Source organism: Bactrocera oleae, chromosome 4 (assembly GCF_042242935.1).
Source record: "Bactrocera oleae isolate idBacOlea1 chromosome 4, idBacOlea1, whole genome shotgun sequence".
Taxonomy (NCBI): Eukaryota; Metazoa; Arthropoda; class Insecta; order Diptera; family Tephritidae; genus Bactrocera; species Bactrocera oleae.
Genome location: NC_091538.1, coordinates 11,921,606 through 12,065,784, shown reverse-complemented (window position 1 = coordinate 12,065,784; position 144,179 = coordinate 11,921,606). Strand labels below are relative to the sequence as shown.

At 34.6% G+C, this 144,179-nt stretch overlaps 11 protein-coding genes across 23 annotated transcripts in view; 6 read left to right on the top strand and 5 right to left on the bottom strand.

The window, feature by feature from the left end:
• The window catches only part of prom (prominin), an 18,276-nt gene extending 14,681 nt beyond the window's left edge, over window positions 1-3,595 (top strand). The window contains exons 10-18 of one of the 3 annotated variants that reach the window (XM_070109243.1): window positions 134-387; window positions 445-801; window positions 879-1,034; window positions 1,102-1,251; window positions 1,389-1,559; window positions 1,785-1,976; window positions 2,235-2,318; window positions 3,065-3,127; window positions 3,360-3,595. In XM_070109243.1, the coding sequence (XP_069965344.1) occupies window positions 134-387; window positions 445-801; window positions 879-1,034; window positions 1,102-1,251; window positions 1,389-1,559; window positions 1,785-1,976; window positions 2,235-2,318; window positions 3,065-3,127; window positions 3,360-3,465 (1,533 nt within the window). In that variant the 3' untranslated portion in view covers window positions 3,466-3,595. The remainder of the gene's footprint in view (window positions 1-133; window positions 388-444; window positions 802-878; window positions 1,035-1,101; window positions 1,252-1,388; window positions 1,560-1,784; window positions 1,977-2,234; window positions 2,319-3,064; window positions 3,128-3,359) is intronic. The other 2 variants (XM_070109244.1, XM_070109245.1) reach the window with 2 other exon arrangements.
• Window positions 3,596-6,308: 2,713 nt separating this feature from the next.
• On the bottom strand, window positions 6,309-21,652 carry Dark (Death-associated APAF1-related killer). 7 transcript variants are annotated; one of them, XM_036375165.2, is made up of 14 exons: window positions 21,382-21,650; window positions 17,360-17,537; window positions 17,015-17,296; window positions 15,171-15,865; window positions 14,927-15,050; window positions 14,655-14,857; window positions 14,356-14,576; window positions 14,103-14,289; window positions 13,740-14,043; window positions 11,947-12,861; window positions 11,512-11,877; window positions 11,321-11,440; window positions 7,223-7,396; window positions 6,309-7,145 (listed from the first exon to the last, which is right to left on the bottom strand). In XM_036375165.2, the coding sequence occupies exons 2-14, from the start codon at window positions 17,516-17,518 to the stop codon at window positions 6,519-6,521; spliced, it is 4,377 nt and encodes a 1,458-aa protein (XP_036231058.2). In that variant the 5' UTR covers window positions 17,519-17,537; window positions 21,382-21,650; the 3' UTR covers window positions 6,309-6,518. The 7 variants fall into 7 exon arrangements, 5 of the variants coding, with proteins under 5 accessions (XP_036231058.2, XP_036231056.2, XP_036231057.2 ...); XM_036375163.2 differs by having other exon boundaries at window positions 17,360-17,526; XM_036375164.2 differs by lacking the exon at window positions 21,382-21,650 and adding an exon at window positions 21,134-21,367 and having other exon boundaries at window positions 17,360-17,526.
• Window positions 21,653-22,521: 869 nt separating this feature from the next.
• On the top strand, window positions 22,522-23,729 carry AIMP1 (aaRS-interacting multifunctional protein 1). The gene is made up of 2 exons (XM_014230273.3): window positions 22,522-22,674; window positions 22,737-23,729. The coding sequence occupies exons 1-2, from the start codon at window positions 22,522-22,524 to the stop codon at window positions 23,550-23,552; spliced, it is 969 nt and encodes a 322-aa protein (XP_014085748.1). The 3' UTR covers window positions 23,553-23,729.
• LOC106614489 (protein FAM8A1) lies at window positions 23,582-25,127 on the bottom strand. Its single transcript, XM_014230272.3, has 2 exons — window positions 24,761-25,127; window positions 23,582-24,697 (listed from the first exon to the last, which is right to left on the bottom strand). Exons 1-2 carry the CDS (start codon window positions 24,956-24,958, stop codon window positions 23,771-23,773), a joined length of 1,125 nt encoding a protein of 374 aa, XP_014085747.3. The 5' UTR covers window positions 24,959-25,127; the 3' UTR covers window positions 23,582-23,770.
• A 513-nt stretch (window positions 25,128-25,640) lies between these two features.
• LOC106614486 (stromal membrane-associated protein 1) lies at window positions 25,641-29,592 on the bottom strand. Of its 2 annotated transcripts, none has more exons than XM_014230269.3 (2): window positions 29,214-29,592; window positions 25,641-28,150 (listed from the first exon to the last, which is right to left on the bottom strand). In XM_014230269.3, exons 1-2 carry the CDS (start codon window positions 29,338-29,340, stop codon window positions 26,673-26,675), a joined length of 1,605 nt encoding a protein of 534 aa, XP_014085744.1. In that variant the 5' UTR covers window positions 29,341-29,592; the 3' UTR covers window positions 25,641-26,672. The 2 variants fall into 2 exon arrangements, with proteins under 2 accessions (XP_014085744.1, XP_069964113.1); XM_070108012.1 differs by lacking the exon at window positions 29,214-29,592 and adding an exon at window positions 28,598-28,723.
• A 255-nt stretch (window positions 29,593-29,847) lies between these two features.
• On the top strand, window positions 29,848-32,860 carry Spt (Spitting Image). Of its 2 annotated transcripts, none has more exons than XR_004979083.2 (8): window positions 29,848-30,097; window positions 30,151-30,342; window positions 30,398-30,619; window positions 30,739-30,858; window positions 30,916-31,246; window positions 31,304-32,132; window positions 32,196-32,297; window positions 32,354-32,860. XR_004979083.2 is itself a non-coding variant. In XM_014230188.3 (8 exons), exons 1-8 carry the CDS (start codon window positions 29,993-29,995, stop codon window positions 32,437-32,439), a joined length of 1,983 nt encoding a protein of 660 aa, XP_014085663.3. In that variant the 5' UTR covers window positions 29,858-29,992; the 3' UTR covers window positions 32,440-32,860. The 2 variants fall into 2 exon arrangements, 1 of the variants encoding a protein (XP_014085663.3); XM_014230188.3 differs by having other exon boundaries at window positions 29,858-30,097; window positions 31,304-32,128.
• A 99-nt stretch (window positions 32,861-32,959) lies between these two features.
• Window positions 32,960-35,333, bottom strand: PIG-Z (phosphatidylinositol glycan anchor biosynthesis class Z). The gene is made up of 2 exons (XM_014230230.3): window positions 35,070-35,333; window positions 32,960-35,017 (listed from the first exon to the last, which is right to left on the bottom strand). The coding sequence occupies exons 1-2, from the start codon at window positions 35,236-35,238 to the stop codon at window positions 33,144-33,146; spliced, it is 2,043 nt and encodes a 680-aa protein (XP_014085705.1). The 5' UTR covers window positions 35,239-35,333; the 3' UTR covers window positions 32,960-33,143.
• Window positions 35,334-35,595: 262 nt separating this feature from the next.
• LOC106614470 (guanine nucleotide-binding protein subunit gamma-1) lies at window positions 35,596-41,136 on the top strand. Of its 3 annotated transcripts, none has more exons than XM_014230236.3 (2): window positions 35,596-35,741; window positions 37,210-41,136. In XM_014230236.3, the coding sequence occupies exon 2, from the start codon at window positions 37,230-37,232 to the stop codon at window positions 37,440-37,442; it is 213 nt and encodes a 70-aa protein (XP_014085711.1). In that variant the 5' UTR covers window positions 35,596-35,741; window positions 37,210-37,229; the 3' UTR covers window positions 37,443-41,136. The 3 variants fall into 3 exon arrangements, with proteins under 3 accessions (XP_014085711.1, XP_014085708.1, XP_014085707.1); XM_014230233.3 differs by having other exon boundaries at window positions 35,665-35,819; XM_014230232.3 differs by having other exon boundaries at window positions 35,668-35,819; window positions 36,977-41,136.
• A 419-nt stretch (window positions 41,137-41,555) lies between these two features.
• On the bottom strand, window positions 41,556-43,907 carry CCT8 (chaperonin containing TCP1 subunit 8). The gene is made up of 3 exons (XM_014230186.3): window positions 43,723-43,907; window positions 42,482-43,512; window positions 41,556-42,414 (listed from the first exon to the last, which is right to left on the bottom strand). Exons 1-3 carry the CDS (start codon window positions 43,780-43,782, stop codon window positions 41,865-41,867), a joined length of 1,641 nt encoding a protein of 546 aa, XP_014085661.2. The 5' UTR covers window positions 43,783-43,907; the 3' UTR covers window positions 41,556-41,864.
• Window positions 43,908-44,225: 318 nt separating this feature from the next.
• On the top strand, window positions 44,226-45,542 carry LOC106614454 (guanine nucleotide-binding protein subunit gamma-1). The gene is made up of 2 exons (XM_014230206.3): window positions 44,226-44,335; window positions 44,389-45,542. Exon 2 carries the CDS (start codon window positions 44,694-44,696, stop codon window positions 44,895-44,897), a length of 204 nt encoding a protein of 67 aa, XP_014085681.1. The 5' UTR covers window positions 44,226-44,335; window positions 44,389-44,693; the 3' UTR covers window positions 44,898-45,542.
• A 14,456-nt stretch (window positions 45,543-59,998) lies between these two features.
• On the top strand, window positions 59,999-127,793 carry LOC106614477 (DNA fragmentation factor subunit alpha). Its single transcript, XM_014230245.3, has 4 exons — window positions 59,999-61,008; window positions 104,102-104,320; window positions 118,580-118,863; window positions 127,044-127,793. Exons 1-4 carry the CDS (start codon window positions 60,979-60,981, stop codon window positions 127,570-127,572), a joined length of 1,062 nt encoding a protein of 353 aa, XP_014085720.2. The 5' UTR covers window positions 59,999-60,978; the 3' UTR covers window positions 127,573-127,793.
• Window positions 127,794-144,179: the final 16,386 nt, after the last annotated feature.

Here is a 144,179-nt window from a genome sequence, read left to right as displayed (position 1 = left end):
GTGCATTAGTTTGGTTAAAACTTTTATCAAAATACTCTTTTGATATTCCGACAAAGTAGTAAAATCTCAGTTAAGCCGAGCATATTTGACAATATTGATTTCTGCTTCTAAAATTAACACGCTATTTTCTCAGATTCAAGACGTGGCCACCTCTTCACGTATGACTACACTCGGCAGTCGTTCGAAGCGTTTACAGGCATCCATTCTACAGCCACTTGAACAGTTACAGAATGAAATACTTTATCATTTGACGGCTTTAGAATTGCAACGTGATCCTTGGGCCAAACAAGTTAACCAAACACTAAATCATCTACGCAACGTACAGGGTTACTTGGAAAAGACCGCGGCGGAGATTTGCAACAATCAAACACGCATTTATACGGAAAGGTTTACAAGAAACTGTTATCTTAAACACCTAACCACACATATTTCTCACATTTTCAGATTGAAAGCTTATCTGACAAATAGCAAAGCGACAATGTCATCACAATTGGGTGATACCACTGCCAAATGTCGTCCCTTCTTCGATATCTTCGATGCGAATCGCATTTTCCTATGTCGCAATATTGTGGACTACATCAATGCTTTGTGGTTTTTCGTATTTGTAACACTCTTACTATGGTCGGTCGGTACACCTGTTGGACTTAATTTAATCACCATACAACGACGTTTAAATGGTTTGCGTCGGGCGCAATCACGTTCTGCTGAAAGATCGGACAGTCGCAGTCGACGTAGAGAACGAACCACTAGTTCGGCTGCACGCGAACCACGTAGTGCGAGCAGCGCTATGCGGCCGCCACTGTATGTATATATATATACTATTTTAAAATGTTAGCTTCACTTTCGAAATGCTGAAAATCTATAATGTTTCTTCGTAGGCGCCGCACGGCCACCGAAGAGACGCTGGATATAGCCACTGAAGAATCACCGCCACCAAGACGAGAGCAAAGAGATGTGCGTAGTCGTGATCGAGAACACAGTCGAGCGCGTGAGAGTGTAGCGGCCAGCACACCGGCACGCAGCCGAACACAACAGTTAGTAGCGAATCAATATGTATACTTGGAACATACATAACTTGGTATATGTTTAATGTTAATTTAGGCGTCGTACCGGCACAGATGTCGAAGATAATTGGTGTTCGTCAAGTGGCAGTCGCGCTACATCGATGGAGCGAGAGCCCAGTCAGCCCAGAATGTACACGAGCAGCAGTAGTGCACAACAGCAACGCGGCGCTCAAGCGAGACCACAAATGTAAGCTTTAATTTCGATAAATTTATGTATCGATAAGTTTTATCTGCACATCAAACCAAATTTTAACATCATACTGATCCAATATTATGTTAAACGACATCTCTTAAAATTTGTAACTCCATTTCCTTGTCATTCAGGCGAAAACAAGCCACCGAAGAGTTCGATTTGGAAGCCGAAGACAATTGGCAGCCAGCGCCCACAGCCAGCAGTATTGCCGCCACACGTTCTGAGTCACGCGCTGGTGTAAGACGCGAGCAGCGAGAGCAACCGGCGTACTCACACAGTAACGAACGCAATAAACCGAAACTGTAAGTCGGCGCGCTTAAATTGAGTATTGATTCAAAATTTCAAACATTTTTCATGCCAACAAAGAAAACAAAAGCAACTTTTTATTAGTTGAAATAAAGTTGACTTACTTTAATGATAACTCTTTCGGCAAAGTCAACTTTACTTTCGCTAATAATTGTATGCATTCGATTATAATTACCAACCACTAACTACTTACATCCTCTCTCGCTCTCCGAACGTGTCAGACGTCGCAACGAACGTGAGAAATACGAACGACCCTCTCGTCGCTCCATGACACCGGTTTTGCAAGCTAGTCCCGATGCACAGCCAGCCAGACCAATGCCGCGTACACCGACGCGTCTGCGCCATCGCGTGACATTGACTACACGCGCCGTCACCAATCTAATGCGTGCCGGTAATCCGCGCCATAAGAGGCTGTGAGTAGCTGTTGTTGGTAATTTTAAAACCGCACGAAACCGCTTACAACCTAAAAATTAAATAGCTGAACGCACTTTTGAACCCACCCAACCTGTTTAAGTAATACAAAGTTTCTTTCACACACATGCATTGTGTCCAGTTATTCACCTAGTTCTCTCTAGTTAAACCCAACAAGCCCCAGTGATCTCCAAAACCAATATTTTCTACGTGCTATGTATTTTATTGATAATATGTATTGTTTTCTTTCTGTTCGGCAGCCAACGTAGCGGTACGGAAGACTTCGAGATCGAAGAAAGTGAGACATATGGTGCGCCGGCGCAAGATTCTGCCGCAGTGGCTGCGTAAGTCTAATATTTTATAGAACAATTGCTTTCGAATCAATGATCGGCTCTCTAAACGATATTATAATTCGTAATACCACTGTGTCAATGTTTTGTGTATGAAGCGTGTCAATGGTAGACTCGTACCAAAAGAGCTGAATCTTTTTCAAAAACCATGTCGAGTAGAGGTCATAAAAGAGATGCTTGACAATGTAGATGAGGACCGTACATTAATCAAGCGAATGAAGCCTCGAAAATGTGCAAAAACCGAAAAAACTAAAATTCGCTAAAGGCAATGAAGGCAATGAAGGCCACGGGGCTTATAACAGATGTATAGAAATTTGTATTGGCTCAGGAGCCTATTTTGAAGGCGGTAATAAAGATTTACAATAAAATACATGAAAATGTATTTTTTGTCAATCCGTGTCAAATTTGAAACGGTATTGCGGTTAGGTCGTTTAAGATATATCTTTTTATGCCCCAACTCAGAATCGGAATAATCGAAGTTGGTGTTACTGATTGTAGAAGAAGAAGGGGAGTCCTGCTTTTACATTTTATGACATATCTCTAATAGGCGCAAATTTTCAAAGCGAAGAAATAACTCGTTTCTAGTATTTACGCTGTATTAAGTATATTTCTAGATAAATTATTTTTAAGTCAATTTTTCATTGTTTCGGGGTTTGGGGGGTTTTCGACCACCAATTTTCAAAAGCACCATATTTTCTGTTTATGTGTATCCTTTAATTCTGATTTCTCTTTACTTTCAGCGCGCGTCGAACACCGCCACGCACGGCTCCGCCACCACCACCACCGCCCGGCATGATGAACAGGTTCAGGCCACGTTATTAAAACAAATAGAACAAAAATTAAAACTAAATTAAACTTTTCTAAACACTCATACACACATTTCTTTACAACATTCACTGCTCTACGCATGCCGTCACAATGCTGCCTTATGCCAACAACAACAAACCAAAATCCAAATAAACTTAATTTTATTTCTCTCTCTCTCTCTCTTCAACAATGCACACTTTTAACGCTCTTTTCGCTCGTCTCCTTCAGGTACGGCAGCGTGCGCAGTGTTCGTTGGAATGCCGAAGAAGATATGGTCTTCGAGGATGTGGATTCACCAAATCCAATATATATGAATCATCATCACATGCGTTAACGGTGCGAACGCCAGTATGATTTTGTTCCAAAAATAGCTGCTTTGGTTACGATTCATTGATCGCCACTGTATTTTCCATGATGATTTTTTTCTATACACAAACAACAATAAATTCTATTATATTTTCGAAGCACTTTTTTAATTATAAGAACAATTATTGCATAATTAATAATAGATGAAATTAATGAGACATTTATTATAAAATTGCGTGCCGTATTCGCAATAAAAATAATCATAGTCATCTCGGCATTTTAATTTGAAAAACTGGTTTTCTTTCAATAAACTTAATAAATCGAACGAAAACGAAGTGTAGCTATGTGCACCCGTCAATCTAAAGACAAGATCGATTCGAAAAAGAGGTCTAAGTTAGTTACGTTAGGTTAGGTTAGGTTCAATAGCTGATCCTCAAGTTGGTGATCCCTTTGGTGAGTCCTTTGTGAAGCCAGAAAATATAACTCCAATAATCAGAACGAAAAAGTAGATAAAGCGTTATGAAGCCATTAGAAATCTGCTTAGGCGTGTTTTTCTATTCCTACGAGCTCACCACGATTTTTCTTCTTTTTTTTTTTTTTGAAAGTGTGTTTGAAAGTGTTGAGATGTTTCTACTATTCAGCATCCAAACAGATCTGCAATTAAGAAAAAGCTACCCTCATTGAGGGCGAAGGGCTTACCAGACTTCTTGCGACCCACTTTGGACCAAAATGTCTTACAACAAGGCCAGAAATAGTGGTAGTCCAGCGGTGGCCAAGCTCCCTCGAAATTTTGCTATCAGTAGTAGAACGTGCGAAAAGAGCGGAGCTCCCACCCGTTCCCATTGAAATTATAGCGGGTCGAGCATACTTGAGCTGTTGAAACACCGATTCTTCGTGATGACAAGAACTCGAAGATATTATTCAAAATACCTTCAGTTGAGACGGTTCATTTCAATCCTTACCAATTCGCCCAAATGACTGAAATGATGACATCCAAGATACAAGCTCAGTCAAGAAAAAGTTAGACAGCCGAGGAGAAAGTTTGAAGATATTCTACTTCATCTCCTACCCATTAAAACCTTTACTCTTACTTCATAGGTGAAATATCGGACTCGTTCCCATGACAGTTCATTCTCCGTTCACGAAATTATTCAGTACTTTAAGCAACCGCCAGAAAGCTTGTATTTTAATATTTAATATAATTTCTAGTTAGGTATATCCACTCGGTATTGGCAGCATATTTCTATATACTGACGACATATCTCTATATTCTGACGCCCTTCGACCCATATAATTAGTCAGTTCAAACAAATTTTTTTTCAAACATAATTTTATTTTGATTTTTTTTTTTTGTTACAAAAGTATTGGAGAGTTTTTATAATATATAAAAAATGTGGCTGATAGTTTATGTCTGCATAATATAATTTAGGATTTTTTTCTAATACGTACAGTTTGCTGATACTCTAAACTTTAACACATATTTTGGTATTTATTTAAATAAAATTATTTAGCGTTATTTACAAAAATTAAACAAATATATCTGTGTATAAAAATATTTATGACACTTTAAAATGGTAATAGATATGTATATGAAGACAAGCATAACTTGAAATTTTTAATTTTTTAAAATATGAACTAATATTAATGATTTTTTGTTGCAAATAAACGATAGTCATAAATTGCACTAAAAATTCTACACAATTACGAACTCGCACGCATTCAAGAGCATGATTCATGATCTACGTGATTACATATGTCGTAATATATTGAAATAGCTTAAGTCGACTTAAGTGAAGGGGCATAAATTGTATTATTTATTAAAAATAATCTTTATTATACATTCCTCTATCGCATCTGCTTTGGATTTTGAAAAATTTTATTTTTAAATATTTTTAAAAAATTCGAAAAGGTCAAAAAAGGAAGTGAAATTTTTTTTGGTTTAAGTTGACGCCATTTTGTGAATTTTTGAAAAGGTCAATCCGATGGCGACATCTTTACTAATCAAGAGTTTTTTCAATTTGTTTTAGATCACTACAAGGGTTGAAATCATATCAAAAAGAACCAACTGCCTTTTTTTGTAGACCCCACTCTACCGTCTTGTAATTCGACGATTTCTAATATTTTTATTTTTAATTTTTTTATATTCTTTAATATTCATTAAATGTCAATAACAAATTAAGTAAAAATGTTTTTCATTTTTTTAGCTTAGTTCGAATAATGCCTAAAATTTCGGCGTCTAGACCAGAATACCACTTTAAGCTTTTGCACAAAATTTTATAAAAAATCAATATACCTATTTTCGCTAAAATCTACTTAGTTGTTTTAAAATTTTTTAACGAATTTTACTCATTTAAATCTCCATTTCACATACATATAATGATTGCTTAGGTCTTTGGTATTACTACCAAAAACGAACATACCATAAATGCTTTATTGTGGCAGTTATTGCTACAAAATAAATGCGCTACTCTTAGCTATTAGAAAATTATATACCTACACAAAATATATATACAAATTATGTCAATAATATATATATTGAGTCTTATGGTAAGAATAATTGGTTTGACATTTTTGGAATACGTTATTTTTTAACATATAAAAATTAAATCTAAACTCAACTGTTAAGTGAGTGAACTTTCAGAGTGTCTTTCATTGTTGATACACTTAAATTAGCAGGCACACTGTATAAAAAAAAAAACTATTTGGCACCAATTTGTTGCACGTCGAAGTTGCCATTTGTTTGTAGTATATAAACTAACAATATAGTTACTTCATAATTGTCACGTGAAGTTGGTTAGTTGTACATATAAAACTTTAATACTTATACAATAACTATTGGCATTCAATATAAGCATGAAAAAATTTCTAACATTTCTTTGTTTTTTTTTTTTGGGTTTGTGCCTTTGACTTGCCTTACCGTTAAAAATCACATGCAAAGAGATCGCAGTGAAATATACAAAAATAAATTAAAAAGTATATAAATTGGTAGCGAAACGCTGCAGTCTCAATCACAGGCGTACACTTCGAAACAGTACACTTTTTCGTACGCCCGCTAGGCGTACAAATGCGACTGTCAGGCGGTCAGGTGACTACATCAACAGCTGCATCAATATATGAAGTTTCTTCGTCAGTTCTCGTTTCCATTGGCGCGTTGAAATCATGCAATGTTAACACATAGTAACTGCCACCATTGTCGATTGTCTGGAATTTCGTGAACGCTTCATTGGCGAAAAACTGTTGCGCCTCACTGCCATTAAATTTGATACAAGCCAACAATTCACAATTGCTTGTTGGTCCACACTTGGTCTTCCAAACAGCATCAACAGCGCCGGCCGCCATTGTGAAATCAACAACATCATCGACAGGTGTGACATCTGTTGGCGGCCGTGTATCATTACGCGCTAGCAATGAAACATCTTCCAAAATTCTTGCAAGTTTACCGGCGGTTAAGTGCTCTTCCAGCGCTTCCTCGTCTTCACTGTCGGAGGGAAAACGTGTACGACCGCTACGTCGATTTGTTGTTGTGTCTGCCATAGCATTGTTCAGCTTACAAGCCGCCATGTGCATGCTCCACCAGCATAACTGCTCAGCACAACTGACTAGCACACAGGCGTTGGGTGAGAAACGCATACTATTGATGCGCAGATTGTGACCTTTAAGGGTGTAGAGTAAATCGATGCGTTTGGCGTGTAGTTGGCAATCGTAAATCTACAGATGGTTAAGTGTTAGGTTAGATTAGATTAGGTTGAAAAATTTTCAAATAATATAGTCTTGTGGCTACATACATGTATGCTTATGTCATTCTCTCCATTGTAGTCCATTTTATAGCATGCAACAGCGATTAAATTGGCTTTTCGCGACACCGCTACACAACTGACTCGTGCGCCGCCGAACATATCACCGACGTTGTAGCTCATGTTCGGCTGTTTGGGACCAAGCGACTCGGCAAGATCGAAAACCTTTAAATAAACAAAAAAAAAGTAATAATTGAGTAATTGATGTTGGAAACACTGTAGAATTTTGATGACAGAAAGTTTTTACATATAAGAACCGTTATGTAGAGTGTGTGTGTTTTTTGTAAAACCGTTTCAACATAAAATTCGCAAAGTGGCCAGCACATACAAATTATTTACGCTGTTAGTAACAATTACTATACTAAGCTTATTATACTTAAACTATTATATTGGTCTATATAGGGAACGTAATATCGCAGAAATGGCCACTGAAGTGCCCTAAGGAAGTGAACTACTTAGAAGAACTTAAATTAAGCTGATGAAATTTGACCCGGTCTGGTCCATTTTAACAACGCGCACACATTTATTATTCAAGTATTAGTAACTTAGCCAAACTCATTGATATCAAAAGTATTAACGATCTTGTAAGTATAACATATATATATATATACAGCTGTGTTCATGAAAATAGCAGTCCAACTTTAAACTTAATTTTATATATCAAAAAGTAAATGAATGTTCACAAATTTAATTTTGTTTTAACTTTGTGATTATTTTAAACAAAAACAAATCAATTTATTATTCAAAATGTTGTTAATTTTTTTTACATTATTAATTTAAACAAAAAAGTGCTGTTTACAGCTGTTCATAAAAATAGCAGTGAGTAATGAAAACAGTGGAATTAGTTGAAAAAAACATTTTTGAACTCCAAAAAACTATTTTAATTTGTTTGCTTGGGTTAGTACTTAGTCGTGAACCCATTATTTTTTATTATGGCCTGACAACTGCGAGGCATAGAATCCACCAAGTCCTGGCAGCGCTTGACAGGGATCCGCTCCCATGATTTTTGAACAACCTCCCAATGCTGTGATCGAGATGTTGGATTTGCATTTGCAACATATCGTTTAACATCACCCCATAGGTTTTCAATTGGATTTAAATCCGGAGACTGCGCAGGCCATGACATAAGATCGATCCGCTTTGATGCCATCCAGCTTTTGACCAGTTTGCTTGTATGTTGGGTCGTTATCTTGTTAAAACGCCCATTTTAGTGGCATTTCCCAATTGGCATAAGGAAACATAACAATTTATAATATGTTAACATATACAGATCGATCCATGATCCCATCAATCATGAATATAGGGCCCACTCCACCGTAAGAAAAACATGCCCATACCATAATACTCAATCCGCCGTGTTTAACTGCCTTCAGGAGGATCGTACTCTGTGTTAGGTGGAAGTCTGACATATTGTCTGGAGCCCTTTTAACCAAATAACACAATTTTACTTTCGTCACTCCATAAAATATTTCGCCACTTTGTAATGGGCCAATTAAGGTGACTTTTGGCGAACTCCAAACGTGCTTTGACATGTCTGGTGACTAACAGTGGAACTTTTCGTGGATGGCGCGCTTTAAGATTTTGTTCTTTAAGACGTCGCCGAATAGTAATGTCACTAACATTCAAGCTTAAGTCATTTTTTATCTTGCTGGACGATGCAAAAGGCTGCGCCCTGCTATATCGCATAGCACAACGCCTCATGAGGTGTTGTTTTACGTTGGATACCACGATTTTCGGGCATTTCTTTAAAGTTTAAAGCATTATGAACCATTTTAGCAGAACATCCACATATTTCTTGGATGTCTTTATATGTTTTTCCCAGGTTTCTTAGTTGCACTATAATATTTCTTTTTTCAGGAGTACAATGTTTGCCCCTGCCCACTAAGTTAAAAAATATAAATTTATTTTAGTGTTTTCTAATCTTAATAATAGTCACTAACACAAAACCACTTACTTTTTATCAATTAAACGTCTTAAAAAAATTTTTTTGGCTTATCTAGATACGCACTGCTATTTTAATGAACAGCCAAAGACTGGTGCTTCTAGCAAAAAGAGTTGTTCATTTGCTTAAATCTCGCAAATCTAACGGGGTTTTTTAGTTTCTTCCTTATACACATTCCATTCTACAACAACAATGCGTAGACGTTGGAATAATCGTAACGGAACTTCAAAAAAAATAACATTACTTGATTGCATTTCTCGCACTGCTATTTTTGTAAACACAGCTGTATATTTATTAGTTGGAGTTTACTTACTTTTTGACAAGAGAGCAACGCGCATGGATAGCGAGCAGAGAAATTGCGAATCGAAAACAGCTAGTACTATTTAACAATTTATACTAAGGACGTGATAGCGATATAAATTCGCAAACATTCCAATCCGTAGATCCAACCAACAATGAAATCCATAAAGTTCCTACTTTTAGACGTTTACGTATCTCGATAAGAAACAGATATATCGACTCATTTAAAACTTGACAAGCCTATTCTCAAATAATCTATATTAGTATTTGACATAACTTGCTTAACACCATTTTGTTAGTAACTTGGGTGCATATAAACTTATAACAGTTGAGTTAGCAACTTAGGCAGGAGCGTGCATAGTTATTAAATATGGTTACACTGATTAGAAATGTTTTGACATAACCGTTATGACACATTGAGTTAAAAATCATACTATGCCGCTAAGGCTGCACCTGTCAAAGTCTGTAAATTTAGTTAAAGGGTACCAAAAGTGTGGATAGAGCTTGCACCAAAGAATCCAAACGCTGACATACGTCATAGAATAGGTTTAGAACAGATAGTTTCATCGGTCATGCATCATAATAAAAGGAAATAATAGCTGAAATGCAGATAGATGTTTATAACAAGGCATATATACACATGGAAAATAGTAGATAGTGTAAGAAAATATATAATATTATAAAGATTAGCCATGACTGATGGCTTAAACCGCATACTTAATACAAATATATGGTACATATATGTATATATGTATGTATATGTACTAAGGGTCGAATTTTCGAAAAATAATGACGTTTTAAATTTCGAAAAATATAGATTAAAATTTAATATTTCGAAATATATATATTAAAGTTTGAAATTTTGAAAAATATGTATTGAAATTTAAAATTTTTAAAAATAAATATCAAAGTTTGAAGTTTGGAAAGTTATACATACATATGTACATACTTGTATATTGAAATTTGAAAATTCGGAAAATTTAAGTATTTAAAAATATATATATTTTCATAAAATATACACATATTAAAATTTGAAAATTCGAAAAATATATAATAAAGTTTAAGATTTCGAAAAATATAGATTAAAATTAAATATTTCGAATAATACTTATTAAAAGGTAAAAACTTCGAAAAATATATAATAAAGTTTAAAATTTCGAATAATAAGTAGTTAAGTTAAAAATTTTGAAAACATATATTGAAGTTTAAAATTTCGAAACATATACATATATTAAAGTTTAAATTTTCTAAAATTATATAAAAAAGTATGAAATTTCGAAAAATGCATATTAAAGTTTACAATTTCAAAAAATAAGTACATATTGAAATTTAAAATTTCAAAAAATATATAATAAATTTTAAGATTCCGAAAAATACATATTAAAGTTTAAAATTTCGAAAAAAAGTATTGAATGTAAAAATTTCGAAAAATATACAATAAAGTTTGAAATTTCGAAAAATACATATTATAGTTAAAAATTTCGAAAAATAAGTATAGAAGTTTAAAATTGCGACAAATAAGTATTAAGGTTCACAATTTCGAAGAATATATATGATAAAGTTTAAAGCTTCGAAAAATAAGCATAGAAGTTTAAAATTTCGATATATAAGTATTAAATAAATTAAATTAAAGTTAGAAATTTCGAAATATTAAATTAGTTTGAAATTTCGAAAAATATGTATTGAAGTTAGAAATTTCGAAAAATAAGTATTAAAGTTGAAATTTTCGAAAAATATATATTGAAGTTTAAAATTTTTAATAACATATGTATTTTAAAGTTTAAGGTTTTGAAAATTAAGTGTATAAATTTATTAAACTCGTACTGTTATCTACTTCGTTTACTCACTTCGATTTTATAGTTTTCAGTTACAGTAAAAAGTTGGTTATTCTGGAAATCGCAACCACCAATACTACCAGGTGTTTTCGGAATGTAATTGTATATTAAATTGGCACACTCGTCCAAAATCTGTAAAAAAAAAAAAAAAAAAATTCAATGAAAACAACTTTATGTATAATACATATATTATTTTCACATACCCAAAATGCACGACTTGTAAAAACTATAAGTATTTGTCCAGTTGTTCTACGAAAACAACGCACCACTTTATTGGAGAGCATTGGAAAACGCTTACATACACCATAATTCAAATTTGTAAAAACTACAAGCTCATTGTCACTCTTGGCAATCAGTGTATGTTCATTGAGCAACTGTAAAAACTCAATCGGCTGCTCATTAAACAACGTTTGCATAGCTGCTGGCGCAGTTGCATACAAATTCAAATCGACAAGCGCACCATTCGCGCAACCAACAAACGACTTTTTGCCATACTGTGTAATAGCAGTGATAATGTCTGGCGCTGTTGCGTATACACGCGTACTACCGCTAGCATCAATTTTATGTAACTGAAAAATATATGAAAATAAGATAAAATTACAAAATTAATAAAGACAATTTTTGATATTTCAAATAACCTGATTCAGAGAATCGACCGCCAGCAGCGTCGCTGCATCACACTCATATTGCACCGTATATAATTTGCCGCCCTTCAGCGACACATATGGTGGCATCTGCAAGTCCAAGTTAGCGTGCTTCGACCCTAATGTTTTTGCACCACCTGACCAGCTGAGCAGAGGTCTGCCGTCGGCATCGGTGCGCAACGCAAACAAATTCAAGAACTTATGCGCGTTGGAGCCACACGCCACTATGTATTTGTTCTTAACCACATCCAATAGCTGTATATCAACACAAGTGATATTCTCGTTAACATTTGTCGTCAACACTTTTGTACGCGTTTCGATGTCAAACATTATGAGACCCTTCTTGGTACCCAAAAGTATATGCTTATGTCCATTGATGTGCAATAGTTTGGCGCAATTGATGGCATTATCCGCATCATTGGCTGCTAGATCACGCTCTTGCAGCAGGTAGTTTGTCGCGCCGGTTTCATTTATAGATCTGCTGTTAAACTGTACAATACAACGGCGACAAATTAGCAGCAACTTATTGCGGCTTAATTCGATTGTTTCGATTAAATGTTTAAACGATTCGATGCCACGCGGATGGGAGTAGTCCAACACATCGAAAATGCATATGTCACCCACTTTGTTGCACACTATATAATTACGATTGAAGGCGATACGTAGCATACATATATCGATCATGCCGGTTTTCAAAGACTCATATGGTGCTGGCTGGAAGGTTTTATTTTCGCTATTCCACTCGATAAATCTAATTTCACCGGTTTCATAAGCCAAATATAAATTGGACGGATTAGTGTTAACACCGTAGGAAAAATCGAAAGCGGATATCGGTTTAAGCAAGTAATCAATTGGTATAAAATTCCGACATTCAATTTCTTTTTCAGCTGGACGCGCAAATGAATGAGACTATTAGGAATAATAAGAATATAATAATGGATTATGTTATATTGTACTTTGTTCGGGTACGTTATTTTAAATTAAGTTACGTAATTTACGTTATGTTATATTATGCTACGTTAAGTTAGTTATGTTAAGTTACGTTTGTTACGTTAATTTATGTTAAATTATGTTATGCAAAGTTGTTACGTTAAGTTATGTTAAGTTATATTAAGTTATGCTATGTAAAGATATTTTAAGTTATGCTATGTAAAGTTGTATTAAATTACATTACATTATGTTAAGTTACGCTACCTAAAGTTATGTTAAGTTGCATTATATTATGTTATGATACGTTAAGCTATGTTCAGTTATGTAAAGTTAAGTTATGTTATATTAAATATATGTTATGTAGAGTAATGTTAAGTTACGTTATGTTATGTTAAGTTATGCTACGTAAAGTTATATTAAGTTGCGTTATATTATATAATATTACGTTAAGCTATGTTAAGTTAAGTTATGTTAAGTTAAGTTATGTTATATTAAGTTCTGCTAGGTAAATTTATGTTAAATTACGTCATATTATGTTAAGTCATGCTATGTAAAGTTATGTTAAGTTGCGTTATATTATGTTATGTTACGTCAAGTTATGTTAAGTTAAGTTATGTTAAGTTACGTTATCTTAGGTTAAGTTATGTTAAGTTAAGTTATGCTATATCAAGTTATGTTAAATTGCGTTATGTTATGTTAAGTTATGCTACGTAAAGTTAAATTAAGTTTATCTATGTTAAATTACGTTATGTTATATCATGTAAAAATACACGTGAACAACTTGCATATGTTAAACATAAAAAGAAATTATGTAAAAAACATACAAAAAAAAAATAAAAATTACACTATATACTCACCCTGCGTCGATACATACTGCAATCACCCGGTAGACACCAAACATTCATATTGCCATTATCATACAATGCTAATAAAATACATGAATTCTTGTCGCGGAAAAAACGTATATCAACCACGTTGGATTTTCCTCGCATCGGATCCTTAAGTTTCACTGAATATGTATTCCAATCAAAATTTATGTTGATTAGCAAGATTGCTGAACTTTCATATAAAGCAATTAAAGCACGTTCTTGATCGAGTAGTAAGACTTTTTTCGGTGTACTTGGTAGTGGTACAATATTCTGACGTTGATGAATACAGCCGCTGTGTATAAAGAGTATATAAATATTGTTATGGAAACCGCTGTAAAGCAAACTTCTTACTGATGTTCAAACCAAGCAAAATTTGGAAAAGCGGCCGCTTGTACGCGCGCCTCAATGCCCACCAAACCATCCTCCATGAATGCGCATTGCAAAAGTGTAGTGTTGCTTGATTCCTGCAATGTCTTTTCGATATTGGGTAAAAATTTGAGTAACGCACGAAATATTTTGCGTGCCTCCAAATCAGGAGCTGCGTATAAATAATGAATCTAGTAATTAGTTTAATATGTTTCATAAATATTAGCATTGAACTAACCAATATACTGCTCATAAGTTTCTAGATCGGCAATGGTGCTCAACAAGTCGACTTTGCGTATTTTTTGCTCGAGAAAACCAAAATCCAAATAGAGCTGACGAAAATAGCCAGTGAGTCCAGACTTATTAAGATGATAACCGATACAAGAGAAAAAGTAGAAGTCGTGTATATCACGCTCAAATGGCAATACTTCGCTGCGCGTCGCTAAATCTTCAACTAGACTAAAGTTAAAAAAAAATAATAATAATTTTTATGAACAAATTATTTTTAAAACAAAATAAAAATTAAGCACAACGTACTGATAATAATTAAGTAGCTTTTTATGCATATCCATTATATCAGCCGCCGTCACTTCATTGTTGCGCTTTGTTTTGCCATAGACAAAGAGTTGCTTATAGCAGATCTCATCATGTGGTGAAATAAACTTTTCCAGAAAACCATGTCGATATAACTTCTCCAAGTCTTTCTCACACTTATCCGCAGGCCAGAGCGCAGCGATCAACTGGAATGTGGTAAAGTAAAAAATAACAAATATAATGTTTTGGGTATATGTATTTTTATATTATCTTACCTTTTGTGGCACATAGATGGCATGCGGAAAGCAACTGAATGTTATAGTGAATGTTCTTCTCAACTCCGGTTCTAAGCTGTCCAAGCTCTTTTCAATTGCTGCATTGAATTTATCATCAACAAATCTGGTGTTCAAATAAAAAATTTAAAGTCTTTAAACAAAATTTAGACCTTACAGTCTAATATATATTTATATTTACACTTTTCCTATTATATTAAAACCAAAAGAAATTTTTTACACTCACGTTGATTCCCGCAATTTATCGATCCAATCCTGCCAATTAGCTAAATTTTGTCGTAAGCTCTGCCCGATCAAGCTGAGCAAGTAAGGATGTTCATTACTATGCGCATAAATCGAATACATAAATTCTTCCAACAAATTCTTTTGACCTAAATACTTCTCAAAGAGCATATAAAACTCTGCGCGTGTCAGACCGTATGTCAAACGTATTGTTGTGCTACGTTTTTTCGCAAACGCATCGCTAACCTTCTTACTGCGTGTAAGCACAAGTAATTTGCATGGCAAGTCGAAGACCTCCAACGCATGCGTATTTCGTACATTCACCAATACGACAAGGCACTTTTTATTCGCATTCTTTTTAAGCTCTTGACTTACTAGATGTTTATTTTCTTCTATTGAATTTTTAAATGTATTTGTATTTTGATCCGGACGTTCTAATGAACCATAACCGGCCGGTGAAGGGGAACGTGTTGATTGAGTTAGCAAAAGTTTTAGGTAACGTAACATACGTAAATCATCCAATGCGCTAGTGCACTCGCCCATATCGATCCAGTGAATTTGAAAATTCATTGCTTTGGCAACGTCAAAATCAGTAAAAACGTCGACTGCGAGCCATTTTTTACCATAACCGAAGTCACTAACTAATATCACACGACCTTGCATTGGCATGGTAAGTAAAGCATTGCGTAGTTTTCGAAACTAAAATGATATAATAATAGACAAGAACAAAGATAAAGGCAGTGGTGAATATCAGTATACATTCAAACATATAGATTTAGTGATAAAAGAAGATTAGCACTTTAAAAGTATTTTTAAAATCTCACTAACCATTACTAATTCATCACATTACTTATCACACTTATCTAAACTCAACATATTTAATTTAACATATAAATAAATCTTAACTCATAATATCTAATTATACATGAACACACCACATCCAAATTCATCATATCTAACTTATCATACATATTGCAGACAACATAACGGTAGGAATTTTTGTACTTTGTGATTTCGAAATTAAAGAAAATCGCGTTTTTTTATCATATTTAACTCCCCACACTAGAAGTGAACAATTCACCACACCTAAACTCACCAGTTTTAATGAAACAAACAACTGTAAACATCTTGACTCTATACACACATGAACTCACCACACCTAAATTCACCATATTAAACTTATCACACACATTGCAGATAGTAAAACGAGAGAACGTATAATAACGAGAAGGTGCAGGTTCCTTAGCGATCAAAAAATCTCTGCTTGTATGTTCTCTGGCTTAGGTGTCTCTTGCGAATCGACGTGATGTGATTTAAGTCATGACTTGACCTCACGAGAAGCTAGCTGTCAGCTGGCTCTATAAAAGAAAAGCAGGCAGCGTGTCTGACCAATGCTTAGATGACTCTTACGCCGGGATGTGATGAGATTGGCTGTCATATGAATATTTTCGATCTATGCCCGACTGAATATGTGCACGTGCAAGTGAATGCATCAAAATTTATATTATTTCAGGTTGAGTGGGAAATATATTATAGTTGGACAAGAAGTAAGAATTACCCTTTTAGTCAACTGCTAATTGCAGACTGACTTTGTCGTCGTTTTTTCCCATCGTAAGTGTTCGTTTTACGCTTGTCGTTTGTGCTACTTACAGATCCAAATAGGGTTAGGTTACTATTACCACAACAACCTTATATACGTTACCAAAATTGACCCGGATTTTAACCGTTCAATGGCTGTTATTTCGGCGATCTAACCCTTTTGGATCGTTAAATAGTACCCCAGGCCCTATATCCGTCTAGTTGCCTGAAAAAATTATATTAATTAATTAAGCGAAAAAAATGTCTTACCGGCATTGAACGATGTACATTATAATCGTCATACTTAAGGCTAACTTTTGAATGCAGAGAGTGTACTAAATCCACATAATCAGTATAATCCACTTTATTCACATTGTCGAAATGACTCACGAGCCATAAATAATCACTACTCAAAGCTTCCATAAATTTGTGTATTTGTTCATAACCCTTATTGCGCAACACAGCAAATAGGCGTGAAGCTTTCTCCACACCGAGCACATCTTGACTATCGGTGATGACATTTTGCGTACACTCGTTATCGTATTGAAGGTGCTACAATGAAAAATTAATTTATTAATAAAAATTATTTAAAGCACTTTCGAATGGAACACTCACCGCGTTTATATATTGTTGTTCGGGTTTGCTAAAGATGTCTTGCAAACTTGCCAAGACGTCTCTCACATCAAAGTCTCGCAGAAAATGTCCCTTAATAATGTCCAACGCATAATGGTCGCCAAGTGTAACTTCATCATTGAAAGAACTGCATGTGGTCATGATGTTTGCTGAAAATATGCTAAAAGGTTAGTTGCAATTTTTACTATTCTGTATTAAAGTAAGAAAAAATAAATATTTAGCCATGATGAATTGAATTTTTTTGTTTTGGAATTTTTAAACTAAATCTGTATTGAAATTGAATTTATATAATGAAATGAAAGAAACATAATAATTAGTATTAATAGAAATGCCTACAGGTTTGTCTGTCCAGCTTCCTTTTTGATCCTATATGTTGCGTTCACATGGTGCAACTCGCTACGATAAGTTTTCCACGATTAAATTTCATGTTAATTTCTCAAACTCTTGTTCAATATAAAATATTTTAGCTATTTTTACAACTTACTACCTATGTTGTCCCTTATCCAATATATGAATACATTTATACCGATATGACTCGCCTGTTTCGCAACTATTTTACTAATGAATGCTTCAACTACTTGCTCTAGTGCCAAACTTTGAGTTGAACCGATATTGTAGAAGCACGTCAGTTGCATAGAGGACTGTTTTTTTTTTTGAATGCAGGTGTACGTGCAGTTTTATGAAAAACGACTGATCGTTTTCCCGCTCAGCTGTTATCTCGCTCACTACGTAAAACTTTGAAACCTGTGCAACTCAGAACATGTGAGAGTCTATGTATTTTATAAGTTCTCCAACGTTTCGTTTTGGGTTTTAACACCATCGTGGCAAACTTAATTTTGTGCCTACCCCTGTTATGATATATATGTATGTATGTACTTGATATTATGAAAAGATTAAGTGCCGTTTGCTCAATGCCTGATTAAGCGCCTAACCAAAACCATTATTGAGGAAACAGCCCTAATTCTTATCAACGAATTGTTTGTAAATTAGGTTTTTGTCACTTAATTCTACATAGACTAACTTTCTATTTCAAATAACGCCTATATTTAAAACTAATTGACAATCTAATTTAAGTAATTAAAGCGTAAAACACTTCAGGTAGCTCAACTACGTTGTGATTAATGTTGTTGTTGTAACGGTATCTAGTCCCCGCTTGGATGGTAAGTGATAGTTTGGTTGTCGTCGAGGTCATCTAACGGGAGGCCCAAAAAACGGGCACTTTCGACGGGGTCGGACCATAGGAAAAAGGGTGTTAGATGAGAGGGATTTATTGGGCATGCAAAGATGTGGTTAGTATCATGCGGAGCCTCATTGCACGCAGGACATATGTTTGGAATGTCGGGGTGTATTCTGGATAAGTAGGAGTTAAACCTGCTACAATAACCAGAACGAAGTTGCGCGAGGGTCACTCTGGTTTCGCAAAGCAACTCGAGCTTTACGTCTGCTATGGGTGGTGGTTTGACTCCTAGTACGCCATTCACTGAGAGGGAGTCGATGAAGGTGTTAATGGTTCCACTGTGAATGGCGATCAGTGCTTGTCTGTAGTTCGTTGCGTCCGAAGTCCGGTCGGTGTACTGTCTGATGTCGTCGACGTTTTCTACGAAAACACCCCAGCAGAAACTGCTTGGAGAGGAGCTCGTTATGTTCCTTAACCGGAAGCATAAGGGCCTCACTGTGCAGGTGTTCTATTGGGGACATCAAGAGGCATCCCGTGATAGTCCGGAGTGCAGTGTTCTGACAAGTCTGAAGCTTCTTCGTCTGCGTTGCACTACATCCAGGCGACCATATTGGTGATGCATAGTGATGCCCGCCGATTGCCTTGTATGTTGCCAACAACATTTCTGTTTTTTCCCCAAGACCTTCCGGCAAGCGATTTGAGGATTTTGTTGCGGCTCTGTACTTTGGCAGTTATCGCGGTCGTGTGAGGAGTGAAGGAGCACAGACTGTCCAATGATACGCCTAAAATTTTAGGGTTATTAACTGTCGAAATTTTTGTGCCATCGACTGAAAAGTTCAGGTCCTTCCTGTCTGTATTCCTTTGTCCAATTTTTGAAGATGGTCGCTGTGGATTTGGTGGGGGAGAGTGTCAGACTCCTTGCAAAGAAGAAGCGAGAAAGGTCGGAAAGGTAGCCGTTTACGTTTGAGCACATGCCATCGATTCCATTGCGCGACGTCGATACCGTGCAGTCATCAGCATACGAGGTCTTGGAAATTCCCGCTGGTGGGAGGAGTTTCGAAATGTAGAAATTAAACAGTAGTGGGGAGAGAACACCGCCCTGTGGAACCCCCTGTTTAATTCTTCTAAGTTTGGAGTTTTTACCTCGAAACAGTACGGCTGAATGCCGACCGCTCAGGTAGTTCATGGTCCACCGCTTCAGCCCTGGAGGAAGCGTTGATTGCTCTAGGTCCTTAAGTAGCGTTGTGTGATTGTCAAAAGAGATTGCAGGACTTCAGGTGCTCTATCCTTTTTGTCCGCTTATGTTGATTTACCATTTGCCGAATCTCTAAATTGAGATCCCTTATTCGGGGATCGGCATGGCGCAAGGTGTCGCGCTCGTTTGCTAATACAGCTGCTTCGGCTGGGAAATTAGGACGGAGTTCCGCGATTCTTCCAGCCGGTACGAACCCACCAGTAGCAGCAGCGATCACCTTGCGGAATTGACGCTCGCCAACGATTACGTCCGTAGGAATGGGTAGTGCGTTGAAGGTGCTCTCAGTAAATTCTGTGAAGCCAACCCAGTTAGCTTTATTAAAGTTAATGAAGGTGCGATTGTCCACAGAAATAAAGTCGGGAGCTTTCTCGAGGTTGGTCAGACTGGGAGTCATTCTGCCTAGAGCTCCTTTGGGCCGTAGAGGTCCTTTCTTAGCCACTCGACTGGAGTGGCGGCGCAGTGCGCGAACATGGCGCAGATTGCACAGCCGTTAAGGCTGCTATCGCAGTATTACGTTGGCAGCATGGGGCCACGTAACTTGTGGTCCACTCCCTATGGGTCTTAAGGCCTGAGCAGGTCTTAAGATGGCTTCATCCATTGCATGTATTGCACCTAACCGAGGTGGAGTTTGGATGACGACAAACTTAAACTAACACTTACCGATCCAAACAGGGTTAGATCGCCGAAATAACAGCCCTTGGCCGAATAAAATCAGGGTCAATTCCGGTAACGAAGAACTGGTTGTTGTGGGAATTTATGCAATATACTGCTTTTTAATTGAATCACTATTATTCCAAGTAATTTTTTTTTAATTGTTAACAATGACCTTGTTATGAAAAAAAGATAACTGGTGACTTCAAAACCTCCAAGTTAGTTTAAAAATTGTCATTAACTGCTGCGCGAGTTTGAGATCTTTTTCAAATACAAATGATATGTTTCTACATATATTTTACGTCAAAATTCTTGGAGTTACAAGGCAGTGTGAATAGAATGATTCCAAGTTTCACATATTATATTTTAATTAAAATTTAAAAAATATGTACTTGTTCGCTCACTAGCACATTTACGCTATGTTTTTTTTTTATAAAAGTTATATTCTTATACTGAGGCTACCTTAATAGGCAAAGAATTTAAACCGGTTATTTAATGAATTTTGCTAATGAACGCAACCTCATAACAACAAACACGCAAATTGCTTATTAAATAAAGAGAGTAGTAATATATTGTAAAATATTAGGTTGAATGACCTTATTTCAAATGCCTCTGGTGTGGGTAGGAAACAAAAAAAATTGTGACGAAGTGGCAGTGTTTAATTCATATTTACATATTTTTGTAGACGCGTTGATGTATTAGCGTTTCGTTGTTTTGCACTGTAAACAAAGTGAATGCACTATTCTGTATGCGTTCGTATGTATGTATATATAGAACACTAAAAGGAATAGACATTACAAAAAAACAAAAACACAGGTGACTCTTGAAACACTTGCAGCTACGATGCAGTTGGCGAAGTTTTTTTATACACTTTTCACTCCAATAAAAGGTGATTAATCATCGAAGTTGAATTGACCTTACTTTTTGTTTTCTTTATCCTTTGTTACTTAAATGGTTGAACACTCATCGGATACTCAATACAATTTTTATCACTGAAGTTTTAGTTATTTTGCACTACTTTATTTTATTACTTGGCTGTAACTCTTGAATAATACACGAAAAAACTGAACTCTAACAAGAGATAAAACTCAAACAAACTAATTAAGAGTTACTCTGGAAGAATTTCACAATGTTCTTTAAACTTTATCCCTGCTTTAAAAGTTGACGGTCCAACAACAATGATAACAATTGCATGATACAAAATTCTCTCATTACGCTCTCACACTCATTCCCGTATCTCGTAGGATACAATCATGGTTGCCGTTGAACTTTTTTTCTGGCTCATAAAGTGGACCAAATTGAGTAAAAATGGTCCAAAACTAAGCATATTAAAAGTATGATATAGAATGAATATAATGTACCTATATATAGCAAATCAAGTATAGGACCAAGTATTCTATATTAAGAAATCTGAAAAGTATTTAAAAGAATGTTTTGTTGAGCAAATATAAGGAGGGTGTCCAAAAATCTAACAAATTTAAGAAGAGAAATCTTCAAATATTACCGATTATCAAGATATAAATAGTTTTTGCATGCAATTTTGATTTTGGTTAAATATCTTCACATTAAAACTTTGATTATAAATTTTTTTATAAAAAAATCTTAATTTTAAAGATAAATTTTCACCACTGGCAACACTGAACTTGACCCAAATTTCAGAGCTGTTTCGTGTTGCCAGATTCGATAACTTAGAGAACAGTCGAGAAACTATTTAGCACACATGTTGAGATCAGGGATAATTTAACATTTTTACCAGAATTCCCATAAATAATGTTTTATCATTAAAAAGCATGTTAAAAGTGAAGCTTTCTCCCAAAATAAAAATATTTCATAAGAGATATACATGGGCTGCCAAGTCTGAACAATTTCTAATGAACTCTCCTATATTTTCTTAAGGAAAGTAAAAAGACATTTAATCCCAATAAACTTTTCAAATAACATTGAAAAAAGTAAATAGTAAAAATAAAGAGTATATATACATACATAAATATATATTTATAAATTTTCACCGCTTCCGATCATATGGTCGTAAACTCTCATTCACAATAGCTTAACTTAGCCATGTCATTATACCGCATTTTTGGACTTGGAGCTGGTAGAATCACAACCACGTCTTTGCATCTTAAAACTCAGCTATTAAAAATGCCTGCAATGGAGGAGATTATTGCCAACAACAAACGCAATGCGCAAATCATTTCGTCCATCTCAGCAGAGGTACGAATCCGTGAAGAAATATGGTATATAACTTAGGTTTTATATGCTTATATATGTTTTAGTTGGGCGTCATGCGAGGAGAGCTTCTTGCGCATAAAAAACAACAATTGAGCAAAGAAAACGCTTTGTTAAAGCAACAAGTTGAGATTGCGCAGCAGCAACTCATAGCACTAGAACTCAGTCATGGAAAGAAGCAAATTGCATTACCTAATACGCGTAGTTTTTCCACTGAAGTGCCAAGCACCACTATTGAAGTAAATCTTAAAAGTGATCTAGCTAAAGCTCCAGAAGTTGAGTCATCCGATAAAAAGCAAGCGAAGGAAAAGAAACCGAAAAAGGAAAAGACTAATGCAAACACAAATACAAATGCCCCCGCGGAACTTTCAGTAGATGTCGGTCGCCTCGATATGCGTGTAGGCAAAATAATTGAAGTTGGTCGTCATCCCGATGCAGACAGTTTATATTTGGAAAAGATCGACTGTGGAGAATCCCAACCACGAACCGTAGTATCTGGTTTGGTTAAATTTGTACCCTTAGAAGAGATGCAAAACCGTCTAGTGGTTGTGCTATGTAATTTGAAACCAGCCAAAATGCGCGGTGTAACTTCCGAAGCGATGGTCATGTGTGCTTCAACACCAGATAAAGTGGAAGTCCTCAGCCCCCCTTCAGGTGCAGTACCTGGTGACTTGGTGCATTGTGAGGGTTACACTCGCCAACCAGATGCTCAACTTAATCCTAAGAAAAAAATATTTGAAACTTGTGCACCTGATTTAAGAACGAATGACGACTTGGTGGCCTGTTATAAAGGTTCGTCGCTCCATGTGCCTGGCAAAGGAAATGTTGTTGCACAAACGCTGAAGAACGTGAATGTGAAGTAAACCATGATACAAACGTTAAAAAATTAAAGTTTCCTTTTAACGACAACATGCTAAGCAGGTTGTTAATACGTTTTATGCGTTGAAATATTTATTTTCATAAATTGTTAATAAATTTCAGATATGGAAATTCATAAAAAAGTTTAAAGAACAATAAATAAAAAATAACAAAAAACGAAAGTAACCAAACATTTTCCCATATTTAGATTTTATATAGTATCCTATTGTGGTGGTGGATGTCGAAGCGTAGGGTTTGGATTCGCCTCAACAACAATCGTTTTAGTTGCTATATCATAAGCTGTACGATTATTTTTAAAGAAAATCATTATAAAACACATTGGAAAAAATAGGGTCATTATTAAATTCTTTGATACGGCACGCATGAAAGCTCGTTGGAATGTTGGCACCTCATTTGGAAATATAAGTGCACTGATTGGTATACGTTGGGCTTGAAAACCCTGAAGCTGTCTTGCAAATGGTGGTGGCTGTGGTTGCATATCAGCTGGTAGTGGTAAAGGATAAATTGCCTCTACATATTGTATGCGTATTTTCATGGCCGCTTTGCCTGGCGTAGCACCGTTATACGCTGCTGTCCATATGGCCTCGTAGAAACAAACTATTATTTTGGTTAATAGCTCAAGCATTAGAAGATCTGAAGAAAAAGCTAGAAAGTCCATAGAAACAGCCAAAAAATTAACGTAATCATCATCTTCAATGGCTTTTCGCAATACTTCCTTGTCGAGATCAAAACCCAAATCCAAATCAAATAAATTCATAATTGTAAAGGTGACTACAATCTTCAGCAACAGTAATATAACCATATCGATGATTTCAGCAACCACACGCTTCCAGAAGGGTGCAATAACATACTCGTAACCACCTGTACGATGAATAAGTTCACTTTGTAGTTGATCACTTAATATGCGATACTGAAATAAAACGCGTCCACGTTCACCAATAGCGTTGGCATCGGCCGCGTTTAAATTCGGAGTATTAGCTGGCACCGCTTGTGTATTAATGGGTGGTATTGTACCGCCCAAACCAGACAAAGGATTATTGATCAGGTTTTGAAACACTTGTGGATAGCTATGTATTAAATACAAAGGGAAAAGAGCCATGGCATTTTGCGAGATATTAGCATGTTTCACCTGAAACAAAATTGTATCAAAACAATACACAACCATGTCATACTTTAAAAGCGCAATACAAACCCATTCGTTTAGACTAGCAAAATATGCTTCCTTGGTAGTAATTTCATGTCCAATATCACTTTCTGCTGTTGGTGCAGATGTGACTAGTTTCTCCTTTTCAGCATCTAACTGTTGGGCTTCTGCGCCAACTGGAGGTGTGGTGCTGTCCTCGCACTTCTTTTCATTTTTTATGTCGTTTTCCTTATCTACGGATGCCATTTTCAATTATTGTTTAAATTTGAAAACAAATTCATTAATAAAGGTTTCTATTTGTTATATTTGTTATGTATATTTTGTTCGCTTTGTTTTTCTTCACCAATTTGGACACGACATTCGTTTTAATTATTTAACCGACATTGCGCAGTACTACCTTTGTATACATATATATATTTTGATCAGCTGTTTGTATCGACCTATTCACAATGATGTGAAAATTCACATTTATTTACATTGAAGGAAAGAAAACAAACAAATTGTAATAAATATTAAAAGTTCATACTGTTAGGAGTAGATATCGTAAGCTTTTTTTAATAAATCCTCTTGTCTTCCAAATATGGCATATAAAATTTAGCTATTGTCTCTTTTCGCATCAAATTCCAATAAAAAGGTAACAATTGGCAATTTGCAGGGCATTTTTTGTTCGAATGATACTTTCTATACTCAGCGTAGCGTTGAAAATTTTCGATTGTAAAGGTTTGAAATAAAACTGTTAAGAAGAACGGATCCAGATTGTGTTCTGAAAAGGCTTCTTCACTTTCAAGTGTTTCAAGCACGGCTTTAACCTTGCGGGCTTCTCCAGTTTCTTCTATTGACGTCAAGATAGATAACAAACAGCATACTCATTTAAACCAAGCTTAATTATTACTTTAAATATTTCAATATTACGAACTGTAAAGACTGGTTTTTTTCTATTTTTTGTTTTTATTGATATTCATAGTTTCAATTAAACATCGTAATAAACTTACAATTATGGTGGTGTATTTAAAGAAATGTGGAAATTGAATTTGTATTAAAAGTATCATATAAGTTGCGGTCTACAATCAAATTTCGATTTAGCTTTGGAAGGAAACATCCTCCACATCATACATACATACTGATCTTAGCTTTAATATATATACATATTCAAGCATATTTTTCACATCATCTTAGTTTTCAATATTTCGATTTAAGTAATACAGCTGATCGAGGATTGTTAAGCCATAGAACTGACAGCCGAATGTTAATAAAATATAGTAAATCATTATACGGTATGTAAAAATAAAGTATTTATATATTGCATTTAAAAAGTTTAATAATAGTTACCCTCATACTCTTGCACGCGTACTTTAGCGGTATATTAAAATTTGTAATATTTACGACAGACGGCTGACGTTTATTTTATACATTCATGGTTCAAAGATTTATACTGTGTGGTACGTTAAGTACTGCATCCATTAGACATTGACGTTTGATACATGCTTAGGAACCAAATAATAATTAATTTCGAGTACTATGATGAACTGGACATAAATTGAAAAAAAAAATAATAATATTGTTGAAAATTAATAATATACGTGGTTTTCTATTCTAGACAAAAAATTTTTAATTCCGTCGTATTTTCTTGTTACATGCAAGTTAGGAAATTTAATGCGTTATTTTAAAAAACGACTTTGGAAATTAATAAGCATGTTAAATTGTGGCAAATTTTAGAAAACACATTTTCCATATCTATACTGATTTGTTTATCGAATCATTAAAGGAATATTAAATATATATTTTAAGTATTTTGAAAAATATAATTACTAAGCATATTTCCCTCTTTTTGATGTACACTTAAGACGACAACACACCGTTGACGGCGTTTACGATTGCGAAATATTGAACAAGGCAAGTTGAGTTTTGACGACATACCACGCAGGCGTTATAGATTACCAACCCGCAAATCACCGTCCGCTCACTGCCACACATTACCGATATTTAAGTTGCTGAATTGCTGGTTTAGACCGTGTGTATTGGTGGACGTAGCACCGGGCCCAGCAGTTGGTGCGGCTTGAAACGCACTTGACATCTGCATATTTCCCAAGGGCATACTCATACTCATTGGTGGCTGTTGCATCATTCCCGTCGTAGTTGCGCCCATGCCCATCATAGACATTCCGCTCAGTAGATTTTGATTTGCGTGCATTAGATTTAAATTGCTAACTGGTTGTCCATTGTTAGTCATCATATTTCCTAGGCTGGACATATGTTGCTGTGTGTACACGCCAGTACTAGTCGTTCCCGGAAACTGTGCACCAAAACCACCAGTTGCACCAGCGCCACCCAAATGCATTCCGGGTGTGGTGAATGCCGTAGGAGCCGTCATAACGGGAGCATTATACATGCTGGTGGAATTTGGCGGTGTCATGAATTGATGTTGCTGAGGATGTGGTGCACCTCCACCGCTCATATAACCAGGAGCCATGCCACCCGAATAGGCCCCAGTTGCAGCAAACATCGGTTGCGGTTGGTTAAAAGGCAATTGGCCGCTGTGCGGATTGTGGGAGGCTACATTGCTGGTTGTTGCTGTACCGTACAATGCTAATATACTATCTTTAGTAAGCTTCCCTGATTTATCTTTTTCGCCACCACTCAGAGATCCCTGATTGAAGAAGTCTTCCTCATCTTTTGCAAGCGAATTTTGTGTGGCATTTTGTCCATTCAATTCCGCTGCTTTATTTTGATCTGTTTGTGACGCTGCGGATGGTACTGCACTAAGAAAACCGGTGAAGCTGTCGTTTTGCAAATCTTGTCCTGTACTATTACCCATACTATTCTGGACGGGTTTTGTGGGTGAGGACAGACCCAGCAAATCGCTACTCTGATTGCCTTCGCCAACGTTGGAATTTGCTGTAATACGCTGAGTTTTAGGGCTACAGCCACTTCCAGCTTGTCCGGCCTTCGGTTTTGGCAACGGTGCTGGTAGTGGCGTTGATTTAGATACTGATGCTAAAGATGTACTACTTTTCTTATCACCTCCGCCACCAATGGCACTCATCACGCTCAATCCCATTGAAGTGCAAGCTTGAGCTGCTTTTTTCTTACGTTTCTGTCGCTCTAATTCTTCATCGATTTCCTTCGCCCAGTCTACTTTAGGCGGCGATGGTGGCACCCATTCACGTGCTAAATATTTTTTATGTTCATATTTAGCGCGTATAAAAGACTCCAACGCTGTATCGGTCTGAGGCCGTCGAAAACCATCTGGCAGCTGTGCTTCATACACGGCACGCGCACGCGAATTGCCCATCTGTTGCAATGAAATCACTTGCTCTGGTGTCCAAGTGTCTAGGTTAACCGATTTAACACGTGATATGTGTACGCCAAGATTACGATGTATACCTGCGCAGCGTATGCACAAGAATACCCCAAGATTCCATGATGCCCAGCGTGGACCTAAAAATGTCGAAATTAGTTTTGAGTAAATAATTGTTAGCAATAATGCAAATGTATGGCTTTATATGTATATCACAAAACGTAAACAGTAGAAATTGCTTATCAGTTTAACACTGCTTGGCAACAACAAAATGTCTGCGTGGTTAGTGCATCGATTTTTTAATGAAAGTTGTAAGAGATGCTTTATCAAAATGCTACTCTATTCTCTCGCGCTCATATTCCCATGTGATCTTTACATTTGTTGAACAAATAGATATTTAAACTGTGACTCATAACCAAATTATATATGAATAGTAAAGTAATTTTAATTAAATGTTGGTTGCAAGTAAGGCAAAAAGGATCTGTACTTCAAAGCAAATACTTCAAAAGATAAATACCTTAAGAGATAACTTATCAGTGCAAAAAACTAGTGAACATATTACGTTAAAATTAAAAAAACAAAATTACCTTTCTGGTTTATATTGATTTTTAGCAATTTTCAACTGATAATGAAAAATGATTTTTAAAAATTTTGATGGCAGAAATTGATTTTAGGGTGTTTTAATATCAATTTTGCTCTTTTCCAAAGTATGATAAGGAATTTATAGACGAGAAAAATTAACACATCAAATTTCATGTTACACTCATAGACACGTAACCTGTCAACTTTAATCCGACAACGATATTGATATCATTGCCAGCGGTATTAGGAAACGTAAGTGGTTCGCACATTGCAACTATGGAATATAACTTTTTGTACTTCAAGCGTTGGATTGTTCAATCTTAATTTGAAATAGCTCTAAATTTGGTCGTCACGTATCTTATGAATAATTTTATATTCATTAAAAATGGTCTCTCATTGCATTGCTGCCAAATAAGTTTGTATTAAAATAAAACATTGTCAATATTACTGACACTAATGTTATCGACTGCACACACCTTACACTGGGAGCAAAATTTAAGGATTGGCATATTTTAATGATTACTGTAGATTTAATGATTTGTGTGTTGGTATCCCAGTATGAAATGACAATTTCTCCACCCCCCAGTGCCACATCTATATTTTTTCATTAATATCTCTTACCTTTTGCATCGCAATCGACGCAATATTTATTGTCCTCATCGCGAAGCATCTGAGTCAACAGAGTTTGGCATTTTTCTTGTATTAATTTGGTCCTTTCATTTTCCTTGCGGCTAGCAGTTGAACTCATTTTTCCACTTCACTATGTTGAACACACACTTGTAAAAGGTCTTGTTTCTTAAACGATCAATATGACCACTTGTACTACACTTTTCACTTTAATTTGCACTATTATGATTGCTGCCTTTGTTTATATATTAGCAAATAATTCAATTAAATAACAATTTTGAGTAGATTTCGAAAATGCTGCTATTGAAATAACTCCTGTGCCAATCAAAAAATAAAAATATTCTTTATGACATTACCGAAAGAAAAACGTCGAATGACGGCGAAAATGAGCGAAAAGTTGATTGTCAATGCCAAAAGACAAAATCAGAAACGTCAATAGGGCGAAAACATTCTATGTATTATTCACAATGCATCAAACAATTAGCTAATCATAGAAAAATAAGATAAGATAGGCCAATGTAAATTTTCGAACATTTTTAATTCAAACTATTGGAAATATTTGCTGCATCTCACATATAAAAGAAATGAAGATTTTCAAAATACTCGTTTATGTATATGGCAATGGGAATTTGTGAACTGTAGAAAACTTTATGCAATTGTGACTGGTTTATTATGGGAAGAAGATAAGAAACAAATTCAATTTTGAATAGTCAACGGAACATTGAAAAATTTTAATTGTATCAGCAAAATATTTTACAATTAAAATTTTAATTATGACATCGGTAAAACTACATGTGCTGAGAACTCAATTAACGAAATGTCGAGAAAAAATATATTTAGGTTCCAGCGATATGAAAACCCGCATAGAGTGGTTAAATGTAAGATACTAATGCAAATGTTTGATTAGGTATAATAGTAATTACATTTGCAGAATTTCTGTGGTGATTTTTATTTATTTGCCAACCACCTGCACAAATTTATCGCCAGTGAAATGAAGGAAGAAGATCATGAGGGAAATGAAATGATGGATAACATTTTTCTTTGCTTGGCTCAAGTATGCTTGTGTACAAAATATCTGGAACGAATTATACGAGCGGAGGATACTGCTCGTAATGCAATACCAGTATGTGTAAAGTATGCAGAAAAACGTTTAATTGCAATTATCTAATCCCAAACAGAGTTCTCGGAAACATTTTATTGATCGCATAATGTTGTGCTTCGACAAATTAGAAAAAAGTTTTAGTAATTTATGCAATCCTGAGAATAAATCAGCTAAACAGTTAATGTCTGGTTATGGATTTATTACCTTGTTAGATATTGCAATGGATCACTTAAAAGAGTACAATACTTACCAGGAAGATGAGAATATTGATACCGATGAACTAAACCAACTTGAAGATGTAAGTTTTTATTTACTATCAATAATGAGAAGATTTTGATTTTGTACAATAAATGGTAAGTATATTTTGAAAATCAAATAAATCGATTAATTTTTCATATAAATTTCACATAAAATTAGGCACTAGACTCCAGTAAAGAAGTTTACCAGGCCGTGCGTTTAATGATCAGTCATGCACTTGCGCTAGCAAATGTCGCATTGATTGAGGATAAAACAGCAATCAGCGCATTATGTCAAAAGGTAAAACATTGTTATTATAATGAAAAGAACAATTAACTTACTGATTTATGCCTTTAGGTGTTGCGAGAATGCACTGGATTTCAACAGGAATGTCAAAGCAATTTGAAACTCATACGAACTAATAATTGGCATCGCAGAATAAAAGCAATCGCACTGGGAGCCTCATTAACGCAATTGCATCAGTACATTGATGGCACCGTTTTGCGTTTAATATTCCTTTGTTTCGCAGATTTAGAAAAGTTTTCATTGGATAAACTGCGCGCTAAGATGCGCCAAAACAGAGCAGACGACACCGAGTTAGATGAATTCATAGCAGATTTTGATGTAAATCTAGATAGATTATCACAAATTGGACTCTTTGCTGCTAGCGACGCCTTGAAGCCCAAATGTAAACTTTTTTCTTTAGGTCAGGTAATTTATATACAATACTCATTTTAAATTACAGTAAAGACATTGGTGCGCAGTTGTATGGCATCGCTGGAAGCACTAGATTCATGTATTATACCCTCATTGCAAGCATATAACGGCACCGATATGCATACTGAAATACTGGAGCAGCATTTTTATGAAGAAATTAATAAGTTCAAAACAGTTTTATATGAAATTGTCGATGCACAGCCGATCACTAGATGTTTTTACGAATTGTTTCACTCATGCCTTGCTGACACGGAAAAGCAATTTAACAAATCGAATTTGGAAGATTTGGCACAAATGGGCGAATTTCTCTTGCAATATTTTCAATATCCTGCCAACAAAAAAGAACTGCTACACTCTCCAAAACTTAAAAATAATGCACTAGAACTTTTTCAAAAATACAAATTGATGTTAAATGAATGTCGGGCCATTTTAGTATGTGCCGATCAGGTGGATCACGTGCGTATAATGAAACGTTTTAAAATACTGCGTGCTATTTTGCGCCGTTTCGTTGATGCGCTTGAGCCAACCGAAAATGTGTCAGACAAAAAAGTTGAAGAGAATCTTACTGTTATACAAAGCACTGCTACTGATATACAAACAACAATTGACTTGAATGCATCGCAGTATATACTAGATAGTATAGAACCGAGCATTTGCAGCATATTGTATCGCAATGAAACCGATGTATTTACGCCACGTAGGCGTGCGGTAAGCGATTCCATGCGTGGTAACTATTCTAAATGTTCAATATTTCAAAACGATAAAGTGCTATCAAATACAAAATTAAACGATGGCGCGCAAAATCAGTTCAGGCAGTGTCGCAGTAGTAGCGCTGGCAGCAGTATGCGTCGGAGTGGGTACTTTTATCATAAATGCTTTTTTCCACATAAATAATTATTTATCTGTTTACTGTTTGACAGAAGAAAGTTTACGTACAGTGATGTTTAAGCGTCAAAAATCTGCAGAGACACAGAAAATTTGTAATTTTTATTTGCAAAATTCGGCCAGTTTGCAAATTTCGGGTAAGAAAAGTACGCAATTAACACAAATTATTGCATTTCAATTTTTTGTTCTATAGAAATACTAGATCAATTGACGGAGATATCTGGTAACAGCCCGAACGCAACACAAGAACATTTACTGAACACCTCGATAATGGAATAGATAATTCTACTTGCAACTTTAAATATTAAAAAAAAAATTCTCTAATTGTAAGTGTTTGCGGCCTATGCAATCTGAAAACTATCTATCTATAGCTTGTTTATAGTGTAAGTATAACTTTGATATGCTAATTTTCGTTCGTAATTTTTAAATTATTGATGTGATTATTTGAACACCTTATTATTTTATTATTTAAATACCAATAATTGTTCAGAGTCGTCGTCGTTAATATTTTCAACAACAATAAGTATTGTATTGTGATCTTTTATAACTGCTTCTTTCTTAAGATTTATACAACTCTTCCTTATACTAATAAGCTCTACAAATTGTGTACGCGTATGCGTTAATTCTTGGTACATTGGCAGCCATATTTTGTACTTTCGTTATATATTTGGAATAAAAAATACGTTTATAAAACAGAAAACAAGTTTTCAAATAACAGTAAATATACCCAACACTGGAATGTGATTAGCGGAATTTCCATTAAAAATGGAAGTGAAGTCCATACTTGGCTGTCAAACTGTTTTTTGTTTTAATATATAAATTTTTATTTAGTTAAAAAAATACTTTACAAATAATACAGTGGAATGTTAAATTTAAGCAATACATTCATACGCCTGCACATATGACTAGAATGAGTGACTTTCAGTAAGCATATATTTATTTAGTTAAATTAATGATTTCAACGCAGTTTTTGTACAAAGCACTTATATTTTCCGTTTGGACATCTTAACGGTATGCAACTTCTCCGGCTGACTTTTGCGTACAGGTTTTAGCTCGTAGAGCGCTAATCCGAATTCACTTACGAAGGATAACAACTGTTCACTCACATAAGTATAACTTAACTTGGAGTGTGCAGCGGCATGTTGTTTTATATGAAAGCGTGGCAGCGCCTCTGTCGACAAATGTGGATAGAAAATGCGTATTAGTTGTGTGCGAATATTTGCGCTAGCGTCAATCGCTTGAAATTCTGCGAGCATGCTGTCACTTAAGGCGGCGGGCAAAGCTAAATAGAGGCTGTACTGCTGTTGTTTTGTTACGTATTTATTTTCACAATATGACAGTATAAGCTTAATTTTGCCCAACAGCTGTGGCATGTCAAGACTACCATATTCATAAATGTAAAAATCCTTATGCCTTCGATAATGTCGTCCAGTTTCGCGATTTAAATGCAACACTTGTGCGCTAGGTATATTCATAAAAGTCAATGGTACGCTGTAGATGTGCGACGTAATGAGATGTATATGCTGTGCGGGAGATTTAGTTTGCATCACCGCCTCAAAATGTTGAGTGAGTGGAAATATGCCGGCTTGATGGATGAAACCAAAGAAGATGGCAAGCGCAATGTTGCACATGTACCAGGTTTTCATTAATGGCCGCGCAGATGCTTGTGTGCAAAGCAGCATATTGTAAATTTTGCGCAATAACGGATGTTCCTCTTTGAAAGGGTAGGTTGGACATAGACCATGATAAAGTTTGGGTGCGTGTAAGAGGACTATAGGAAATAGTAGTGGCAAAAGAAATCGTGGCTCCTGATGATTGATGAGTGATAAAAAGAAGAGTGGCACAAATATTGCGCTAGTCATCAAGCTAATAATGCTTTGCGCACGCGGCAAACCTTGGTATTCAGCGCGCAGAAAACGAATCAAAAGATACGCAAACGATACAATAGTCACTATACCGAGCACATTGTACAGCAATGGTATATTAACTATAAAGTGTACATATTTCGGATGTATGCCATGCTCGGCGGTCTTTTTCGCATCTAAATTGTATTTAATAAAGTTCCAAGGTGTACTGACGAAGTTGTTAATGCTCAATTGCAACATTTGCAGCTCACCAACCGTTAAGTATTTGTAATAAAATGAATCACAAATTATAAATAATACAAGCGCCGGCAGAGCACTTAAGCAAAACAGAAGCATGCGAAAATTAAAATCGCGAAAAGTTATCGTTTTTGTACCCATGCCACGAAGCATCCAATAAAATACCATTGGTGCACCATAAACTATAAATGTAGGTCTATTGAAGACACCAGCAACACAAATGTTGGCCACAAGTAGCGTGTGGGAGTAGTTATGTGCTGGTAGTGATTTACACAGTCGCCACATTCTTACGCGTTCGCTTATAGATTTCGCCTTGTCATAACGTTCTTCAAGCATTTCTTTCTTGTAAATAATAGTATTTGTTTTTATCATGCATTCGGCCACAAGTGCGAGCAGTAGTGAACATAAAGCCAATTCTATAGTGTTGGAAAACGTACGTGTGCCAAAAATTAACATAACCCAGGAACTGCCAAGCGTCAGCAGACGTATTTCATAGTTTAAGCTGAATAAACGACATATGCGGAACATACTCCAATCGTTGATAAAAGATAACGCACACATTATTAATCGGGGAAAGACTAAGTAAGTGTAACTTTGTAATAACTCTATATCCCAATAGCGACGCATGTACAAGGCGACGAATTCAAGAAAACTCCATGGAATACGTAAAAGCGCAAATTGCAATGTTATACTACGTACCGGCATAGTATTGTTAAATTCCCAAGTGCGTGCGTGTTCTAATTGGAAATGATCACCTGATAAAGAAATTATGTTTGATTTTTTCTTGAAAATATTCTGTTAGCTTACCAGTCATCACTTCCACGGATTGGAAAAACTCATCAGGATGAACATAGCCCTTTTGGGGAATAAATACGAGAACAACTCGAAGCACCGCAAAAAATAAATACGTATACCAATTTTCATCTGTGTTGCGATGTCGCAACCACAAATGATTAATGTAACGTTTTAATTTCATGTCCTTTCATGAGTTAATTAAATTTTGCTACACTTTTTTGCATGTTAAGACTAGCATTTGTTTTGGAAAACGATAGTAACAAAAGTGTCATAAAACAGCTGAGCGCAATCAACCACCCCTAAATGTAATTGCTTATGAACAATTCACAATAGTGTAAACCAAATTTAAATGTTAAATCAAATATGATAATTTTTTTTTTAATTTATTGAAAATAGGCTCAAAACTCCATATAATTTTTTCTTTTTTATAGAATACAAGGAAATATAGATTAATAACAATAACTTTACAATCTTTACGACCAGCATTATTGCAACGAGAGGGGCTGGCTACCCTGGATAGAATTTGACATATCTAAAGCACTGTTTAGCTATCTCATTTTGACACATTGCTTGCAGCTACAACTTTTGTTTAGTTGAAATTTGCATATTTCTTTCCTTTTCTGCGAGCAAAACAAAATGTCAAATACATAAAAAGACGGAAATTAGCGAGATTTGCTTTCTAGGGTGTGTATCATCTTATTTTGGATTGCTTTTACATTTGTACAGCAAAAATATAGTCAAATAAAGTTTACTAAGGCGCTGGTAAATTACTAAATAATTTAGTTACTTTCCATACTTTTACTAATATAAAATTTGTGTTGTGAAATAAGTAAAATGTGTGCATATGATCAGTATTTGCGTAGTGAAAAAATGGATGTACATACTTAAGTATGTCGGGGGAATCTATGGAACTGTTTAATCATGCCTTAATCATTAAACAACTAATATTTGGAAGTTCTCTTAATGCAGAAAATAAAATATTTTTTGATTAAAGTAACTATGAGTTAAGCAATTGATTTTGAACAGAAAAAATAGCAGTATTGAAATGCCACCCCCAACCAAGGGCTTGGTTAACTGCTCCCTGTTTTGGGGGATATTGCAGAAAAGTGAATGATTAATCGATTAAATTAGAGAAATAATTAAAATTTACAGCTATTTTAAGTTTCGTTTTTAATTTTTATTACTTTATTGGATTTTCGGTTACTATGGAAAATTAAATGCATTTAAATCTCAACTTTATCAGATAGGCATATTTCACTTAATAAATAAAAATATGATAATATTGTAATAAGCGTAATTGAGTAAAAGTGCGCACTGAATCCATACCCAAGATCCTTGAAAAAAATCCATTTTTAGCAGATATTTGAGATAACTCATGCACCCATTTTGTATTAGTGTATATATACATGTGTATGTACAAACAAAAATGTTTAACTTTATATACACCATATATACTATATGTACATATTAGTTTTTTGAAAATAATCTTATTAATATTGTTTGTTAACATTAACATATTTACATATGTGTGAGAGAAAAATTCCGGCTAATACATTTAATTTATCGTATATTTGTTGCCGATGTGATGACGATCTTAAAGTAACATTATCATAATAAAATTTAAATGTAACTAACACAAAATCTGAGAAGAAGCATGTTGTTTACGGACTGCCTGGTAATAAAACTACTTCGAAATTTTTTGTTGCGCTAAATTTCTAATTCTTCTATACATCTATATATCCTCTGGTAGAAACAACTCACTCCTAACAAGATTAATTATTGAACATGCTGCCTGAATAATATTAATTAAATGTGTCTACTAAAAAATATCCTTAATCCAATTGCAAAATATAGATTTAATTCATTATGCATCTACATTTTTGTTTTGCATTTTTTCTTTCTTTTGGACATATTTGCAGCAGTTTTTCAAGAAAACCCTACCAATCTTCACATCAAAAATTACAAAAAAAAAGAAAAAATTGTTAGAATTCACTTTATTACCAGCACCTTTACAATACCAAAACACATACTACATCCAAAAAGCACTTTTTATATAAGCAAAACGTAAAAACCAACAACACTTCTAACTAAAATCTCACAAACAACTTTGCAAATTCTTTACGACAAATATTGTGCGAATTTTCAACCATAGGCCTATCCGAGACAGCCGTTATGGACGTAATGTCATCCTCACTGCAACAGCAACGTATAATCGTCGATCAATTGCGACGCGAAGCGTCCATCGCGCGTCAACCGGTCACTGAGTCCTGCGCTCAGATGATCAAATATATCACCGAGCACGAACAGGAGGATTATCTTTTGACTGGTTTCTCCAGTCAGAAAGTAAATCCCTTCCGTGAGAAGTCATCATGCACCGTGCTATAAACTATTTTCAATATACATCATGCTAAGCTAGAAAACGCGTTGTCATTGCCGATACTGACGTTGTGGAGTATGTAAGCAGAGGAGGAGAAGTTTGGTGGAAGGCTTTATCGGAATGTACAACTTTTTTCTACGAATTTGAAATTGGATTTTTGCAGTAAATTAATTACTGTAAAGTGGGTGGGCGTGTGTGCGTGTGTATTGTAGATGTAAAAACATGTTGAATGAGGAAGCGTACAAGAAGGGCGAGTGGAAAGTGCAAATTTGGCGATGAGCGAGACAGTGAACGCATACAATTTGAATACGAACAATATCTCAAGTACTATTGGACAATTAAGTACACATATTAAACCAAAAAATGAAGGAAATTCAAATAACTAAATCAAGTAAACACATATACAGATGTCTACGCATACATACGCATTTGTTGATGAATTATATACTAAACTATTCATCTTATTGAACACATTCAAACATATTATATACACAAATATATATTTATCTACAATTTGTAAACCAAAAAAATGTACTATGATTATAGGCCGAGTGAAAAATGTGTGGTGAAACGAAATCTTTGACTAGCAATTTAAAGACCACTAATAAATAGAACCACCACAAAGTTCTTAACAAAAAAGTATGTAATAGTTCACATTAGATTCCCGAAAGCCATGTTATCTTGTATAAAACACACTTACACACTCGCATTTACACGATACAGACTGTGCACTTGCACACATTACAAAAAAAAATTAATAATTCTTTATATTTCTGTGTAAACCCATTTATAAATACATATACCTATATACTCTATGCTAAACGAAAATATTACAAATAAAGTAAACCTACATATTGGCAAAATATCCAACAAACATTTTTTTTTGTTTTCAAACACACCAAAATTCAATTTGTATCATTATCGATGCAGCAACTATTTAGTAAGCACTTAAAACCGATTTAAATACTATTAGGATGGACTCACACATATCTTATGTACTAAATGTGAGCGGTTGTAGGTAGAAGTTGGGCATAGAACGAGTGAGATGATCGTTACTCATTATGAAGTTGGATAGTAAAGCAAATATTTTATTACAAATTGAAACAAAAATAAATAGAAGTTATACCACGGAGGCACTTAGCAACAAGTAGTATATACATATAAACGAAGTGGAAACAAATATATATTAAAACTTAAGTTATTGTTAAAGCGCGCTTTGTAGTTGCGCCCTAAAAAGCAAAGCAATTTACTAACGATATTTAAACGGTTAAAAAGAATAAAACGTATACTCAACCAAAAACGCGGATATCCAAGCAGTTGAACAGTTTACGAAAGGCAAATTAACTAATTACAGCCTATATATTCGTACTATGCACGCGATTTATAAAAAAAAGCATAATCATGCTATATATATATAACATTTATGATGATTACACGAAATTAGTAATATTAGCGGACATTTGATTGTATTATTATCAAAATATTTATCAAGCTTAAACGTTAGTTAATATTTTATTCAAACTCAACTAAAGTTCAGTAAATTATTATAAACAAATTCTATATTAAAAATTTTATTAAATAAATTAATCAAATATAAAGTAAACATCACACGAAAACAAAATATATGTAGCACGAACGACAACAAGTATGGCACATTTAAAGCGGATTTCCTATGCATATTTATAAACGATATAGACTTTTAGTATTAACTAGAGTTGTAAAGAGATGTGTGCACAACGGGACTCTCAAGAGCAAAACAATATGAATAGTATGGAATTTACGCGGACAAATTTTAAAAATAATATGCATATATAACATTTTGAATGCTTTTCACAAGTCAACAAAAACAATAACATTTGAATATCACTGAAGCATGTTACAATCGACGTGATATAAGATGGGCATGGCCGGAGGAATACAAAAAAAAAACGAAATCGTTCTGGTATGCAACCAATCAATGGCAAAGTATAGTTTATTTAATTTCGAATATATTACTTTCGGATGCTTTTTCCACTTGTTTAAGGCAAAAATAAAATGCATTAAATAAATATATTTTATGAAATTAACAATTAATTAAGTAGGGGATAAAATGATAACTTGTGATATAATTTGTAAAGCAATGCAACATTAAGTTAACAAAATAATAATGGTATATATGTACATATAGATTTTTATAAAATTATGTGTTGTAAAATTGTTAGTTTGTGTATGTGTTAAGTGTTTCCTTTAAATTGTTGCCAAAATCGCAAACTCTACTTCCGCAAATATAGCGTATAATCAAAAAGTAAAGAAAAAAAAATTGTGAAATTTAAATCGTTTATTTCGATTAACTGAACGATCTTATCCCCTTACTTCCATTATTTAAAAGTATTTGTGTTTGGCAGTAGAAATCATATGACGCATATACATACATATGTCGATTAATAGCAAGGAATAGTTGTTTGTATCTAATTAGATGATATTTCTTCGAAAGCAACGAATAGGCTATTGTTAACTGGACTTTAGTTAGGCAACCCGTTAAAGAGGTGTCAAAAGTGCAAATGCTAATAAGAAAGTGGCGCGATAAATGTTCAAAAGTTTATATTCAGAATATATTTTTTTAATGCCGTTTATTCCTATCTAAATGCAGATTCTTTTATTCACAACAATAAAGTTCTAAAATGGGCTTATTATCTAAAAAAAACAAATGTTAATGTTCTGAAGTGGGGGGCAATTAAAATAACTCAAACTTAATAATATGCAAATGGAGTGAATTTTAGAAAGCAACTGTCGTTAGCGTTGGTATGGCGACATTTGTCAAACTGCAGTGGCATTTGTTGCTAAGTTATGTAAATGTAGGGAAATCGCTTTAAAGGTCATTAACGTCGTTCGTTTAAGTTGAAAATACAAAATATATATAAACATTGAATTTAAAATTTATCAAAGTAGTTACAACATCCTGATGCGTAAAATACTAAGTAACGAATACAGTTATATTTCAATTAATAAATATTAATTCGTAAGGAGACAAAGAATTTAATTAATAACACTATATAGGACAACATATAAATGTGTGACCTTCAATTCAATAAATATATATATATTATAACAAGGTGATACATATATCTAATACAACTTGTTGAAAAACGTATAAAAATACAAATATATCAATTTAATTATGACAAAAAATAGACAAAAATTAATAATAATAAAGAACCTGATGCGCAAAATTTATAATAGAGAAAGTACCACCAAAAAAAAATTAATAAAAATTTATTTAAATTTAAACAATTTAGTGCTCATATCGTAGCACTACATAATAAAATAATTATTGCAAATGGCATAAATCTGCACATATATACATATATATAAAGAAGCTTATGCATGTATACTTCGAATTGAATTTTTATTCTTCAAAGAAATTTGTATAACTTTAAGAGCTTGCATAAATTATTTCTTCAAGTTGTTTTTTTCAGGAAAGACAAAAAAATCAAATATACAAATTATTAACGCAATATTTATTCGAACAACAAATTAAATAAGAAAACACTTTCTTGTATTTACTTAATATTGAATCGTTGAAAATGATGGAATTCGTAACATATTTGAATGAATTTCCAATAGCAACAGAAACACCACATTCACAACAAAATATCAATGAATATTCGTTTGCTTGGATTCAAATAAAATTTAGATGTGTTACCTAGAGGAACCCATAAATAAGTGTATTTATTTCTTTATTCTTTATGGAAGGGTGGATTCATTTTCATAATTTCACATTAAATTTTCAAACTTTATATACATACAGACATATAGAATGTATTCTATCATTCTTGATATATATGTATATCGCAACCAAGTCCTACAACCATAAACACACAACCTGGACAATGTAAACAATACTTGTGCAAATTGCGATAACTAAACGGTTTTGAGTCGCCGTCTAAAATGGCAAATCAGTGTTTGAAAAACCTTATATGTAGCTGGAAAAATGTTCTTAAATATCGATGCGCCAAGAATCTCTTTCAGAGCTGTTTTCGTAGCGAGAGCTACATAGCTACAAAGCTGTTTCTTCACAGATTTGTTGAACTTAACTTTTTATACATATTGATTGTCTAATTTAATAATGTAAACAATTTAGATTTTTAGCATGAGCTTGTTCCGACCGTTGCCCAAACTTTTGCAAACTTTATTGCTGTTACTGCGAAGCTCTGTGCACACAGCGTTGTTATTTATAATACATTGAAAAAAGAACATTGTTAAATAATTTTTTTTTTTATTTTGGTTGACCAATTTGCGAAATATCGTATTATTTTGTTTATAAAATTTCATACGTTATGTCAAATATTTGTAAGTAGCAGATAACTTAGTAAATTACTTTTTAATGAGAAATGGTAATACATAGGAAGTTAATGCAAATATAAACCAACGCCACTTCAAACGATAACACTCTAGCTTTCATCATCACTGCCGGCATTCTGTCGTGGCTTTGGTCCTCCTGCACGTTTTGCCATTATTATTTGGTCAACCTTCAGAATTGTGGTAGCTGCACCCACGGCGTACTTAAGACCCCAATATTTCGCTTGAAACAGGTCGAAGATTGGTTTTGTGGTCACGTCGATTGTGTCTGCTTTCTCGGTTTCAATGTTGAAACCAATAACTTGACCGGTTGATTTTTTGTGAGCCAGATACAATGCATTTACAACATCAGTGCCGTTCACACCGCTGTTTTCAGCCAAGGCTTTGGGGAATACCTCCAAAGCAGTGGCGAATTTACGTACAGCATATTGCTCGAGACCGGGTAATGTGTCGGCATAGACTGCCAATTGTGAAGCCAATTCAATCTCAGTGGCACCGGCACCAGGCAGATAACGTCCATCACGTGTCAGACACTTGAAATTATTGACACCATCATCTACCGCGCGTTCAATATCATCCATGAAATTATCGGTAGCGCCACGGATGACGACAGTAGATATGCGTGCATCTTTTCCTGTGTTTCTGAAAATTTTAAATAGGATATGTTAATATGTTTTCTCCCATAATTTAATTTGTTTGTTTAGTTTACCTGAAAACTACCACGGTTGTGCCACCTAGCTCCTCAACGCACACTTTGTCGCAGTAACCTAACTCTTCGTTAGTTGGCGTGGTGATGCGTGGCAAAACTGTTGCATTTACTGTACGACTAAGACGACGCAGATCAAATTTGGAATTCAAACGCACGGCCATAAGTTTGTATTTATTCAGGAAATGCAGTGCCATATCACCCACTTTGCCGCCACACACAACAACTTTAATGCCAGCATCGGCTAAAGCTTTAATTTGTGCCTCCAAAAGATTTTCTTCACCAGCTGAAAAGTTCATTAATTCATCCGCAGACTTGATCAAAACAGTTCCCTTTGTTTCAGTCTGTATGATATCAATAGGGCACGAAAAGACAGCTACTTTAGCATTCTCTGCTGATGTTACATCACCTTCAACAAAACGTTTGAAGACCATACCGTGCACAACTTCGGATTTGCCCAAACCACTGCCCAAAATTTTACAAACACGTATACTATCCACGTTAAATGTGCCTTGGTTGGGCAATATGGCAACACATGCTTTTGCTACCAATTCGGTAAGAAAATCTTCTTGCCCGTATTGTTTTGACATGATGGCGGCTTTAAGGCACTCAGTAACTTTGTTTACATCACGATAGTCCTCGATTTCATGACAAACAAGTTTAGGTAGAATTTCCAATGACTTCTCTAAAGCTTTTTCATAACCATCAGCAATTTCAGAAGTGGTGATACCTAAACGTAACAGTTCCTCAGCCGCCTCGAGCAAAGCTCCCGCAAAGATAACAACGAAATTGGTACCATCACCAACTTCTGCATCCTGCATTTGACTGCCCATAACCATAAGTTTTGCAGCTGGATGTTCCACATCCAATTCCTGCATAATGGTACCAGCATCACTTGTTACAAATTGTTTGTCAATGTGATTTATGACCATTTTATTCATGCCATTGGGACCATAAGCGGAACGCATTGTCTGCGCGAATTCCTTGCAGGCGGTGATATTACGGTAGACGGCCTCCTCCAGACCACTATACATCTATAAAAGAAATTACAAATCATAATTAACATAAACTATAAAAATATTCTTATTTTATATTAATATACAGATCACACGCTTTGGTGACTAATGAATAGGCGCAGCCAGCTGTGTTGAAAACGCCGCACGCTGTTCCATTTTTTGCGTTTATTTAGTTTGTATGGCAAAATTTAGAATATAGTGTTTTCTTGGTTGGCATATTTTACTCACCCGTGCGCCATCCTTTAGCATTTGCGCTACGCCTGGAGCTTTTGGTACAGATAAAGCCATTTTTCTTCACAGATTCTTTGGAAACACAATGCTTAGATATAAACGGAATTAAAGAAATTGCCGACTTTAACCTCACACACGACTCAACTCGGAGAATGACGGATGACCACAAAATGTTGCTTCAAAATAGACTTACTTGCTATTGTGAATAAAAGTAAGAATATTCTCGATGGATTTCAACTTGCCGTTTAATTTAATAATGGTATAATTTCAAATGCAATAAAAGTTTAAAAAAAGAAAATTATATAAAAAAATTATTAAAGATTTTTTATACATTATTATTATTTTATATATATCATTTTAAATGCCATTTCTTGAATTTTCTATATTGATTGTTATAAGAAACTTAATTCCGAGTATTCCATAAAATCGCCTATATATTGCCTTATTTCGGCTCTAACGGAATAATTAACAATGATATTAGCACCATCTACCAGATATTAGCGAAGTGTCTAAAGTATTGATTTTTAGAATTTTCTTATCAGTTCTCGCAATATGGGAGCATAACAAAATCAGCGCTCGTGTACTTCACATTCCTACAAAATTTTTGCTTGTAAGTTAACCAGAAAATGATCTAATTGCATAGAATATACATTAATTTTATAGATGAAATGCGAAACTAGTGCCAGATAAACATATCAAGTTGCAGAGAGTAGCATAACCCACGGCTGAAAACCTCCCAACCCTCAATCCTACATTTTTGTTGCTTCCTGGTGAAAAAATTTCAGCTGTAATTTGCATATACCTACATATTTACGCATCCTCTTTGATCGGATTTTTGACGCACGTGTGTCTGCCACAAGATCCAATCACAAGATCAAGATCACCAAGATCCAACCAAATACCTTCTATCTACGTCCTTCAACAGCGTCAGCAACATAGGGCTCGCCGAGACTGCCGTACTGGACATTATGGCTGCTAATCTACAACAGCAGCGCATCATTAACGAACAGCTGCGACGCGAGGCGAATGTACCGCGCATACAGGTGTCACAAGCATGTCAGCTGATGATGAAATACATGCTGGAGCATGAGAGTGAGGATTGTCTGCTGAATGGGTTCTCTAGTCAAAAAGTAAATCCATTTCGCGAAAAGAATTCATGTAGTATTTTGTAAGTATTTTTCTTGCCTTGAGTAAGCAAATTATGGTTGGAATATTGTTTTCTTTTCTGTAAGATGTTTCAAATATTTTCCAAAAACAAAAACCTACAGTGCTAACTATTTATTATTTAACACATAAACATACTTACAACTTGTATTTATAATTAAATTGTTTAAATTGAAACCATTGCCAAACTCTAGATGAAAAGAAAAGTCTCATAAGAAACCTCAATTAACTAGGCGCTGTCTAAGTACTAGAATGTGTAGAAGCGATAAATCGCAGATATATGTAAATGTTTATCTTGTATACACGTACACTAAAACAACAAATAAAATAAAGAAATAAATAAACATGAAAATAATTAAAGAGAAAAAAATGGAGCATACTCTATAAATAACAAAAAACCAAAAATGTTATACATACATATTAGAAAAAAATGAAAAAGACGGCATTTTAACGTGTATGTGCACAAAAATAGCATAATATTAAAAAATAATATGTAGAAAAATATATATCTAATGAAACTTTAAAGTAAAAAATTAAAAAATAAAAACAAGAACAACAAAAAAATAATAGTATGACAAAACTAAAAATATAACAGTACAATTGAAAGAATATATATATAAACTTATGAATAAAAATAAATAATCATTATTTAATGTAATTTTTTTACAAAACTCTTTGGGGGAATATAATTAACTTTCTTTGACTCTAAACAAGATTTTACTAGGAGGCACAACTTGACAGCCTAAAAAAGGTGACTTTTAAGAATTTACAAAAAAAAAGATCTATTGTATTAATTGTTTTAAAGTTCTAAAGCTATATTTAAACATATTTTAAGCAAACACAGTAAACTTTTTTAAGAAAAAAATTAAATATTTTAGGAGTTACACGCGATCTACGACGGCGCTAAAAACAGGTCCTACACTGCGGCAGTTATTCCGCTTACTAATCGAATGAAATCCAAAAAATTCTGTATTAAAATAAATTGTTCATATAATGACGTACGATTGAAAAAACCAGTCAAAAGTTTATAAAACGGCGACGTTTCCAAAAGAATGTTAAATTTAAACAAAATTTTTGTCGTTTTGGCCTGCCAAAATTCTATTTTCGATGAGATGAAAACCTGGTCAGTCATTGTATGGAGAACTATATATACATAGAATATGCAGAAAAATTTTGAACATGTTCAGGTCATTTGTCTCTGAGTTAACACCCAAGCAAGATAAATTCGCGGAGCTGATTGAACTAAGCGGCTACACTTTAGAAAACTGTAACTTAAAAACTATTTGAAATATCGATTTTTAGTATGTTATTTAAAAAAAATCGATTTTGATATCATGCTAGGTTGCCGCTCAGAGGGCAGTGACAAACAAGGGTGGCTCTAAAAATTACGGTTCCAGCTCAAGCTTGTTGCGGTAATCAGCACTAATCCCTGGAGATTCATCTCAAATCAATTGAAATAATTTTTTTATTAATAGAAAATAAAGAAAAAAATTTTCCAGATTTTCGGAAAAAAACCATTGTTTACAAAAAATCGAAACTAAAAAATTGAAAATAAAGAATTCTTCGATCAGGCAAACAAGTGCCATAATCTACTGTGCGGTTTTCGAGCTACAGCGGTCACCAAGTCAAAAATCGTTTCGAGAAAAAACACATTTGAAACACTGCACGAGAACACTTTGGAAATTATCGAATAACTCGTAAAGTATTTGTCGTATATATTTAAAATATTCACAGAATATTTCTAAGATAATATCTTTGACTAATAAAATCGGTTTTTTGAAAATTCCGACTACCTTAAACGCCGTATGACTTCCTGTAAATTTGTAAGCAATTTAACTACAATGTTTATGTAGAGACTAGACTTCATCTCTTATGAGAGTCTAGTGAAAAATTAAAATTGGGTGAACACATGGTTCGTCGTTATGTTGCATCAATCATCTTTAGTGACAACGTAGTAACGGTAACGCTATAAAAACACTCAAGCTAATTCAGGCTTTTGTTCATAAGCTTGTGCTGCTTGCGGCAGACACTTTAAAAATTGGAAATCTATTCTTCTAAATGGAGCATATTCTACTTGTGCCATGCTTGAGAAAACTCTTTATATTGAAGATATTTTTTCACAAAAATTCTTTGATTCTGTGTCATAATTCAAGGCATTTAAAAATCTCATCGAAAACACAAAGCCAACGTAAAGCAATGAACTATTTAACCCTTATGTGCACACAATACAACCACACGCCTGCACCCCAACATATAATACAAAAAAAAAACGTGACTCTGTCAGAGGTGACAACAAAAAGTCGGTGTGACACCATTCTGCAAATCCACATAAATACCTTAACATGCATACATATACATATTAACTTATACATAAATATAAAACATGTGAGTATACGTGCGAGTTCATGTACAAACGTGAGTGTTGAGGGTGTTGAAAGCATTGAAAATACCAACATTAAAGCTGTAACACAACAAAATAAAAAATAAAATAATGAAAACCAAAACAACGGCATGTGAATAGCTAACGGTAACGCCTGCATTAAAAAGTGCAAACATTCATTCAGTGCATTGGCAGCTACCTGGTTCAATGACCCAACTGGCGAGCTGTCGAGGGGTGTTTGATTTCTATCAGCGGGCGCTTGCAAAGTACGATTGCGAATACCGACACTTTGCGGGCGGGTGGGTATTAGCAGGTGTGCCTTGGCTAGTGCACTGCAGGAGAGGGTTAAGGTGTGGTAAAATTATGTTAGGGAACGCTGGCCGCAAGCTGTATCCGATTTCAAGTTGTTCTATGTTAGTTAACAGTTGAAGAGAACATTTTGCGTTAGGCTGTTGCAAGTGTTTGTTGGAGTCTTGGTCTGTTGAGGAAATAATTTCTAGAAAGCCATTCATACTTCTATATACATATATGTTTGTATATTAAAAACAAATAGTTGTGAGGAGCGACTGAAAATATTATAGCTTTCTAAAATAATCCAAATTGGTTCTTAATTTTATCGAATCCACATTTAAGAGGCACGCCTAGTGTGATGGCTTAAAAGATGCGATTTTTTGGAAAATAAAAAAACAGCTTTATCAATTGTTTTAAAATTTTTAATTGTATATTTGTAGATATTTTAAGAATACACAGAAAATGTTTGAAGAAAAAAGTTGAATATTTTTCGAGCTACACGCGAACTTCGACGGCGCTGAAAACTAGGCCCTCCACTGCTGCTGTGATTTCGCTCTTCTTCAAGAATGAAACCAAAAAAAAAATACCCTTCTAACAGATATTATCCGTACAAAGACCTACGGCCAAAAAACTTCAAGAATAGATAAAATGGCGGCGCTTTAAAAAAAAGCTGAATTTTATCCAAAATTTTGGTGGTTTTTGAACTGTCAACCGGATCGCAGAACTGGTTGGTACTTGTATAGAGAAATTTATGCAGAACATGCAGAAAAAAACTGACAGTGATCGGATTATTTGTTTCTGAGTGAACACTCAAGCCAATTCGAAAACTGTTGTTTTGAAAAACAAACAAAAAAATGAGTTTAAAGACAAACTGATTGAGCTGTTGAGCTGAGTGCCTGCACTTTAGAAGGCTCTAACTCAAAAATTATTTGAGATATCGATTTGAAATTTTAGTATATTATTTTTAAATGTATAACGTATCGAAATATGTGAAAATCGTTTTTTTATTTTACACAAGCTGTGCCTTTTCGGTAATATATATAACTTTTTATATCCATTGCATATTTTATTTAGTTTAGGTTAGGTTTCGGGGTTAGGTTTAGGTTAGGTCACACGCGTGCTGATGAAGATCAAGGGGATTTTATTTAAAAAGTAGAAATACAGGCCCGTTTTGATGCTGAAATCTCTTTGGTACTGTTCAAGAGACCCTCACTGATGCGCTTTGAGTCTATAACAAGTTTATTATTATTTTTTTTCGGGTGATATGTTATTTTCAAAATACACCATTCATTGTGATTCTTGATTATTATCACAGTGCTGCTAACTGAATGTAAGCTTTTTGATGACGACTAGACAGATATTTCGTGAAATCTTCTGCATTCAATTCTTCGGTCTAAAGCGCTACAAGAAATAAAACTGTGAGAATCTCTATTTCTAACATTTTTGAACAACAACTGAGCAACATTTGGTTAAGATTAAGGTTTTAAGATCTTTTTGTACAGCAAAAATTTATGTGCAAGCCATAAAATGCCAAAATATGAGTTAAATACAATTATGTGTCTAAATTTAAACATGGCAAGCCTAAAGTTGTCTGAGCAACATACACACTGTGCAACATTTCAAAGAGAAACAACGCGTGAATGCACTCAAGCAACGAAAATACACGCGCAACAACTGCAGAATTTCGGTTAACAGCCGCTAAAGTAAAGCGAGTAAGAGTACTGTTAAAGTAACGTCGCTAAACAGAGAATGCATAAGAGTAAAAATGCACCTGGAGCTGGTGCAGAAGTGAGTGAACTATATTCTTTTTGACTTCTGGAAACGTCAATTGCAGCAATTGTGGCCATGCGTGACGTCATCAGGCAGGCATACAATTATTACTGCGTTAGATACATACATATATGTATGTATGTAAGTATGTATGTTTGTATGTACATGTTTTATACATATATACGTATATATTTATGTGTATATATTTATGTATATATATGTATGATTTATGTATGTATATGGCTAAGTATTGTGCTTGTAATCCCATAGAACACTGTAGTGGCATGAAAATTGCATTATTGCCACATGTCCTAGTTTATGCGTGTGAATGGTGTGGCACAGCAATTAAATGGGGTTGGATTACACAAAATAATACGTGTTTAAATGCAATTAAATATTTCGCACCAAATAACTAATTACATATTTATACACAACAATAAACGTTGTGCACGCTGTACACATACAAACATACATACATACAAATACATATTAACATGCATGCCACTAACAAGCATAGATCTCATGCAGGCCATACTGTCATGCTAATAGCCTGAAAGTATGCAACACAACACGTCAATGCACGTTCGCACGCTGTGCCCTTCTATGAGGCTATGGCCCAGCATAATTTGACCTAGATTTATGCGTGCTGACACGAACCTGCCATACGCAAGCTGGTATGCTTGTATCAGCGGCCAAACATACATACAAATGTAAATATAAATATATACATATATTTATATATACAATATAGTAGTTATACAATATATATACTTATATATATATATATATGTATATGTATGCGTGTGTGCGTTTAGGCGCGTTGGCGTTCTTTGTTTACTAGTCGAACAACGCCTGAGCGGTTGCTTCATTTATTTAACCTTTCACAGGCTTCCATGCACCTTTACCATACACATAGTGTGTTGTTGTTATTGTACAAGTGCCGTTACCGCACAATTAATGCCAGTTTGTTGAACAGCATGCAACAGCGCAGCAATGCCAACGTCATGGTGTAGTGACTTTGCTCGGCATCGTGTCATGTTTTGTTAATTCGTTTTACCTTTATTCGTTTGTATATGATTTTTGCATAGCACATTTTATTTTCATGTGCGTTTTCGGTACGTAAAAGGCGGCCAAGGTGCTGCAGCTGCCAAGCTGTGTGCCTCGCATAGGCTTGCATTCATTCATATTATGTGGCATGCTTTTAGGCGTGCAATCCACGTCCAACCGTATAGTTGCTATTCAATAGCCGTTCCCTCAAATTATTTTGGTCTTTATACTTTCTAGGCTTAGTAAATTAGTTCGGCTGAGCGTTTTAGTGGTCACAAATCCTTTGCAATTTACAACGTTTCATTGCAGATAAATTGTTGGCTTTAAGTTAAAGTTGTTTAAGTCAACTTAAGTTAATATCGTTATATATATAATAATATCTTCCATTAAGTGGCTATATCCGCTTCTGAACTTCAAAAAATCGTTTTTTTTTGCTTACATATTATATAAAATGTATATATATATATGTATAACAAATATATATATTTTTTAAGAAATATGTATTAAAACCTTACAGTTATATATTGAGTCAATACAATACAGATTAGTCAACATGTAATCAAATTTCCCAAAAACATTAAGACCAAAAAGTTTCCGGAAATTGTAAATGGAACAACAATTTTTAATTCTTAATCAATATTGACCTTGTCGCCTACCAAAAATGCTTCTCCTGAAGCGATACACATATGCCACCTCTAATTCCAAATATCGAAACAACCTTTTAGGTTCGGGCCCGGGATCGCCTTCTGTTCCTACTGAAAATTTTCTTTTACGGCCTCAATCGAGTCGAAATGGGTTTCACGGACTGGTAACTTGAGTTTCGGAAACAAAATAAAGTCGCATGGCGCCAAATCCGTTGAATACGGTGGTTGATCGATGCTATTGAATGAGTTTTTGATCCTAAAATCGTTCATTATAATCTGTAGCAACATGTTGTACCATAAAACTAGAAACTGCTTGGAAATTGTTTTTTTTTCGATAATCGCGTTTTGGTTCATCATAAATTTGTTTTAACGGAACAGGCAGTCAATAAAGAGTATTATTTGAGCATTTTGAGGCGTTTGCGCGAAAACATCTGTCGTAAACGACCGGAATTTCGGGCCAACAATTTCCGGAAACTTTCTGGTCTTATATGTACAAGTTATTATAAACCTCTGACGGAATAGTTTAAAGTTTCTTCGAGGAATTTTTTTATGTGGCTTTAGTTGAGTCATGGCCTTAGTTGACTTATGGCATGTTGTCTCTTGAAGCATATATTTGGCTTTAAAGAGCATAAAAAAACCCAACAAGCCAAAATATTATTTTTGTATAAATTTCAATTTTTCTGGTGCTAGTCTAACGGTGTTGTGCTTTGTAAAAAAAATTCGAATAAAAAATGTGTTGTAAAAATGATTTTGAGAACCATCCTAATGCTAACGTGCTAATTTGTAAGCATATGAACAAAAAATTTTCGACGTTGTTATCGATAAACGAGCTGAAGGCGATGCAGATTTTTATGTCTGAAATACTTGCGCTCTATCGATTCTAGTAAACGCGATTAAAATCGAACGGAGGGCTTAGTGAATAAGTAAAATTTTTAGGTTCTCAGATAGCTCCGAAAAATCATACCTCTATTTATTTCAGCAAACATGGAAATTCGATACATAAGGTTTCATAACGATCAAACCCGACGATTTCTATTAATTTATCGATATTTTCGTCAATTGGTTTTCCAAATCTTTCTTTGACATAAAAATAACCCAAACGAATTCGATGATTATTTGACTGACGAAGGAAAACTGTAAAATATGAGTCGAGGCATTTTCTGTTCTCTTCTCAGGCATTCATAAAAGTGTCTGAAAATTTCGTTTAGTACGAAGTTTTATCTTTCTATATATTCTAAAGGGTAACCGTAGACCTTATATTACCTGCTAAAAAGCTTGGTTAGTTATGCTTGTAGTTATAATTTATCTTGTCGCAATACTTTATTTGACTTATATTTTTAATATCTTTAATTCGGAACCTTATTAATGGGTATAGTTGGTATTCATGGAATGAGGTGTTAATTTAGTACTACATTTTCCATGCACTTTATAAGCGTCTCTCAATACGATAATGTACGCAAATACTCCTGAGTCTCTATGCCAAAGAGCAACTGTCACCGATGAGGTGGGGCGAATTTAACGCATATTTGGTTTATGGTTTATTTCTAAATACACAAGCATTTAAGTTATTCACTTACAAAGAATTATAATATATTTCACTTACCGCAGTGTGTCCTTCCACCTTCCTGGCTGGCTGATCGATGACAAAGCTCGAATATGATTTGCCAGAACTTATATGCACAAATATTGTCATTTACCGTACAGATCAGCACAGGAGAATAGGGGAACTGCACACTGCAGTTTACAAACAACAAGCATGTAGATAACTTAACATATGTAGTTTGTGCCTACCTGTTTATGCGAAGGGAGAATGGCAAACATATAAATCGCACAAACAAGGAAACAGAAACTGTATAGCGGGAAATGTATGTATGTAAATGGAATGCGAGACAATTCAAGAGCATATAAAGAAATTGGAATTGAAACATACAACTGTAAAATAAACATAGAAATTAAATATTATATTAGGGTGGGCCTGAATCTACAACAGCAACAATTTCTAGTATATTTCGCATTCAAGACGCTTGCTATAATTAACAAGTTGTTAAAGCATAAAATCATTGAAGCGCAAAAACATCGTGACACAAATAGAAAAGCACGCCTCATTTCATACAATAATTATACATTTTTCGTACTGCTTTTCACTAGCAAAATTATACGCCTTATAGGCAGATAGTAATCATTTGATGTTAGGTCCGTACTGTAAGGTGGTTGAATAAGAACATCTCAACTAAGTTCCCGGAGCTTCTGCCTAATCACTATCGATCTGTGTGGCCTGGCGTTGTCGTGATGGAGCCGAATTCTTCTTATGTTGGTCAACACTGGCCGCCTCTGGACAATTGCTTTCTTCAGACGGATCAATTATTGAATGTCCTTCCCATCAAACCCATAGCAAAACCAATTCGTTCACTGGGCGTTGTCCACAGTGACTCTCTTTTCATCACCAGTAACCATCCGCTTCGAAATGGATCGATCTTGCTGCGATTCAGCAAACATGGAAATTCGATAAATAAGGTTTCCTTGCGCCAACTCGTTTGACAGCCATACATCGACCTGTTTTGGTTTTTTGTGCAAAGTTATGTTCATGGGCAATCGAAACAGTGCTCACATAATGATCAGACCCGACGATTTCTATTAATTTATCGATATTTTCGTCAACTAGTTTTCCAGATCTTTCTTTGACATAAAAATTACCCGAACGAATTCGATGATTATTTGACTGACAAAGGAAAACTGTAAACTCTGAATCGAGGCATTTTCTCTTCTCTTCTCAGGCAGTCATAAAAGTGTTTGAAAATTTCGTTTAGTACGAAATTTTATCTTTTTATATATTCTGTGGGTAACCGTAGACCTTATATTACCTGTATACTCTTTCAGGGCTAAAGAGCTTAGTTAGTTATGTTGATAGTTATAATTGATCTTGTCGCAATACTTTATTTGACTTATATTTTTGATATCTTTAATTCGGAACCTTATTAATGGGTATAGTTGGTATTCATGGTATACATTCATATAACATGGAATGAGGTGTTAATTTAGTACTACATTTTCCATGCACTTTATAAGCGTCTCTCAATACGATAATGTACGCAAATACTCCTGAGTCTCTATGCCAAAGAGCAACAATTTCTAGTATATTTCGCATTCAAGACGCTTGCTAGAATTAACAAGTTGTTAAAGCATAAAATCATTGAAGCGCAAAAACACCGTGACACAAATAGAATTTACTATCAAAAGCACGCCTCATTTCATACAATAATTAAGCAAATGGAAGACAAATTATCCGAAGCTGTTTCCCAAAGCGTATTAAAGCACTGAGTGAATTTGCACACCCACTTGAAATTATTTGCTTTCGACCAGTGGGGTGAATATAAAAAAGCAGGTCAAAAAACTGTGCTGACATTCCTTTGATACATTTGTCCTGCATACCGTCGCATCGCATCACTGTCCGAAATGCGCTGCGAGCGTGACATGAATTCTTCAGCATTTGCATTTCCTATTTTTTATCTGATCAGCCCAGCCTCAACCATCAACGCGATGCATGGCGCGCTAACCCATTTAGGCGCTGTAAAGTAAGCATTGCTTGTAATATAAAACCCCAAAGGCGAATAAGTAGATGGCAGTATACAATTCAGCTAAATAACCTGCCTCCTGATTCACTACCGGGTTCGGTTTGAGGTAATGCTCAGGCGTACAGTAATGAAGTGGAGTATTTAAATGATAACAGGGGGAAAATCAAAACAATGCGACTAAACAGGTCGTGGTTTTCTATTAGAAATAAAAAACATATAATTTAAATTTGTGGCCAAGAATTTAAAATTAATATAAGGATAGATAAATAGATAATGATTGAGGTATGCACCGCGACCTATGGTCTATTGTGCCCTCGCCTAAATCACAGCGACTCATCTAGCCCTAGCATATTGATGAACTCCAATATACTGCTAGGTGCCAATGAGGCGATGTGATCCGTGTTTGGAGACATGGAACCCAGGGCCTTGACTCTATGTCTGCAGACTGCTGTGCAGTCCATTAGTAGGTGTTCTGTTAAATAAGTGCTTGCAGGCTTAATGCAATTTCCGGTGTAGAACGCGACCAGAAGTCGGAATTTGTTCCTCGGGAGATTAATTACGGTTTTAAACCGTCTGAGGTTATAACCGCCCATTAGCAACTTGGCATGGCGCATGCCTTGGAGATGTTGCCAGTGTCTCTCCCTGCCTGCTCTTTCCTCTTTACGGAGCAGCTCCTTAATGGTATGTGGACGAACCGCTACACACGGTTCTGGTCCTACCATGTTTGTAAAGGCTGCAGAGCGGGCCAACTCGTCAGCAAGGTCATTTCCTGCTATACCCCTGTGACCAGGCACCCAGATGAGGTGCACTCTGTTGAGACTTGATAGGCTGTTCAGCCGTTCTATACACTCCTGCACTAGTAGCGATTTGACCTCAAAAGCCGAGATCGCTTTAAGTGCTACCTGACTATCGCTGAGTATGGCGATGCTCTTATTGCTGTAGTCGCGTTGGAGGTTTATTTCTACACACAGACTTATAGCACATACCTCCGCCTGGAATATGCTAGAAAAACTTCCCATGGGAATGGAGAGCTTGGTGCGTGGTCCTGCGACCCCTGCGCCAATCCCCTCCTTCGTTTTCGAGCCGTGGGTGTACCACTTGATGGTACTGTTCCTTAGTAGTAGGTCCAGCGTGGAATCGTACCATTCTGTCTTACTGCCAAAGGTAACCCTGAACTTCCTAGTGAAGCTTACTGTTTTGGTAATGCTGTCCCTTGGAAGAAGGGCCAGTAGCATTGCGTCACTTAGAGCCTTCATCTGCTGGGACGAGATTACCTTCCCTTTGCCAAACCCTTCTGCTGACATTTGAAGCAAGGTCTGTTTGGCCGTCTGCTCGATCACTATATGTAACGGTGTTAGCTCCAGCATTACTTACAGAATATAAGGATATGGGTTTGCCATTTTGTTTTAAAAGTTATCTCGGGAATGTGACAGACGCGGCTGGCTCGAAAAAATTCCAGCCGAGACGCCCAATTTTCAAACATCCGGTAAAGTAAGTATGTTAAACTAACGCGATCACAAAGTATGCGAAAAATGTTTGCATACTTTTAGGCGAATTTTCGCATATCTCAAGCGGAACAAGTCAATTGAAGAGCAGGGTGATTCGAAAATAATATAAAATTAAACTTTTTTTAATGGCAAATAAAAATATTGAATTTGATAAAAATTTTAAAACAGCTACCCCTCCTTTTGTAACACTATCTCGGTTGAATTGAGCAATACTATTCAAATTAGTTATTTCAATCGGATTATCAATGGTTTTTCTCATTTATCTTTGCTGGTGATTTCAACAACAACTTCGCTGATAAAAAATCAGAGTGGTTGACAACTTTTCTTTCTTAAAAATTGAATTTGAAAATAAATAATGATCCACAAGAATCTACAACAAAATATGGGACCACCATTGACGCGGTATTTTCCAGATATTTAGAGGATATCAAGTCTCAAACTTATATTTTTTATTTCAGTTACCATAAACCTATAGTTTCAATCAGAGTTAAAGAGATGCCCAACTCATCTCTCACTGGAAATGAGAGCGCAATTGGTAAACGTCAAAACCTTTTGAACTCAGTCAACTGTCAAAGTTCAGGTAGTCTGACATTAAGCAATTTGAAAAAGAGGGACAGCCAGATTGAAATCCTACAGAAAAATATGTGAACAGAGAGATTTGTTGCTGCTGTCGAAGATCACTAAACAAAAATTGGAAAACAATGAAAATGAGAGAAAACGCGAAATTGAAAAGTAGGTGATGTTTTGTGAAGTCATGCTTAGTAGTATTTATTTTCAATTAAAAATTATAAAAAAACATATATTAATTGAGAGCTAATACATTTATTCTTTTGATTAAGTATTGAAAGTTTAAAAATCAATTGTTTTAATATATTACAAAATCACAAATAGGGTTTAAATGTCCTATCAAAAAATACAATAACAAACTGAAATTAACTGTCCATACAGCGATCTACCAGTTTTTTGATCTGATCAAATATCGAATTTTGACAGGCAAAACGCTCAAACGCGGATAAAATTCTACTTCTTTTTAAAACGTTGCCATTTTACATATTTTTGTTTTTTTTTTCGACCGTAGGTCAATGTACAAACAATATCTTCTAAACGAGACTTTTTTTAGGTTATATCCATCTAGAAAGCCGAAATCACTGCAGCAGTAATGAAACATTGATTAGCATCGTCGGAGATCGGCTCTAAGTCGAAAAAAAAAAAAATTTTTCCAAAATTCTTCTGTGTATTCTTCAAATATGCAAAAATGAACAGTTAAAATTTAAAAACAATTGATATAGGAGTTTTTTTTTTCAATTCCCAAAAATCGCTCTTTTTATACACTGTCACACCGGGAATTTCCGGTATTTCCAGACAGTAAAGGATTTTATGAATCAATACCAGCGCTTTTGTCTTATTATCCAATTCAGGTTACTATATCCAAAGTATTTTTTTGGAAAATACAGTTATCTAGCACAGTTAGATGCGTTCATCGATAGAAACAAACGGCTTTTTAATGCCTACTTTTGGCATTCATTTCACCAATTTTTGAAGCAGAAATGTTGTCGAACAGTTATTAATTTAAACATATGCCTACGGGCTCGCTGTGACCTACGTTTTGCACCTACTAAATGCCTGCAGCATCCACGCCAGGCGCGCTCTCTTCTATGCTCCAAGCGTTACCCTCACTGCTCCTGTCTCACGCCTACTTACTCCCATTGATAACGCTGTCTGTAGCCTTGTCTTCGTAGCGCGCGTTGCTCGCTGTGGTTTAACCCATTGATTTTTATTGGCTACGTCGCAAAAAGGCCTCGTCGTCCTCTGTTCAGTCGCTCACACATAATTTACATGCGTCTCATTGTGTGTTTGTGTGTGTTTTTGTTTTGTTTTTGTGTCTGTCTGTCGAGCTCAATGCGTTGTTGTTATTTTGATTGTCATTACTGTTCTAGTTAACTATTATTTGTAGGCTTTTGTATTGTTGTTAAACCATTTTATCCACGTAATTGCTAGCTGGCTGTGTGCGCCTATAAATATACTATAGTTGAAATGGCGCTGCTGTCAGTGGGTCTGGTATCCGGGTATGGTACTTATTGGTATTTTTTATTTGTATGTTGTTATTTTTGTTATTGGTATTCAAGTTATTTCGCTTTTGCCGTTGTTGCCGCCATTATTTGCGGTCGTATTTCTAGTGGCTGCTGCTTTTTATGGCTCGCGTTGCTATTTTTGTTGCTGGCAGACAGTTAGATAGACATCGGGTTCAATGAAGTTAACATTTTTGCAAACATACATATGTACATACACACACGCTTAGAGCCTGTAGACTTGTATCCACATGGAGAAAGAGGCATGAGCTCAGTCGCGTCGTTGCCAGCTGTTTTAAATTATATAAATCTTTTTTATATTTTAAAGAAATTTTTTATTCTAGAGCCGCACTATTTTTGGAGACTTTAGAAAACTGTCTTAAGAGCGCTCCAAAGACCTTGAGGAGCACACTTCTCTCGAATGCTTCAAGTGCTTGCTTTTTTAATGACAGTTTGACAGTACCAGCATTTGAGCTATTCGCTGTGGTAAAACTTGTCTAAAATCCATAAAACAAAACTGGTCTAAAACATTTGTAACAAATTTGGTCTTGGAACCATTGAAGTTATACCATGATTATACTAAATTGTATAGTTAGTTTGAGACCAGCAGTAACCGAAATTTCCCGAAGGAGAATTCCAAATTTTTTTTAAAATGTTAAAAAAAAGGTTTCAATATATCTGGCAACTCGTAAAATCCTTACCACCCATCATCCATCATCCAATAATCCTAGCTGACGAAACCGAATGCAGTCACCAACCACACCGAAATTTTTTACTAGCCCATATGTATGTATCTACATATATCTGTATGCATGTACATATCAAAATCTAAATTCGTTGCAACAAAAGCAGACATGAAAAAAGCGTAAATAGAAAACAACAATAGTTGTGGTGTAAGCGTATTAGGAACGGGCGGACATAACTGACAAAGGATATATATTAGGGTGTGTCAATTTACACCGAAACGGGTATATTGAGCCATAAGGTTCTAATATCCAGTAAGAAACGTCGGATACCCTATAATGTATTGTATATATATAAATGGTCAGCGTGACGATCTGAGTCGGTTTAGTCGAGTCCGTCTGTCTGTCTATACGCGCATTAGTCCCTCGGTTTTTGAGTTATCTTGAGTTATCATGTTTCTCCCCCAAAAAGCTGTTGATTTATATATATATATTTTTTTTATATGACAAGATATCTTTACGAAATTTAACATGGTTTCTTGCCCAAGGCAACGCTACAATCTCTTAACAAATTGTTCAGATCTAACACTATAAGATATAGCTGCCTTACAATTTTTGAAGATTCACATTTGAGCATTGTAAAAATTAACCTTTTTATTTAGTTGAAAAAAGTTGATTTTAACACACACCTTAATATACATACCATCAATGTATCAGTGTAGGATCTGCTACTAGAGCGGATGTGCCAATGAACGAACGAAATGACTGCCAGCCATACAAACAGAACGACGTAAGGACGGCGTAACAAACACTATTCACTCAGCAACAAGGAGCACCAATTAAGAGCGCGATGACGTTGAGCTACGTAATTGTAGCACAAACGTGAAGTACACATAGAAAAAAATCTAGTAATCGTTCGGATACGTTACGCTTTGCAGACGGCGCTACATTTGCAGTGAAAAGAGCGCGCTATGCTGTGAAATGTGGCCAGGTAAGAGCAGTATTTAGCGTAAAGAGTACGTAACAAAAACGCTCTGCAACCACACACACGCGCGGTGACAAACGTTACCAAGTCAGCATGCAATTCCATAGTAGTTGCATGTTACGCACGCTACTTCGTACAATTCATTCTCGTTGGCGCTGTGCTGTCTGCTGGGCAAAATAACGCGAACGAAAACGTGGAGCAGTTAAGTGTGTGTACGCAGCTTCACGAATGTGCCAGGCCAGCACACACGAGACGAGCAGAGTGCCTATATAAAACGGCATATCAGCAGTTGCAGCGCTGTCATTCGCCGGCGGTGCTTACAACCAGTGTGTATACGGTTTAATAGGTGCGCGCAAAACGTCAGTTCAACGAAATAAAACAAACGAAAACGTCAAAAAAAGCGAAAAAAAAACAAAAAATCATATACAAAACAAAGGGCGCTGGCAAACTTAACTGTGGCTGCTGGTTGCAGTCGCGACCAAGTGACTTGAGTGCATAAACTCCAAAAGTGAACATTGCTAATTTGAAATTATAACATACATATGTTCATACATATGTGCATAATAGCATACATAGCTATCAAGCAAAAAATTTAAGAAACAGCAAAATAAACATTGTAGTAATTTTCTTTGTGTTTTGCTAAATACGCGCAGTTTGATAGACACTGGAAGGCAGGTGTGCGGGAATTTCGCGCTGCCAGCAGTGCTTCGACATTAATTATATTATATTATTATTAATATTCAATTCTTGTGGCAAATCATAAACCACTGACTGGTGACTGGCTGTTATCGCTTTTGTTTATTATTATTATTATATTGTATACATGAAAACATTTGAGCGCTGATGCGACGCTTCGAGTGCATTTGTGTGCGAACAACGTGTGCTCCACTTTTGTGCGTAAGAAGAAGAAGCAGCAGCAACAATAGTTGATTGCAGTAGCGCAAATTAGCTGCAAAACAAAAACAAAACTGAAGTGAAGGCATAAACAAAACGGTGTTGTATTAAAAATACAAAAAATATAACAAATAAAGCAAATATAGTGCATTAAGCGAAAGAAGGTGCGAAAAGGTGTGTAACTAGTGCTTTTGACAAGCATAAGCCGAGGGTATAAATTTGAGCGCTTAAAAAATTAAGACAAAAATGGATACAGACAACAAAAAGCCTTTTAAGGTGAGTTCAAATAAATTTGGAAAACGCAATAAAGAGCTTTCAAATCAGTGAATGTTATTTTTCATGACTAAACATGTTTAAATTTGTTTGTATGCTGAGTTTTTTATTTCTCAAAAATGTTAATTCGTAAAATATTTGCTGTTTATTTTTAAGAATATAAAAACAACTCAAATAACAAATTATAAATATGTATAATATCTACATATATGAAATATCTAATAATTAATTTATTTATAATATATGCATACACACAAACATATGCTTACTTAAATACAGCTCTAATTTAAAACTTTTTTATCATAATATAATTTTTATAATTTCTAATTTGTTTTTTAATTTCTAGCTTTTTTTAATAATATTTTTTTAAATAATTTTTTTTTGTAATATTTTATTTTTATTTGTAATATTTTACTTTTCTTGTAATATGTTATTTTTGTTTACAATTTGTTTTTTCGAATTTTGTGTTATTAAAATAAAAAATAAAAAAAAACTGCATATACTCCATAGTACGAGTTCATGAACATGTGTCTATTTTTGGGCGTCTCACCAGTTTAAACATATTCACTTGCTGTCGTCCTTAGCCACCGCTGTTGCTTTTGTTTTTATTATAAACGTGCATATATATATATTTGTATATATATTTCATACTGAAAACTGGGTGAAACTGTATGCTTTCTTTTTGTGCACCCAATTCTGGTTTATTTTATTATTGCGTGCTAGTAGCTCTCTTAGAATTAGAAATTAAGAGAATTAGCTGTAATGCGTACATACTCAAGAGTATTGCGTCGACTTGTACTGTTGGTTAACGTTGAGCTATGAGAGTGAGCGAAAGTGTGTGTTGCCATATGATTATTTTCAGAAAATCTTTTAAATTTTGTTTTATTAGTAGTTGAATTACTCGTCGGTTAGAAATCATGTAGATTTTAAAATTGAAAATATCTACATGATTTATTATATATTTCATATAACTGAGAGATAAATAACATAAGTGTTATACTAGGGAATAATATTTTACTACTATATATACTAAAAGTGAAATCCACATGAAAACATTTGTTGTAACGATCCTCCCACATTTCGATGCCGGATTGAAAGCGTAAAACTTCATATTTGAGCGAATTAATATTTCTTGCGAGCCGCTTTTCAGTTTGGAGAGGAGGGAATTGTCGCTGGGCCAAATCCTGACGAATATTCTGGGTGGTGAACTAAATTCTAGCGTTCCGTTCTACTGCTCTTTGTAGCGTTCCTTATCATTAATTGGGCTAAAAATATATGTCGAAACAAATCTGTCGTGACAACCTTAAAAGTAGCGATTTTTGAAGTAGCAATTGCTTTTAAATTTTATGTGTATAGTTTTACATATTTTAAAAATACACAGAAAAAATTGTCGTGGATGAGACCCAAAAAAAAAAAATCTTTTTAGAAGATATTGTCGGTGTAATAACCTTCAGTTGAAAAAAACAAAATTTGACAAAAAGCGGCGTTTTTAAAAAAAGTATGTACATTTTTTACTAAAATTTTGGTCGTTTTGGATTGCAACAATTCGATTTTTGATCAGATGATGAACTATATACAAAACATACAAAAAAATTTGATAGTGATCGGTTGCTGTTGTTGTAGCAGTTTTATAATCATTTAACGGTAGGCCTAGAAAACATGCTGTTTCGACGTCATGCGGGTACGCATTGCACGCGGTATTTAGTATTGTGGGGTAAATTCTTATGAAGTAGGAGTTTAATCTGCTACAGTATCCAAAACGAAGTTGTGCAATAGGCTGTCCAATTTCCACCACAGCCGGTTCTACACTACCGAAACTGACGCGCACTTTATCCAACCAAACGCTGTTATTTTGACGATCTAACCCTGTTTGGATCGGCAAGTTTAAGGTTAAGTTTGTCATCATTGGAGCATCTACTAGCAGCAGGGTTGCTCCACATCCTCCTGAGCCGATGCCGTGCCGGCATTGAGTCCAACCCAGGCCCGGAAGAGTTTTTCTGTTGGGCTTGTGCTAAAAGGCTCCATTCAAACTTCACCTCGGTAAGGTGTAATACATTGTGCTCGGATCATTTGTCTCCGCCTAATCACTGCAGCCAAAAAAAAAAAAAATACAAAACGCGAGAAAACCGCGTTTAAGGATAAACTGTTTCAGCTGATTTAACTAAGCTGCTATACTTTAAAAGTCTGTAACCCGAAAAATGTTTGAATTATATGTATTGAAAATATGGTATTTTTAGAGGTAATATGCAAAAATATAAGAAAATTGTTTTCAAAATATCGTACAAGGTGTGTTCTTTAACTTTTTTCCACTGTTAACTAAAATAGTAAAGGTGTTGCTACCTTTTGACTAATAACTTGAGAACGCGTAGTTCAAAAGTCATGATATGAACTTTAAGGCTAGTACTCTAATTAAAATTAAAATTTTTTTATTATTAAGCTTATATACATTAGAAACTTACCTCTAATAAATAATATGCTATATATGTGTGAAATATAGATATAACTAAAATATGGCTCGAATTATGTAGTAGCACTTTTTAAATAGAAATAATATATTTCATAATAACATTAACTAATCTCAATTGCATTTCTTCAATTTTTAAATGTATACTGCTTTTTAACAATTTTCTATAATTCCTCTAACTCTTAACTTTCTGGCAACACTCACCGCTTTGAAATGCTGTTATTACTCCACTCTTGCTGTTGCTGTAATTTTTTTTTCAATTTACTCATTACTGTTGTTAAAGTTTCTTAAATTGTTGCTGCGCAGCTGATAAAAGAGTCGACGCCCAACGACAAAGCACTGCAAGAGGTGACAGCGACAACAATCGAGAATCTTACCTCACAATGGACAATGACGTCGTTTATGCTGGCGTTGACCAACTGTCATTGTCAATCGCATATCCACAAACATATGTACATGTATATATACATATATATAGGTATATATATATACACATATGTCAGTCAGTTTTGTTTTTTGCCACTGTCGGTGGTTCGTTGCCTTCCCTACACTTTCTTCCCAACGTGTAGCCAAGGGTATACTTCATATTTTAATGGTTTGTTTACTTTTTTGTTTCGCTTTGTTTGCACCCTTTAAAAGAACGGTTTATTCCAATTCTTGCTCACTGCTTTTATCCAGTGTTTGCGTGGCAATAAGTATGCGTGTGCGGTGTTATTTACACTTCAAAGGAAGCTTAGCATGCGACGGAAATGACAGTAGTCGTTAAAGTTGCGTAGGACAGTTTACACACATAGATACGTATACACATATGTGCAATACATAAGTATGTATGTATGTATGCGTATAGTTTATTTTTCCGCAAGGAAATTCTGTTGTGGAAAACCTGTAGTGACTTGAAAAAGTAAACGAGCGCGACGAGTGTACTAACAATATCAAATAGTGTGTGCGTATACCGCTATATTGACACACCACTCAGTCGTAAGCGTTGAGCTCACTAATTATCTGAATTTAATGATGGTTTAACATTCAAATGCAATAGAATAATGTTTGCAAATGTTTGCAGTGTAAGTTGTAAGTACTCAAAATGGCAAGGTCTATGAGGAGCATCGTGCGCAAGCATTCGTGACCCTTCATGATAATCAAAAATAATAATAATAAAAAAAAAACGGTGACTGACTGCACCGAAGCTACATATAATAACCTTTACAAATTAAAATAAATAAACAACAAAACTTGATTCCGATCGTTCAGTTTGTATAGCAGCTATAAGCTGCAAAAGGAGATCCTATAAAGTATATGTATATGTATATGTATATAAACGATTACGTGACGAGCTGAGTTGATTTAGCCATGTCGGTCTGATCGGTAAGTTGTATAGCAGCTTTAGTCCGATCCTAACAATTTCTTCAGAGATTGTAGCGGTGCCTTGAATAATAATCTCTGCCAAATTTCTTGAGGATACCTCGTCAAATGAAATAGCTTGCCCTTCAAGTTTTTGGTTCCGATCGTTCAGTTTGTATGACAGTTATATGCTATAGCGCTACGATATCGGCGGATGTTGTATGTTATATAGACTCTCGTTTTCCAAGGACCTTGTGGAAACCTGCGAACCTGCTTCGAAGAAGCCGAAGACTGCCATATCGGCCGAAGAGTTGATTTCTACAATACTTTCTGCCTAGGATTCATAAGGTAAAGTCACTCGCCGGTAGCAAATAATTGAGTCGAATGAGGAGGTTAACTCTGGCTACTGTGCAGATCTCTAGAAAATGCGAGCACTTGCAGTATCCCTGCGTAGAGAAATAAATACAAAATTGTATGTTAATTTTTTAGGCAAAGAAGAAAGAAATAGAGGTGGCATCAGCTCTAACCAGAAAGTCTAATACTTTATTACTGGGTTATTTTTTATTGTTTTTTTTTTTTAAATTTTTTTTGGTATATTTTGTTTCAAATTTTTTTCAGTTGGATGACCAACTGAGCTGAGTCTTGCTATTTATTTTTTAAATAGTAAGTAAGTTCAGTAATAATTCAAAATAAAATATTTACATTTTCGTTCTCCTCTACTCCTCTACTCCTTGAACTTCAAAATATACCCAAATATTTGTGAAGCTAACTTTGTGCCACTTTTCAGATTATTTCTTAATTATTTCCGTAATGTTGTTTTCATCACAACGGAGGCTTATGTAGGGCAGGATAAAACTGAAGAAATGATAAATCGAAGAAAGAATAATTATAAAAAATGTGAAGAAAAATTCCCCGTAAAGCATACTTTCGAGGGCGCATTTTGATGCAGACATATATACTTGTATGGACTATATATGTTTGAAAATCATTTTTAAAACACGCGTAGGATCCAACCGTGCAGACCGTGTTTTCTTGCGAATTTCTGTTTTATGCATTTTACATTTTTATTTAATTACTTTTTGTAAAAATCAAATTTAATACTTAATGATAAAGTTATACAAATTATAGATTGAAAAATATAAAATTTTCCGTAAAATAAAACTAAATTGTCTTAGGGTGTGCACACAAGCTGCTGAACTAACTGTATTTTGTTTTTCCGCTTATTATATATTTAGTTGTTGTTTTTTTTCTGATGATTAAAATCGCATGCCTGAATGAGTGCTGAATGACTGCTATGGCTAACGGGATGCTGGGCGAAAGTTAAGTGGCGAACAAGGCAGTAAATGAATGTAAATAAATAATTATGCAAATAAAAAAGTGTGTTCAAGTAATTGCGGTAAATTAAGAGACGCGCCTTGTTTTTTATATAATTGAAAAAGAAAGAAACTTAAACAAAATAAGGTGGGTTTGGCACTAGTTTGCGGTTTTGAATTTCAAAATTGTAGAATTTAATTCAAAAGATGAAAAAGTATAAGGAATTGCTGCACTAATAATGAATATATTTAGGTGAATTTTATTTAATTAAAAAAATATATATAATGTTGTAAACTTTAATGTTCAAAAAGGAAAATATTTTTTGTCAATTTCTTTATTAAACACTGACTATGAAGTTTCCCACGAAGTATGAAAAAAGAAAGCGTCCGCGATGATTTAATGAATATATATAAATGATCAGCCTGACGAGCTAAGCCATTCCTGTCGGTCTTCCTGCTCTGTCTGCCTGTCTGTATATACGCCAACAAGTCCCTCAGTTTTAGAGATATCGATTTGAAATTTTACACACACACTTTTCTCCGAAGAAGCTGCTCATTTGTCGGAACCGCCGACGTTGAACCATTAGATCATATAGCAGTCATACAAACTAACCAAACAAAATCAAGTTCTTGTATAGAATACTCTGACGGGATATCTTCAAGAAATTTAGCATGAATTATTATCTAAGACTAGCCTAAAATATCGGCAGTAAGTTTTCAGATTGAACCATTTTCATATCAAGTCCTTTTATGGAAAGCTTTTTTTTTAGTTGACTAGAAATCTTCACGTTGTGGCATAGATTATTATCCAAGGCAACGCTATAATCTCCAAACACATTTTAAAGATCAGACTACTAGAGCAATAAAAGCTGATATCTTCCATTATAAAATCTCAAGCGATCTATTGGGCCGACACTTATTTTATGCAAATAAATATAAAATTCGGTTAAATATTACTATTTTTTGTTGCCGAGGAATTCAATTTAATTTATGTTTTTTTTACCTAAAGCTTCCGCTTGATGACGCTGACTGAAAACTTTTTGAAATTGTTTTCATTTTTGGCGAAATAATTTTTTGTACTGATTCATTTCAAATTTGCCAATATAACCAAGGTATAAAGCCCATAAAATTTTTTTTGGATTTTGGTGTATATAGAGCTTACAAATTTTTTGGATCCATGGTGTATATAGAGCTTGGCGGCATAACTTCTTTGGGAGAAGCCTAATAGATACATAGTATATAAAAAAATTGAGCTTTGCCACCTGTGACCCACTTCCTATTCACATCATGGGAAATATGCTCATGATGTCTGTAAATGATGCGACTTTCTTTAGCTCTAATTTAAGCAGCGACTCTATTTATATATATTTTTGAAAATATTTTTAAAATATAATTTTATTATTGATTTGTTATACACTTTTAAATATTATTTTCAATTTTCATATTTATTTATATGAAAAAAAATTACATACATAATTAATATAGATTAGCTTAAATATTTTGTTCCACTGTACAGTCGTTTCCTAATATGACAAGGTCAATTGGCAGCCATGAAGGTGAAACGTATCGGTGCACTTAATTAGGAAGAAATTCAAAATAATTGCGAACCTGCGATACATACACTACGCTTTGCTGAAGTGTTGACTTTTCTGTGAACGCTGTACATCAGCAAGCAATGCAATTTTTCAGCATATATGTGTGTAATGTACTTGTGCACTTATTGCTGTATACGGGCAGTCAGTACTAACTTATGTTTAGGTTACTCATACGCTGTGTTTGACATTTCGAAGTTGTAAATGCCGTCCAAAATGAATGCCAAAATGTTTTAATGAGTAAAGAGGCACATTAGGTTTGTGGAAAGAAAATAATAATGAGAATTTTGTATTGCTATGAAAATCTGTTTTAACACTAAAATATTACAAAAAAGATAATACATAACTGATCTATTTATAATTTCATTTTAATACTCGTACATCAAAAAGTTATAAAAGCCCACGCCAAATAAGTAATTTTTGAAGTCCTTACGAACCACAATGCTTATAAGAAAGCTGTAAAAAATACGCCACTCAATAATGCCGCTGTTATATAAGCATGTATTTGCGCATAACTGTGTGCTTGTGCGTGCTCACCATTGCGTGTCACTGCACGGCGCTGCCAAACTGGCTGCAATAATCAAGGCATAGCGGGTAACTAAATTCCAAAGCGTTTGCAAAATGCTTGTCTGCTATATCCACATATGTATCTATGTGTGGGTTTTGGTAAGGCGCGTAGAATTTCGTTGCGTGTCTTTTGATGCTCATGTTGGCTGCTAATGGGCGTATAAGTGTGCAATCATAAGTTGAAAGTTAGCTTGTAAACGTGTTGTTCAAGTTTTTTTGGTTTTTGTTTTTGTTTTTATTTTTGTTTTTTCTTTTCTTCTTTTTGACTTCAATAATATCATATTGATAATAACAGTGATTGATTGCTGCTAAAAATTTCCAAAGAGCAACATCAATTTAGTTATATAACCTTGATTGATGGCAGGAGTATACAAAAATTCTCCATTTTGATAATAAATTAATTTGTATATTTATAATACTTTCGCAATATGTTATTACATGATATAATTCACCTAGTGGTTGTTTGAAACTCCGAAAATTAATCGAGATAGATTTAGCGTTATATATACAAATATACAGAGTGACGAGACGAGTTGATTCCGTGCAAGCAATAACTTCAGTAAAAATTTATAATTGATTATCAATTGGAGGTTGATATTGCAGATGAGTGGCATCGGACCATTGCCACTCCTACGTAATACACTAATCACATCTAATTCCTATATAAAACAATTTAATTTTTTTCGAAGCCAAACTTTGCACAAATAGTGTCTTCAAGATATGTCATTTCTTACCCAAAAATTATGTAAATATGACTGTACCTTTGCAGTGCCCCGGATATTGTCTGACTAATATCGGTCAATCTGTGGGGTATATTAATGAGATTCAGTATAATATTTTTCTAATAAAAATGTGCCCTTGTGCCAAAAGTAGATGAATTCGGGTCAACACTTTCACTAGCCCTCTTACATATACCTAATATAAAAGTTATCGAAATTCCGGTTGACTTTATACCTTGTACTCGTATATCGGTGAATATGTAGTTTATCTTAGGTTGAGATCTTTTTTCAATAATAATTGTCTATCTTTATACCGAAAATCGTTAAAATACGAATTAAACTTCGACTAGCCATCATAAACCGAATATAACTTCCTATGAAGCCTAATATATAATCCAACTCTGGCTAGGTGGTATAAAGTTATGAGTTCGCTATTGCCGGCAGTAGATTTTTAAGAGAAATAATGCTCCTTCTAATTGCTGCTTTGATCCAATGCCGTTAGATATTTATACAGCAACTGTGTAAGCCTTTTCTTTGTACTTAAATTGAGTTAGACTGCGTTTTATCGAAGAAAATTTTGATTTTATTAAATCTTAGATCTATTGATCACTAGCTCCTTTGCCACCATCCATGAATAATTTTTTTTAATATACTCAGATTTTCGACTATAAATATCTAAGCGTTAAATTGATCCACTAGAGTTGCTTGCTAAGGCTTTGGATTAGATAAACGTTCCTGCAACTATATCAATTTTTGAAAATAATGTAAACTTTTCGAATAGATTTTTTAATTTAGATTTTGAAAGTGACAAACTTGATTATTCAATAGAATCTACTTGTTATATACTACTGTACATAAGTAACAACTATATCCTTATAGAAAACGGCGTTATTAGCACAAGTGTGTAACTTAACCTTACAAAGCTAGAAATATTCCATTTATTACCAAAAATAATACCTCATGCAACCCTTTCGCTATCGATTTACGTACCACGCTACGACTGTAATCAATTCAATATGCTTGAGTGGCGTTCGTCTCCTCATGACTGTGCAAACTTTCTTTTCTTCTACAAAATATATTTTATATTATCATAGGTGTTCACTATATGTATACCCATATGTTGCGTACAAGAATGCCTCGGGTCATACTATGTGTGTCTATATTACAAACAGTTGATCTACAGGCGGAAATGTGTTGATATGCTACTAAGCAGTAGGTGGTGGGTGCTGAAAATTGAAAATTGGCGAAAAAATGGCTGCAGAGCACAATAAAAAGAAAGTAAAGAAAAACATTTGAGTAGTGTTTTGCAAAATGCCAAACAAGTGCCAAAAGGTTACAGGAAATGTACCAAAGCAAGCACAAAAAAAAAAAAAAGAGCGAAAGGATGCCATTGTTAATGCAGTGTTTGGTTGCTAAACGTCAAAGTGGAATTTCGTTTAGCTATTGATATGCCTTTTGCTAGTGCAAATCGTCTGGAAAATTAAACTGGATACCATGATAATAGACAAAGGCCGGAAAAATGCTGCTAAACTGAGAGGAATGAGATAAATTTTGTGAAATGCTTAGATAAGAAAGTGTGTATATTAGAGATGTATGACTTTAGATTTACATAAAACAAGAAACAACGTTAACTTCGGCTGCACGGAAGCTACTTGTATAATACGCTGTAGAGGTTCAAGTGGACAGCTATATGCTATAGTTGTACGATCAGAACAATTTCTTCAGATATAATATTGCTGCTTTGGAAAATATTTCATGCCAAATTTCGTGAAATCTCGGCAATTAAAAAAGTTTTCCATACAAGAACTTGAATTTGATCGTTTGTTTGTATGGCAGCTATATACTATAGTAGTCCGATATCGGCGATTCCGAAAACTAAGCAGTTTTTTTGGTAGAAAAGTTTGTGTATAAAATTTCAGATCGATATTTTCAAAACTAAGGGACTAGTTCACGCATATATATACAGAGACACGAACATGGTTAAATCGACTGAGCTCGTCACGCTGATCATTTATATATGTATTGTATATACTTTATAGGGCCTCTGACTCAGATCGATAAATCAGACATCTGAAAAGACGCACGGATCATATCGTGTATGAAATATTGGACACGAGAAAGCTCTTGGCTTGTTGCGTGCCGCGTTTGCTCACTTTGGACAATAAGAGACCACTTTACGGCAGTGTTTAACGTTGTTTAAGCGCAATCCGTATTAGCTTTAGCATCGGTCGTGACCGTCGACGAAACATGAATACACTAGTATATAGCAGAGCTCAAGGAACAGTGTATTACATCCGGCAAACCGGCTTCGAGGAAGGCAAAGACTGGAAGTCGGAGTGGTGATAGCTAGCGTATTCTGGAATTCACAATGTGTTATCTACACTGACTATTCGAAAAAAGGTCCATTTGGTGAAGAAAATAGTTGCTTTTTCATCATCGTAATGCACTAGGTTACAACTCCAATATGTTCACAACCAAATTTAATGAAATTTTGCTGCACCATCAACCGTATTCTTCAGATTTGGCTGACATCTCCGTACTTCTTTTTTTTCCAAAACTTAAAAACGGCACTCACCAGGCAGAAGTTTGAGTCAAATGTGTACGTTGATGCCGCCACAAAGGTCTATTTTGCAGAACTAGAAAACTATTATTTTTCAGCCAGTTTAAAGATGTTAAAAATTTTCGGTTTTTGTTTCGTAAGTTAAGTACTTATTGGGCGGCCCTCGAATAGATACGAGTATATTCCATTTAATAGGCAATCGATGAACATCTACCAACAAAAACCTGCAAAATTACCAAAAATATTTACTCGTGTCTTTCACAGCTCGTTTACCACAACCGCACTCAGTGGCTTTTATCCTTCATGATAGGAAAAACAAATATTTTCTTTCAATTAAATTTTCACCTTTAACATTTTGTGTATGAACTCGTGGCTACACGCAAATATCCAAAATTTCACTTAACTGTCCTCCAATTAAAACAGACGCTCACAACTTTGTATTGCGGCTGTTGGCATACTATGTAACTACTATAAACTATAAACTTACATACACATATATGCTTGAATGTATGTATTTATGTATGCATGTATGAAAGCATGTACTTTTACAGTTAATCAAATTAATTTAGCAAACGAGCATACCAGTTTTCATTTAGGGCCATTGGTTGGTTGCACAGAGTGTTTAAAGTTTATCAACTAAGTGTAATGATTACTGCCGTGAACCCATTAGTTGTATTAACAAGAAGAAAAATCAGGATAAAACGTTAACTACGTTTGTACCGAAGCTAGAAGACCCTTCACAAAACAAGAAGAAAAATCAGGATAAAACGTTAACTTTACAATTCACAAATAAAGAAGTTTCCATACAAGCACTTGATTTTGATTGTTTAGATTGTATATCAGCTATATGTTATAGTGGTTCGATCTGAACAATTTGTTCGTAAATTGTAGCAATGTCTTGGAAAATAATCTATGATAAATTACGTGAAAATACCTTGTCAAATTAAAAAGTTTTTCGTACAAGGTCTTGATTTTGACCGGCCAGTTTGTATGGCAGCTATATGCTATAGTGATCCGATCTAGAAAATTTCTTTCGATATTATAGCCTTGCCTTGGAAAATAATCCATGCGAAATTTTGTGTAGATATCCTGTCAAATGAAAAAGTTTTTCATACAAGGCCTTGGTTTTGATTGTTCAGTTTGTATGACATTCTTAAGCGTTTTTAAGAGAAACGCACCTGTGTGTGATTTCAGAGCGATATCTCGAAAATTGAGGGACAAATCGTCACGCAGAACATTTATATATATGGTATATATTTTAGAGGGTCTCCAACGTTTTCTTCGCTATGTTTGATACCTATTGACAAACTTAATATACCCTGCTGAGGGTATAAAAAGGCATTAAAATCAAAATGGCAACACAGTTTGAATTGTTTTTTTTATTAACAAGTATACATTCATATATATTCATACAGTTATGTGCGTGTATGTAGATTACCATGAGACTTTTATAAAAACAGAGTTTGTAATTGAACTTCTCCGCACAGCTTTTAAAAGCATTCATGGTAATTGAATTGATATCAGCGCGAAAAGTTTGTTTATTCCGTTTAATTGCCACAACATTTTCTCACCTAACAAAAACAATGCAACTGAGTTATATTAAATGACGTGTTGTAATCTGGCGCATAAGCGTATTGACAGCTCAATTTGCTTTAGCATAACAGTAATTAAATCTGTTTTCACATAAGTTTTTTTTTATACAATCAATTATCAGCGATAAAATCGCACGTTCTCATCAAAAGTTTTTATTTAATTAATTCATTACAACCAACGATATTGACTGTAAAGTATTTTTTCATAACCGTTGTTGTTAACTTTACGTGATTTTTTTTACTTTCAAATACATAGCCATGTCAAAATCAAAGCATTTTGTTGAAATTGCACTTTAGGTCAAGGTAACTCGTTTTAGAAGTTGTCTACATGCATATATCTGTTTGTAGGTATATATATATATAAATTTATAGATATGCCTGTCTATTAAAGCATGTGCTTTGCTAAAATTTCCATCTCATGTTAGAGAAAATCGATGTTTCAATCTCACTAGATGGCGCTAAAGTTAAGTTCCTACAAAAATACATTTTTGTCGTCTGATTTGACATAACATTATGTAAATGGGCAAAATCGGACTACAAACGCGCTTGCTTTCCATAGAACAGACATTTAAATTACTTCTGATTTCCTCATATATCATATCTCATCTAAAAATGATTGAAATATGACAATACTTTTCTAAGACCTTTTTACCAAGTACCTATGGATGACTTGAACCGAAAATATCCGTCAAACTGTGAAATTTCTTGAAATTCAGGGAAAATAATTATTTGCCTAATCGTAATGACCTTTTATCAAAAAGAGTAAAATCAATACTTTTTCTAGTCTCCTGTACTCAACGTGTAGAGGCTCGAAACACCCAAAAATGTTTTAGAGAAAGTAGACTTTGTGGAAGAGACAAACGACACTCTTTTGCCAATCAAATGGCACTTGCACACTTACTGGCTTGTGAATTTCAGCGCCATAAAAGCATCATATAGTATCGAACCCCATGCAGAAGATGATTTCAAATTCAACGAAGGCTTAAAAGTCCTGCATAGCTTCTATCGCGGGCTTTGAGCATGGTGACTGATTCAAGAAATTCCGTAACGGAAATAAACCTAACATGATCACAAAGTGTGCGCAAAATGTTTGCATACTTGTAGGCGTATTTTCACATATCCCAAGCGGAACAAATCAGTTGAATAGCAGGGTGATTTAAAAACAATAATATAATATTTAAGATACAATTTTTTATTGGCAAATAAAAATATAGAATTAAATAAAAATTTGATTAATAAAAAATATATTATGCAATATTTGGAGTCATAATATTAGTAACATTATTATTATTTTGCTAAATAGCTACGCCACCTTTTGGAACATTATCTCGTTTGACTTTGGCAGTTCCCGAGTGCCACAGTTCTTTCGTTTTATTCAAGCAAGTATTATAAAAATTACTAAGGGTGTAAGTATCCTTAGCTGATAAGTCCAATAGTTTTCTGTTATCACAGTAAGTTTTTTACGGATAATATATTGAATATTTTATGGGTGTTGGCAAAGCATATATCTACTATATAACCAAAAGTGAACGTGGTAGTTTTAGGGAGCTTAACGCTGATATTTCATCTCCAAAGATTGGGGTGGCTGCAATTCGCACGAGTATATAACGAGATTGCTAAGAGTAGTTGCAAAACGCTCAGTAGCGCAGGTAGGGGGCTCAAATAACTCGTTGACTTCTTAAGCTCCGACGCTTACGGTTAGACATCCTCTTTACCTGCCTCTTCTAACCAACTAAAACTAACATGTAACACATACGAATAACTTTTTTTAGTTTCTGATAAATCAAATGACCATTACGGCTCTTTGTAGCATTGTCCACGCGCAACAGCCAAACATTTTGTCTATTTCAAAGAAAGTATACGAAATTTTCATTGCTTTCTGCCTTCTCCGTCGTTGCCAATCAATCAATTTCGCAAGCAATTTGAGCGCATAGTACGCCCATTTCGTTCGAAATTCTTTGCCACTTACGACTTTTACGCTGATGGACTTGTTCGTTAGCTACCTGAATAAGAAAATATTAGTGAAGCAAGCTTTTGCTTTCGTTGTCGTTGTTTTTTTTTAAACTTGTACGCTCCAACTGTCATTCAAGTCGCATTTCCTGTTGCATGCACCCGCGCTCCACCCACTCAACGTGTACTTGCAACAGCGCTTATATTGCTTGTTTTCATTCCATTTAGTTTTTATGCATTGTTGTTGCAATTTCCACGAGCTACTTCAACTATTTGGCCGTTGTTTTGATTAACCTTGTTTGTTATTGTTGTTGCGCACATGCTCGTTATAATTGAATTGCTTTCAACGGCACTTAGCGCAGTTTCCGTTGTTCGCCTAACTTGCCATTAAGTCACTCGCTAGCTCGCCTTCGACAAATGGCCGACAAAATGCGATTTAATTTCAGTTATTGTTGTTGTTATTGTAACCATATTCCAATATATATATATATATGTATATACATAGACTTGCATTGATCGGCAAACGCATTAACAAACATAAATTACTAGAAAACTAATTAAAATCAAATAGCTTCTGTTGCAAGTATACAAACTTAGTTGATAAGCAAAAACAATAACAAAAGAAAAACAAACAAAAAGCTGCAATCCTGCATTTATCAGCTGCAATTTTGTCATTATGTGCGAAATCCGTTTCTTCTTGGGCTTAATGCCGGGCAAGCTGATTAGAGCAACGCCTTGGCCTTTGCGTCACTCTCCGCTGAAATTAGCTCGCTTGCTCATTGCATTTGTTGTTGTTGTTATTGTTTATGGCACTCATTATATTGGCTTCTTATTGTGGTCAAACCGCAATGTATACTATATTATATAACGGTAATTTGTCACCACATTGACAGTCATGTGCAACCATATTGTCGTGCTTTAATTGGATACCTTCGGCTATTGAAGGCTAAGCAGCATATTTCTCTTGCTCTTTGCACGATATTAAATTCTTCAGCTTCGGATTTACTTTATTCGTCTTCTTTTTGCTAGTTTTAATTTCTCCATTCTTGTTTAAATACCTTGAAGTTTGAGCTTCAAGGACTTAAGCTTGTGGTCATAATTTTTTTTTATTTTCGCTTTCGTAGAATTGAAGCTAGGCTCTTCGAATATTCCAATATGAAAAATTTGTGAAACTACAGCCAAATTTCAAAAAGAAAAAACCCTTCACAAAAAGAAAAGATCAGTTCCATGCCAAATGTGGTAAAGATATCTCGTCAAAAGAAAAAGTTGTCCATACAAACACTTGTTTCCGATCGTTTAGTTTGTGTGGTGGTCCGATATCGCCGTTTCCAACAAATTACCAGTTTTTTGAGAAGAAAAGGACGTGTGAAAAGTTTCAGATGAATACCTCAAAAACTGGACTAGTTTGCGTACATACTGACAGATGGAAAGACGAATATGACTAAATCGACTCAGCTCGTCATGTTGAGATGTAAGCCTGGATGAGAGTGCATGCCTTCAATTACCTTGCAGCCATATTTTCGGACACTTTCTTCAATATGATTGGATTGTTTACATACAGATGACCTATGAGGATGGGGCGAAGTCGCTGGAGAAGATGTGCATTGGGGTTTTACAAAAATGGTTCGAAGTATAGAGGGAATGTCGCAGGTGGAGTTTTCTGTAAGAAGCTCTACGATCAGTATAGTTTTAGACTACCGGATCGCAGTATCGTTTTTCAAGTACATCTTGACGCCATTAAAGTAACAGTGCAGCCGCTTTCAAGCCAATTCATTATGAGACTCGTTGTGTGTCTGGTCATAGTGAAAACGATGGAAACTACAAAACTGATCGCTCGCAAGTGAGGGTACCCTTCTCCCGATTACAACGGATTGGGAATGTGCTGGATATCTGTTGTCTTTTGGCGTTCTAGCGCTGGATCTGTACTTCGTGTGAGCTTATCAGCCGTTGGTCAACAATTAGCGTCTGTTTGACTGCAATATTCTATTGGCCTAGAATTGAGCACAGGGGATCTACTGAACTACTGACTCTTGGCAACGTTCATCGTTAGTTTGAAAATCTTGTCAGACGTTATTAAAGTTGTGAGGAGGAACGTGAGGTAAAAAGAAGCAGGCACTCTTTCCTACATTCCTCAGCTTTGCAAGACTGAGGTTGAAACATCTCGGCAGTCATATCTTTAATGAACCTGCTGAAATAGGCGGACTTGAAATTAACCGTCTCAACAAATTTTTGGTAGGCTCAAAGTACTTTGACGATTTTTGCATATCTTTCCGATCAAAACTTAGAAGTATTTAGGTAACATAATGTACTGTCCTTCTCAGCTGTTCAAGTGGATTTCATTTGTGCATCGACCTTTTAACCTAACCTTAGTTAGACCTGATTCAGAAAAACAAAAACTTCTATTCCGATACGCACCGCCCTCTACATCATTGCTTATATTACATTCTTTCTTCATTTTTAGACACACTCAAATCAATTACTTACACCCGTGCAAATTAATTCACTTTAACTGTTGCTTTGTTAATAGTTACTAATTTGGAAAATTTTACGGAGGTAATGTGGTAAAATGTACAACGCGTTACCTACAAAAAGCTGTTGCAACTTTGCAACCAAGTTGTAGCGCATATATACCGCTAACTATACAATAAATCCACTTTCAACTTAAAATTAAACGCCAACCAAGTAAAAGGGTAAATAATACGTACCAAACTCAGCGGCAGTGTTATTTTAATGAGATTTTATGCAAATTAGTTGTTGCGCATAAATTATTCGAGCGCCAAGCATTGCAGTTTGCCGATTGTTTCATGATATATACACAACTATACAAAACTCCATGATATATACGTACTACGCATAACTTCATTCACTGCGAAATTCGAAATTTCCATCTAACAAATTTTCATTACATTGCCGGTTTTTAACCATAGAGCGGTTGCTTTGAATTTTATAACTTAGCAAAGTTGTTGTGAATTGCTTTGGCACAGCGGCTGCATGTGTTGCGGGCTGCGTGGCAGCAATGGAGAGCAAGGTGTGAATGCTTGACGGCCAAAAGTGATGCACTCTACAATATTGCTTGCATATGAAAAGATTTGCTTATACAAATTGTTAAAATATTACGTATACATTGTTCTGGGGATATGTGACTATACGAGCAGATTCAAGGGCGGTCCGATTTGTACATAGCCTTAGATTTTAAAATAATGGATTCGATTCCTGTTTTTGAAAGGGAAATATGAAAGTGAAATCAAAGAGCGTTTAGCTGCTGTATGCAGTGTTTCTTCTATTTTGATGGATATTGTCAAAAGTTTGTATTTCAGTCTGAACATGGTAGTATGCCGGTGTTTTTTGAACCTCGTCCAAGTGCCCCAAAACTGACTACCAACTAAGGATTATGTGACGAATTTCCACAGACCGCTGATTGAAGGTAAGCGAAATAGTAGAGAGTTAGGTATCTGAAAAAACCGTATGGGTCATACCCCTCCTGATATTGGGGATAACAAAGATGTCGTCGGGATGTATGCCGCATTTGATAACTCCGGACAATGAGCGCAATGGAGAGACCACTTCGTAGCAGGGTTTAACGTTTAACTGTAATTTGAAGAAGATTTTAAGTCGGCCGGAAGAGTGATGGCTACCATTTTTTTGAATTTACAAGGTGTGGTATACATCAACTACATGTAGAAATGCAAAATGCTCAAAATATGTAGCCTGGTCCACATCAGAGACCAAGGAGTAGTGGAATTCACTTAACGTGCTTATTTCGAAAAAGGCGAAGACTGTTCTAATGGCTGGAAAGATGATGGCTACCGTTTTTTAGAGATTCACAAAGTGTGATCCTCCTTGACTACCTGGAGAAAGGCAAAGGTTCACAGGCCTTCACTATGCCGAATTATTGAGCCGATTCAACGCCGAATTGCTGTCTTTTTGGGGCTCAATTGGCGAAGAAAAATTTTCCACCGTCACATCTCCGACGTTGCCGTCGCCAAATTGGTCGAATACCTAGATACGTAGTGCTGCCCAAACTAACGTTTCCTCCAGATTTAGCCCCGTGTAATTTTATTTTGTTTCTAAACTTGAAAGAATCGCTCGACGTATAAAAATGTTGCGGCCTCAGGTAATTTTTCGTTTTGTTTTTTTAAAGCTAAGTACTTATCCGACCACCGCGCATTATCCTAAAAATACTAGTTCCATACCATAAGCCACTGTAATTGCGACTCCACCTATGTAGCGCTGCAATTCGTCGAAGTAGTTTTGTTTCACAAAAAATTGCAAAGCTTACAGAGCTTTCAGTGCTTCTCCAAATTGTTTTTGTAGCTCCTGTTTTATATATGTTTACGCTATAATAAAATATTTACAAGCATTTCACAGTTTGCAGTTGAGCCGATTTGCTGTCAAATGCATTACGAGTTGGTCGATGACATTACTTAACAAATTTACACCAAATTTCTATGCGATTTATCGTTTTATTGTTCTAATGACTAACTTTCCGCTTACCACGTCGGACGACATGCTGTGCAACACCCTGCAATTTTGGACTTTATTGCTTCATTTTGCACTTGAAAGTTTTAACGTATTGTTAAATCCACTTCCTGTGGATTTTTAATAAATATGCTTCCATAAGTATACTATAGAGTGCGCAGTAACTGGTCAACTAGCTTGGAAGCGGTTAGCAGAAAATATTGACGGTTGAACAAAATTACATTCTACTTCTTAATTGGATTCGCGACATGAGATTTTCAATAGAACTTAACCCTGGTAAGAAATTTGACATGAGATACATCGAAGATTTAAGTGACGTTATAAAATATTAATGAAACTTTTGAATCATGCAATATATTAAATTTGATTTTGCTGAAATGTTGTATGAGATTAATCTACATGGCAAGTGTGCTTTATGTCTTCACTTCTGGTGTGCGCATTTTCTCGCGTTCAGGGCCTGTTGCATGGCCTCCGAGATCGTGCGATTTAAACACCGCTGGAATATTTTTGTAGTGTTATTTGGAGCCCGAGATGATTGACGCCTTTGTAGAGAATATTTGGCGCGTTATTGCTGACATACGGCCCCAATTGCTGTAATATAATCGAAAATGGGGTTTTTTGGCTAGAATTTATTCGAGCCCAAATCACTTTTAAAAAATAATAACAAATCCTTATTCTTATAATAAAGCAATAAAATACTTGGCCATAACATTAAATTAAATGCGTTTTATTTATATACCTTAATTTGTTCCATTAGGCTCTAGGGAGAATAATTAGTTAATTGAACCTTTTGGTACCATATTGTTTCTCTCTTAGAAACAGCTGTTCGAACATTTGCTGCTACTAGCGACTTCTACAAGTGCTTTCCCTCTCCCGAAGTACCTCTCCCGAAGCACCTACCGTATTGTGTAAAGATTCACTGCGACGACCCGGTCCTATTGGCTTGGTTGCCGCAGCTTCTTTCGCTGGAAGGTCGGCAAGTTCGTTTACTTGAATGCTTTTGTGCCCAGTGATCCATGCTAATGTTATGCTATACAACACTGTTTGATACACTTCGGTACCATTGTTGATTCGATTTCAATGGACTAGAATTCCTGAAATGCTGCTTGACTATCACCGAGAATGATAATACGTCACCCTGATATGGTTTCTCTAAAATAGTCTCTGCTTACTTACAGATGGTGTAGACATTATTTGAAAAAATGTTTGAATAACTGAACATAGGCGCTGACAGTTTGAATCGTGGTCACATTATCCCAGCACCAATTCCATTTGCCGTTTTACTTCGTGAAAATACTTGCATTGAAATGTAGAATGACGGTATTCTACGTTACTTTCCAAATTCGATAATCGATTATCCATACATTTCTTTCTAATGAACTTTTTTTTGAGATCTGAGAATGTGAAAAAGTCGCTGACGGTTAGTCATGTTGAATAATGAAGCCATTCCACGTCCGATTCATGCAATTTTGCTATCGTTTTACTTGATTTATGTTCGGTCGGGCGCCCATATTGCACATGCCTTTCGTATACCGTAATATTTATGAATGATATGAATAACACGGTGCTCTCATATCTCTAGAGCTGGCTCAATTTCACTTTAGGGACATTCAAATTTTTGAATGGTTGATTCCGGGTAACACTTGTCCGTAAAAAAATAGTGTAACATTTACGCTCGACTTATTGGGGGGTTATATATATATGTAAATAGGATTTTCGTAAAGACTCCTCCGGATCGCATGTTTATTTGTATAATGATTCAGCTTGTATTCTTTTCACTCTCTGTTTTATGTTGCTTGCCGATTTAAGTCCAGGTATTATATAGAAATATCGACAGGGTCGCAAGTTTATTTTATTTTATCATGGATATCCAGGTGTTATATAAAAATATAGTAAAGTGTGTACTCAAATCAATATACATATATATAAAGACATATATATATAAATATGTATGTGATACAGAGTGCTACAAAAACCACAGAAATTAGAGACAAACAAAAAGTTTTAAAAATCATCTGTTTTTTTGTAGTAAAAGAGTAATATATATACATAGCTGTGCATTTTGATGAATACTGAAGTGAATTAAATATAAATAATAAATTTGCCACTAGCTCAAATGGTGCTGAGTGTGCAATTCACACATTGCAAACACACTCGTGTATTTAACCTACAAAAAATAAGCTGCTTTTCTATAAAAATTAAACAGCTTTTAATTCCGGAACAATGACTATGAAAACTTTCTGTGTAATGTGAAACCATTCATTTATTTAAATAGCAGAGCGTTGCGGGGCATTCATACATACATACACGCTTAGCATTAATCCTTGAAATACGAGCGCTTTACTTTAGCATAAATAAATACGCAAATGATTTCATTTCAATTGTACAAAAGCATATGTGTACACACCGTTCTATATATATACATATAGTATACAAGTAATTACCAAGTTGAGCGCTTATATGTGTGCGGGGTTCCATTTTATATAAGCATTTAATCCTTGCTCTCTTTGTTTGCATGCTAAGATCTTTAATTACATATACTCAATGAGAGAGTTTTGAATGCAATCAAATACTAAGATTTACATATATTGTATATACCGTGCACAGAGACATAAATAGCACAATAGTGCTTTAGGTTAGATTTTAGTGCAACAGTTAATGCACTCAATAGTCTAAGCTTCAAAACGCCATACTTATTTGCTGACCGATTTTGTATGTAAATAAAATAAAAAAAAATTAAGTGGTTGAAATCAATATACAAAAGGATCGACTATTCATCAAAATTTCCACGCCACCGGTCCATTGTAGTACCTAGAACTCCTATAAAATTGGTCATTAAGATTTTTACAAATTTGTTGAGGCGACTAATGTCAGTTTCGGCTTTGTCTACTATTATCTATTATTAACTACTCTGCTGTCCACACTGTTGCTGACACACAGGCATTCAGAAGAAGTGCACAGGGCGGACTTTTGGTAGATCTCGAGAAGATCTGTTTATACTGTGTCTAAGATTACCAGGCAAGGGCGCCGTGGTATAGTTCGACCATGGTTGTTGTTGTGTTTACCCAAAAACTACCAGCAATTGACTTGAGGACTTTATGCTCATCGCTATAGCATGATCTCAGAAAGACTATGCGTAATGCCTAGTGTTCTAGGGTGAGTGGTGATTTATTTTTTGATGTCTTTCACGTCGGCATATTGTTCGAACGTCCGGTTTATGTTAAGTGATAAATAGTGTATACCTTGATTTATTGTTTATGGCTTTGATGTTTTACCTCGGAACTAAACCTATGATTGCGGGTGAATTCAATTTAAAATACGTGAATTTTGAACATAGAAACTCGACCCATCCACATACAAGCCTTCCAGCATTCTTGTGTTATTTCTCTTGCACTCACAAGCTGCCACTATCTCGCTCGTTCTAACAATTACTCATTCAATCACCTTCGCTTTGTTTCAAATGCCATCAGTCGCCACCACCTAGTCAAGTTCCAACAGACCAACCATTTGCGACGTGATGCATTTATATGCCATTAAATGAGTCTTTTGTGTCTCTGCAGACATGCATGCGTTCGACATGTGCCCTCAACCTCCTCCGCCTGCATATAGCGATCATAAATACATATGCAGGTAGTTGTAGTAGGGCGTGTAGACATGCCAGCTTATTTCCGACAGTCACTCAATTTGTCGTTGCCACCATTTAGACTTCTGGCATTGCTGCGGGATCATGATTACTCGTCAACTCTTCCTACTTACTCATACACACATATGTACTACAGGCGCATTGTGTCTTCATATATATATATGTGTTTGTTTGTATTTGCGCCGTCGTAGGGATAATGCTAATAAAAACAAATGTTAACGGCACATTTTATGGTAATGATGACAAATGCCTTTACCTAGCAACAAAACAAATATCTGCTTACACATATGCAAACACACTTACCTAAACAAAAACAACATTACATATGTGTATATAATTAGTTTTGTGAACCTTTATTTATGTATGCAGACTATGTAAGAGGTGTGTTTCCGCTTCTCCAAGCATATGCTCTCAAATTAGGGGATATTAGGAGTCTATATGTGCCTTTCCTACTTTCTATTTGATGAACCGAGTGTTGACGTGTACTAATGTAAATATTTATTGCGGATGGCTCCAATGATTGTCCCCTGACATTCTTTAGATGCAAAATTTCTTCTACTAAACATTGACATACCAACTAACTTCACAACCTTTAGGTTGGTTGGCTGACTGAAAAGAGAGGCGCATGAGCGCCAGGCCGCAGGTGGTAACCAAATTAAGCCATATCCAGCAAGTCAGTGGATTTGATAAAAAACCTGATGTTCTCCGCTCTAGCTGCCTAATCTCTCTTAAGTAAAGGCGTTGGGAGGCGTGGAATATATCCCGTCTCATCCAGCTGAAGACTGAGCATTCGCATATATAAGGTTTTAGCATCTCATAAGCCTCCGCGCGTGCTCTGCATTCCACCGAATCCACTTTTACAATTTTCTGAAAGTCGAATCTTAAGGGTAGGCCTGTGATGACTCCAATAATATTCCTAAGCTTCCTTTTGCATCAACATTACCTCAAAGTAATGTTGTGTTGTTAGTGTTCCAAGACCTGAGGTATTCCTCTTCAAACAACCCTGGCAAGAGCTGAATGATTTAGGCCAGCTTAAAGGAATTGTGTTCACAGCTTTTCCTGAGCATTCCCTGTCGTCTGTCTTTTCATTTCCTTCTATTCTTACTGACTGGGTATACAAATGCTTTCGCCTTACTTAGATATCGAAATGCCCGCTGTTTTTTTGTCTTGCCGTATCCATCTTTTGTAAGTAGGCTATGGCAAGCTTTTACTTTCCGATTTCATTTTAAAAGCTTAAGAGGTTTGGAGATAGGCTCCGCTATGGGATTTAATTTAATATTTAATAAAAAAACTGAGTATTAACGGCTTCAACTATACCTATCGTACCACTTTTTTGTCCCTAAATGTATAAATAATTCAAATTTTAACCTTTCTTCTCGCTTTTTTAATATCATCGATTGATGTCCGCTTTTATTTGCTTTCCATTGTTTAAAAAATAAAATTCTCAACTCAATTATTTATAACCATTCGCTCATGGAATTTTCGTTTTCGAGGCATAAAACCAGCCGACTCCGGCCGATGCCGGCAGCATTGCGGTTTGCATATTCGCCAAGTAGCAAAAAGATTGGCAGGCACACTGCGGCGCAATAATTTACCGACAATCATCAAAAAACCACAAAACAACCACAAACGGCACTAAAGATCTTAAAATAATGCAGCGGAGACTAGAAGGAAGTATGGAAAGAAACTACATCGCAAATGTAGAGCAAAAAAAAACGGCAATGAATAAATTATTAAGCAAGAGAATTTGCCGAAAACACAGTAAAAGGAGCGGCACAAATAGTTTCCTATTTTATAGAACTGTTCAAGCGGAGTATACGGCGGATGTCGTTATGTATTTTACATACAATTCATGTTGAAGAAAAATATAGAAGGAAGTTGAGTGTTCTGTTTTTTAGTTTAGGATGCGCAGCGACTTGAAAATTAAATTAAAGCTTAAATGTCTTAGCATAGATGATATATGAGCGACGCCAAGCGGGAGAGCGCAGAATGGTGAGGTAACTCAGAAAATATTTATAGTATTTTTTCAAGCTTGAACATGTTGACAGATCTCGCCTGCCGCAATATATTCGCCCAAATGTGCTACAAGCACGCCTACTTTCATATGTAACAAAACTTTTAATTTTCTCTCAAACTAACACTCTACAGTATATAAATCAAGTACCAGTAAAGCTATCGGAATCAAAATTTTCATAAATAGCGTCCTTAATGTACGCCATCTCACGTCTGAACATTTACGTAATCGAATCACAACGTTTCAAGCGCCCAAATATCGAATATATAAAACTCAGTATTTATGTTAGACATTACATCGGAAATATCAGTCAATATGTGAGATATATTATTGAGGATTATTTCCGATAATAATGTAATATTAATTGCGCTAAAATTAGATAAAATTGGATCTATACTACGCCTAGCCATCATTTATTTAATAAAAAAACTTGCGAACTTCCGTTTGACTTTATATCGAAAATATCGGTCAATAAATCTATCTTATTTATTTAATATATTATCTCAAAGAAATTTTGAGATTGTATCTTTCTAAAAACAGTGTCTTCTTGTGCCTAAAATGGAAAATATCGGCTCAATACTTCTGCTAGCCTTCATATACCTAATGTAAAGGTTTTCGAACATTCGGTTGAATTTATACCATATACTTCGATCAATCTGTAAGGTTTCTTAAAGAAATTCAGAGAGCAGCTTTTTCTGTAAAATCGGACCAATAACACCCCTCAGTTCCATACATCTAATTTTAAGCATTTAAAATTTTTCGTTTACTTTATAGCGTATATATCGATCAATATGTGAAATATTTTATAAAAATAATAAAAGTTTAGTGTAATATTTGTTATACTACAGTTTAATGCAAAAAATGTGTGAAATCAGTACATGAACGATGGGGGTTGGTTTCCTATACTCTATATAATGATTTTTGTTATGCGAACACACCTTATGCTGGATATGTCGGTCAGTGTTTGAGTTAGCTTCATAAAATTGCGTGGCAATATGTTCTCGAGTATACTTGAGTAATGTCAAAAGTTAATGCAATCAGTTCAGACTTCCCCCTGTTATACGATATGTACTGATTTCCCGCTTCACAACTGACTTTAAATCATTTATGTTGGTCATGTGATATTTTAATGTAATTAATTGCATGTATTTAGTTTAATGTGGCTCAACACTGAATATAAATGAAATCCGTCTAGACTTTGATATACATCCTATATATCTTATATAATGATTACCGTTTATCTGGTTGATTTATTCTTAATGTCAGGCTGTTAAAATACATTTTTTTACTCATTTCGAAGCTTTAATCTACAGCCTCTTCAAGACAAGCGTCACTTAAACGTTCTATTCGCTGTTGCCTAGCAACAAAATTTCTGAAGTTCTGCTACTGTCTAGCGCTATCAACATTCTGGTTGCCGTTTTCGAAAGCAATTTGCATAACTAAAGCCTGTTGCAAATGAATGTGCACCTTTTTGCGTTAATGTGTGCCCGCGCGTGTATGTATGTATGCATGTAACATATGTGTGAGTGAATACTACGAAAAGACACGCACAAAGCTAAAGTGGCAAAGAGCGTGTAACAACAACAAAAACAAAAATACAATCAGCTCTCAGTAGCGAGAATGGAGCGCAAGACAAACAACAACATTGCAACCAACAAAAAAAAAAAGCAACTAAAACCGTTGTTTGGCAAAACAACAGTAGTGGTACTTATGAAGAGACTGGCAAGCATCTCATGCAATATCACAAATTGTTTGCAGCAGTGAGCGCTAGCAAAGTGCAATAACATACCTGTGCGTCGTGTTGTTTTTGTAAACATCATGTAGCCGCTCATTTAGCTGTGTTGTTGTCACTTTGCAAAGTGCCAACCATATTTGGGCGCAAAAAAATAACGATCGCATATTGAATGGGAACCACATCGCAATGCGTTGCCAATCACAAGTGTAGCATGTGCGCAGAGGCAGTGTTATTGAAACAGGGAAGCCTGCTAAGAAGTCTAGTGAAGAATTTTTGTCAGTAAATTTGTTAGTGGACACCAACAACTTCATCGGTTCAGAATCGGGTGGTTATGTGAAAGGAATCAGCTTAATATTGGGTCAATACTTCTCCTAGTCCCTATATACTCAATATGCAAAGTTTTGAACTTCCAGTTAACTTTATACCATATATATCGGGCAATATATATTATTAGTTAGCTTAATGAAACTTTCAGAGAGTATTTTTATCTGATTATGGTGTGTAGCGATGTCGAAAATGTACAAAACCGGATCAATAAATCAACTAGTAAATATATACCATCTGTCGTATGAGCTTAACTTAAAAATTTCATATATCATTGTAATATAAATATTTAGTTTTTTTTTGTACTTACATACTATAATTAATATTAATTTTTTTTTAATTTTCTCAATTTCGAAATACGAATGCATGCATTTCGATTTTGGTGGTTAACTTCGAAAAACGCAGACATTGTTTTCCTATGACTCATTCTCTCGAAAAAAATGTTTTAATCCAATACTTTGTATTAATAATAAAATCGATATTTCCGTATAGTGACAACCATATTATAATTAATATATAATTTTTGTCTAAATATTCTTAATTTCGAAATTCGAAACCAAAAATTTCGATTTTGGAGGTTAACTTCGAAAAACGGAGACATTTTTTTTCTTTTGACTCAATCAATCGAAAAAAATTGTTTGGTCAAATTCTTAGAAAAAAGTCGATTTTTCCGAATAGTGACTTCCATATAATTTTGTTTTTTAAATTTTCATAATTTCGAAACTCAAAAACAAATTTTCGGTTTTGGAGGTTAACTACGAAAAACGGTGCCATTTTTATTCCTTATGACTCTGTCTTTCGAAAATAATTGGTTTGGTCCAATACGATATTTTCATCAAGTGTTATCAAAATCAAAAAAATATGCCACAAGAACGACCAGACCAATTTGGATAACCACTGATTTGTTTTCGCTCCGTAAAGAAGAATAAATACTCAATATAGAATAGATTCACTAAAAAACAAAAAATTACCCAGACAGATATTCAAAAATATAGCAAATATTCATATTAAAATATAAATTTAAAGAAACACGAAAATTGAATGAAGCAAAAAATTTATGAATTTCATTAGTATTCCCGGGGTCATTTGCAATTTGCATGCTCTACTAATTAAATAACGCATCAACTAAATATTATACATTATCTATACATTATCTGCGGCCGTTTCGCGTACCCAATTGCCTTTTAACCACTTTAATTAAGCATAATCCTGTAAGCCAACTTTAAAAGTAATTAATTTACCCGGCTAAACTGCCAAATTATACATAAATACTATTTAGAGCGCAAATGCAGTTAATTCAATTGAAATTCACACAAATTCAAAATGAGCATAAAATCTGCTACAGTCGAGCAAGCCAGCAACAATTTAAATACTAATATTTATTTGCAATTAAAATTACCAGCGCAGTAATAATCACAGTCAAGTCACTCATACGCACTGGTGCACCACATAGTGAAGAAAAATGGTGCGACTGGTAGACGGGAGAAGCATGTGTTTGGCGCATTCGTGTCAGTTTAACGAAAATTTGTCTAACATAAATATAACGCACTGCGATTTTGATGCTTATATGTCATTATATACATACACACATATGTATATAAATCTCTGTATACAAGCATGCGACTGTATGTTAAGCGCGAGCAAATATTATACAAAAAATTAATTATGCAAAGCTATGCGCAAGCAGCGTGTCAATGTAGGGACGCGTACATACATACATATGTACATCGGCATATACACAAATACTTACTAATATCCATAGACATCAATATGTGTGAGAGCAATGTCAAATAGGTAATGGATTTCTGATATTTATTTGTGAGGCTTCATAGACCTATACACTTTTATAATTATGCATGGGCACATGCATATTAGGGTGAGCCGGAAAGCTATTCTAACATTCTAACACAAATTTTCTAATAATATTTACCACAGGAGGAGGTTTTTTTAAATTCAAAAATACATAAAATATATATATATTATATAATATGTATAAGTACTGTGTAATGTTTGTAATGTTTTGCAAGGTCAATATTATTAGTTGGCTTTTCGAAGCTTTTAAATAAAGGAATTTTAGTATTGCAAAAAAATCCCACTCTGATAGATTGCTTAGGAAATTTATGCTCTACAAGATACCGAAAAGCAAATAATTTTATTCCAAACAGTTTAAAAGTTATGGTATTTTTAATGAAATGTATTATGAATGCTCACCGATATCTTTTAAAATTAAGCTAACAATGCAGGTATATTTTTTACTGATCTGGTTGTATAAGTTTGCCATGAAGTTTATGGCCCCCAGAAGGAAGCCTCGCATACCCCTTTTAATATATATACTCGTATCAATTTTCTGCGTGACTAGCTGAGTCGATTTACCCATGCCCATTTGCATATACGCGAACTAGTCCATTAGTTTTTGAGATATCGAACTGAAATGTTGCACACATCATTACCTCTTCAAGAAGCTGCTCATTTGTTGGAACCGCCGATATTGGCTCACTATAGCATATCGCTGTCATACAAACTGTCCGATCAAATTTAGTGCTTGTATGGAAAACTTTTTTTTTTAACACGATATCTTTACGAAATTTGGCACAGATTATTGTCCAAGGAAACACTACATATTCCGAAGAAATTGTTTAGATGGGACGCCTATTGCATATATGTAGCTGTCATAGAAATTTGTCGACCAAATTAAAATGAAGGCTTTTCGATATAAATTTTTTTTTTTTGGCTCACTCTCATGTATATGTTTATTATGTAGATCCCGCGTGCTCTTCTTACGCCAGACTGCGTGTCAATGGCTGTCTCAGTGGTCGCTTTGCAACAAAATCAACAGCATTTAACTGTTATTCGGTAAGCTTACAACTCCACGAACTGTGTGCGTGAGAAATATGCGTGTAACTATGTGCAATGTTAAGTGGTGGGTTTAAGGTTAGCGGGTTATAATAGAAATACATATATGTGTTTGTATATCCCAAAAATTATAATGACTAGATGATGTGAACTTGTTAATTTTTATCAGATAACTTTTACAATAACAATTCATTTTGTTTCGTCGCTGTAAAAGTTATTTGAATATGTATTAAAAATTATATATTATGGGAAGTAGGCGTGATTTTAGACCGATTTTACAAATTTTCAAACTGTAATATTGCGATAAGAAGTTAATGTTGGTTACCAAATTTGCTTCGAATTGTTCGAGTAATTACTGATTTATAAAATTGCACTTAAAAATGGGCGCGGTTTTATTTCGTTTCACATAAAAACATATACGATCCACCTGCAGTACTACGACGTCGAGGGCTTTTGTTAGTATAGTAAGTTAAAGCACTTTTCGTTTTCAACATAACGGTGGTATGTGGACTGGCTATAGTCAATATCGAGTTACACCAATTTTCACACTATAACATTTTTTGCATAACAGCATTTTGTGCGCGTTATAATCCCGAGCTCATAATATATAAACAAAAATTTCCAGCACTAGCTGTGACATTGAGTGCATGAATAAATGGCTAAGTGTCATGACATGACATGACAGTAATGCCACTGTGACTGCAAGTGTTGGCTCTGTCTGCTGTGTCTCAATAAGTAGAAAAATTAATTTAGACTTGTATACACCACTACATAAACGTAGGCACTTAGTATATGCACTGTTTTATTTTCTCGCTTTTAAACAGCTGTCACGCAATACTCGGCGTCACGTCCTTGACATTGACTGGTTAAATTTTTGCGCCAACAACACTGTAGAATATTTATAACAGTCGCTTTTTATCCTACATTCTTTATATCTACGTTGAGTGGCTGCTTTTCGTAGCTCCTTCTATATACAAATAAACATCCATTAATTTTTTCATTTTTTTGGTATCTTACTTTCGTATTCATAAAACCGTATATATGTACAATAGTATATAAGTATGTGTACTTGTTTTACGCGTGAAAATGTATTCTTTGTTCATTCGCGTACAAAGACCTTTGCTCTTTGACTGACTCGTCCTTAGTGCGCTTAATTTTGTTTTTCATTTACGTCACAACTCATTCTTACATTCTCAGATATATGTTTTGAGTTTTAACTTATTTGGCGCTACACGGTTTCTGCTGCTGAAAGGCAGTTTTCGAAAATACTCTAAAGTGATACGCACTTGATATTTAATTGTGGTCTACTTAAGATCACATCAGATGGTCTAGCGAGGAGCAATTTTGGTCCTATCCAACTCAAAGTTTCCACGATTCTTTTGTTCCATAACTTTAAAGATCTGTTTAGCTGTAAATTCAAGGGACTTGAAGGACCTTAGGTTACGTAACAAATCATTTGAGTTGTTCTGAAGGGTTCCATAACAATCTTTTTAAAATGGTATAAAGGGCTTTCTGATATCTGGCTAGGCTTTTGAAGTAGTATGTAAAGCTTTTAAATCCTGACTCTGATTTTAATAAGGGTCCCAGATTCTTAACAACTACTTCGTTATTATCTGAAAAGCGCTTCGATTTTTGACAAACTTTTGAAGTTAATCAGAAGAGCTGATCTGAAGTGTTTCATGATTCCTGCCTAGTATTTTGAAGTGTTCTAATGAGCTTTCTGACCCATTACAAAAATTTCGAAGTGGTCTGAAGGTCTTTTTAATTTTTGACAATGATGTCGAGTTAGTCTGAAGGTCCCTCTGATTTCTATCAAAACTTCGAGATGTCTTGTCGCTGTCGAGTTAGTCTGAGGGGCTCTTTGTTTCTGTACAAGATTTTCGTCTGAAAGCCTCTTTAATTCATAACTCTGGTTTCTGACAACACTGTCGAGCTAGTCTGATGGTTCCTCTGATTTCTGCCATAGGTTTCGAAGTGTCATGTTGCTGTCGAGTTTCACTGAAGTGCTCTCTGATTCTTAACATGGGTTTTGTTTTGATATGAAGAAATAACCGAGAAACCTTTTAAGTCGGCAGAGCTTTTTTGAGGTGACTTTTGAGTTAGTCTGAAGAGTTACTTGATGCTTAAAAACGAGGTGGTCTGAAGGGCTTTCGATTTCCCGACGGGAGTGTCGAATGTTTTTTGGCGTATCCTGAAGAGCTTTCTTTTTCCTGACGAAGCTGTTGAGTTAGCCTTAACAGTTCTTTGATTATCGAGAAAGTTTTTCTAGTGTTCTGATTAGTTCTATACCATTTTCTAAGAAGGCTTTCTGGTGAAGTCAGAAGAGCTCTATGCTTTCGGGCGGCGGGCTGTTGAATTCTCGGACTACCGATACAACTTTTTTAGTGTTCTGAGCCATTCTATACTTCCTAAGAAGGTTTTCGATATAGTTTGAAGGTCTGATTCCTCATAAGGCCTCCGCCGAAACATTTCATTTTTAACTGGAATCTGAAGAGTATGTTAAAGCTGTTCCAATACTTTCTGCTATGAAATGCATCTTAATTCGTCATTCAAAGTCAATACAAAGTCTTTTTTCGGATAATCATGGTGCAAATAAAAAAGAGTGGTAGTAGGAGAAGTTCCGCCAAAAATTTAACAAAGGCATGAGCATAAATTATACACATATACCTACAAATATTCATATTGCGAATGTTGAACTTTTTGAAAGTTGCATTGGATTTAAGCCAAAATAGAAGTTATTGCCCACCCGCTTTTGCGCTTTGTGCGGTGTGATTCAACTTGGGATTTGTTTCATTATCGTAATGTCTCGTTTATGCCGTAATTTTTCCAATTTTAGCACCTTCATCATTTTGTTTTTCTATTTTTTTCGTCTGCTTTTGCCACTTTATTAGTCTAGCATTTTACCAATAACATTTTATCTACTTTATCACACTGCTCTCTAACAAATCTCCGCCAATTCAGCCAAAGTCTGTTGTCTGCCTCCCGTTACCCTTGAACCGTGTTCAATTTTATGTTTCTTTTGCTTTTCATTGAAATTCCGTTGAAATCAGAACTTTTGGTTGCTTTTTGGTTGGAGTGATTTGAGACGTCAGCTCCGCACAGCAGGCGACAAGAAATTTCACTTCTTCAACCGATGAAGCAGCGAATTTTCGCTTAGTTTTTTTTGGGTAAATGTCAGTAATCTTATTTTGCTTTTCGACGTGTATGCCGAAATGTCTCAAGTCATACACGAATGATTAGTCTGACGCAAAAACGAAGACAAAAAAGTGCTGCTGCTGCTGTTGAGCAGAAAAAGTGGAAGGACGCACTTCTTGCTTTGCGCTGCAGAATGTTGTGAGTATGCGAATTCTTTTGTGGTAATTTCACTGCACAGCAGTTTGTTTGCTGAAAACTGCTTAGTAGCTAATAATTTTAGTGACATTTTTGTATTTTATACTGTTGAGCGTGGTTGAGAAAATAAACGATGGAGTGTTGCAAGGACACAAGGACATTTCAGTACGCATATTTCTAAACTTTATATGAGTAAACTTAATAATAATTTTTTAGTTAGTATCTAGATTTAATATTAGTGTTGTTGAAGCGCATATGGCAAAGCATAACAATATGTTTCGCTACTCGCTACGTTTGGTCTAACTCTAAAAGAAATTTGCATGTGAACACTACAATGCATTTATTCAGCTGAATTCAGTATAATTGGCTATGTTGTTATCTAATTAAAATCTTATAACGCTACTACTCAATCTCTATTTAATTTTGCTTGTATATGTGATTTATGTTAGTTGTTTGTTCGATTCGCCATTTTCCAGGTTTTAGTGATTCAAAGAAAAAAGTATGAATTTTCATATAAAAATACTCTTAAATATTTATTTAATAAGTATTATCGCAAATGTTCCACAAAATATGTTCACTAATAGGTATATAAAGCCACGGTCATCGGTTTGAAAGCTAAAATTTGTCGCACGGAAGAATTTGGACTTTAGGATGTATTTGGAAGCATTTCGTAGTAGCCTAAATCTGTCAAAATGGCTGTGGGACAGCGGAGGTGTGAACCGATGCATTAAAATGGTAGAATAACAAAATTTTCCACGCCAAATCAGATTTTCTTCATAGTACTATTTTCGGTTCACTTGGGCGTGGCTCATCGATAACTGACTTGTGACCACTTTGAAACTTGTCAAATCAATTTTTGACGGTTTTCTTTAAAGTAGCAGCATCCAAATGATTTACCTTTCAAAAACAAGAATCAAATTACGCATCCAAATTTTCTTTTTCCATCTGTCTAAAACTCGCCGGCAGTCTCGTTTCCACACGCGGTCAAAACATAAATACAAGTCAGATTCGGCGGAAATTTCTTATGTATCCGCTTAAGAGAATATGCTACATATACATATTAAATTTTTCTAGTGATAATGGCGCCAACTGCCGGCGAGGATCCGTTAATTACAAGTATATCTGTAAGCAGCTAAAATATAGGATTTCCCACATAAACGTGCAGAAAATGTGACGAAATATTAATTTGGAAATTCTTTCATTTGTAATCATTTGTAATCATTTTATGCAAGCAAATATTATCACTACTTCTCATCGAAACTTGTATAAGTAACGAAATCCTTGAAATACCAAACTATTTTTAATCCCCGAAATATTCCACTTATTTCGCATACTTTCAAATGCAAACAAGTTTCGTAGCTTTAAATGCTAATCCCCACATGAGTTGTACCAAGAATTATCTCCACTTTTCCGGAATATTTTGGCGCATCCATGCAACTCACTACCCAGTGCGGCTATTAGCATAGCCGACGACTGAGGCGACGAGCAGCAGCGACAAAGGACGAATGTCAGAGTGAAAGCCGCTGGCAACGCTGAAAATAGCAAAGTTTAAGCGACGTCATGTATGGAATTTGCTTGCGCTTGTTGTTGGCTCGCATTCAGCACTATAAATATTTTGTTGCATAAATGAAGTTGCGACTGCGTATAGACGCACACACATACGAAAACACAACAAACATTCACGTGCACTGCATATTTTACTGTATGCGAACATTTTTTATCTGCCGGAATTACAGTGGCATGCAACACAACTGAAAATAAAATTAAATAAAGTCGGAGCGGGCGGCAGAGGGGAGCTAGCGGAAGAAGTAAACGTCAGTGCAGGTTAATACATATATGTATATTATATAGTTTTTTGACAACTAAATGCAGACCAATTTGTTTGTAGATAAGTCTTACGGATGAAATTTGTTAAGGATTTTTACTAGCTGTGGTAGGAATTAAGTTGATATCATATACGAGTATACATATATAGGTACGGATATGCACTTTTTATGCAAAACACTTTTAAAGTTTAATAAATTTAAGCGCATTTAGTCTATATAAATATTAGCAAAAATTCTGGAAAAATTTTGTAAAAGAAAATATGCTTTATCTAAATTAATTTGAAAAATATTTTTTTATTGCGTTGCCAGTTAATTTATATGCGTTGAGCAGTTTCAATATCGTGTGCGTATAAAGCCGTAAATATGTCTACAAGTGCTTGGTTTTAGGCAAAAATAAATCTGAGTTTTTGTTGATTGCCTCAAAATAGTTTGCATAAAAATGAAAATCATAAAAATGCTGTTGCTAAATGAGAGTTTAAGAAATTTTTTATAAAACTATGATGTGATAATGTTGCCAACCTATTAGAAAATAATATTTAAAACAAGAAATAATTTCGGCCGCATCATAGCTATAATACCCTTCACAGGTGTGTCTTTTATTTCATAAAAGAGTATAAAAATACTTTTTTCTTGATTTTGATCGATCAGTTTGCATGGCAGCTATATGCTATAGTTGTGCGTTCCAAACAATTTTTTCGAAAATTATAGCGATGCTTAGGATTATAATCCATGCCGAATTTCTTGAAGATAGCTCGTCAAATAAAAAAGGACTTGAGTTTGATCGATCAGTTTATATGACAGCTATATGCTTTAGTTGTCAGATATCGGCAGATCCGACAAATGAGCAGCTCCTTGTAGAAGAAGCGTGCGCGTGCAAAATTTAAGATCGATATCTCAAAAACTACTCCACTTCTAAAAATTTCAAAGAAATATGATGATATTATATTTAAAATGGCTTTCCTTAAGTTACGAAATATTTGCCGCTGGGTCTTCTCTGAGATTTTTCAATTCATTTAGTCGGACAATAGAGCGATTTTCTTGACGGAATGGCGCTATGAAGACGCCAGACTAAAAAGATGTATTGGGTGACTTGATGCTATTTGAAAAATTCCATAAGTTTAATTCAATCCCCGAACATGTAGTTGGTTTTTTGCGAAAAATTGTCTTGGCAAAAGTGCCCTTGGCGGTTTTCTTTATTTTAGCTTTTGCAAATCGTTGGTCGCTAGCAAAAAATCAGCATTGTTTTATTTCTTGTGTCTTGAAACTAATAGACATGACCATATAATCCATTAAACCTTAAATAATACAAACTTATTATGCTATTCTGATATTTTTTTCTTCTGCGAAAAAGTTTCAGACGAAAATAATATTTCAAGATTTCTACAATATGACACTTCAAGTAAGTGCTTGTAGTATATTGCCATGTTTATTTGTCATGATTATTTGCTGCTTTCGTATTACCTCTGTTGCCATGTACTATGTGTGTTCACTGCGTCTCAAACACATTTCCAAACTTAAGTGCTACAAAATAACTTCCACTGTGGCAGGCGAAGTGAGACAATCATATAATTTTTTACGTTTACTTTCAGCAAACTAGCATGCATAATTCTCACATGTTGATGCAATACTTATTTACAATGCCAATAGAAAAGTTTCTCTCGCAAGATTCCATGTGTTTTCCGGTAAAGGCAAGTGTCAGCGAAAAAATATGAAATCTTGGTTATAACAAAAATATGGAAAAATAGGAAAATGCTAAAAATAATAGTGAGTAGCAGAAAAGTTTATGGGTGACTATGCGTGTAACATTAGTTGGCTAAGAATAGTTGTACTCGTATGTATGAGTGTGGTCGTTGTTTTTCTCTCCTCGGCATGCTTGAATAACTTATGACAGTTGTGTGAGTTGATGTAGTGGAGTCATAAAATTGTGATATTATTCCAAGTCGAAGTCAATAATGTCGGTGATCATCTGTTACTTTGTGAGAAGACTATAGTTGGAGGTGATTTATTAATGGTTAGATTCCCCAAAGTGCTTGAGCTCGCTGCAGTGCGGTGAATTGTGACTGAATTATTTCTGAGCGCTCAACTTTTCTCACTACAATATTTGTCAAGGTACTTATTTGATTGTATTGCTGCCGTAGTTTAGTTGTTTTGAATGTATTGGAATTGTAAATTCTTTAGACAAATTGATAACTAAAAATAAATCGAATACAAAAATATTTTCTCATAACGGAAATTCTGGAAAATATATTTAGATTTGCGTTAAACACATTTTTCTGGTTTTTTCTTGCTTAACGATTCAATGACACACAAGATTATTGAGCAATTTCCGAACCTTTAGGCAATTGCGGTGAGAATTTGGGTTCCAAGAAAAAAAAAAACAAACATCATGTCCTTGTAAGGCAAACTTTTTTATTTGACAAGGTATCGTCACGACATTCGGCATGAATAATCCAAAACATGGGTACAATCTCCGAACAAATTTTTCGAATCGAACCACTATAGCATATAGCTGCCATACAAACTGACCTGTTAATATCAAATTCTTGTATGAGGCAGCCTTGCAAAAATTGTTGGAAATATTGTTAAAAATAATCGTTAGAAACATTTTTAGAAACAGTGTTTGACAAATCGGTGGAAATATTTATAAAAACATAGCTGGAAACAGTATTGGAAACATCGTGTGAAGTATTGTTAAAAAATCGTGGGAAATATTTTTGGAAACATCGTTGGAGAATTTTTTGTTAGACACATCGTTGAAAACACTGTAGTAAAAACCGTTGAAAATTTTGTTAGGAATAACGTTGGAAAGTTTTTTGGAAACAATCTTGGAAATGTTAGGAACGCTGTTGGAAACATTGTTAAAAACATCGTTGGAAACAGTGTTGAAAAATTGTTTGTAAATATTGTTGGAAAGTTTGTTGTAAACAATATAAGATAGATCCTTGGAAATATTGCTGGGAACATCGTTGGAAAGATAGTGTTAGAAAGACAGTTACAAAAATTGTTTAAAATAGCGTTGCTCTCTTGAAAGTTTTGGCTACAAATGTAGGTCTAGCTATTTTAAAAAAATACAAGATTTCTTCAGTAATTGGAAATTACATGTCTTACTACTATTTATAAGACCTAAATGAAAAGATCTTGCTTTGAGATGTTTTAAGTAGTTTTCTATGTATTTTGGAAAGACTGAGTCCATATTGTTTGTTGAAAAGATTTGTTGGGATTCACATAACAGAAGCATTATTAAATAAACTATGAATATTTCAATTTAGCAAGCATTTGTTTTTGTGCCTTTCTTTTGCAGTATAAATGAAGAGCAAACAAAACTAATTTGTATATAGGAAGTAAATTTGTTATTAACTACAATTTGGTTTTACAATTTTTTATAACAGTTATCACAAATAATAAGAAATAGTCCTTACTTTCTTTGAGAAAATTAATTGCTTATTTATTTAGCTGCATTTCTTTCTAAGAATATTGTTTACATGCACCCACTCTTGTTTACTACAACTCGCGTTGCTCATACCACACGTACGCCTTTGTTTATGCCATTTTTCAGGCTGCTGTACACTTCTCTTTGCATTGTTACACACATATATCTACAAGTATATATATATACATATATATAGCTGTATGTGTGTATATTTATATAACGAACATTATTATTATATAAAGATCACACAATTATCATTGTACTGTCTGTTAACGGTACAAAAAAAAAATATTTAAGGAGACCAAAGCAAATAATTAAATAATTGAGTAAATAATGAGTGAAATGATAATGAACTGTCAGCGGCAAATTTCCATAGAATCCAAGCTACAAATAGAGAAAACACAAATAGAAAGGTAGCATAATAAAATTGTTGTTCGTTATGCTATCAAGTAGTGGGCGGAATGGCAATGGGTGTGTGCGTCTACACGTGTCAAATGTTGGTTATTGTATATACTCATATACATATTTGTGTGTATCTTTAGGAGCAGTATAAGCTTGTTGTTTTGCTGCTAATTTTTGTTTTTGAATTCGAAATATTCTATATGAAATGGAAATATTATATAAATATTTTATATTAATTTATTAAAATTTCGAAAAGTTTTCATAAATATTTTTTGTTTATTTAAAATGAAAAAATTTTAACACGAAAAAAGTTCGGTTTCAAATAAATATTGTTGTTACACAAATGTGCTTACAAATCATAACAGCTCAATTCACGTTTAATTTTGATGCACGCGTAACTAAAAGTTATTCCATTTCAACTTTTTTACAACAATTTTACCTCCAACCTTTATGCCCACATGGCAGAAACATGCCTAAACGTAGCTGTACTCGGAAATTATCTGTCTGCTGTTTATTTATTTTTATGTTATTCGCATTTCCATTTAGCAAATACATTTTACTTATCGTAAAAACCAAGCATAAATATTTTTATAAGCCATTGCCTTCGGGAATTCACCTTTTATGTCATTTCAATTACTCATACACCTGGTTGAACAGCAGGTTTTTTGTTTTGTGTTTAGTTTGTAAATATTTGTTTGCTGTAATGAGACTCATACTCTCGGAAACCGGTAAATATTATATGCATCTGTTTTTAGGGCTTGTATAGTAATTTGTAATTTTAATTTCTAATTTGTAATTGGTAATTTGTAATTTGTAATTTGTAATTTGTAATTTGTAATTTGTAATTTGTAATTTGTAATTTGTAATTTGTAATTTGTAATTTGTAATTTGTAATTTGTAATTTGTAATTTGTAATTTGTAATTTGTAATTTGTAATTTGTAATTTGTAATTTGTAATTTGTAATTTGTAATTTGTAATTTGTAATTTGTAATTTGTAATTTGTAATTTGTAATTTTGTAATTTATAATTTGTAAATTGTAATTTTAATTCGTAATTTGTGATTTGTAATTTGTAATTTGTAATTCGTAATTTGAGATTTGTAATTTGTAATTTCTAATTTGTAATTTGTGATATGTAATTTGTAATTTGTAAATTGTTATTTGTAATTTTTAATTTCTAATTGTTATTTTGTAATTCGTAATTTTGTAATTTGTAATTTTAATTCATAATTTGTGATTTGATTTGTAATTTGTAATTTGTAATTTGTGATTTGTAATTTGTAATTTGTAATTTGTAATTTGTAATTTGTAATTGTTAATTTGTTATTTGTAATTTTGTAATTTTAATTTGTAATTTGATTTGTAATTTTAATTTGTAATTTGTAATTTTTAATTTTAATTTGTAATTTGTAATTTGTAAATTGTTATTTGTAGTTTGTAATTGTTTATTTGTAATTCGTAATTCTGTTATTAATATTTTGTAATTTGTAATTTTAATTCGTAATTTGTGATTTGTAATTTGTAATTTTGTAATTTATAATTTGTAATTTGTAATTTGTAATTTGTAATTTGTAATTTGTAATTTGTAATTTGTAATTTGTAATTTGTATTTTGTGATTTGTAATTTGTAATTTGTAATTTGCAATTTGTAATTTGTAATTTGTAATTTGTATATTGTAATTTGTAATTTGTGGTTTGTAATTTGTAATTTGCAATTTGTAATTTGTAATTTACAATTTGTAATTTGTAATTTGTAATTTGTAATTTGTAATTTGTAATTTGTGATTTGTAATTTGTAATTTGTAATTTGCAATTTGTAATTTGTAATTTGTAATTTGTAATTTGTAATTTGTAATTTGTAATTTGCAATTTGTAATTTGTAATTTGTAATTTGTAATTTGTGATTTCTAATTTGTAATTTGTAATTTGTAATTTGTAATTTGTAATTTGTAATTTGTAATTTGCAATTTGTAATTTGTAATTTGTAATTCGTAATTTGTAATTCGTAATTTTGTAATTTATAATTTGTAATTTGTAATTCATAATTTGTAATTTTTAATTTGTAATTTTTATGTCTAATTTTTAATTTGTAATTTATAATTTGCAATTCTTAGCTTGAGCCAGGTCAAATCCAAATCCAAGAGCTAAGATTAATTCATTCGCCTAACTGTCGCATTTTCGCTCATTACAATGAGATTATGTGATTACTTGTTAATGATTACTTAAAGCAGATATTCACTGACTCATAATCAGAAATGAAGTAAAATATCGGACGGACACCATAAGCCATTGAAGCCTAATTTTTCTACTGCTGACCATTCTAAATTCAATAGACAGTCATCGTATGATTACTACGACTGCTGCTTGCGCTTTCTGCGCCAATTCGCCTCGATTATTTTGAGTGCGTAATAAATTGTTATTATGTGCTCTAATGGACTTTGTTATCTCTATTCAACCTTGTAAGCCTTGTTTGTGAAGCGCAGATAGAAGCAAAATGTAATTACAGCCAGCTAATTTTGGCATTGTATTGGAGATTGTGGAAACCGAAAGCGCGCTAATATACATACAAATTAGAAGCGGCAATTGTTTTGTTGTAGAGCCTTGGAGAGTGTTGCCATAACCGACGAACCATTGACATTTGTGGCAAGAGGACTGACTGCAATTATGAATTTTTTGTTGAAAGTTTTCTGTGTATGTGTATATGTATGTCTATGTGCTTGTGTTTGTTTGTGTGGTACTGTAAATTTTTTTCTCTTTGGTTGTTTGTTTTGATTGTGCTCTCTTCGCTTGGGCCGAAATTGCTTTGGCATGTGTCCGCCGCGTCATCGGGAAGAATATCGCTCCGTTGTTGCCACACAGTCTAATGCGTGCAACATGTGTGGTTCTTGTGGTTATTTGCAGTACTATTGGCTTTCGGCGAGCGGCAATGAGACTATTTAAATGCAGCAAGCTATCGTGTTAATTTAAACGGAGGACGAATTTTTCGAAGCAAATTAAATCTTTGTGGTTTGGAAAGAAAATAATGCTGCCAAATGAGTTTTAAAATATATAAGTGTATGCCTACAGCAGAAGAAAGAAAAAAATGGTTACTTTGTTTGCACCGAAAATATAATATCATTATCAGATCTTTATCCTGATTTTGAACGCTCAATTTGTATGGAAGTTATATGCTATTGTTGTCCAATATCGGCGGTTCCGTCAAATGTGCAACTTCTTGAGAAAGAAATGCTGTGTACATTTATACAGACAGACGGGTCATTTATATATTAATTTTGAGGCGTCTTTTTGAAGCGTTTTCTTCTGGGTATTACAAACTTCTTGCCACAAATGCTTTGTTCAGATTTTCTTTTGGTTATCTTCGTACCTACAAGATAACCTAAATTTACTCTCGCCATACCTCTTTACATCGATTATGGTTTCACATTGCAAATTAGTCCTCTCCTTTCCTTGCTACATCCATAAAATATGGACCCTGCTTAATCTTAAATATCATTTCGCATTTCCGTTTTGTATTTCCGTATAAATCGCGCTTTATTTACTTTGCAGCTGCACTTTTGGTCGCATATACGCTGTATTTATGCATTGTACAAATATTTGTTCGAGCCGATGCTACGAAACATATTTGTAAATTTATATGTTTATGTAAGTAAGCCCTTTTGATCAATCTTCAAGCTATAAATTTCACATCACTACCACTACAGCGAATGACTCTTATTGGCAGTTTGATTAATTGTTATGCCACAAACATTTCGCGCCGATGAGGTGGCAAAGCGGCAGTTCAATAAATGGTATAACTTAAATTACGTTGCATACTTTCAGGCTTCAACAGATATTCGATAGCTGAATATAAAGAGGATATTTGTGTGGCTCATTAACGGCGATCAATTAGGTCAAAAGTTTTCCGTTGCTGTGATTTCATGGTGGATTTGTTGGGTATTTTTAAGGGAGTAAAAAGGTACATTTAATTTTGGGGTCCTTCAGAATTTTTATTGTTTTTAGTATACAATATATGTTTAGACATTAATAGTCTGCGACTAAAGAAGTCAAGAAAAATTGCCTAGCGCGCTGTCTGTGCCGTGAAAGTGAGTTATAAGGACGCAAAAGCTTAACATATCCGAAAAGCTTCGACAAATCGTGCTAGCTTTTCGGATATATTACAATTTTGCGTCCATAGGTGGCGCTTTGGTTTATGTATGTCGTTGAACTTCTACTAAAGCTGTCGTTTTGAGGATCCTGTCAACTTAAAGTTTAGACCCAGAAGCAAACCGGGTAATAGTTAACATCACTAAGAAATCGCTTTAATATAATGGGCTTTCTAAATCTTTGACTCAATATGGTGCTGAAAACAGCCACTCTGTTGTTGCAGAATGGCGACATACCAGAGCAAGTTACAAAATTCTTCGAGAAGAAATCTTTCAATACGAGTCTAGTCTGCAGACTAGGTCCAGAGAAGAAAAAACGTTTGTTTGTGTACTTTTAGACTTTTTTGAAGCTTTTTGTACAGTAAATTAAATAGAAAAGACTTTAAGCTTTGGCCACTCTATCATATTCTTGCGGCATTTCCTTCTGCCTCAGGCTCACTTTTTTGCCGCCTAATACTATTAAGCACTTTTGTAATGGTTCTCTGCTCTTTTAGACAGCTCTGTAAATCAAACAAAAGAAATGTATGCTCTAGTTACTGATTCAATTTAAATTTGCTTACTTGGCAAAGCAGTGAGTAAGACGAAGATTAGTTGAAAGCGGAAACAACAGAAAAAAAATGATTGCAAAAAACCGTTGGGTGCTGAAATGAGCTTACATGTAAAGTGCTTTTCGAATAGCACAAAGTTGTTGTTAGGTTTCGACGTTGCAAAAATATTCAGATACAGTACATTTAATTTTGGTATAAATTCTAAATCATAGTTTTTAAGAAATGTTTAAATTTTTTTTAAATATTATTAATTTATATACGCTCTCTTGCAGATCAAGGATGTGACGCGCAATATCAAAAAAGCCGTTGTGGCTGCCACACTGGAGGAATTGCGCTCAAAGGTAGCTGAAAAATTCGATCATGTCGGCGATCAGCCGCCAACCATACATTTGGACTCCGATGGCACGGAAATCGATGATGAGGAGTATTTCCGTACGTTGGATGAGAACACAGAGTTGATTGCAGTATTTCCAGGCGAACATTGGATTGATGTAAGTTTGGAGCGAAATATCGATATTCATTTGAGTTTTGGAAAAAAATAAATTTATTTATGTTTGGTAATAAATTTATACTATTTTTAAAATTTAAATAATAAATATTTTTTTACATAAAAAATACGATATTTTTAAGTAAAAATTGTTTAAAAACTAATTTTTGTTTTGCATGTTACGTAAAGTTTGCATTGAAAATGAATTTTAAATTGAATTAAAATATGAAAAAAAATATAAAATGTGTTTATATTAATTTATAAGCTAATTTAAATATCTATTATAAACTAATTGGCAGCATAGTTCTTCTACTAAATTGTCTTAAAAAAATAAAAGCTTAATATATTAACAATTTCAAATCGAATCAGAATAAGAAATAAAACATAAGCAATATTTATACCCCTAATTTGCCACGCATTTTGTGAAACCTAGAGGGAAACATCGGAGTTCCTACAAAATATGGATATAAACGGTCAGCTTGACGAGCTGAGTCGATTGAGTCACATTCGTCTGATTGTCTGTTTGTTGTATATACGCGAACTAGTCCTTCAGTTTTTTAGATATCGACCTTTACGCCCAAATGTAGGCAACAACAAGAAATTGAACAATTTCTAAATATAATTTCAAGCTCTGTTATATAGTCTTTTTAAATATATACAACATATATATTCACTACTTTATTAAATTTTTCTGAAATTTGTTACATTTTCTGAAATTTTTTGAAACAAAAAACAATTGCCAGTTCGCATTTTCGACAGATTGGGACACCAAATTAAATATTTACCCTTTTACGTTTAGGTAATTGATATAGGGTTTTCGAAAAAAAAATCTCTGGAAACTATTTCCAATAAAAACGTGGAAGTATCATATGTTTCCACTGTTTAAGTCTTCTATCATTTTGCGAGTACTAGGTAGATCGGGAAGCAGATTCAATGGGCAATTAAAAACTTTGAGCAACTTTACTAATGTGTGGATTATTTCGAATACAACTACATTTTTGAATAAATACATATTTTATTTCTGCTTTTAACCAACGGAAAAATAATGTTTGGTCCACGCGAACTTTTCTCTCTTATCATTTATTTAACTATATGCCTAAATGTAGGCAATGGTTTTTTTTACTAAGGCTGGTTTACTTCTAATTAAAAATAGGAAAAACTTTAATAACTATTAGGTAAATTATTCGCACAAATGGAATGTAAACTATTTTTAAATAAATACTTACTTTAGTTCTAATTTTAACCACCCGAAGAATAATTTCTCACATTTCATCATCTCTACTTGCCTTTATATCACTCATATTTATTTTATAAATGTATGCCTAAATGTAGGCAATGTTTTTTGTTATCAAGCAAGCCACCTTTTTCTTCTAATTTTTGCTACCACAAAACAAAAAAGCCTTAACAGCTTTTGTGTAAATGTTTCGCTGAAATGGTATTAAAGTTTAAAATATCAGCGCTAACTTAACTTTCTAATTATATATTGAAAGTTGTTGCCTACTGCTCAACCGGAGCCTTCCCAATGCGGACGTGCTCTTTGTCACTTTTATCGTTAGTATACTTTTAATCTGCTAAACTTTTACCTTGCACGCCAATATTCATTTAGTCGGACAGTTTCAGACAGTCAAAGTTGTTGCACGTTGCACTTTTTACCTGAACGTACCACATATTTTTATGCTTCTCCTACCTTTACTTGCTACCCACATACTTTCCAATACGTTGGCAATATCGATTGTCGCCACCTTCTCCTCGTGCTCATTTGCTCGGCTCTATTTCCTGCTGTTTGTTTTTAAGTACCAACTCACAATTTTCCTGCTACTTGCACACATTTTTAAGTACTTTCTATCAAGCAAACAAAAAAAACGTTCACATTGTTCTACAATTTTATGTAAGTACTCGTATATAAAAAAAAGCAGCAAAAGAACTTACTAGTAGCTTTTGTTTTGCATACTTAAAGGCGCTAGAACGTTTGTCTGCTGCTTTGCACTTGATTTGAATCGCATGCAATGCCATAAACTTTGCTCATTCATGCTAAACTTGTAGCTCTCTCTCTGCCATCAATTCTCATTGTTCTCCTACAATATTCACTAGTCGCCTGTGCGATTTATATTACTTCCTTGTCTTTTATGTTATAGTTTCTCTAACTGTTGTACTTCTTTATTTATATGCATTTGTATTGCTGCTTTCTTTTTGTTGTTGTGCTGCCACTTATCGTTTCGATCTAAAATTTCATTTTAATTTGCCAAAGCACTTAATGGTATCATTTGCAGTTGTCTTCTGTTCAACTTTTACCTTCCATTTTGTTTGAAAGTTCCGGCTTTGCTGTTGCCCGCATACCGCTAAGTTGTCGCAGTAATTTTTATGTGCACCGGCTGTAACTGGCTGTTTGGAAGTACCAACTTTATTGATTTATATATCGCATTCATTGCATCGAGTTTCGCAGTCACGACAAACTATGGTATATTCGACAGGCGTGGGTAATTCGATTATTTGTAAAAGAAAACACACAAAAAAAAGCAAGCAAAAACGTTAACGTCGGTTACCTTACCTAATACATTTCACAGATGCATTTTTTATAGCATAGAAGGGTATGAAAAGGTCTTTATCTTGAGTTTGGTCGTACAGTTTGTACGGCAGCTATAAGCTATAGTGGTTCGATCAGAACAATTTCTTCGGAGATTATAGCAATGCCTTGGGTAATAATCTGTGCCGAATTTCGTGAAGTTATCTTGCCAAATAGAAAAGTTTTCAATACAAGGACTTGAGTTGGATTGGTCAATTTGTATGACAGCAATACGCTATAGTTGTCCGATATTGACTGTTCCAATAAATGTGACAGACGGAAATGGCTAAATCAACTCAGCTCGTCACGCTGATCATTTCTATGTATATGGTATATACTTTATAAGACCTCCGACGTTCACTTTTGGGTGTTACAGAGATCGTGGCAAACTAAGTATACCCTGTACAGCGTATAAAAAGCGAAAGAGACAAGCAAAAATAGTTGTCTTCATGTGTTGTAAACAAAGGTATTTCCTGCTTTCGTTCATGGTTTTGTACATATTTCTTTTATTCATGATATGTAACCAAGAAATATAGAAATAGAGCTTACGTAAGCTTGTTCCATAAGTTTTTAGAGTGAGTTGAACGTATTTTTCCACGTAGCCGGAACTTTGACTCACGATTCACATTCTATGTAAACGAAACAGCTCTTGAAGTTGCAAAAAGTCAAAGCTTAAACATTTATTTATATTCTCGATGTTTGAACTTTTTATTCCTTATTCCAATTTAAAAATTGTTTTATTTTATTATGAATATAATAAGCTTATCAAATGATCTATATGCGACGAGTGCCACACGAATCTTATTTGCTTTTGTGTTTCTTATGGCTATCAGCTCGAATGTAGGCAACAAACCTCTATAAAAGTGTTCATATTGCATAATGCCGGAAAATTCCGCAGCACCAAAAAGTTCAATTTCAAACAGTGGTCAGCATGACAAGAACTGTGAGAGTGTGGATTGAAAGTAAACCAACCCCGTGAGAACTTTATATGTAATATTTATTATTTCGGAACCTACTTCTTTCTCTTTATAACAATTGATATATTTTGTTTATATTACCATTAAAAGACATGGATTGGGTACTCAAAGGCAGTACTATACGGTCTTTAAATTTCTATTTATTTTATTAGTACAATTGCGCTATGAAATTCCGAATCCTAGTTAATGAGTTAGGTCAGTCTAGGATTTAAAAAAAATTGAAAACTTTTCTTTTGGTAAAGCATACTTGCATCAAAACTTATAATTTAATTAGTAGAATAGTGAAGATGTTTATTTACTTCCAGATACCACTAGTTTATAGAATCAGAGGCATTTGTATAAATAGATTTTGAAGATTGGTACTGTTGCCGCTATTTTGCACCATTATAAATTTTTGTAGGCATCCAAATATTGTATATATGTCATAAAGTCTGAAGGAATTTTAATAATCAATTAATTATATAAATTTTTTAATAATAAATTTTTTTTGCTCCCAGCATAAATTGTCAAAGTTTGCCTCTTTTTTTTAACTTTAGACTGGCATAACCATAAAGCTGTCTATAAAAGAACTCGTTGCCGAAAAATATACACTGTTTAGTTAACTTTTACAAGGAACAGACCACGTTTTCCGGCTACAAAAATATCTAATGGCCTTTCAGCAGATTCGATTGCATATATTTACGAGCTATTTCAATTGGTTTTATTGGCTAGTTTGCAGCTGCTTGCAGTTGTTGTAAAAGTTTATTTACATTGTTTGTAATTTCCTTTTTTTTTGCTTTGGGGAAATTAATTTGCATGTTTTCTTTTTTTTTGGTTTTTGTAAATGGTTTTTGCCAAATAAAATCTAAAAGCAAAAACAATATTGTCACTCTATGAAATTTAGTCTCATTGCTTGCTGTGCAATTAATTTCTATGCTGCAAGATATTTTGTCAACTTCGAAAGTTCGACTGTCATAAAATTCATTGCTTCATGTACTTATGTACATGCATACATATACATATGTACATAACATATTGTTAGAGATTGTTTGTTAGAAGTGTTTTGTTGGTTGCATATAATTGCCATGTATTGTTTGCGAAAATATGTCAATGAATTTTTTATTGAGTTCAATATTAAGTTAACTTTTGTTTTTGTTATTAAAGCTAATAACTTTGGCCAGTGTTTGCAACATGAGTGGGATAAAAAGTTGATATACGTAAATTTTATTTTGATTCTGTTTTATCGTGTCTTCTCGAAATGCAAATGTTACTCACTTTCAATCAAAATTCTTTCAATTTTTCAATCATTTGCGTTTGCATTTCTCAATAATTTTTATTTGATTTACGGGAATTTCTAATGCCTTCTCCAAGCACTTTCAATATCCACTCAGCGCGAATCAACATTTCGTATTCACTACTTTCAAGTTTTTTATATAGGGTGTGCCAATGTTTTAGGTTCTTTCAAAAATTTCAAAAAAATGTAGTCAGGGGAAGAGGTCTAGAGAATTATTGCGACAGTAAGATATCAGTTCTATTTACTGTGTAATTCTATAGCATAAAACGTATAGAAATATCTTTATCTTGATTTTCGATCGATTTTGAATGGCAGCTTTATGCTATAGTGCTCCGATTTTAACAATGTGTGCGGATATTGTAGCGTTGTCTCGAACAATAGTCCGTGCAAAATTTATTGAATGTAACTTGTGAAGTAAAAGAGTTTTCCATAGAAAAACTTGGTTCAGTTCGGTCAGTTTGTATGGCAGCTATAAGCTGTAGTTGGCCGATATAGGCGGTGCTGACAAATGTGCAGCTTCTAGAGAAAGAAGGAGCACGTGTGAAATTTCAGATCGATATCTCAAAAATTGAGGAACTTGGCGATCAACAAAATCAGATTTTAGAACTAACCTCTTCATCATAAAGCAATTTATAGTTTAGTTGTATAAAATGCCATTTTTTACAGCAAGTCTTAATAGCTCAGTCTGCCAGTCAGTAAACATTAGCATCATCATCATCTACAACGCACCCTGTATTATTTTCCATTATTCAATATGCGCTCATAGCTCAGCAGCTGAGTTTGAATTGACATTATTATGGCATATTTTATATCTCGTATTTAAACTTTTGAAATCTATGGGCAATCGTTGGCGGTTTATGGCTTCATTTCACTGTGAAATTTTAAGAAATTTCTTTTTTATTACAATTTTTATTTGGAGTCCAACTACGGAACGCGAAAGTCTACCCCATTTGCTGAAAAATCTTTGGTCTAACAATTAAAGAATGTTTGTTGAATGAAAACATCGCTTTATTCGACATTTTATCCACCTATAAAAATGCTCTTGTTGTAACGGACTTCCAATATTTCTATGCCAGTCCGATAGTTGGATATACCAGTTTCCTGAAGATCTTGTTTAAGACTCAGGCAAATAATGCCTGTGAAGAATGTTTTCTCAGTCTTAAGCGATTAGTTGATATACAAAAACAACAACCTTCTAGTTGTCTTTAAAATTCTTAGAAATTAATCAACTTTAGTTTCTATTTAATAAGTACTCAAAAAGGTTTAATCCTCAACTATTTTATAAATAGAACATTTAGGCTTTAAGAAAAATTATGTTATTTGAACCAATACATATATTATAGTATCTCACATTACCTTAAAATAATATTCCATGTATAAGTAAAGTTAGCTTGTTAATGTTTTTATAAATAATCTTACGTAGCTGAACATAACTGTATGCGTGGCCCCTGCAACTACTAACAAAAAAAGCAGCCACATTGATTTGATTATTATATTATATTTTCTTTTATTATTGCGGTTTTTGCTAGCTAAGGAATGCCACTGGTGAAAAGAATATGTAGTAATGCATATACTTGTGTATAAAATATTGTTAAATGTATAAAATTATATTGATATACAAGCTTAATGACATAAATGCTTGTACTTGTATAGTTGTTGCTATTTTCCAGTTGCGTCACAGCGGTAGACGTGAAAATGTTCCCCTGAGGGGATTACAACGGAAAAAGTGTAAACTTGCAAAGATTTGAAGACTTGTAAATACTCTACGTATGTATATACATTCATCTGTAGATGCATGTATGAATATTATGTTAGTGGTGCTGAAGTAAATTTTTATATAAATAAAACTAGTTATATACGGCTGTAGTTGGGACCAAAACTAGTTGCAATTTTAATTTTATGCGAACAGAGCCTATAACCTCAAAATCGAAACTTTTTTAATAAGGCAGAAAAAATTTTGATGAAGATTTGTGCAAAATTTCAGATCGATATCTCGAAAAATGAGCGAGTAGTTCACGGATATACCGACAGCTGGAAAGACGGACATGTCTAAGTCACGCTGATCATATATACATACATATATATATATTATACTAAATAGGGTTTCCGAGGTTTATTTCTCAATGTGGCATACTTCTTGCCACGAGGACTCTGTTCAGTCGAAAAAAGTGCTGTTTAACTTGGCAACCAACATTCAGCGGACTGCCGATTGCCTTTAGGTTCGTATGAATGGACGTATGTCTCAACCATTCTCATAAATCAATGGTGCAACTCGAAGCCGAACACCTTAGCTGTTTTGGTCTGTCGTCAAGTTAAGATATTTTTTGTGTGACGCAAAATCTTGGTCAGTGCAAAGACTTTTCAGCATATGTAGTGAAAACGTGATGATAACGGAAGTAGAAGTTCTTTGTAGCATATATGTATATTAGTTATGTGGACGTAACTATTCCAACCAATATATATATGTTTTTCTATAAAGCTCTATGCATATATTAAATAATATTATAACTAAGAGTGCATAGGAGATTCTTTAATTAATACTAGGTTTCTTTGTCTAGCCGTTAAGGTTATTTCAAAGAATATTCTTGTAACACCAGCAATATAAGTTTCTAACCATCGGATTACACAATTCAAAATGAATTATGACTTACAAAGTTATATACATATGCATATATATACACCTTATACACATGTGTATGTTTGTGCATGTTCTTTGTGCTTGTAAATTGTCAAAAAATTGTTATAAATGAATTTAGAAATTCAATTACAAAATTGTACGTTTACCAAAAGTCTTGAGAGAGCAAAAAAGCGTTGCTGCAAAGAGTTATAGGCAAACACACCGTGCTCTCAACAGTAAATATATATTAGCTGTTGAGTGTGTATTCGTATGCTTTTTATACCCTGAACGGTTTACATTAAGTTTGTCACGAAGTTTGTAAGACGCAGAAAGAAACGACGGATACTCCACAATATGACGAGCTGAGTCGATTTAGCCATGTCTGTCTGTCTGTATATACGCGGACTAGTCTTTCAGTTTTTGAGATAAGAATCTGAAATTTTGCAAATGTTCTTTTCTTCCCAAGAAGCGGTTTATTCGCTGTCATTCAAATGGACCGAATAACTCAAACCCTATTATGAAAACTGTTTTATTTGACAAGATATCTTCATCAAATTTGTAATGGAGTTTTGTTCAAGGTAATGGTACAACCTTCGGATATATTATTGAGATCGAACCACGATATCATATGGCTGCCATACAAATTGACCGATCAAACTCAAGTTCTTGTAGAAAAAGTCTTGTATGGAAAACTTTTTTATGTAACAAGGTATCATTATGAAATTCGGCATAGATAATTGTCTAAAACAATGCTACGAACTACGAAGAAATTGTTCAGATAAGACCACTATAGCATATAGCTGCCAGACAAATGAAACGATCACAATTAAGATAAGGAACTTTTTATGACTTTTTTGCTATAAAAAATGCACCTGTGAAGGGCATCATCATAGCTTCGGTGTAGTCTAAGTTAATGATTTTTTTTCGTCGTCTTCTGTTTGCACAAATTTCTTATGTGTATGCGCATAAAGTTTTGTAACTTTTACGACATTTTATTCGGCTGCCACATGTATGCTATGTGGTACACGGCATATAGTATAGCGACTGTAAAGTGCCGCAAGTAAGAAATCAACCTCAAGCTGCTGTTTGTAAGAGTTTATATGTGTGCATTTAGCGTTGTTGTTGCTAAAAGTATTTAACCTGTTTGTTTGCGCAATAAACTTTGTAATAAAAGTGACAAGCCAGCAACAGACAGTACATAATTCAGGTAGGATTTTTACAGTTCTCTGTAGCACTGCATATGCCGTTGCCGGATGAAATATATATTTGTGTGTGTATGTAGCATAAATATATGTTTTTAGTCCCGCAAGACATTGCCATCCGTTTCCTGCATCTTCATCTTAATGTGCTCACCACTCTTTGTCGGTTTTAATTTCCTGACTGTCAGCCAAGGCTACACCGATATGCATATACACCCCAACGGATGCGCTTAATATATATAGTATAGCTTAGATACATACATACATACATATATACGAATTTTCTTTGTAAAAAGACATTGCCAAAGCGCTGACATTTGCACGCACAGCTCACCTTTGAGTTTCGGCTTGCTTTTTATGTTTATTTCAATTATTTCGGTGTTTTTTCATATTTTTATGCTTGCTTCCTTTTCGAAAATTATGTTTTTTCCTGTTGTTGTGGCAACAAATTTCGTTGGGTTATTTTTGACACTTGAGGCATATGCATAGAGGAGAGCGCAGCTTTTGTGGTGGCTGCTTTTCTTAGCTTCCTTTTGACGATTGTCTCAACAGCAGCAGATCCAAAGACCCGTTAAGCCGCCACGGCGTAGTAAAGCGTGGAATTAATCAAGCGAAGTTGGGTTATCATTACGACATTACTTACAGTGCCATCGAGAGAAATATATAAAATTTCGAGAGGACAGGTAACAATAAATCAACCTCGAACTACGGCCTCTCCAGGCCCACGACAGTCGGGTCTAACTAAATCAGAATGGACGCGGATTTAATACGTAGTTGATGTTCGCGAACAATCTCTTTTGGATAGTCCTTCAACAGAATTCTTCGAAGAGCTTTATATTCACAAAATTGAAAAGGTATAGTGGTTAATATCCAGAGCATGTTCGGTAGCTCCAATTGAGTAACAAAATGAAATGTGATATCCATAAGTTTTTCAAAAAAAAAAAAAAAATCTCAAACGAGACACGTTTTTATTACAAAAGAGGATATAAATATTTAAAATTTAACTTACAGGAGTAAGCTTGAACATTACTGCCTACAATAATAGCATTGGCTTCGGTGTGGTTTTAAACTCACGTCTTACTAGATTGATCTTAGCCGTCACGTATTTTATTGTTATTATTTTGGAGAGCCCTTGTCGGATGATTGCATTGTCTGCTTCTCAAAATCTCTCTTATTCTTACTCACTCAATCTTTTTTAGTTATAAAAGCAGTACATTAGGTACTATGATTTAAGTTCAAATTCTTTTCGCGTTCTCTCTCAACTACCTTTTAAGTAGTCTTCAAGTCTTTTTTTGACTTTCATTTTTTTCGGTTTCCTTTCATTTCGTTGTTGGTTGTCTACTTCAGCGTATTTAATACTTTGCTGTTGAATTGTAAGTGAGTAAGTGACTTTCTTCAGCTTAGTTTGTTGTCGACAATTCCTTCGTCAAGAGCATAGCAGCATCACTATGTACTCGTAAAAATACCTATAGAGCTGAATTACATACCTATACCTAAAATGGCATTTAAACGTTTTGGAGGTTTCTGCTTGAATTTTTTTCTGCGCCACTACATTTTAGTAAGCTTATGAACAGTTATGTCAGTTCTTATTTATTTCGAATATACCACCAACTCTTCTCTTTTGTGTTAGTAGTTGCCTCTTACTCCAAGTTTTCTCATGCTGAGTTGTTTAGGTTATTATACTCATCAGCTTCTCAACTTTGACGCATTCTCTAACAGGTTTTTTTTTCTACAAGGCATTCTTAAGCATTTTGTGCAACAATTTGCGGTTTAAAGCAAGTTTCGAGAAAATTCTTTGCTTACTTCACCCTTTTTTCGTTTCTTTCCTTGGTTTAGACTTCTCCTCACTTACATATTTATTCTATAAAATTTGTCACTTTGCCTTCCGCCTTCTCTTTCTTTTTTCGTTGATATATTTTGACAGTTGTGAGTGCCAAGTGTCAAAATTAGTTAGATTTCAAGTGAAAACTGACATTTGCTATAAATAGCTGAATCTTTAAATATTTGATAGGCAATGTGAACATTTTCTTTCATTCAGTAGATATTTAGAAAGTATTTTTCATATTAAGTCCACTCGATTAGCAGATTTTTGACCTCAGTACTCACTACCATCACGAGGTTTTTCAATACATAAGCTGAAAAATTTGCTACAAAATTCCCTGGCGCATTTTGTAGTATACTGTTAAGCACACGGTCTATAGGTGTAGCGCTAGAACGCAAGATGACAACGAAGATCCAACTCGTTCCCACTCCAACGTGAGCGGGACAAGCGTACCCCCCTTTCTAGATAAGCGGCTTTACAGTTTCCAGTGATTTCGCTACTTCTTCTCCTAAACATATCCTTCGCCGGTATGTAAGTGGAGAAACAGCTACCAGGAATAGTCTGTGCGACGCAGTGGTCCAAATTTTCAGGGATGGAATTGAGGGGGGAGAGAATTTCAACGTGATCCTGTTTCGACCCCTTCATATGACGACAATATCCACGTTTGCTATGTGTAATGGCATTAAGTGCCATTGTTGGCGTTCAAGCTTCTCAGCGAGTGTAGCCTTTTCGAGCGCCCACCACCAGATGAATATCCCACAGACTATTATTGGGTTGGTCTGCGGATGACGGTAAAGTCAAAGTCGGTAAAGACGGTGTCTTTAAGAAATGACGATAGGATGATTATAGGGGGGGTCTAAAATCTGAAAAAATCGATGACGTAATTTATGGACGGCCCCTAAGCTCCTTCTATTGGCACAATTAGATACTACGTTGAGGTCAAGGGTACCTAGCATTTGCTCGTTGATGGTAGTTAGAAATTGTCATCTAATCAGAAGACCAACGTCGACAGCGTAGGCTGTCACCCGATAGCCTCGTTCTTCTAATTCTTTAAGTAGGTCGTAAACTACCAAGATTCAAAGTACTCCACCCTGCGGGGTGATCCTGTTAATTTTTCGGGATGTCTACGTCCTTTTTGCCACAAAGTAGACTATATATGAGGTGCTTGATTCCACCTCAAAATTTTCAAGGACTTTAATCATCGTCTCCGTCACATCGCTGAAGGCCCCTCGATGTCAAAGAATTGTGGCTATCCCAAATTCCCTGTGCTTAAGTGTCATGACATTCTTTCATGCAAAAGATAGAGACTGACCTGCCTTTTCTGTAGGCATGCTGAGCCCTTAACAGTTTACGCCTCATTATTCTGCTCCTAATATACAGATTCATGAGTCACTCCAAAATTTTCAACAGGAGACGAGGATAAGGAAATGGGCCTATTTCTGGCTTTCGGTATAAACGCCACCTTAACCAATCTCCAAGCCTCCGGAACATGGCCTAATGTAATGTTCGCGTAGATGGGGGCTAGCCAGCTGCATGGCACCGTGAGTAGATTTGCCACTCTTACTATACTTTCAACAATAAAAAATGTTTGAGCAGCGTTGTCACCTTTAAGAGAAATTCAATATTGCAAGCTGTTTTTGAAGAATTGCCAACCTTAAGTAAAAGAGTTACCATAACTATGTAATTAGCGTTTAATAATTAAAAAAGTTATTCACACAATTTTTTTTTTAATGTCTTAAGCTTTAGGTATTTCTCTTTGAAAGCGAAAAATTTGCTTGGAAACTTCACCACTTTCTTCCGCTTTGTAAACGAAAACAAGTAAATAGCAAGTGAAAATAAGTTGTACAACTTTGAATAATAAAAAATTAATAAGCCAAAAAGCACCAACTGTACATATTTCGCTTGAAGTTTTGCCCGTTTGTAGATTTACTATGTCTTACGAACTTTCGTGTAATTAAAAGCGGCTCAGTAGGAAGAAAAAATGAATTACAAAGTAAAGAGGAAAAGCGAACGTTGCCCAAAACCAGACAAAAGAAGTGAATTTCCTATAGTAATTAAAATATTTTCATCGCGTGCCTTTAACTTGCGTACTTTGCGACGCTTCTTCGTGCGTTATTTTTTTTTTGCGATTTTTGCCGAAAGATAAATACTCAATGCGAGTGCAGGCGCTGCTACTCAGGATCAAAAGCCACTTAAGGCGCGCACAAGTGCACAAAAAAAAATGTAATAAAGCCGAGATATCTACTCATATAAAAACATATATAAACGTACGACCAGCTTACTTACATACCGATCACATTAAAGGGACGTGAATGCGTCTATTAGTTTACTTGCGCGTCTTGAGTGTGCTAATTTTGCTTGACAATGCCGAGAGTTGAACTGCACTTGCCCGGCGTTGGTGTTAAACATTTCTCGCCCATTTCTTCGCTTTGTTGCATTTTTTCGTCTTCTGCTGTTTCTGTCTTCCTTTCTCTGCTTCACGCTGGCTAGCACATTTCCCTGGTTAACGCTTGGTTAGTCTTTTAATACATTTAGTAAAATGAGTTAAGCATAAATAATTTTCTTTGGTTTAAGCCTTTGTTCGCGCGAAAACAGAAAACAAAAGTGTAAAGTGACAGAGATAGCATGATGCACACGTACCGTTCCGTAGATATGCATAAGTTGGGTTCATTAACGTTCAAAGCAAAATGTGGGTACTGAGACTAAAGCGCTGTTGAAGATATTTTTAATATTACGACAAAAAAATAAAAAGAAAAATTAGTTAAAACTACGAAAATTTAAGTTTGGACTCAAGGGAAAAATATACACTAAAAAATTAAAAAAAATTACAAGAAACAATTAAAAAAAAAAGTTTTCTATATTATTTACTTTTATTTATTGAATTCATAAATATATTTTTATATTATATTAACATATAATTTTTATTAAATTTAAAAAAATTTGGAAATTTATTATTCTGTATGTAAAACTGTATATTTTAATGGAAAACAAGAAGAAACGTTGACTTCGGTTGCATCGAAGCTGACATAGAATACCTTTCATAAAAAAAGAAGTTTCCATACAAGATATTGATCGGTTACTTTGTATAACAGCTATATGATTTTGGAATTCGTTCTGGAAAATCTCCTCAGGCATTGTAGCGTTGCTTTGAACAATAATTCATATCAAATATCGTGCAAATATCTTGTCAAGTAAAAGAGTGCTAAATTTAATTACTATTTAGTTGAATGAAGAAAAAAATATAAACTCAAGTTCCACTATTGATATACACAACACAACGCTGTGCTTCCAAAGCAATGCAATGACGCACAAATATCTTTCAATCCGATTCAAGGCAAATGAAGTGCCATCCTACTCTCACTTACAAAAATTATTGTGTTTGTAGTGCTCCCGAACTGTGTGCGCTGTGCCCTATAATTCAAACTTCAAAGGCTCATAAATATTAATGTTGACAAACCATGACAAATTACCGCATGAGCAAAACGCAGCAGCAAATATGTGAGAGAGAGAGGTGTTGATATTAACACGTTGTTGTGGACTGTTGTGTTCTGCCGTAGCAAAAAAATCAAAATAATAAATTAAAAAAATCAAAGACAGAAAAAGTCGACAACAAAGAGGTTATGTGAAGAAATTTGTAGGTTTCTTTATTAAGAAGAGCAGTTAAGATACTTTATAGATTGCTTACTAGTGGAAAAACTCGCAATATATCTTTCTAGAAATGGAAAGTCTGGTTATTATTACTATTATTATAGAAAATTCAATTAAAATACATAAGAATAATAATTAAACTTTCTCTTTTTTTTTCTTTATAGCCTACTAACTATGTCACCATCACCAGTCATCATCGCGGCAGCAATAGCGGTATTGTTGGCGGCGGCGTTGGTGTTGGTGTTGGCAGCGAGCAGCTTGGTGATACCACCGATGCTGTGGCCGAGACGGCGCGTATCAAACAATTGGTCGGACAACTGCAAAATAATCTGTGCAATGTATCGGTGTTGAGCGATCCGGATTTGGACTCTTTGTCGAACATGGATCCCAATTCGTTGGTGGACATAACGGGCAAGGATTTTATGGAGCAGTTGAAGGATTCAGGCAGGTTAGGGGGAGAGGCCCAGATGTGGTGGTTATCCCCCCCACAATCTTTGTCTCGATGTGCTTTTCTTTCTTTAATTTTATGCATTAGTCTTAAATACGAGGGTAGTTTGATATGGTTGTGTTTCGATTCCCTTTAATGAAAGTACTGTATAGATGATTTACAATGTATGATCTCAAATCAAGTCAACGCAAGTTTTGTAAACAAAAACAATGATTGCAGTTCATCTTCGTAAAAAATATATTTTCTGTATGCGAAAAGTTATAAATGTATCCAATTACCCTCGTATTACACAATACATCTAAGTTTATCTATTTTCCATATCAACATATGCATACGTAGTATATTATTTATATATTTATTTCAAACAGATTTTTAGAAAGCGTCTGCAATCAAGACTTTTCTATCAGTATCAGTATATTTTTGTTAGAGATAGGGTCTTTTAAATATTCGCACTCCGAGTCTGAGAAACTTTCTAATCCATTTATAGAATCCGATTATTATATTATTAGGATAACATACAGGCATCCCTCAGGTCCTGGAACATAAGCAATATAGGGTATACCACAAAGTTACTTGGGTGCTTTGTAAAACTGCTGTCCTAGTGCGCCTCTTTCAGTATTTATCTTCATTACATTAATATGAAGACAACCTCAACCTCATCGTACTTTGATGGTAGTTTATGGTGTATATACTCTAGCTGAGCGAACGTGCCAAAAATAGGTTGCACCAATTAAAAATGGTGATTGTGGCTTGGAAGACGAAGAACTTCCTGGCCCAGCCAAAAAAGTTTGCGGATGAGAAATTGAAAGCATTACTCGGTGAAGACTGTTGCCAAATGTATGAAGAGCTCTCACAATCACTCAAGCAGCCATCTGAAAACGTTTAAAAGCAAGGAAATGGGGTGCAATATGAATTGAAGCCAAGAGACGGTTTGCATGTCAGAAATGCTGCTTGAACGCTACAAAAAGCAGTCGACAAGCCTAAACGGTAAAATTCATGTATATATGACATTTAGACAATCAGTCAAATCAACGTCAAAGCCGAATATCCATGTCGCCAAGGTAATGTTCTGCATTTGGTGGGATCAGAAGTTTCTAAAATTGGGTGAAACCCTTAATAGAGAAAACCCTTAATTTACTGAAAACCATTCGGATTTTGCGATTAGACACGAGACGGTGAATGTCCATCACGACAAAGCTCGGCCTCATGTTGCAAGACCGATTGAAAACTACTTGGGAAACATCAGCTCTGAAATTTTACCTCACCCGCCTTATAGTCCACACCTTGTCCCTTCTGACTACCATTCGTTGCGGACGATGCAGAATGCTCTCATTGGAATGCAGTTCTCATCAAAACAGGGTATCAAAAATTTGGAATCCACAAATTACCGGAAAGATAAGAAAATTGTATAGTTTCAGACTGGATAAATACCTAAGGCAATAATTCATGCCAAATTTCGTAAAGAAATCTCGTCAACTAAAAAAGTTTTCTATACAAGGACATAATTTTTGTCGATCAGTTTGTATGGCAGCTATATGCTATAGTGGTCCAATATCGGCGGTTCCGTTAAATAAGTAGCTACTTGGAGAGACGTGCCCAAAATTTTAGATCGATATCTCAAAAACTGAAAGAGTAGTTCGAGGATACATGTACAGACAGACGAACGAACAGACAGACAGACATGGCTAAATGGGCTTAGGTCGTCATATTCATCATTTAAATATATATTTGATAGGGTCTCCGACGTTTTCTTGTGGGTGTATCTAATATAGAGATAGTATAGTTAGTAGTTGAACAATTTTCCCTCTCGCTGGTATGATTATCACGTGCTATAATATGTTGGTTGAACTATTGCGCGCGTGTTATAAAATGAGGTTAGTTTGGGTTAAAATTTTCATTGACTTTAATTAGTGAATAATTGCGAAAATGTAGTCAGCATCAAAGGAAATTTTAAATGTATTATATAATAAAAGTGTTGAGAAGAAATTTGAAATTCACAAAAGCAATAATTTAGTGTTTATTTTTTTTGCTTAAACATTTTTTTCTCGCTACATTTTTGGCATCAAAGCCAGCTGCCATTAGCAATTTTACGCCAACCATTTTTTCTGCGCAGCAAGACAATTTATCAATTTTTTGATAAATGTGGCGGAAGGCTACGGCCTGGAATTTGATATTTCCTTTGAAAAGTCAGCCTTTGACGGTCATAAAGCATTATACCTTATGCATAGCGGCAAATGGACGGAGATTTTTTGTGAAAAAAGGATAGTGGGTAAATTGGTTGGAAATGTTGGAAACAAGCTGGAGTAAAACAGATGCAATTTGCTGTCGCCGAAAAAGTAAGGTGTAATGCAATTTGGTACGGCCGATGGCTGCGCATAACCCTATTGGGTCCAATACCGCGCTGGGACTTGTAAAAAATTGCCGACTTGCATGTACTCAACTGCGGTGAGAGTTGAGGTGAGCGATGTGGCAATGGAAAAATATGCGACATGTAACAGGCGCATGAATAATGCATTACGTTGCCGCGGCTGTTGCTGTCACAGCAGAATAGCAACAACAAACGGCGGCTTGACCGACAGCATGAAAATACATACCAATGTATGTATATGTATGTGCAGACAAACGTGAGCATGTGTTGCATGCTACAAAAGCCAACAGCTACAAATGATTTAATAAAGTGTTATAAATGGTAACGTTTTCCACACACAGCGATTTACACGCCTCCGAAGAATGCAGCAGGAGAGAGGTCGCATGCCGACTGCTTCTATAACTCACTTAGGCACAAGCATATCTACATACAAGTAGTACATACATAGGGGCTTGTGTGTGCGGTTATGCAATTAAATCCATTACAATGCCAACAAAGGTTTGCGCAGCCTTGTCGGCGTCCTTTGAGCGTAAAAAAATATATGGCGTTCTCTACATAGATATGGATTTTACTTGCGCATAATAGCGCATAGCACAAAGGCGCACGCAGACACAGTTATGCTTTCGCGCAGTCAATCATTTGTGGCGCCTGTGCTGATGGTCAGCTGTCGTTTTCAAGGTACTTACCTTACATTGCTAGGAGCTGGCATCCCTGGGGTCTGCTGTACACGTTATTCGGGTAAATATATGTGTGAAAAAATGTGTGCGTACATGTTAACATACAAGTATATTTGCGCGTCAGTGTGTGCACATTGAATAATGAAAACGTCATCTGCATACAAACCAGATAAACATTTATACTTTATCACACAAAGGATAACACAGCAGGAGCGTGTTTGGCTGGTTGCCCATTGGTTTTTTTTTTGTTTGACTGAATATACGGGTGCGCGTACGTGGGTGCTATGAAAAATATTGTAACTAAATATATTTTATATTAAAAATAATATAGCTACAGTTAAGATATGGAGATTATTTTAAAAAAATGGCAACTTTTTTTGAAAATATTTCTACCTGACATTTTCCGCAAACAAATTTTTTTCTTACATTTTGCTTTGTTAATGAATTAATTATTGTATTATTTAAATTTTGCAAAACATTTAACTGCTGGCAACAGTTTTCAGAAATATTTTTAAATATATGCTTTTTGTTTAATTTTATTTATTTTTTATATGTACATATATATTATATTTATACATTTTTTTTTTATTATAAATGCTGTAGTTGGCTTGCACTAGCACTGGTTAAAAGCTGTAATTTTTTAGAAACAGATGGCAACACTTTTAAAAAATTTTCAGACATAAATTTACATTAAAGCTAATATTTAAATGATATTATCAAGTAAATTTTGTTAAAAAGTTTTGAAAACTGGTGGCAACTTTTGTGAGAAATACTGTTAACTGCAAGCTCTCTAATTACATTCACTAAAAAAAGTTATATAATAACTGTTGTTGACATGCAGCACTAGCAACAGTTGGGATATGACAAGTTTTTGTTTGAAATATATGGTAACTCTTTTCGAAAATATTTGTCCGGAAATTTTTCTTAAAGATGCGTTGTTGTATAACTTAGCGTATATTACCAATTAAAATTTGTAAACAAATTTTAAACTGGTGGCAACGCTGCTCAAAAATATTTTTAGCTGCAAGTTTTCTGCTTAGTTTTATGTATCTTATACATTTTATAAGGTTCATTAAATATTATATAATATTTATAGTATTGTTGTTAGCAATAGTTACGATATGGGTATCTTTTTTTTAAACAGTAACTCTTTTTGAAAGTATCGCTGATAGCAGCATTATCTTTGTTTTGTTGTGATATAAAAATATTTAATTAAGTTCATCAATATTTATCAATTCTGTGAAAAATGCAAACTGGTGGCAACACTTGTCAACAAATTTTTTAACTGTGAGCATGCAGAAAAGCTTTTTAGAGTCATTATTAAATTATCAATTATATGGTTTTAATTATTTGTTGTACACGTGGTCCATATTTTATTTGCAATGTTGGTTGTCTATTCATTCTTATATCGATTTGTTTTGTAAAGTTTCTTTTCGTTTTACAATTTATCAGAAAAAAGTTTGAAGTGTAAGCCTTCTTAAAACTATTTTATTTTATTTATTTCCTAAATTGTATGGATTTAGATAAAGTACAATTTTAAATAGGCGGCAACAATAGCCAAAATATTTTCTCAACTTAATCTTTAAATTTGGAATATCAAAACTTCGTAGTATTTTTTTTTCTTTTTACTGGTTTCGTTTAAAAAAACATTTTCAAAAACGTGGCAACCTTTCTTTTGTGTTTAAATTCTCCGACCATTACATCGAGGAAATCGCAAATTACATAGCTTTTTGAATTGAAAAGAGAATTACCACATAGTATGTATTTAGTTCTATAACTTTGGGTAACTTTAAAAATACGATAGCCTTGAAACTCTTAATATTGAGGTTCCTATACAAACGTATATCCTCTAGTTTAATCGCTGAGTAATTTGAGCGCTGTGTAGAAAAGAGTCCACCCGCGCCATCTAGCGCATAAAACTTGTATTCTATAATTATTCTCCCGAGTGACCTGAAAGCTACAATTCGAGCTGAATTCTCGAAGTATATTTTATATTCGTGACAAAGTACAATATTTAAAGTTTGTATGAATATTATGTTTATATGAATTTATCTCAGGGATGAACTTAGATTTATTCTTAAAGTTTCCAGTAGGGATATTGTGGAGAATATCCTTCTTTTAGGAGAATGAGAAGACACGGAATTATGTTTATTCTTAAGGTTTCTTGAGAATATGCTTTTAGAAGAGCTTAGCGACAAACTCACACCTAGTTTCAAAGTCTCGAAAAGGGATATTCTTGAGCATATCTTTTACTTAGAGACATCAAGTGAAAGCTAAGAAAATAATTAGTATAGAGCAGTAATTTTTAGCGATGCCCAGTCAAATGTTTATTAGGGTAATTCTGTATAAGCTCATATTTCCAATCAGAAGCCAATCTGATCGTCAGTGAAAATTTTCATCCAACAACCGCTCATCGATACTTTTTGGTTACCTTCGTATAACCTGCATCCCTGTGCTATATATACACGTACCGTAATGCGTCGCTATCCTATGCTGTTAAATGCAAAAATACCGTTAAATTAATGGTTTTCTCCGGTGGTTGCGTTCACGTGCTTTTAAATTGCTCATATAAAAAATACATGAGCACACATAAAAATATCATCTTTAAATATGCGCTTTCGTGTTTCTCCTTCGCTTGCCGCTTCGCTATTTTTTTGATTATAATGTGTGGTTTGAAAATTTAAAAATTTTCACAAGAAAAGACCGTTAATCGCTGGTACATGATTGGCTGTTGCGGTTGGCTGAAAATCGGCGGTGTGTTAAGGTGGGAATATTTCGCTGAAATGTTCATTTTGAATGACGTTAATGAGTTTTTGTGCTGCGTAACGGTATTTGAAATTGAAAATGGTGAAAGCTTTTTATGGGAAGACGTCGGCACTAAAAATTGCAAGTTTATAGTGTTTTCAGAAAAGACATATATTAATGTCAAATATTTTTTGCGAAGTAGAAATAGAAATTTATATTTAGTATTGGAAAATGAAAATGCACTTTATTAACGTGTGAGTTGTAGCACTTGGAGAGGGGTTAGATATCTGCAACTAAACATCATATATATAAAATCGTAGAGCAACTAAATGTAAGCTTCAGAAATTATTATTTACTGCACTCATCCACAAAATATATCTCGCTAGATGGCGCTGGAGTCAATTTGCAGAAAATTTTTGTAAGACAGTGCACGTCATGTTGTTGTTGTAGCGGTTATCAAATACCCGCATGTGCGGTCCGGTTCCATTTGGTTGTTATCGAAATCATCTAACGGCCGGCCCAAGAAACGTGCTGTTTCTGCGTGGTTAGACCATAGGGGGAAGGGTGTCAGATGAGTGGGATTCATTGAGCATGTAAAGAGGTGGTTAGAGTAATGCGGGAACTGATTGCACGCAGCACATATATTTGGCATGTTAGGGTCAACTCGAGTTCTTCGTCTGCTATGGGTGGTGTTTTAATTCAAAGTACGCAATTTACTCGGAGGGTGTCGGTGAATGGCGGTCAGTACATGCCTGAAGGTAGTTGCGTCCGTAGACTGCTCGACGTATTGTTTAATGTCGTCTACATAATTAAAAAATGACCTCTTAAGGCTCCTCGGAGGCGACTCTGATTCAAGCAGACGACTGCTGGGATGATTTTGACGAAAACATTCTAGTAGAAACTGTTTGGAGAGGAGTGCATTGTGCCGGCTACCCACTTGAGCATTTGTTTGTGGGTATGCACTTTGACAATACTCGCGGTCGTATGCCGAGTGAAGAAAGCCTGTGCTTCAAGTGTAATACCTAAAATATAAGGGTTCAGATTGCTTGGGAATTTTTCTGTTCGAAAAGTATTATAACAGTAATTGTCGAGATCTTTTTATGCCTTTGTTGGAGGATACAATGAACTAACGTTTATCGACTTCGATTACTAACGACTGTTATTTTTTTTCGATCAAATATAGCTGCATCAGGGTTTGGGTAAAAACGCCAACCAAAACAATAGCTTTCTGTCATGTAATGGCTTTTTTGGATCGTTTATCAACATTAAAAGCGGCACACCCTGTATAGATTTTGATTTCGATGAAATTATAAACGTGTGATCCATAAGTTTCGCCAGATATTGGTATCTATTCTTCCGTGCCTACCTTAGATCTGTTCTACAGAAGCCTTATATAATTCCAAATGGTTTCAACCGAATCTGTTTTCAGAAATCTAGTAGTGATCTTTATACACTGAATTGGGTATATCAAGTTTGCAACGCAGTTTAGTAAGAAACATCAGGATCTTGGATATAAATTATCAGTGTGATGAGCTGAGCAGATTTAGTCATGTCTGTATATACACGAAATAGTACCTTCGTTTTTGAGATATTTATCTGAAACTTTGCTCACGTCTTTTTCTCCCTAAGAAGATGCTCTTTTGTTGGAACCGCTGATATCCGATCACTAAAGTATAAATCTACCATATAAATATGATCGTTCAAAATCCAGTCCATGTATGGAACACTTTTCTTTTAACTATATATCTTCATGGAATTTGGCACGGATCATTCTCCAAGGCAATGCTAAATATTACGAAGACATTATTCACATCGGAAATCTGTAGGATATAGCTGCCATGCAAACTGATCGATCAAAATTAAGTCGCTATGTGGAAAATTTGTTTATTTGTCAAGATATCTTCAAAAAATTTGGCACAGATTATTGTGCAAGACAAAGTTACAATTCCCGAACAATTTTGTTAAGATCGGACTACTGTAGCATATAGCAGGACATTTTAAATATCATGAATTTACAGCTATACATTCTATTTTTGCATTTTCTTAACTTCCTTGTTGTTGTAATGTGAAAACTAGTTAGTATATACCCTCCTCATTACACTCATACACTCGATATTTATTGAGTTAAAATGCACGTTCATTGAGTACATAAAATAAATGGGTCCGAAGTTACTAACCTCTAAGCTTTTCTTAATCCTTTGGAATTAAAAATAAAGTATTACAGATTTTTCAAAAATATTAAAAATTGTTTCATATATATCGTATATCCAACCATGTGTGCGCCTTTACTTATCTACTCAATGGTTTCACTCATTCACTAAACCTTTTTTGTATGAAATATCTTTTATAGTGCGTGTAATTTTTTCTGTTCTTTTTTTTCTTAACTGCAGACCATTGTGTGCAAAGCGAAACGCTGAGGACCGAATTAACCTGTTAAAATTGCTGCGCGAGGGCGCCATCTTTTGCTCCGAACGTTATCCGGAGGATGCAGAGGCCATTGACATGGAGATTAGTAGGCAGTTGAATATGGATGTGGCGCAAACAACAACCACGGTGACGACTAATACAAACACAACAACAACAATTACAGCGAATACAACCACAGTTAATATTGGCGTATTAACGGCACAACAACAGCAGCAGCAGCAGCAACAACAACAACAACACCAACACCAACAACTACAACAGACTATTACAACAAACAAGACAATCGAACAAGTGCAAAGTGTGGCAGCGGCGGCAGTGGCGGCGGCAGCAGCTCAGCGCCGAGCAGCAATGGAGGCGCAAATGACCTCGGTGGATGTGGTGACCATTGTGGAGACACATGCGGCAGCAACAACAAACACACAAAATAATAATAATCAGCAGAAGATGACAACCGCCGGCAGCAACAACAATAACAAGACAAACGATATTTGACTACCGATTTTTAGTAGCATAACTTGAAATTTAGAGAGCGTTTATAAAGAGAAGGGTTAAGAGCACGGCAGCAGCATGGGGGAGCGCAGCGCTACTAACAGTTGTTGCGCAATTGATGGCGGCAAAACAGTGCTGTATTGGATGTAATATTTACAGTTAATGTGCGAATTATATGTATTTATATGCTGCTGAAACAATAAAACAAAAACAAATTAAAATAATTTTTTGATGCTCGCAATGTTGCCATCGTACTGCTGGAAGCGGTGGAAGCGTAAAGAATAACTGTATAACTAAAAAAAAATTTATAAAACTAAACAAACACTTTGAAACGCGACGCGATCAGTCACGAACAATGTTTAGCTAGAGTTAAGTGCTTATGTGCGTAGAATATATGTAACACTCAAAAATCATGAGCCGTTAGCTGGGTGGAGCATATAAATGAAAGACATAACGAAAAAGCTCATTAACGAATTATATTTACGGCGCTAGTATGTCAGTTAGTATGTAGCTCATAATGTAAGCAGCACTTATTTTTTTAAGCTTTTTCACAAAATAAATTCACTCATATCAAAAACAAAAATACAACAACACACACTTACGCAATATAATTGAATCTCACACTCACCCATTACAGTGTAGACTATTAGTAATGCGCACCGTTATGCACAGATGTTACTCAGCCTGGCGCACTTACTCATTGAATCACTCAATTTTCTCTTAGTTGAAATTATTTTAAAACAATAGCTGATATATTAATACATATTTAAATGTATTAGTTATGAAAACATTTTCTTTTACAATTCTACAACAAATTCATTGAGTCACTTTTAGAAAAAAAAAATTTACCTAGCTACTCAGTTTAAGTAACTAGTAAAAAAAATTTTCTAAAAGTTACTCATTGAATTTGAAGTTTACTCATTCATGTGCACATTTCATTTACACAACTTCATAGTATCATTGGATTTTTTATCACTATGAAAGCACTCAAAAATTTCATTTCACTTAGGTGATTTATAATTTTGCAAAATACACTTGTATAACTTATTTTTTATTATTTGTTAGTAAGCTGCATCAATACATTATACACCTCATTTATCACAGTTAATTAAAAATATAGATTTCTCACTACACATAAAATTGCTCAATTATATTTTTTATATTAAAGGTGTTGCTATTTTATATTAACTTTGAACACTTTAAAAATATTTAATTTAAATTATTGACTGCATAGTGTCATTGCCTTTTTTATAACTATAAAATCACTCAAAAATCTCATTTCACTTAAGTATTTTGTAATTACAACTCAACACATTTTTAAGATGTATTTCTATCATTCATTCATTATCATCGGTAATCACAAATATAGCTTTCTCACTCAAAAATCACTCAAGTATTTTATTTAATAATTAAAGATATTGCAATAGGTTGTTTTCTATTGATAACTTACTTCATTAATACATTATTCGCTACATTTATCCTCTTTAATTATAAGTTTAGATCACTCACTCAAAATATCACTCAACTATTTTATTTGTAAATTAAAGATATTGCGTTGATATGATACTGCTTAGATATCAGTATTTGTTTTCCAGGTATGCAGCATTTCTGTTATCACTCAATTCATACAATTTGTTGAGTGACTTATGAGAAAATTGTTATTTATTGGACAAAAATTATTTAATTTGTCGTTCACACTCATTTAGAAGTCTTTACATACTCTGATCAACGATTTATGGTACATATATATATATGGATTTTTAAAATAATTTCTCATAATTAAAAATTTGAAATCAAAATCTATTTGTTTCTAATTAACAAAACTCACTCAATTTGAGTTAAGCGATCACATACATTATAAAATTTAAATAAACATTTCTGATTTAAACAACTCTACTCATCATTAATTTCATACAAAATTATAATTTTTTATTTCTAATTTACAAACTCACTTAATTCGAAATAAGCCATTATTCATATTGAGTTATGAATTTTAAAGTCCATATTTTTAATTTTTATAGTAGGCACACACTTACGGTGCATTAAAAAAAAACATGTCTCACTCAATTATATTTACTTATCATTGATGTCACTCAAACATAATACTCAGTATTGATCATTGTGAATGATCGTATGCAAACATTTTAATGTTAATTGTTTACGTAAGGGGTAAGTAACGTAAAATACCGTAAAGCAAACTGAAAGCAAATAAAACCAAAGAGAAAATAGCATCACAATGTTAACAATGAGCGTAACATACAAAATTATTCAAAATAGTAAAATGTAACTTTATGCCATAGATTTTACAATTTTACAAATAAATGTACTTACAACTAACCCGCAGCTATTGATGACTAACATTTAGATATATATTAGTGCATAATTACAAGTATGCAACTCCAAATTCATGCAACCCTGTGGCAATTAGATTATGACTCTTTACAAATTAGATAATACTTACATGAAACAAAAATGATGATCATGAAAAGCAGCAAACTATACAAAAAGTTATATGAAAAGAGACGGCAATAATTAACCAATATATTCAAACCGAATTCAAAACTTAATAAACACTCTCAAACATACTCAAGCTATACTAAGGAATTTTCCAAAGAAAAGTTGTGTCGGTAATGTGAACGTAATGACTTTAGCGACACGCTGTTTCTTTGTTAGCGTACGTAAGCAACGTTGGCAGTCGCAAGGTCACGCTTTGGCCATAAGAAGTAAGTGAGGAGGGATAACGTTGGCTACAAAAAAGTCAAATAACGTACATAAGTTAGCGTATCAATTAAGTTAGATGTCTGTAAACGAAAGTTAACGTAACGTAAAAGTTAAAGGAAAACAGGAATTAAGAAAAAACAAAAGAAAAAAAAAACGAAAAACAATTATACATATATAAACATAAAGAGAAAATACAAAATGGCAGATTCTAGCAATGAAAATGTATTAAAAATATAAGTAAACTTATGTATCTTTATACAGCAAAACGGTATAAAATCATAAGTAAGCTTAAAAGCAGCTTTTAGATTGAAAAAAAGTTTGAAAACTAACAGAAAAATATTGTCAACCGATATCTGTAAGTATATTAGGAATATAGCAGCAGTTACACAAATTAAACTGGCTTAAAATGAGTAATAATGATTTTCGTAGCATAGTAACAACGTTTGCACTGTTAATGGCTTAACAGTGAAATGGACAAGTGAAACACAGCGTGACACCAGCAATTTATTTTATGTTTTGCTATAAATTAGCTAAATTCGTTTCTGGTTTGTATTAAAAAATAACAAAAACCCATTTTCTAGAAGCGAATTTAACAGTTAGCAGCATTATAAAATATATATGCACCTTTTTGTTGACTTGCCCTGTGAAATGTTTGTATAAAATTAGGAAATTTGTTTTCAGTTAGAAAGTGCCGGTTTTGTAGTGTGGGTCCAGCGCCATTTGAAGCTGGCAATGACAAGCAAAAATATTTCAAACTCAAAACTTTCACAAAACAAGTAATTATTTTTTGTGATAAGAGGTTTTGCGGTTAAGCGACTATACAAAAGGGTTAATTATTTTCAAAACTGTTTGACAGCACCATAATCTCGGTATTATCGAAAATGTTCAGCTCTTTTTGAAAAAATTGTGAAAAAAATGGGATGGATGCGCGAGGAAGTTTAAAAATCAGTTAAGTTTGGAAAAATATATTTTATGCATTTTTGAGAAAGTCTGCAGTTCTTTAGTTTTTGAGATATCTATCTGAAATATTGCACATGATCTTTTCTCACCAAGAAGCTGTTCGTTTTTCGGAACCATCAATATACGACAGCTGTTGGATGTAGCTGTCATACAAACCGAGCGTTCAAAATCAGGTCTTCGTATGGAAACGTTTTACAAATATAGTTGACACGATATGTTAACGAAATTTGGCATATATTGTCATCGAAGACAGCGTTACAAATTCCGAACATATTGAACAAATCAGACTACTATAGCATACAGCTGTCATACAAATTGAAGGATCGAATAGATCAAGATAGAGTTATTTTTGTATTAAAACAGCAGCCGAAGTAAACTTTTTTCTTGTTTCTCTTACCGTTGTGTTGCTTTTCAGTAAATTAACCTCAAAATATACAAATTGAAGAAAAATTCCTACAAAATGTTTTTAAATTACATTTTTGTATTTTAATACGAGAGTTAAGGCGTGTAGCTAGAGACAAAGTATACTTAAATGTAATTACTTCAAGTCTTATCCTCTCTCATGCTAAACAAATGTGCGTCTAGCCAGCCGTCACACACACAAAATAAGCTACTATGACACCTCGACACGTGGCGTTATTTCAAGGTCTATGTTAACAAAGTAATTAACTTTATTGCACAAATATTAAAAATTTAACATAACTGCAGATTATGAGTTATGCGCTTTGGCAGCCTTCTAAGTCCCAAGTGAATGAGTGTTTGTGTGGTGGACTAATTGGATTTTAGACCAGCTGTCAAAGTGGATTGTATTCGTGACATGCATTTAATTAGACTTTGTTTGTTAAGAATATATTGATTATGGACTGCAAAAATTGCTTTCGTATAAGCGTCGTGAAGTGGTGGTAATTTACCGTCATTACGAGTTAAAGGTTAGGAGTGAACGAAATTTTGAGGTTAGTTGAGATACAGTGTATCAGTGGTCCGTTTGTTTTTTTGATTTGAACAATAATTTGGCCGTATTGTAGACGTAAGTTTTTTTTGGAAAATTTTGAAAAAATTCATAATACTTTTTTAAAGTGTAAAAAAAATAATATTAATGTTAAATAGTTTAAATTTGCCAAAAAATCCCTTGGCGCAACAAATAACACCCCAAACGCTGCCGTCAAAAAATGAGAACTAAAGTTGCATACTACAGTAGGAGTATTTAGCAAAATTAATCGCAATTATGGTGTTGATATGCATTAAATTTTCATTAAATTAGCAAGTGAGTGTATTTTTGCATTACTTTTGCGTAAATAGTTATTAAATTTACACACATATTTTAATAAGTAGCACGTTTTTTCAATTTCACAATTAGCTAATGGAAAGTAATTAAAATTATTTTCACTGAAACATTTACGCACACACACAACAACAACAATAATAATAAAGCACACGAAACTTTTTTCATACGCAAATTGAGAAATTTATAATTACAAACGCAATTTATATTAGATATGCGGTGGAAAACTAGGTCTGTAGCATTGCCAGACTTTTTATTATATGTACCGTTATATGCATTTTTATGTAGACTATGACATTGATCACCACTATAAAAATGAACACTAAATTTGTTCCTAATAAGCAGCTCTTACATATATACTTATTACAAATGTTTTGCAAATTTTAGATTTAAATTTCTTAAAAATTTCGCTAATCGCACAGTAAATATTAATTTATACATATTTTAACAAAATGTACAGGGTGGTCTCTATAAGTATTCATTGAAAAAGTCAATTTTCCATAATTTGTGAAAAATTATTTTGTTGATATGGTAACCTTGGCGGTTTTAAAATTAATTTTTTAAATCATTAGTTTTACTTTTCAAAAGCCGCTAAAAATAGTAAAAAATTTCCATAATTTGTGAAACATAATTTTGTTGATATGGCAACCTTGCGGTTTTAAAACCAATTTTTTAACCCTCTAGCTTTTGAACTTTTAAAAAGTTGCTAAAAAACTGTAAAAAACAGCTACAAAACAGTGTAAAACTTGCAAAATTTCTAAAACACAATTTATGTGGATGTGGCAACCTCAGCTGATATAAAACGAAGGTTTTACGACCATGGTGACCGTTAATCTATTCCACAATTTAATATAACCCAACTAAAAAAGGTCTACAGTCAATTCGCAACTCCGAAGGAGACTATTAACCGAAAATAAAGATCATCCAAGTTCATAACTTCCGATTTCGTTCATCAAAAATCCAACTTAAAAGCGCTATAGCACTCACTGTTAATCAGAATGACATTTCTAAAAGAAATTTTTATAAAACAGAGTTCTGATAATTCCATTATTCTAAACGATTACTTTCTAAGCAATTTTCACGACAGTCGGGTCTATGTAACAGGCTATGCTAGGTTAAGTTATGTGGCTTATGCCAAAAGAGGATCCTACTTAGAGTGTTATGTCAGAAAAAGAATTCTTGTAAGTAGATTTTAAGTGTCGACACAGCGTCTTGAATTATTTAAAAATTTGCTTAGGTGTCTTGTTCCAAGCAGCTTATACAACTGGCATCCGATAAGATGTTTAACTTTATTACACACCAATAAGACAATGGCCAGTTAGGACAATTGCTATTAGGAAAGCCTAACCTAACCTTACTAGGCGCGGAATTCGGACAGCACAATTGAGATGCCTACTGTCACATCTATCTTGCGCACGTTCAGTCAATACGAGATTACATACTCACATCACGACATCCTCTTTGGTAGACGTTTTCGATATCCGGTTCCGTATGCAGGACCTAAGCGCTCCTTGATTTCCCTTCCAAACACAAATAGACACTTTTGTTCTTTTTCCATGCTCAGCGCAAAAAGCTCGCTGGTTCTTTTGCGATTTACAACAGTCACGAGGAATCTTGTGATTGCACAAGTATCGATAGTTGCTCAGCGCCCACCAAGCTCCCGTAGTAGTAACAGGAGCAAGGACAGCGGAGCTCCCATCTGTACCTATTCCAACGACAGCGAGAGGTTCTCGTTCATTTCCTTGCCAACTCATCAGCTTTACGGTTATCTGCCATGGCTTGGTACCCAAATTAGCCTTATCCAGCACTAAACCGATGCCGTTGTTAATGAGGTTTGGCATTGCTTAAACAGGCTTGAGCGCATGGTCTGTGAGTTCAAGGTTAGTATTGCCGGTCTACTATCAGTGTGGATAAGCGTGCGTAAAAAGAATGGCCAAGGGCTATAAATTCGACAAGCTGCCTCAAAATTATTTGTGTTAAATTTGTTCGTCGCTACAACAACAAACACTATCAGTCTCGAAATTTGTTTATCCGATTTTCTTAGCGTCGGTTTTTATTGTCGTATAAGCTATCGAAATTCAATTGAGGTTTGACCGAATTTTTACGAAGCAGGATCTAATACAAAAATATATTTATTTTCTTGTGTAAAGCTTTTAAGTTTGTTCCGTCGAGATATATATATTTTTACTGTTAAAATTATGTTCCATAATAATAATAATAAAACTATGTGGACCACCAATTCAATATATTAGCAACTAATCGAAAATATCTATATGTGTCCAAATTATATTTTTAACCAAAACCAAATAAAAAAAACAACAACAACACGATTAAAACATTACTGATAACACACAAATAATGCTTTAGCCCATCCACATTGAGCAACACAAAGCTACTAAGCATTTCAATGACCATCCAAACCGAAAAACATGTATATATATAAGCGTAAAAACAACAAACAACAATGTATAATTAAAGTATTAGAACATTGAGAAGAAATTCATATATACATACATGCTTTACCATTTAGTTGTATAATCTATAATAAAATCCACAAATCCATCGAGCTCATGCATAGTTAATGACATCAGTCAAAATGTTGAATTATTTCGTGGTAATTATTAAGAGAGAAAAAAGCACTACAAGTAATTACGATAAAATTTTAATTAATATTAAAAATTGAAAAAACAAAAAACACTAACGGAGAGAGAGATTACACACAGCAAATAATTAAGAAAAAAATAAAAAATAAATAGAATTTATGGAAAAAAATCTGTACTTACCATAGTTGAAAAAAATAGCAACAACAACTGCAAAACCATTATACATAATGAGTATGAATGAAAACCTAAAATTAAATAAATAATTGTCACATTTAGTAAAGCAAATATTAAATTATTTTTTCTATTGTGAATTCAACTGTTGTTAAATTACTGTAAGTATATGAGTAGGGTTGTTCGAGAATTTCACTTCTTTTTTCATCTTCTGTGCTTTGCCCATTAATTTTGTTTTAATATAAATGGAAACGGATACCTCAGTTCGCTTGTACGTTCGTCTCTTGTTTAGGAATATAGATTAAATGAGCAGAATCGAGCCACGTTCCCAAAACCAATTAAGCTATAAAAGTTTAATTTATTATAGAAAGTCCAATTTGACATGTTTGAGGCATGTGTGTTTGAAATTTTCGAAAAGTGGACGTAACCCCGTTTTATAGTAGTTGAATGTATATACGAGGAGTGTTCATAAAACAATAGGACACTCCAAAGTCCAATTGGCGAAATTTTTTTATAATGTTGTTATGCATGCCTCTGAATTACGATAAAATTTTCGGCTGTATTCATTACTTACACCATGTTCTGGCGGACACTTAATCACAAGATTTAGGCTGTTGAGTAGATTATCTCACTAAGCAAAATTTTAGTGGCATTTTCACTTGTTAAACTCGTCATCGATCGGGGATTTGCCGCTAATCTACTCGAAATCTCCCTGCGCGACTCTAATTTAGCGCCATCTGTTACGCAGTAAAGAATTTTATCACATTATCACAGCTGTGTTAGACACTTCTAACTGTCAAAGTAAAAAAAAAACAAAGAAAATAAAAACTATAAAATGTAAGCAATATAAAGTAAATAAGTGAAAAAGGCTGAAAATAGTTTCGAAAAAAAAGAGTAATGGGAAGTGAGGTTGCCGAAGCCGATCTAATAGAGCTGTGGCGTGAAAAAATGCCACAGCTTCGATCGGCTAGTCAAAAACAGCTGTTTTATAAATCTCCAACGGCAGTTAGAATAGTCTAGATTAGTGAATAGATTAAATGTAATCTTATCACTTCAAATTTATGGTGGAAACATGATACGACTATAGGGTTAGACGTGTTTTTATGAGCTTGGTCCCAGGTTTCGTGACTTTTTCCTATTTTCAAAAATAAGAAGGCAACCACATTAATGTAGACGAAGGAATACAATTAAAAAAAAAAAATGGAAATTCCCGTTATTTTTTGAACAAACGAATATAAATAGCTATATGAGAGCGGTTTAATGCCTATTTACTATTCAAAAGAAAAAAGAAAGTTTTGTAGAAAAGTGAATTTATTTCTCAACATAGTCTCTTCTCTCCTCCGCTAGTCTCTTCTGCTCCGCGATTGAATTTTGACTTTTGAACACAAAAAAAAAGTCGCACGGGACCAATTCTGAAGACGTGCAAATTGATCGTGCAAATTGATGGTGAAAATTGATCGTGACAACAGCAGAGGCGTTAGCCGGCGGCAGTCGATACAAATCACACCATGTGAAACACTAACTTTTCGGAAAGAAGTTGGCATGCCTACTTTCGCATCTTTCTTGCGCACATTCAATCGGATGTAGGTCAATGCATCGCAAACTTTTTTCATGTGACGAAAGCCTTTTAGGTTTCAGGTTGCTGGAGTTAAAAGTTCATTACAGGTTATATTCAGATATCAGCGCAGGAGTTGCTTCTAATATTAGTGACAATATTGCGTTCGTCATATTTTTAATAAAACCTCTCTTTTAGTGCACTTACAAAATCATCCTGTTCAGTAACTGTAACAGGACAGCTGGTAAAAACACATTGATGTCTGCTAGAGCCCGACGTGAGCTCGTCAATCGTGCGAAATGTTGTTTAATTTTTAAGCAAATACTTGTGCTATATAAATTGAACGAATCATTGTCCGAAGCGAAAAGCAGGGCTACATGAACAGCTGGGTTCTGGGAAAAAGTTGTGTTTACAAAATCAACATTGGGCTTTCGAGTGGTGCGGCAGGTTTGTAAAAACAGATTGTAATCGAGAGCCTTAAAAAATACAGCAAAATGCGGTAAAAAATGCAGTGTCGACAATGAGAATGAAGTGGTGGCTTTGTACACAACAAAAAAAAGAAAAAGACAGAAATAAAACAGCTTTTAAAGCTTTTTTTAAAGCAACTGCCACAGCGGTAGCAAAGAGTAAACAACAAGGCGCTATGCAACAAACGCGTTTACACCAGCCGAACAGCCATCAGCCAATGGAGAGACATAAAAAATTAATATGGAATATATGCAAAGGTATGCAGAGCTACCTATTTAGGTGTTACACTGAATGTAAAGTTATTTATATATATATATATCGACAATGCCCTGCTGTATAGTAAAAATGAAATTAGCTTATGAGAAAGGTCAAACTTTGTACGCGTGGAACCAGATATTAAAACAACGATGTATTATTGAGAAAACTCCTTTGTTATTGCCTGCCGTTTGCTAAATTGGTTGGTAGTTTACGGTACATGTTACCGTTATTAGTAAAATAGCTGTAAAAGAACACGGCAATGAACTCAGTTAAAAGTTTAATCGATCATTAAAGTCTGTCCTACAGAGCTGGAAAAGAGTGACTACAACATCTAGCAAGAATAATTATCGAGAAATGTGCGTGGTTGTGTAGATTATTTTGCAACCAGCGAGAATATCGCCCAGTTACAAGCACGGAGTGAATAAATGACGTGTGAGATATCCCATATATTTACGTATCAGGCAGGGTTGAAAGTTCGTATTGTTCCTATAAGCAACGTCACTAAAATTGAACCCATTTGCAGTTAGACCTGACCTAAAGTTGAGGAAGTGGAACACATCGTGCCAATATGAATGAAGATCGCTATAATCGAGGTGTCTGTAATAACAAGGCACATCCTGGAATCTGTGCTCATTTTGTAGAGAAATTCAAACTTGTAAGACCCCTTCTGAAAATTTCATGTATGGTTCATGGTGGAATCAGTAAAATACCTTTTTTTTGGTCTGTGCCTTATTTTCTTATGCTTTAATATGGTTTTGTTCAAACCAATTGCAAGGCTCAGATGGACTCTGGGCAGTCAATATGTCTTCTTATTTCAATTTAGATATTTGCAAAGTTTCTAAAGTTGTGCTGTAACAGTATTGTAGATTCCTATAATATATTATATCCAGACTTCATATCAATCCCAACAGAAAGTGATCGCGACTTAGCTCGCTGACAGTGAGCTCAAAAACTAGTAAAGTAGCGCATGATCTCCTAGCAGTAGCATCAAGCCACTCCCACATTAAACTTGTCTGGATACCTGGCCATAGCGGAATCGTCGGAAATTGTAAAGCCGATCAGCTTGCAAGAAAATGCAACCATACCTAAATTTAATCACGACGGAAACGCATTCGGGTACAAAAGCTAAGGGCTTCGCGCGAGATGAGCAAGCGTTTGTCAGCAACCAGCACTTTTGGAGGACGCAACTTGTCAAAGTCGCAATGAGGAAGATGAGCTGGAAACATTTAGACACTTTCTCTTTCATTGCCCAGGTTTCGCCGGACTAAGGTTGAAGCATCTCGGTTGCCATACTTTTTTTTATTAGTCGCCTCAAGGAATTTGTGGCAGGCTCTAGGCGTTTTGTCGATTTGCGACGGTCATTTGATCCATACCTAAGAGTTCTGGGCTTCACAAGCGACAAGTGTCTCTAGCTGTCCAAGTGGTATTATTCTTGGTCTCACGAGAAATCTGCCTATTTATCAAATCTAACCTAACCAAACATGGCGACGTGGTATAAAACTCTTTGTGAACCGAAGAGGCACTACGACCGCCATGAAGTGCAAAATAAATGTAATACTTTAACTCTAGGGAAATGTATGCGAGGCTACACAAAATGGGATAATAAATTTCAATTCCATCAATACAAGAGTGCCATCACAACGAGCGACGGGCGGCGGTTGAAGGTAACTGGCGAAGGGGAAATTGCGAAAAAATTACAACAGAGTGGAAATGGCATTGATGCAGATGCCAGGTGAGTGAAAAAGTGCATTCCCGGTGTAGACACGATGGTGGCGGCAAATGATGCGCGCCTGATAAAATGGATTATAAAAATGGCGACCGCGCAACAACAACGAAACAAGACAAAGAAGATGCAAGAAATAATCCCAAAAGTTGGTAGGTTCTGTGTCTGTGTTTGGGTGTTGAGCAAATGGAAATCAGCAACGGTAAACTAAATTCCAACAGCAGATGAGAGTCTTGTCAAAGGACGCTTATGGTCGGTGTTGGCTGGCCAAAGCAGCTTAGCGCATGTGACTGTTAGCCGCCATTATTTTGTATATCCGATGGCTTGCTTTCGCTGCTTATGGCAATGGAAACTTTGAAAAGCGGATTAATTGAATTGTAATATTTTGTTATGTGTTTGCTTTTTAAAGAGAAGATTTTCTTGGCGTTTACTGGTGAGAGACGATCAGCTAGGTTTGGGCTTTAGCGCAAATGGTTAAGATAAGAACGGCTAAAAATATGGCATTCTTTAAGGATTTGCTAAATTGGGTCTTAGAATGTAAATTGAATGGAAAAGGATTGAAGAAGAGGTAAACGGAATGAAACCTAGGTTCGTATATCAAGTTGGCCGGTGATTTTGAAAGAATCTTGATTTGTTGTGTTTTTAGTGGCAGAAAACATTTGCTAAATAATTTTGAAGAACGCTACAGAGTTGACGGCTTCTAGCCGGAGCTGGGGCCAGCTCGTCTGTAACTTTCAATTCGTTCTATATGATTGTATACCGAGATGACGCTTACTGAGTTTGCCACCAGAACGTATGTTTTTATTTGCTCCTGGCTAAAAGAAAGTTTATGGCGTCTTCGTTAAAACATACCCCTATCGTTAGAGAGCCCCTTATTTTCGTAGTTTTCCTTGGACGTGTTTTGTTTTAATATCTAGTTTTTTTTTAATTACGAGCTTTGTAGCTTATGAAAGTGTTTGGTGTATCCTGGGTAATGGCGAAAGACCCGCCGTCTTTACGGCCTTACCAACTTCTGGATTGGAATAGGAAAACATTTTAGATTTTATTTCAGACCCTAGGCAGGTATTTGCGGCATTCCTGACAACACTGAGTATGTTGGCATTACACACAGCAGAAATAAGATTGCCTCTTTATGCTGAGCGGATGGGCACGTATAGCCACACAAGAACTAACCTCAACCCTCACCTAAGCTTCGTGAGAGACTACCTTGGGACCACTAAAGGCAACTAGCTCTCGGGGGATAGATAGTGGCTCAGCTTGGATACCAATGCCAAATGAATTTCGAACATACGACAAATGAGGAGGATAGTAGTGAGAGGAAGACATCAGAAATTGAATGGAGGTCGGGACCGATATCCAGATCTATGGTGCGGCCGCTATCTCGAGCGCATCGGAATTAGACTAGTCGTGGGAAAGAAGAATGACCTAAGCCGGTAGAAATATGATGCCAAGTGCTGCAGAAGTGAAGGTATTATACGCGACGAAAGTGGCAGCAATAAGATAGTCGAATGAACCGACTGACAGGGAGAGTTTTCCCCGAGTTTACAAGATTAGTAAGGTCGTTACCTTCAGGATTTTATCGTTACTAGAAGTACTTTGCTGCGCATCTCGAACAAACAGTCTATCGAAAGCGATTTATGGAAGTAAATGTTTATGAGCGAAAACGGATTTCAATAACCAAAATTGTCTTATTTACGGAACGAAAAATCAATTTGAGATCCAGAAAAAAACATGGCCGTTGGGTAATTGTTTAGACAGGCATTTGATACAAAAAGATCATTGCACAATGGAAATGGATATTCATGAATATTTGCTTATATATCTAATCATATGGTATCCGATATCATTATATCTGATAAAAAATGCGTGAAAAAGGCAGCTGTATGACTGTTGGTTTAAACAGAAATTGCTGCGCTTCAAAGATACTCGATGTTTACATAGAGGCCCAAAAGACAACACACACTGTATGTGCACGTATATGGAAACTTTTATAAGTAAATTCCGTTGAAATAGCCCATTTTTTTGAAGATAAGTTGAGAGCAGTTCATATAACTTCCAGTTCGAGAAACTTTCTGAGCTCCATTTATTGTATTTCCAAAAACTAGAATCTCGTTGAAATTCTTTCAACGACGTTTGTCATAAACCGCAAGCTGTGCTCTGCCTGCCAATTTATGCTGTGACAATTGGATTGTATTGCTATCGTTAATCATTACTCTACTCATTTATCCAAATGACCACAGCAACGGCTTGACATGGCGATAATTTAAATGTTAGCCACGTACTCGTACATATGTACGTAACACGGGCAGCCTGCAATGCAACTGTGCAACACGTAATGCATTGGTTGCAACCACAAACAGCTACAAGCACACACCCATACGCAGCCACATTTATATGAAATATTATATATTTGTATGTCTGCTAACCTGTCATCGACGATGCTTCCGTGAGTCGCTTAATTAATTCCAGATTAAAATTTATGCAACAGTGGCAGCCAATTGTAGTGGTACATCATTGCGGCCATAAATGCGAGTACACGTGCGCAGTAAGGCTTTATGGTTTTGGGTTTGAATGCTGGGGTAGCTTGTAATGAGCGGCTGGGTGTGTCCTGTTGGACGTGCTAACGCCAGTCAAGCGTTAAACTTGAACATTAATTGGCGTTATTGAAAGGTGTGAAAGCAAGTGGTGCGAAGTGGGTAGTTGTTGTAGAATAGTAAAGTGTGGGCAACTATAATATTTCAAAAATATTATATATAATAAATAATTGTATACATGATAAGGTTAGTTGATAACAAAACAGGATGGTGGGAAAAATAAATTATTTAAGAGACAGGTATGAGAAAGGAAAGCACATGAAAATTTGACCATAAATTACATATTTTTCATATCTATATACTTTATAAAAGGTATTTATTTAGACATGTAATTTTCGAAAAGAAATATAACGCATATAATTCAATGTTATGACCAAGAACACTATGGTATATCTTATTATATATTTTAAAAATGATTTCGGGCATGTGTGGCTGGCTGAGAAACCTAATTTCGACCACTTTTTGCAGCAATTCGAAGCGTATGTCAGCAATAACGCGCCAAATATTTTCTTTTAAGGCGTGAATCGTTTTGGGTTTATCTGCAAGCAACTTCCTATGACCCAACAAAAAAAAAATCCAGCGGTCTTACACACAGGCCCACGTCGCGAGATAATATGCTCACCAACTGTTTCTTTCAATAAATTCAATTCTTGTTGGAATCAATGGTCGTCCACTTCAACATCCTCCGATTCAGACTCTGAAAAGCCATTCAACACGAACCTATAGTCTTCCCGATTGACTGTAACATCATGGCCGGCTTCATTTTTGAAGAAATATTGACCAATGATTCGCTATGACTTTTTCAGGATGTAACGGCATCTGAACAATGGCTTGTGGATTATCATCACTTCAAATGAGAACATGTTTTTTTTATTAACGTACCCATTAAACTAAAAGTAAGCTTTATCGCTGAACAAAGTTTTCTTGTGAAAATTGGGATCAGTGGCCATCTTGTCTTGGGCTCATTCATCGAACGTGCGACGCGCTTGATGGTCGTTCGGCTTCAATTGTTGTACGAGTTGGATTTTGTAAGTCCGCAAACCAAGATCATTCTACAAAATGTTCCGTACAGTGGATGGGCACGCTTCAAGTGTTACATGTGATGGTAGATAGATTGATTCGAGTCTACTCTGCTCCACAGCAGCAATAGCCTTCTCAGTGCGCACTGTACGACGTCTCTGAGCATGCACATTATCTACTAGAGAAAACGTGGTGCGAAATTGATACATGTTTGCTCGAATTACCGGCAGAGTCGGGCAATTATCGAATATTGGACACAGCGCGTGTCAGCTGTAAAAAAGATTAACTCCGAAAAGGTAGTGCCCCATTGAAAACCACACGTTTAAAAAAATACCCTTTATATGTTATTTCTGTCTAAACTTTTCATTTGTACTTTTCTCTGGTATCGAGTAACTGGAGTATTAAAACTTTATATACACATACTTGTATATTGCTTGAACAATCATGGTACCTTTAACACGCTTTCGAATTTATTTAGGTTAATTTTGGTTTCGTCTGTAGAAGTTACCAACTAAAGTAGTATACTATTATTAATACGGCCATCTTACATGTAATATGACAAATCATATATTGTTGACATGATACCCTCCTTTGTACAGTTTACAAATGAATAAAGTCGCATTACAGCCACACCTACTTCCTGTATATTATTTTTTGTCTTTTAGAATAGCTCAAACTTACCTATATCTTTCTTAAGCTAAATTTAATGATCAAAACAAGAAATCCTCGAAAAATTAATGATATATTTTAATGAAATCGGCTCATAGTTTCTCTAACACACAAAAAATAACGCATATATATTGTACAATATTTTGCTCTTTTCTCTCTTTATAGCCAAAGTGCCGCCACAGCAAAATTCGGTTGCCCAACGCGTGCGGCGTGGAATGGTAAATCAAATTTGGCATTGTGACCAATGCATCATTTAAATTCGGTGACAGTTTTTGAAAAAATATACACACATACATACGAGCGTACGTATGAGCTTTAAGCACCTCGCTGAAGGCTTTGGTACACACATAGGCACGCTTATGTGTCTTCCGTCGTTCATTGTGCTGCAATTAAATTGGTGGTATTGTGAATGCCGCAAATTTGGAAATTCACAAAATTTAGCTGAGTCATCAAATCATTGTGCGTAACGCATAGTATGCGTTTGGGTGTGCATGTGTGCGAGGTCATTTAAGCTTATGTCAAAACAGTTGCATTACAACTCACAAAATCAGCATTTTCAAGCTCCAATTACTGCAAACGCAATTAC

Excerpts from the sequence above, each read along its gene's own strand:
- Dark (XM_036375165.2), bottom strand. The coding sequence starts at position 17,518 with ATGACCACATGCAGTTCTTTCAATGATGAAGTTACACTTGGCGACCAT. Across the intron at positions 15,051-15,170 it reads GATAAATTGCGGGAATCAAC|ATTTGTTGATGATAAATTCA; the intron begins GTGAGTGTAAAA and ends TTTGAACACCAG. Across the intron at positions 14,290-14,355 it reads AACTTATGAGCAGTATATTG|CTCCTGATTTGGAGGCACGC; the intron begins GTTAGTTCAATG and ends ATTTATACGCAG.
- AIMP1 (XM_014230273.3), top strand. The coding sequence starts at position 22,522 with ATGTCATTATACCGCATTTTTGGACTTGGAGCTGGTAGAATCACAACC. Across the intron at positions 22,675-22,736 it reads TTTCGTCCATCTCAGCAGAG|TTGGGCGTCATGCGAGGAGA; the intron begins GTACGAATCCGT and ends TATATGTTTTAG.
- LOC106614489 (XM_014230272.3), bottom strand. The coding sequence starts at position 24,958 with ATGGCATCCGTAGATAAGGAAAACGACATAAAAAATGAAAAGAAGTGC. Across the intron at positions 24,698-24,760 it reads TTGCTAGTCTAAACGAATGG|GTGAAACATGCTAATATCTC; the intron begins GTTTGTATTGCG and ends ATTTTGTTTCAG.
- LOC106614486 (XM_014230269.3), bottom strand. The coding sequence starts at position 29,340 with ATGAGTTCAACTGCTAGCCGCAAGGAAAATGAAAGGACCAAATTAATA. Across the intron at positions 28,151-29,213 it reads CGTCGATTGCGATGCAAAAG|GTCCACGCTGGGCATCATGG; the intron begins GTAAGAGATATT and ends CGACATTTTTAG.
- Spt (XM_014230188.3), top strand. The coding sequence starts at position 29,993 with ATGACATCGGTAAAACTACATGTGCTGAGAACTCAATTAACGAAATGT. Across the intron at positions 30,620-30,738 it reads AACTAAACCAACTTGAAGAT|GCACTAGACTCCAGTAAAGA; the intron begins GTAAGTTTTTAT and ends ACATAAAATTAG. Across the intron at positions 30,859-30,915 it reads TCAGCGCATTATGTCAAAAG|GTGTTGCGAGAATGCACTGG; the intron begins GTAAAACATTGT and ends TTATGCCTTTAG.
- PIG-Z (XM_014230230.3), bottom strand. The coding sequence starts at position 35,238 with ATGAAATTAAAACGTTACATTAATCATTTGTGGTTGCGACATCGCAAC. Across the intron at positions 35,018-35,069 it reads ATCCGTGGAAGTGATGACTG|GTGATCATTTCCAATTAGAA; the intron begins GTAAGCTAACAG and ends TTTCTTTATCAG.
- LOC106614470 (XM_014230236.3), top strand. The coding sequence starts at position 37,230 with ATGGACGTAATGTCATCCTCACTGCAACAGCAACGTATAATCGTCGAT.
- CCT8 (XM_014230186.3), bottom strand. The coding sequence starts at position 43,782 with ATGGCTTTATCTGTACCAAAAGCTCCAGGCGTAGCGCAAATGCTAAAG. Across the intron at positions 43,513-43,722 it reads TGCTAAAGGATGGCGCACGG|ATGTATAGTGGTCTGGAGGA; the intron begins GTGAGTAAAATA and ends TTTCTTTTATAG. Across the intron at positions 42,415-42,481 it reads ACAACCGTGGTAGTTTTCAG|AAACACAGGAAAAGATGCAC; the intron begins GTAAACTAAACA and ends TAAAATTTTCAG.
- LOC106614454 (XM_014230206.3), top strand. The coding sequence starts at position 44,694 with ATGGCTGCTAATCTACAACAGCAGCGCATCATTAACGAACAGCTGCGA.
- LOC106614477 (XM_014230245.3), top strand. The coding sequence starts at position 60,979 with ATGGATACAGACAACAAAAAGCCTTTTAAG. Across the intron at positions 61,009-104,101 it reads ACAACAAAAAGCCTTTTAAG|ATCAAGGATGTGACGCGCAA; the intron begins GTGAGTTCAAAT and ends GCTCTCTTGCAG. Across the intron at positions 104,321-118,579 it reads CAGGCGAACATTGGATTGAT|CCTACTAACTATGTCACCAT; the intron begins GTAAGTTTGGAG and ends TTTTCTTTATAG.